This window comes from Notamacropus eugenii, chromosome 2 (genome assembly GCF_028372415.1).
Source record: "Notamacropus eugenii isolate mMacEug1 chromosome 2, mMacEug1.pri_v2, whole genome shotgun sequence".
Classification (NCBI taxonomy): domain Eukaryota; kingdom Metazoa; phylum Chordata; class Mammalia; order Diprotodontia; family Macropodidae; genus Notamacropus; species Notamacropus eugenii.
Genome location: NC_092873.1, coordinates 368,799,972 through 368,944,150, shown reverse-complemented (window position 1 = coordinate 368,944,150; position 144,179 = coordinate 368,799,972). Strand labels below are relative to the sequence as shown.

Here is a 144,179-nt window from a genome sequence, read left to right as displayed (position 1 = left end):
TCCATCATTGTGTTTCATTGCTTTTAATTATGTTTACCCAGTTGGATGAGGAAGGTTGTTCTTCAAAGTTATTTTAGTTGTTATCTTTTCAATGTTCATGAAGGCCAACATTTTCAAGTCACTGTCAATAACAAGTTATGCTTCTTGAGAAAGGTTCAAATCCTTTGACCACTTAGTTATTTTCATAGATGGGAAATTGACACTGAATTTTTGACTGTGCCTAACATATATAGGAGCAGCTAGGTGGTCAAGGGGATGGAGCACGGGACTTGGAATCAAGAAGACTCATTTTCATGAGTTCAGACACTTACTTAGCTGTCTGACCCTGGGCAAGTCACTTGACCCTGGTTGCCTCAGTTTCCTCATCTGTCAAATGAGCTGGAGAAGGAAATGGTAACCCACTCCAGTATTTTTGTCAAGAAAACCCCAAAATGGGGTCACACAGAGTCAGATATGATTGAAATGATAGAACAATGTCATGTATATGTAAGGAATACACACATATAATATACATTCTAGATAACATTGGTTTCATTTTCAGGGGAAGAAGGGATGAAATTCTGTTCTGTGGTCTTATCAAAAATGACCTGACCTACTGAGTAAATAAGAACCCTCCCTGTATTCTAGGAAGTGAAACCAGGAAGCAGCTGGGCAAGGTTAACTAAGAGGTGACAGCTGAGGACAAACACAGTTTCTGCCAAGTCAGAAGGCACTACTATATGGAAATTTGTATACTCTTTACTTTGTGTTGACTCCTGTTTATGAGGGCAGGCTAGACTAAAGAAACACTGTATACTCTCACAGTTTGGATTTATCAGTCCAAAATATTGGGGGAAAGCTAAGCTGAGTTAGTTACAAGAATGAATTCTAGAATAAAGTCAAAGATCATTAGAGTTAGAAGGTATCTTAAAAAGTCCATTCCTCTTGTTTTACAGGTGAGAAAACTGAGGTTCAGGAGAGGGAGGTGACTGGCCTAAGGTTCCACAGCTGATGTGTTAGGGACCAATCCAGATCTCCCAGATTCAAGTTTCTATCTCTTTCTGTCTCTCTTTCTCTCTCTTTGTCTCTCTCCCCTGCTTTCTTCTCTCTCTCTCCCCTTTTTCTCTATCTCTGTGTCTCTTTCTCTCTCACTTAGGCAGCTACATGGCATAGTAGACTGAATGCTGGATTTGGAGTCTGGAAGACTCCAAATATTCAAATGCTGTTCAAACACTTACTAGTTTGGTAATCCCAGCCAAGTCACTTTAGCCATGTCTGCCTCATTTTCCACATCTGTAAAATGGGAATAAAAAATAGTACCTACCTCTCAAGGTTGTTGTGAAGATCAAAAGGGATAATATTTGTAAAGTGCTTTGTGAACCTTAAAACGCTATATAAATGCTAGCTATTCTTATTATAATATCTATTATGAGCTGAGTTCAAATCCAGCCTCACTTACTAGCTATGTGACTCTGGGCAGGTCACTTAAGCTCTGCTTGCCTTAATCCATTGGAGAAGGAAATGGCTAACCACTCCAGAGTCTTTGCCAAGAAAACACCATGGATACTATAGTCCATAGAGTCACAAAGACGTAGACATGACTAAACAGCAACAGGTGCAAAGCACTGCAGTAGTTAGATGCCTGCTGTTCAGACAAACAAGGTCTTATTGTCTTTATAAGGCAGCCAGCTCTGCTGCCTCCTTCCCTGATGGAAGGTCTGCCAAAGGGAAGGAGGTTGAGAGGCAGAAATATAGCATCCTGTGAGCCAATCTTGGACCCCTGCTTCTATCCTGTCTCTTGCACTAAAGTATTTTTAAGTCAGTATTAGATCTAATGTTCAATATTCTTTCTCCTAGCCTGAGCAATAAATGTCATTTGACATCAAAGGGGTGAGACCACCATCTTTAAAAGGGAAACCTAAGGAATGAGGCCTCATAGCACAGGGGGGAAAGTACTAGGTCTGGAGTCAGGGCAGGCCTACCTTTGACACTTGCTAAGGGAGTGACCATGGGTCTGAAGCTGGAAAGGCTTGCAGGAACCAGGTAATCCAACTGGACTTGGAGTCAGAAAAGACCTGGATTCAAATGCTGCTTGAAACACTTACTAGCTCTGTAATTCCAGGCAAGTTACTTAAGTGCTGCCTGCCTCAATTTCCTCATTTGTAAAATGAAGATATTATTATTACCTGCCTCTCAGGGCTGTTATGAGGGTCAAATGGGACAATATTTGTAAATTGCTGTTTGAATCTTAAAACTAGATGTTATTGTAATTATGACCGAGTTCAAATCTTTCCTTCAGACATTTTCTAGCTCTGTAATCCCAGGCAAGTCACTTAAACTCTGTTTGCCTCAGTTTCAACATCTGGAAATAATAACCTTTTAATGACTTTGTTGTGTCTGCTTTTTGCTGGAAAACATTTGTATATTTGGTTGCAGCATGGAGTTCCACAGTTTCAGTTGGTCCTCTAGGTAGGTTATCAGTCATTTGTGATCTTAAGAGGCATCTCACTTTGGGTTAGCAACAGTAAGTGCTTAAAAAGCAAGAAAGCATTTTTGGCCATGTTGCCTAAGGCATGGGTATTCTACTTCATTTTTTCCATATTTCAGTTGGATCTTTCTTAGCGTCAAGCAATGACTTTAAAATGTCATCTACTGAGAGCTCAGTCAATTCCATCTCTAGTTCTTTAGGTGCCTTGGTACTATCAACCAGGTCAGACAGTTAACTGTGATGTCATAGTTCTCAAAGTCAGTGAACCTTTCATCATATTCTCCAATAAACAGGCCTATAACAGCTTTCTATTCTTCAAATGATTCATATATATCATCCTGCTCATCAGTGACCTTTGCTAAATGGGGGAAATATTCATCCAAAATTTTCTTTTGAAGAAGTATTTTGAAAAAAGATAGCTTTTTTTTTAAATACTTGAATTTTTTTTTTGGCCACATATCATATATAGACTTCGGTTTTTTACCTTGCAAAGAAACATTCAAGTTGTTTTGATTTTACGTGATATCACAAGAGATGCAGCAATCCTATAAAAATTTTCTTTTAACAATTCACATCGTTGATTCTGTTCTCTACAAAATTTAACTATCTATTCTTGCAGAAATAAAATTTTGGTTAGCACCTGTCTCTGCGATAGCCAACACATGTTAGAATGATAAGGCAAATCCACACTAAATACCTCATCATTCAACTTTAGCATGTTGTGAAACTGACAAGGCCATATTGCATTTTCATGAATATAGTTAGCAATACTTGTGACTTGTTGTAAAGTGTCACTTAAAATAGTAGCTTTTACAGAGAGATTTTACTGATGCAAGATGTAATGAAAAGAAATGAGAGCATCTGTATCTATTAATACTTTTTTTAAAAAATTTGTGCAATAAGGCCTTCATGTTTTCCTCTGATTAAAAGTGTACCATGTGTATGCACATTCACTAAATTTGCCAAGTCAATCCAACTTCATGACTTTTATCTCCAAAGTTGTTGAAGATCCCTATTCCCTGTGTTGTTTGCAAGTGCCCAAAGTAAGTAACTTTTCATCACAGAGAAAGTCTTCTCTTATTACCCAAATGAAGTATAAAACCTATGCCTTCAGTAGAATTAGCTGATTCAGCCAAAGAGATTGAATAATATAAAATTTCCTTTTGAAGTATTTGCATAAAGTTATTCTGTTAAATTGAAGGCTAATTTATGCTACTTATCAGTTATGAGTCTCCTTGAAAGACAGTTGTTTGTACTTTGGAATGTCATACATCTTCATGTTTTCATATATATATATGTATATGTACATATACATATATATATATGTATAGGCATTTAGATGATACAGTGGACAGTACACTTGGCCTGGAGTCATATGTGACCATGAGCAAGACACTTAATCTGTGTGCCTCAGTTTCCTTAACTGTAGGATGGGCAGGGAAGTAATGATAAACAGTACCTACTTCACATAGTCATTATGTGGATCAAATGAGATAATATTTGTTAAGGTACTTAGGATGGTTCCTGGCATATAATATATGCTTAATAAATGATTTCACCCCTCTCTCACCCCCTTCATTTCCTTGGGGAAATATAGACAGTCTATAGGTTGCAATTAGAAGTTGATTTGTCATTGGAATCAGAGTAACTGGGTTTCAGCCCACCATTCACTAATTGTGTGTCCTAGGGTAAATCATATCAGTGGAATGTAAGTCCCTTGAGGGCAAGGGCTCTTTCCTTCTTGCTTTTGTATCCTTGGAATTCATAGTTGTTGTTTCAGTTATGTCCAACTCCTTGTGACCCAATCTGAGGTTTTCTTGGCAAAGATATTGGAGCAGTTTGCCATTTTCTTTTCTAGAGAATATGTAGTGGATGCTTCAAAAGACACTTATTGAGTTGAATTGAATTTTACCTCTCTGAGCCTCAGTTTCCCTAGCTATAAAATGACTTGGTCGTACTAGATGATTTCTGAGGGCTGCTTCTAGCCCTAAAGCCTATGTTCCCACCACCTCAGGGTAGTGTCTTCAGATCGCACTGAAGTCTATGGGGCCCTTTACCACGAGGATCTGAGTATGGCAAGCTCTGCCTTTGTGACCTTCATTGATTCTGGCTGCTCAGAAGCCTCTCTTTTCTTACTTGATGATTCCCAACTATAGTATACTGTACCTCTGGTTGCTAAGCCAGACTGACCATGCTTCTCAAACCAAGTGATTTTTAAAAAATAACTAGAAGTTATACAGAGGTAGCTAGGTGGTGCCATAGTGCACAAAGTACCAGGCATGGAATCAGAATAATTCATCTTCCTGATTTCAAATATGAATTTGGAATAAAATTTTGTCATAAATGTCTTATTTGGAATAAAGAGCTTTGATTAAATAATCTCTAGGATCCCTTCCGGCTCTTAAGCAGGTTCACTACAATGAATTTATTCCCCTGTTTGAAAAGCAGTACCCAGAATACCCGTGCCCGAGTGTGCAGGTAGGTGAGCTGTCATGTGACTGCAGCAAGTAACTGCTGACCAGGTGAACACAGACGGGGTGAGAAACGTCACACGACTCCAGCTGCCGAATGGGCCGGGGACCCCGCTGGGGTGGTTCCCCTTTTCTCTGGGTTATCTAGAGTCACAGGGCACCCTGTGACTCATGATGTGCAAGGGTCATTATCCCTATTTTGTTGATGAGGAAATTGAGGTTCAGTGGCACCTGCCTCGGCCTCAGCCCCTCCTCTTTATGTTGCATGGCCTTTCCCAGACGCCAGCTCAGGACAGCAGGGCCGGGCCAGGCCTTGAAGAAGGGCTGTGCATGTTGGTGTTCACATCGAGGACCCTTCTTGGTCCTGAGACAATAACTCCTTGTTGGGTTCCAGGCCGGCTGTCAGGGGCCCACACATTCTCCTGTAGGACTCCTGGGTATCCCAGGAGCCCTGCCAAGCGAATGGAGCAGGGAGGGCAGTCTCAGCAGCTCTGCAGTCTCAGATGTGTAGGCAGACACCTCGGAGAAGCATCCTGGACCCCTGGGGGTGCAGGCGTCATCCCACACTGGCCGCAGGGGGAGGGCCTAGGAGCCACCTCATCCTAGTCCTTCCCTGCTCAAGCTGACATCTTCAAGGCCTTTGCCGAGCTTTTCCAGGCTGCCAGAGCCAAGCCTGCGTTCCTGGGCATCTGTGACTAGCCTTCATCAAGAGCCGTACATGCCATCGACCTCATGCTGAAGTGGGAACACTCTCCTCCTCCTAACAGTAAGAGAACCCGAGACTTTTCCCCATGATGGTTCATGCTTCCCCCCTGCACCAGCCTGTTACTTTGCTTTGCCTCTTGACTCATGGCCTTTGCCCTTTGGACCTCATGTAGCCTTAGTTTTCAGAGGCCCCTCAAGGACTTCTCTGTGATGGTTTGTGTTGTGTCATCTCCCCACTCTGGGGCATCGGCTTCATGAGGGCAGGGCATCTTTAAACTTGGCACCAAGTTCTGCACAATGGCAAGGCCCTGTGGAGCTGAAACTTCCATCCTGGACCTGGAGAAGGCGGTTCAGCTGGAGCACTACCAAGGCAGCCTCCCCCAAGGTCCAACCATGCTCCTGCACCACCCTTGTTGCCACCCTCCTCCCACTGGGCTCTGGCCTCAAGGCCCAGAGAGCTCCTCAGGACAGGAGCTTGTTTTAAGGGAAAGATGCTCATGAAACCCTAGGTCATGGAAGGTGGAAGGGGCAGCTCACTGAACCACCCACCCCCCGGCCCCTGAGGGCACAAAGGCCCAGAGAGAGGAAGGGAAGAGAGGGAGGAGGGGGGGGAGGGAAGGCAGAAGAAGTGGGGAGGAGGGCACTCCCTGGGTTGAAACAGCCAAGAACTATTCAAACCGGACTCCGTACTGAGTCTCCTGCCACTGCATCCAGCTCTTTCTCCTGTGCCTTCCTTCAGCACTCACAGAGACCCCTGAGCCCAGAAAATGTTGCCTCTGTAGACACAGCCTGACATCACCCGTTGGTTCTCTGAAAACATTGCGGGAGTCCTGGGCCTAACCAGATGTTCAGGAGGCTTGGCACAGGCCTTGTTTCTAATGTACTGTTGACTCTGGCTGGCCTTGTGTTGTACAGGACATACCTGAATGATTCTTTATCCATTTCTCAAATATTTGACAAAAGAGGAAGGAATTACCAAAAGGGCTGATCTGTGCTTTGTCTGTAAGATTAACCCTCAGGGGGCGCTCGAGGTGATCCAGAACAGCCTGGTGTCCTCCTGAGCCCAGAGGACATTCTTTAGAGAACAGATTCAGTCCTGTTCTTCGCCCCTCTGGTTCACTCAGTCCATCAACAAGTAATTGATTGTGTGGAAGTGAGAAGGGAGGGTGTGCCAGACCTGGGGTCTGGCCAGTGAGAGACATGGCATATGAGCGGCTGAGGGAAGGCTGGCTGGGCTGGGTCAGTGCAGAAGAGGAAGCAGTGTCCAAGGGATTCTGGGAGGCTGGGCTGGGCAGAAAGCAGAGGGTTTCCCAAATTTAGATGGGGATTTATGTTTTCTCCTGGAGGCAATGGGGAGCTGTATTGAGAGCGGCTTAGGGAGGAGAGACCAGAGGCACTCACAGGTGGGGCTCTTACCCTTCTGTGGGGGTTCCAGGACAGAGAGTGTAGAGGAGGCCCAGAACAGCCCAGGCAGTACCCTTTAGGAGGTAGAGATAAAGAGGATGGCTCAGCAGAGAAGACTAGGAAATGCCATAGTACTGTGTGTGGGTATAAGTGTAGACAGAGGGAGCAAAGGAGCCTGCAGATTGGGAGAGATAAAAGACCAGAGAGATTGAGGTGTAGGGGAAGGGTAGGTGGGGTGAGGATCCTGAGCTGACAAGGGTGCCAATGGGGGTGAGAGGGTGGGGAATGGCCCAAAGACAGCTCATAGGGGGCCGGGGAGCTCGGGAAGAGGAGAGCCCAGGCTGGCCAAGGTTCTCTAGCACCAGACACCCCCAGCAGGACCCCTTTGTATTTGATCCCAGGCATGAAGGTCATGCAGCCTTCTGACTGTGAGAGAGCCTGCAAGTACCACCCCACCTTCTTCAACATCTTCAGCGCCTTATTGCCTTATTCCTGGATGAGACAAAGAACTGTTATGTGACCTGCATCGCCTAGGCCCTGTGCTTTGGGGCCTTTCTCTCTGGCCTGGGAGCTGCTTAGGCCAGGGCTTCCCTTCAGATCGACTGTGGGGGGGGGAGTGATGGTGGGGAGACCCTGGGGTCTGAGACGCTGAGTGAAGATGGGGAGCAACTGACTGACTCCACTCTGGTCACTTTTAGCATCAAATTTGCTTAGTGGGCAAGACCCACGGTCCCATCTATTGATAGCACAGGCAGACCTGGATATGCGTGTTCCTGTGTTCTCTAATAGCATTCCCTCACTGCCAGCCAACATCAGAAGGCACTCCATTCCATGGTTTCCCTCCTTCCCAAGTGCAAAGCGAGTCATGGGAGCTTGTAAAGTTCTCTTGTATGGTGTTGTCTCCACACTTAGTAAGAAGGAAACCTTCACCAGCAGCCTCACCATCATGTTCGGAATCCTCCAACGAAGAGGCCTGAATATTTGCCAAAGAACCTTCTTGCTGGGTGGGCTTTTTGGCCTATGTAATTATAGCCCAGGGGCAGCTAGATGGTGCAGTGGTTAGAGCACCAGTGCAGGAGTCAGGAGGACCTGAGTTCAAATCTCACCTCAGACACTTGACACTCACTAGCTAAATGACCTTGGGCAAGTCACTTAACCCCAGCTGCCTCATCCTGGATCATCTCCAGTCATCCTGATGACTATCTGGTCACTGGATTCAGATGGCTCTGGAGGAGAAGTGAGGCTGGTGACCTGCACAGCCCTTCCTCATGCCAGGCCTAGAGGCCTGAGGGCTACCCGAGTCTTACCTTACCTATATCACAGGTCTTCGGCTGGCCAAACCAGATAAACGTATGAGAGAAGAGACATTCCGGAGTCGAACAAGGGTTAGGCTTTATTCAGGGTCCTGGTTACATGTGCAGGGGGAACTCTTCCTTAGGAGAGAGAGAGAAATCTCCCAAGGAGGCAAAGATCTTACAGTAAGAGAATGAAAGCAGAAGTGGAAGTGGGGAGAGAGGGGAGAGGGAAGAGCGAAGAGAGGAAAAGGGGCCTTCTGTCCTGTAAGGGCCCCTCAGCACTAAGAGCGCCTTCGGGCTTTCCTGACCCTACTTAAGCTCTCCTGCCACATTGTTTGCACCTGAATACCGTGCCTGTTAGATTACAATAGGTGTGCCCAGATCCGGGCCAGTCTCGAGGGCGGGGATGCTCTCTCCCATCACGTTCTCACGGGAAGAGGCGGAAATACACGAGATCTCACTCCTCAATTCCCTGCTGTTTCCTGGGGGGCCTCATGAGAACTCTAAGGTTTAGAAGCTCTCACCTTTACCCGCCCGAGACTGTCCACATGGAACTGAGCTTACACCCCCAACATCCTCACTCAAAACAAAGTCAAGTGCAAGTCATGTCATTGTTTCCCTGAAGGGATGGTCTTCTTTGGCAACAAAGCACGAACACACTAAGGTTACTCAGAAGCAGTCCATACCCTTTGTAACTAATTAGTAAGTTATGACACCTTGGGCAGCTCTTGAAAGGAGGGAGTTAGATGGGAAATCTTCTGGAAATTTAAACATTTTACGTTCTCTGTTCTAACATTGACATTCTATGTTCTAAGGTAGCTTCCAGTTGTTCCATTTCTCAACTATTTCCATCCTTATTCAGGAAGACCTGAATTCAAATCCAGCTTCAACACTTACTAGTTGTGTGACCCTGGGTGAGTCACTTAATCCTGTTTGCCTCCTCTGTAAAATGAGCTGGAGAAGGAAACTACACATTGCTCCAGAATCTTTGCCAAGAAAACCCCAAATGGGATCACAAAAACTCTGACACAACAACAACAAAGCTACATAACACTTTAAGGTTTACAAAGCACTTTATATACACTGTATTATCTCATTTGATCCCGCCAACCATCCTATGAAGTAGGGGCTATTATTATCTTCATTTTACAGATGGCAAAACTGAGGCTACAGTCCTTAAATGACTTATCTGGATCACATGGCTAGTATCTGATGCAAAATTCACACTCAGGTCTTTTTAAATCCTATTAAAAGGTTTTAAGTCCTGTTTTTAAATCTTGTTAAAAGTACATTTTCTTTTCTTATAATTGGAATATAGGGTCACTGTAAATAGACCATATGAACACAGACATTGATCTGTTCCTATACAATTTGAGGAAAACACTTGACTTAATAGCTCAGCTTAAAATTACAGGGAGATTAAAAGAGGGAAAAAAACCTAGTCAAGTTTAACATGTCCTCACAATTGGGTTCTTTTGAAGTTTCCTGCTATTTTCCTCCTATCACTTTCTAATTATCAAAGGAAAATATGAGTACTAGGCAACTATGTATTGCAGAGGCTAGGGAGCTACAGTCAGGAAGATATGACTTAAAATCCTGCATCAGACACCTAATAGTTGTGTGACCTTAAGCAAGTCACTTAACTTCTTGTGAGTTAAATGGATCAAGGTTACAGTTAGAAACTTTGTGGATTAAATGGATCATGGTTGCTGTTAGGGGTAAGAAACTCATAAATACGCTAGTTAGGTCAAGAATGATGCATTGGTAACCAATTTCATCTTGGTTGAACATTTGCACATCACCTTGTTTCAGCCACACTCTCCCTACATAGCCTTCATTTTTTCAACTGACTCCCTCTTTAAGCAGTTTTGGTAGAAAACACATAAATAGCTTAAGAACAAAGCCCCAGCACAGACCTGCTTGCCATCCTTTGCAAGGTGCTATCACTGGGAGGTCCTGTAAGGAAAGCCCATAATAAAGCTTGGACTGTTCACCTGAGTTCTGTGTTTCTTTCCTCAGCATTTCTGTTTCACAAGCATCAGAGATTTGTGCTTCTGGGTGCTTCAGAGTCCTAGTCCACAACATTCTGCCTCAGTTTGAGGAGTAATGACAGCACTTACCTACTGGGGCTGTGAAGTTAAGACGTGAGGTGGTGCAGTGGATAGAGTGCCCACCTGAAATCAGGAAGACCTGAGTTCAAATCTGACCTCAGACACTTCCTAGCTGGGTGATCCTGGGCAAGTCACTTAACCCTGTTTGCCTCAGTTTTCTCACCTGTAAAATGAGTTGGAGAGGGAGACAGCAATTCATTCCAGTATCTTTGCCAAGAAAACCCCACAAAGAGTCAGATACAACTGAAATGACTGAACAGTAAAATTTGTAAAGCACACAAAGTATTATACAAGCACTCATAATACTGTATTAAAACTCCGAGGAGTTTTAGACCCAAGTCTGCTAGAAACAATTTTTATTGTTAATTTATACCCATGCCATTTCTACCAAGGAGAAGGAGAGCTGTCCAAACTGGCATAGTTCCCCAATATCCTCCTATACAACTCTCTCCCTAAGACCACTGGAAGAAATATCTGCAGAAATCTTGAACAAGGAAAAAGTATGTTAAAATACAGTTTGAATTAATGTTCTAAAATAGTTGGGTCACCATTCCTTTCCCTTCTGAACCACACCTCCTCAAGGTGGCTATGGGACCCCAGAGTAAACAACAGAACCCCCTCTCATCTGATCAATTTCAGCATCTTTTCTCAAAGAAGTCAGGGAAGGAGAAAGGAGGAGGTCCTAGCACTAATCCTTTCAAATAGCTGAGGAAGTAATGACCTTATCTAGACCAGAGTTAAGTTTGGTTATCACCATTGGTACAGTTCTCTAGTCCATCTCCCAACTTTCTAAGAGACTTTTCCTAGAAACTGGACAGGACTTTAGAGAAAAATATTATTTCTTAACATTTCCAGTTTTTAATTTTGTTTCCACTCAGTGAATTTTTAATACATTAACTTGTCTCTTATTTTTGCACTAGTAATTCTTGGCATCAGAAAGGCAGGTTGTTGGCAAAAACTCCCCATTGTCCTTGGAATCAGACAGACTCGGATTTCATGTCCTACCTCTGACAAATGTTCACTGTGAGACCCTGGACAAGTCACCCTTTCACCTCTTCATGCTCCAGTCAATTCTTTTAAGACTATAATTTTTCAGAGCGGGTACTGATGACCACATAGGTAGAGGGAAATCCTTACCTGGTGCTCTGTGTACCTCTAAAATCACAGCACTAATCCAAAAAAAGGCATTACATGTAACTGACCATCTCTGCTTGTGGGGATGGTTTTCTGCAACTGATATGCTTAATCTTCCTTCCTTCCTTCCTTCCTTTCTTTCTTTCTCTTTCTTTCTTTTTCTTTCTGTCTTTCTTTCTCCCTTTCTTTCTTTCTTTTTTCCTTCCTTCCTTCCTTCCTTCCTTCCTTCTCTCTCTCCTCTCTCTCTTTCTCTCTCCCCTAATTGTTTCTGTCTCTCTCTTCCTCTGTTTGTCTCACTGTGTGTGTCTCTCTAACCCCAATTATCAATCTCTGTGTCTCTCTAACCCTAATTCTCTGTATGCTTGTGTCTCTCTGACTCTAATTCTTTGTCTCTCTGTGTCACTGTAACTCTAATTCTCTGTCTGTGTGTGTCTCTCTAACCCTAATTCTGTGTGTGTCTCTAACCCACATTTTGTCTCTATCTCTCCCTTTCTGTCTTCCCCTTTGCTTGCTCAGTGCACTACACATAATAACAGAAAGCAATTTTATTTCTTCAGTTCATCCTAAAACCACTTAACCTTTGCCTTTGCTACCAGTTTAGGGGCCCTCTTTCTCCTCCAAGAATTGTTTGTGATTTTCAATGAAAAGTGTCCCCTCATTCACTCCCACATATACATATTCAAATGCTTTATTATTTCTTTGGGTCTGTGGTCTAACCAATGTGAGTATTCTCTCCAATAGTGAGAATTATAACTCATCCCTTCCTGTTCATCCTATGTGATTCTGGTCCTTCATGAACTACAATCATACTCCAAAAGTTTCATATTCTGGGCCCACCCCACATGCACACACTCACATTTCCCCTTGTCCTAATGACTCATTAACAATTAAAATTTCAGTGTTTCTTAATTCTCCTTAATGAAGTTATTGATCCTAGTGAAGTTGGATCTGCTTTCCACCATGCTCGCTCTGCCACATGAGACTGGTAGAATGTGCAGTGAAAGGTCTGTAGACCAATGGCTGCAAAAGACTAGGAGTCCTCTTTGAATTTACTGTATTCATGACCTGACTTCCATGACCCAAACTAACAAATCTCCATTATCTGTGTTTTTTTTTAAATTAGAAAAGATAGCTATGAATGAAATTATAAATGCCACCCCCATGATCCCTTCCCTCCCCCGAGTAGGTTCTGGAATACCTAAGAAAGGGAAGTTTATTTATTGGGTACTTCATACCCTTGGGCTCAGTATCCTCATCTGTAAAATGAAGGAGTTGGATTACCTGGTCCCTGCAAGCCTTTCCAGTTTCAGACCCATGGTCACTCCCTTAGCAAGTGTCAAAGGAAGGCCTGCCCTGACTCCAGACCTAGTACTTTCCCCCCTGTGCTATGAGGCCTCATTCCTTAGGTTTCCCTTTTAAAGATGGTGGTCTCACCCCTTTGATGTCAAATGACATTTATTGCTCAGGCTAGGAGAAAGAATATTGAACATTAGATCTAATACTGACTTAAAAATACTTTAGTGCAAGAGACAGGATAGAAGCAGGGGTCCAAGATTGGCTCACAGGATGCTATATTTCTGCCTCTCAACCTCCTTCCCTTTGGCAGACCTTCCATCAGGGAAGGAGGCAGCAGAGCTGGCTGCCTTATAAAGACAATAAGACCTTGTTTGTCTGAACAGCAGGCATCTAACTACTGCAGTGCTTTGCACCTGTTGCTGTTTAGTCATGTCTACGTCTTTGTGACTCTATGGACTATAGTATCCATGGTGTTTTCTTGGCAAAGACTCTGGAGTGGTTAGCCATTTCCTTCTCCAATGGATTAAGGCAAGCAGAGCTTAAGTGACCTGCCCAGAGTCACATAGCTAGTAAGTGAGGCTGGATTTGAACTCAGCTCATAATAGATATTATAATAAGAATAGCTAGCATTTATATAGCGTTTTAAGGTTCACAAAGCACTTTACAAATATTATCCCTTTTGATCTTCACAACAACCTTGAGAGGTAGGTACTATTTTTTATTCCCATTTTACAGATGTGGAAAATGAGGCAGACATGGCTAAAGTGACTTGGCTGGGATTACCAAACTAGTAAGTGTTTGAACAGCATTTGAACATTTGGAGTCTTCCAGACTCCAAATCCAGCATTCAGTCTACTATGCCATGTAGCTGCCTAAGTGAGAGAGAAAGAGACACAGAGATAGAGAAAAAGGGGAGAGAGAGAGAAGAAAGCAGGGGAGAGAGACAAAGAGAGAGAAAGAGAGACAGAAAGAGATAGAAACTTGAATCTGGGAGATCTGGATTGGTCCCTAACACATCAGCTGTGGAACCTTAGGCCAGTCACCTCCCTCTCCTGAACCTCAGTTTTCTCACCTGTAAAACAAGAGGAATGGACTTTTTAAGATACCTTCTAACTAATGATCTTTGACTTTATTCTAGAATTCATTCTTGTAACTAACTCAGCCTAGCTTTCCCCCAATATTTTGGACTGATAAATCCAAACTGTGAGAGTACACAGTGTTTCTTTAGTCTAGCCTGCCCTCGTAAACAGGAGTCAACACAAAGTAAAGAGTATACAGGTCTACGTATAGTAGTGCCCTCTGACTTGGCAGAAACTGTGTTTGTCCTCAGCTGTCACCTCTTAGTTAACCTTGTCCAGCTGTTTCCTGGTTTCACTTCCTAGAATACAGGGAGGGTTCTTATTTACTCAGTAGGTCAGGTCATTTTTGATAAGACCACAGAACAGAATTTCATCCCTTCTTTCCCTGAAAATGAAACCAAAGTTATCTAGAATGTATATGTATATACACATCTAGAATATATATATGTGTACATTATATATGTGTGTTGTTGTTCCATCATGTCAGGCATGTATTACTGTCATTTTGAGGCTCTATTTTAGGGTTTTCTTGCCAAAGGTACTTGAGTGGGTTACCATTTCCTTCTCTATCTCATTTGACAGATGAGGAAACTAAGGCAAACTTGGATAAGTGACTTGCCCAGTGTCTGAGGCTGGATTTGAACTCATGAAAATGAGTTCTTCTTGATTCCATTCACCACCTAGCTGCCTTCATATATATATTAGGAACACTTAAAAGTCACAATGTCAAATTTCCATCTATGATAACTAAGTGGTCAAAGAATTTGAAACTTTTTCAAGAAGAAGCATAAATTATTAGTGACAATCACTTGAAAATGCTGGCCCTCATGAACATTGAAAAGATAACAACTAAAACAGCTTTGAAGTACAACCTTCCTCCTCCAACTGGGTAAACATAATTAAAAGCAATGAAACACAATGATGGGGAAGTTTTAGACAAACAGGTACACTCATACATTGATGGTGGAATTACACTTACAGAATTTTTTTGGAAAGGGTTCTGTCAGTGGGATATAAAAAAATATATAGCAATAATTACAACCTTTATTTGGAACAGACCAAACTTGGGCCAAAGTGCTATTAGTTCAGAATCTGTGTTAGGATGAAATGGGATACCTGCAGGTCATTAAATGGCTGATAGATGGTTTACTTAACCCTAACAGAGAAAGGATATTCAACAAGGATTGGCCACTAGGTGGCCCGGTGGATAGAGCTGGGCCTGAAGTCAAGAAGATTCATCTTCCTGAGTCCAAATCCAGCCTCAGACTAGTTGCACGACCCTGGGCAAGTCATTTAACCCTATTGGCCTCAGTTTCCTCACCTGTCAAATGAGCTGGAGAAGGAAACAGCAAATCATTCCAGTATCTTTGCCAAGAAAACCCCAAATGGGGTCACAGAGAGTCAGACACAACTGAAACAACTCAACAATCACAACAAAATTCCACAAGGATACAAGACTTAGTTCAAACAGGGAGGGCCTCCTTTGCCTCCATATAGGAACTCATCTGTCAGCAGGGCAGAGTTGGTGATTGGCAGTCTTGGGACACCTGCCAGGTCTGAAGAGCCTGACTTCACAAGAGTGGGCCCTTTGATGATCTTAGATGACCAGGAAGACTGATCAATATTGTCAGAGGCTACCAGGAAGCTACATCTAGGAAAGCACAGCTTGAACCTTGTCCCACTGAAGGGTCAATCAAGTCCTAAATTGGTCATCACCTTTTGGGGAAAAAAACTCGTCCAATCCATGGTAGGAGGGGAGAACTCTGGCAATTTCACCTAAAGGGTGAAAGCATTGTCAAAGACAAAAATGAAAAATCTCTCTACCTGTGCAAAGATTTTCAAAGCAGTATTGTATCTCCTTGGGACAACAACAACTGGAAACAACCTAAATGCTAATTTAGGGAAAAGGTTAAATAATTGTCATTCATGAATATAGAGAAAAAAGTGTAATGTCTGCGAAACTGACAAAGTAATTCAGAATTGCCTTATGAAAAAGTATAAAGAGAAAAAAGAAGAATCAAAAATGCAGGAAACACTAAATATAACCATATAAAAGAAAAAGTAAATGGAAATGAATGGACAAACAAAATCTTGACATGTACAGAGTAATTGACTAAAGAATTATTATACTTTTGAGACTTGAACCTAATTAATTTAAATATAAGTAATTATTGTGTAAGTCATTTGTATTATTGTTCAATGTTAAGGTTTTTAGAAAAATATTTAAAGAAAAAAGGAACTGTTGTACTTTGTACTTAAAAACATTCAAGAGTTCAGACTCATTATTGCAATAAGTATACTGTCAATATATTTAAAAATTGTTAATTATTGGCCACCTAAACTAATTAAAAATGTCAGCATGGTGGAATTGGACTTGGAGTCAGCAGAGGCTTGATTTTGGATCCCTGACCACAGGCAAAATATTTCACATATCTGAGCCTCACTTTCTTCATCTGTAAAATGATAAAAATAAAATGGAATATATTTTTTCAAATATGAATATGCTCAAATGTATGTATGCCTATATATAAAAAAATTATTTGTTATATGTGCTGAATAGAATTTTATCTTTGTTTTTTATTTAAAAGCAGGTAAGCTGATAATGGAGGAGCACACCAGGAGGGGAATCACAAGGAATAGGACTAGTAATCTACCCCCACCTCCACCCCCAGCCTCTCAAGGTTATTCCTAAAACCCCAAGGGGAGAGATTGGTTATATTGTTATTCAGTGTTAAAATTCTGATTAAACTTTTTTTTGTCATTTTAAAAATTTATTTATTTTTAGTTTTCAACATTCATTTCCACAAGATTTTGAGTTCCAAATTTTCTCCCCACCTTTCCCCTCCCACCACCCCAAGACACCATGCATTCTGATTACCTCTTCCCCCAATCTGCCCTCTCTTGTATCACACCCCTCCTTTCCCTTATCCCCATCTTCTCTCTTTCCTTGTAGGGCAAGATAGATTTCTATACCCCATTACCTGTATTTCTTATTTCCCAGTTGCATGTAAAAACAATTCTCAACATTCGTTTCTAAACCTTTGAGTTTCAACTTCTCTCCCTTCCTCCCTCCCCACTCATCCCCACTAAGGCAAGCAATTCAATATAGGCTATACATGTAAAGTTATGCAAAAGACTTCCATAATAGTCATGTTGTGTAAGACTAACTATATTTCCCTCTATCCTATTCTGCCTCCCATTTATTCTATTCTCTCTTTTGACCTTGTCCTTCCCCAAAAGTGTTTACTTCTAATCACTCCCTCCTCACATTTGCCCTCCCTCCTATCATTGCCCCCACACCTCATTTATACCCTTCTTCCCTAATGATTAAACTTTTTTTACTTTTAAAAGTCATACACCTTCTGGTCTCACTTCAGAAACTATTGGTTCTTAACTTAAACAGTTCTCACAAGTTTGCTAATTTGTTCACCCAGAGCACACTAGAAGCAGCAAATGAGAAGGAAGTCAAGCATTACTTCCTTCCTCCTTCCTTCCTTCTTTCCTTCCTCAAACTTACACATATGGCCTTTATACAAATTGTTTTAACAAATGGCCATAATTGGCTATGCCAACAGACTACAAACTAGAAAGACTCTGAATATAGGCCCAGTGACAGTATGACTTCCTTTCAAGGAACAGCCCAGCTAAGTTTGAAGAAGCAGTGTCTCAGGAAGACCACCTATTAATTATGAAAAACTTTTGATCCATTCCTTGGAGATTATCTACGCCAAGGAAACTGTGGATCCTTAAAGTAGCCAAAGAAGCAATATGAACTAATGGAAAGAACTCAGTATATGGCATAGAAAGAACTTTGGCTCTGACGCTTAATAACTGTGTGACTATAGACAAATGACTTCATCTTTCTAAGTCTCATTTTCCTTGTCTAGAAAATGGGAATACCAATATCTGCATTCTTCCATCCCATTTCTCCATGCCAACCTAGGGTAGCTGTGGGGCAAATGCTTTATAAACCTGAAAATCCTACATAGAAATGTGAGTTATTAAAATTCAAATGGAAAGATTAAAAATTAAGCCCCTATTGGAGTTTGGTTTGCCCTCGCCTTTCAGGCAGATGCAGAAAGAGACCAACTGCTCTGGACTTGGCAGTCTCAAAAGAGGGCTACACCAAGAATCATAGATTTTGAGTTGGTAGGGACCTCAGAGGCTGTCTAATCTAGTCTTCTCATGTTACAGACCCCTGATAGGGTGCTTCAGTGTATATACTTGGTTTCCAATTCTAAAATCCCACTTCTCTTTAAAAATCCCATTTCTCCCTAGCCTCAAAACACTATCCCAAGCAGTTTCTTCCCGGTTGAAGGACACAGCCTGCCCCAGCAACAACTGTTACCTGCCTTTCTGATACATCAGCCAGCTGTACCTATAGAACTTATTAGTGTGAACCAGCTGTGTACTGGTTCATCTGGCTGTGCATTGGATCATAACAACATTTACTACTCACTGAACAATGATATATATCCTAGACTTAGACATATATATATATACTCCCTTACATTTATCTTGTCTAACAAGACATTGACGAGAGCAACCTGGTATTTCTGAGCCAACCCTGACCATTGGTTGATGCAGTGACGTAAAACCACACCTCCAGGTAGCCCCCCTCCCCCGGGCTATTTCTTGATGAATTCTGGGTAAAATAAGAAAAGTGCATGTTCCTTTAAGAACTGACCATTCCTTAACCACTCCCTAATCCCACCCCAAAAAACCTAGTTAGCATATTTGGCACATGCTTCACTATAGAATATCCTATATAAACTTTACCTATACCATTCTAAGGTTGCAGTTTCCCTAAGAACTCCTGCTTGCTGAAAAGCATAATACCTTGACCTCAATGATGATTGAGTCTGTGAATTCCTTCCAGGTGACCTGGCCCTGGTACTCCCAGTCTTTGTGGGGGGTCTCACCCCCTCCCCCTTCCAGACCTCATCACCCCTACCTGTAAACTAGAAACTGAGACCCAGAAAGGTGCCATTGTCAAAGACCATACAGGCAAGTGTCAAACACATGATTCTCTGCTTAACCTTTCGGGGTCTCAGTTTTCCATTTGCAAAAAAAAAAAAAAAAAAGGCTGGATTCAATGGTCTCAAATCTCCTCCAGCTATAAACCTGTGGTCTTATGATCCTATAATGTTATTTCAATTTGACTAGATATATGACCCTGGGAAAATTACAAACTTGCAGGGATTCAGTTTCCTCATCTGTTAAAAAAAAGATGGGAGAGGATGGACTTCTGCTTAAGATAATAGCATGACAAGTAATATAGAAGCCTAGCTTTCCCATATATTTGCCAGAAATTATCTAAAAAGGCAACCAGACAAAACAGAAATAGGAGTAAGTGCCTTCATCTAGTCAAGGACTGCATAAGAAGATTACCAAAAACACACAGGACTGTTCTACTAGGAAAGCTAGCACAAACCCAGATAAACAAGTTGAATTCAGCCTACTAACCCCCTGAACCAAGATATTCTAGAAGTACCTGGAACCTGTAGCCTTCTGATTTGGGGGTGGGGAGGAAACCAGACTCCTTGGTCTTGGAAGGAGAAGAGGAGGGATGAGAAACCTACAGTCACTGATCATTTGGTCCTTCTGAGCTGAAACATTTCATGCTTTTTGACCTCTAGGAAGACCTGAAGCCTGTTCTTTAAGCCCAGACCTACCAGACAGCAGCAGAAGGCCATGAAATTGATGTAAGGATCAAATAGGGTCCAGCCAACCCATCTAAGAATGCTAGATGGGTTAGACCCCGGTTTTGGCAAAACTTCCCAAAGCAATAACTGGGGTTGGAGATGTGTGTAAACAAAAATCAATAAATATTTTTTTAAAGAATATATTATAGGGGGGATGCCCATCAATTGAGGAATGCCTGAATAAACTGTGGTATATGAATGTAATGGAATACTATTGTGCTATAAGAAATGATGAACAGGAAGACTTCATAGAGGCCTGGAAGGACTGATATGAACTGATGCTGAGTGAAAGGAGCAGAACCAGGAGAACTTTGTACACAGCAACAACCATAGTGTGTGAGGAATGTTTCTGGTAGACTTAGTACTTCATTGCAATACAAGGACTCAAAAAATTCCCAGTAGTCTCTTAAGGCAAAATGCCTTCCTCATCCAGAGAAAGAACTATGAAATTCGATTGCAGAATGAAGCAGATCATTTTCTTTTGTATCATGTTTTGGTTTGTTTTATGATTTCTCCCACTCATTTTAATTCTTCTATGCAACATAACTAAGGTGAAAATGTATTTAATAGGAATGTATGTGTAGAGCCTATATAAAATTATATGCCATCTCGAAGAGGGAGTGGAGAGGTAAGAGGGAAGGAGGGGGAGGGAGGAAAAAAAATCTAAGATATATGGAAGTGACTGTAGAACACTGAAAACAAATAAAATAATAATAATAGAAAAAGAAATTGAGGTAAAAGTCATAACACACTTTCAGACAGTAACCCAGAGCCTCTCCTTGTGTATCACCTGCCTCTTGAGTGTCTTCCAGGTCATCACTATTAGTCCCCACAACTCCATATGGGCACAGTTCAAAATGAGAGCACCAACGTGCATCATTCCATGCATGGTTCTTTGCTGAATCTTCAATATACTATTAAATGTGATTATCCCTCTATACCACAATGGTCTAAAAAATAGCATAAATCATAAATATGGATGCAACACTGGGTATAGATCTATAGATTGTATAATAAGAATGATATAAAACTTGCGATCATAAAAAAGAATATATTATAGGTCAAGAGATGCCCATGAGGTAAAAACAGAAGGAATAACTTCATAACAACTATAAGCAGAGCTCTGAATAGATTTTTTGTTTTGTTTTTTGGGGCAATCAGGAGTAACTGATTTGCACAAAGTCACACAGCTAGTGAGTGTCTAAGGCCAGATATGAACTCAGGTCCTCCTGACTCTAGGAGTGGTATTCTATCCCACTGTACCACCTAGCTGCCCCTTGGAGAGATTTTTAAAAATATCTTGGTCATGTGTAAGAGCACCTGGAAGAAATGAAACAAGAAATAAAAAATGAAATTATAAATGAAATAATAAATATGGAGGGGAAAAATAGAAGGAAAATAAATAGCTTGGAGCAAAAGGTAAAAAACTTGTCTAAGTATAGAAGACCCTGAAAATTATAATGGAACAAACAGAACCAGATAACACTATGAAACAAAAAGAAATATTAGGACAAAATAGAAAGATTGAAAAAATAGACAAAAATGTGAGGTATCTACTATCAAACATCTAAAAAATAGGTCAAAAAGATATTTAGGCATTATTGGACTCCCTGAAAATTATGATTAAACAAAAATCTGAATATTATAGTTCTATAAATAATGAAGGAAAGGAGCAAAATGAAAATAAGAAGTCATCCATCTTCTCCTGAGAGAATCCCCAAAATGAAAATTCCCAGGAACATTATGGTCAATATTTAGAGTTTCTAGATCAAAGAAAACATATGGTTAGAAGCCAGAGAGAAACATTTTAAGTACCAAGGAGGTATAATTAGGATCACACAATGGAACTCAGGGGAACAGAAACATTACACACCAACACAAAGGCCATTATCATGCATACATGACCAAAAGGATACACACAGATCTAAGTTTTCAGTTACAGCTATCAGTGAATGGAGGAACAAACGCATGAAAAAAAGCATTTTTCAAAGTGCTTACTGTGTGCAAAGCATTATGTTAAATGCTGGGGATTCAAACAGAAAGCTAAGAAGATCCCTGATGTAGACAACATATATAGGAGGGCACAGCTGCAGGGCATACAGAAAAGGTCTCATCATCTGTAGAAAGCAAAAGCAAGGCAGATGAAAATGCAACATTTTTGGTATCAGTCTTACTAGGCAACCATGAGATTATCCAGAACTATGTTATTTTTTTTTGAATCACTCAATTTATTTTATTTTTAAAATATATTTTATTCCCCTCCTATCTGATTACATGGTAAAACAATTTTTAAATATTTGGAGGTTTTTTACATTCTTGAGTTCCAAATTCTCTTCCTCCCTTTCTTCTTTCCCCACCTTCCTGAGTCAGTAAGCAACCAGATATAGGTTATACACATACAGTCATATAAGACATTTCCATATTAGTCGTTTTGTACAAGAAAACTTATATGAAAGAAAAAAGAAATAAAAAATAGTATACTTCAGTCTTCATTCAAACAATTTCAGTTCTGTCTCTGGAGACAGATCGTATATTTCATTACTAGTTCTTTGGGGTTTTCTTGGATCATTGTATTGCTGAGAATATCTAAATCATTCACACTTTTTCATTGAACAGTATTGCTGTTACCATGTATAAAATCGTCCTGGTTCTATTCATTTCACTTTGTATCAGTTTATACAAGTCTTTCTAGTTTTTTTCTGAAATCATCTTGTCATTTCTTACATCAAAATAATATTCCATTACAGTCATATACCACAGCTTGTCTAGCCATTCCCCAGTTGATGGGCATCCTTTTAATTTCCAATTCTTTGCCACCACAAAAATAGGATTATATCTTATGAAGCAGCTAGATATCTTGAGACAGAATAGAGTACTTGCTCCAGAACAAGATTCTCAACTTGGGGTCGCTAACTTCTTGTTTGAATTTTTTGCTACTGTGTTTCAACATAATTGGTTTCTTTTGTAATTCTATGCTTTTGAAAACATGATTCTGGAAGGAGTCCATGAACTTCCCCAGACTGTCAAAAGGATCCATGACATAAAAATGGTCTAGTATCTCTGATCTAGGATTTAGGTCCAGGGACAGCGTGAATAGTGCTTGGGATAGCACTGAAAAAGCAGTGGTGTCCTCTGCTGTATGTGGTAAACTCTTGGTCAAGACTGTGCACGGAATTGTTCTAACTGTGGCAGGACTATATTCCTTAGCCCAACTTCTGCTTCCTACCCACCACACTTCCACTCCATTCATCCTTATAGCAAGAAAATGTCTTTCCTCCATTCTTCTTTCACCACATCCTCCTTACCATATAACTTCAAACACACACACACACACACACACACACACACACACACACACACACACACACCCCATTTTCTTTTCATACCCCAGAAAGTTCTTCTCCAATTCAGAGATTTCAACCCCAGGCTGGTTTCCTTCTCTCTTACCCAACACAATTCCAGCTATGTCCTCTTATCTCTCAGCTGCAGTTTGCATAGGTATGAACTGGTTTCCATATTCAGATTGTCCTTCCGTTATCTCCTCTATACTCATGTCTCCTAACTCTGTGCCTCCAGTTCAACATCTCCAATAAATTATCTATTGAATATCACCTAGGTGTTTTGTCAGCATCTCAATTTATTGTCTAAACCAGGAGCACTTAACCTATTATATGTCATGAGTCTCTGTGTCCCTGTGGCAGTGTGGTGAAGTCTATGAACCCCTTCTTAATATCATGTTTATAAATACATAAAAAAGAATATACATAAGGTTACAAAGAAAAGCAATTGTATTAAAATATAGTTCTCAAATTAATTTTTAAAAAAGGAGTTTATAGACTTCAGGTTAAACACTGCTTGTTATTGAGTCATTTCAGGTATTTCTGACTCTTTGTGACCTCATTTGGTATTTTCTTAGCAAAGATAGCAGGGTTGTTTGCCATTTCCTTCTCCAGCTCATGGTACAGATGACAAAATTGCTACCCTGACATTAAACTCATTACTAGCACCAAATTTCTTCCCCTGACTCCCCTTCCGCCAATTATTTCATTATCCTTCAACTCAACCAGGTATGGGTCATCTTTAACCCCACTCTCCTCCTCACATCCAATTAATCATCACAACTTTTCACTTCTCTTTTAAATATCTTCTGGTCAACTTCTGGCTAAGATGGCTGCCTGATCAGAGGCAGAAACCTTAGCGCTCCCAAACCTACTTCAGCAAAAACCTTCTTAAAATAACTCACGTAGGCATTGAGATTTTAAGAGAAAATTAAATAGGAAATGATATTACAACACTAATAATCTTTTAGTGCTATATGTTTCTAATTTATTTTCAGATCTCTGAGTGATTTAATACTTTCAGTCAGAAATTTTCCTCCCTAAAATGTACAAATTATGTATCATACAAAGACTAAGTGCAGTTGCTTAGAGGGACAAAAAACCAACCCAAAGCTATCTTCATTTATAGCCTTTAATTTCTCTCAGAAAGAAAGCTTTTCCTTTAGAATAGAAAAGACAAAAAGATTGCCATCTCAGAAACCTTGTTCTTAATATCAAATCTATTTTTTGAATATATAATTTATTTATTTTCAGTTCTTAACATTCACTTCCACAAGAATTTGAATTCAAAATTTTCTCCCCATCTCTCCCGCTTCCTGACCCCAGGACAGCATGTACCCCATCCACCCCTTCCTCCAGTCTGTCCTCCCTTCTATTACCCACCCTTCTTCTATCTCCTTTCCTCTCTGTTTTCCTGTAGGTCAAAATAGATTTCTATACTTCTTTGCCTGTATACTTAATTTTCAGTTACATGCTAAAACAATTTTTGAAATTCATTCTTAAAGCTTTGAGTTCCATATTCTCTCCCTCATTGAGAAAACAAGCAATTCAATATGTGTCATACATGTATAGCAATGCAAAGCACTTCCATAGTAGTTATGTTGTAAAAGACTAACCACATTTCCCTTTGTCTTATCCTGCCCTTCATTTATTTCATTCTCTCCCTTGACCTGTCCTCCACAATAGTGTTTGCTTCTGATTATCCCTTTCCCCAATTTGTTGTCCCTTCTATTATCTTCCTGCTCCTATTCCTTTCCCCCTTGCCTTCCTGCAGGGTAAAATAGATTTCCATATCCAATTGAGTATGTGTTATTCCCTCCTTAAGCCAAATCCCATGAGAGTAAGGCTCAATTATTTCCTTTCATCTCTCCCCTCTTCCCCTCCATTGTAAAAGCTCTTTCTTCCCTCTTTTATGTGAAGTGATTTGCTGCATTCTACCTCTCCCTTTCTCTTACTACTAGCACATTCCATGTCTAGATATCTCAAACTCATCATGCTCAAAACAGAATTCATTACATCCCCACCCTCTCCAATCTAGCTCTCTTCTAACTTTCCCAATTTCTGTCAAAGATACCACCATTCTTTCAATCTCCCATGTTTTAATCTCAGCATTATCCTTGACTTCTCATTCTCCCTTACCCTGCATATCCAATCAGTTGTCAAATCTTGCCATTCTACCTTGACAACATCTCTCAAATATGGCCCCTTCTCTATACTTACACAATGACTATCTTACTTCAGGCCCTTATTATCTATTGCCTGGGACAGCTAGGTGGTGCAGTGGATAGAGCACCAGTGCAGGAGTCAGGAGGACCTGAGTTCAAATCTGACTTCAGACACTTGACACTCACTAGCTGTGTGACTTTGGGCAAGTCACTTAACCCCAATTGCCTCATCCTGGGTCATCTCCAGTCATCCTGATGAATATGTGGTCACTGAATTTAGATGGCTCTGGAGGAGAAGTGAGGCTGGTAACTTGCACAGCCCTCCCTCACTCAAAACAAAGTCAAGTGCAAGTCATATCATCATTTCTCTAATGGCATGGTCTTCTTCGGCAACGAGGGACAAACACACATACACACACGCAGTTCACACTAGGCTGACTAAAGATTAAGAAATGCAATTGGAAATCACAGAAAGTGACTACTTTTACCCTAAGACTAAACAGAAAATCTAGTACAAGCCAACAGACACTGGGGAAAGGCCTGCCAATAAAATCTGCACAAGCATGGGTGAAAAAACTTGCAACCTCATAGCATGAGCAGAGATAGGTAAAAAAAAAATATGCTGCCTATATTTGGAGGCAACTAGAACAAATGGCTCCTCCAGAAAGAATTAGAGACATACAAAGTAAAACAACTCTAAGGTACCACCTCATACCTATCAGATTGGTAATATGACAGAAAGGGAAAAGGATAAATGTTGGAGAAGATATGGAAAAATTGGAACACTAATGCATTGTTGGTGGAATTGTGAAATGACTCAACCACTCTGAAGCACAATTTGGAACTATTCCCAAAGGACAATTAAGCTCTACACACTCTTTGATCCATCAATACTACTACTAAATCTGTATGCTAAAGAGATCATAAAAATGGGAACATATACAAAAATATTTATTGCAGCTCTTTTGTGGTGACCAAGAATTAGAAATTGTGGGGATGCCCCTCAATTGGGGAATGGTTGAACAAGTTGTAGTATATGAATGTAATGAAATACAATTGTTCTATAAGAAATGAGGAGCAAGTAGACTTCAGAAAAACCTAGACTTATATGAACTGATGCTAAGTGAAGTGAGCAGAACCAGAACATTGTGCCCTGTAACAGCAACATTGTATGACGAGCAACTATGATAAACTTAGCTTTTCTCAGCAATGCAATGATCCAAGACAATTTCAAAAGACTCATGATGGAAAATGCTATCCATATCCAAAGAAAGAACATGACGAATGCGGAAATATGTCTAACATGATTGTATACATATACACTATATCAGATTACTAAGGAGGGGTAAGTAAGGGATGGATGGAGAAAGATTTGGAACTCAAAATCTTAAAAAAAATGAATGTTGATGACTAAGGTGAAATTATGTTCAATAGGAATGTATATGTAGAGCCTACGTCAGATTGCATGCTGTCTTGGGGAGAGGAAAGGGGAAAGAGGGGGAGAAAATTTAAAACTTTTGGAAGTGAATGTTGAAAACTAAAAATAAATTAACTTAATAAAAAAGAAAAGAAAAAAGAAAAAAATGAATGTGAAAACTATATGTATAATTGGAAAAAATTAAAATACTGTTAAGTAAAAAAAGGTCTTTTCGGTAAGATCAAGAGTAATGCAAGATGGCCATTGCCAACACTATTATTTGATACAGTTCTAGAAATGCTGGCCATAACTCGGAAAAAAGACAAAGAAATAGAAAGAATAAGCTCAAGCAAAGAAGAGGCACAATCATCTCTACTTGCAGATAATATCAATAAAAATATTAATCAAAACAATTTATAAATTCAGAAAGTTAGCAGGACATAAAATAAACCTACAAAACCCATCCTTTCTTTATATTCATGACAAAACCCAGCAAGAGACAGAAAAAGAAATTCTGTTCAAAATAATAACAAAATGCATATAAAAATCTTAGCATCTCCTTAAATATTCACACTCAGATTTCTTCATAACAAGAAATGATAGCACCTAAATTAGTCAACAGATTTAATGTATATTAAACTAACTATACTAATATTACTTTATGAATTAGATACATAACAAAATTTAAAGGAATAAAAAGTCAATCATCTCCGAGAAAATAAAGCAAAAAAATTAGTGGAATGAAGAATGTCTAGCATTACTAGTTCTCAAACTACAGTGAAAAGTACAAATCAAAATTATTTGGTACAAGTAAAACAACTGATCAATGGAATGAATTAGGTCAAAAGACCCAGAAATAATCTTATATAGTATTAAAGACTCCCTAATTTGCAAAACTGCTGGGAAAATTGGAAAGTAGTTTGGCAGATTAGGTGCACACCGATATCTTACACCATATAACACTACTGATTCAAAATGGATACATGATCTCAATGTAAAATACCATATTATGAAAAATGTAGAGGAAAATGGAAGGAGGTACTCTGAAAAACTATTGCTAGGGGAAGAATTCTTACTTAACAAGGGATAAATGTGATCATATAAGATAAAATGGATGATTTCATAAAGTTTAAAAGCTTTTGCATGAAGAAAATCAACACATTTGGATAAGAATTAGAAGAGAAGCTTTTAATTGAGGGAAAAAAACTTTCCCACAAATATGTCTAATCAAGGTCTGATATCCAAGGTAACTAATTCAGATATCAATCAATCAGTATTTTTAAAGTTACATATTCATTTTATTATATATTTAAATTTATTTAAAACATAAATACAAACTAATAACAGGAAAAAACACTGCCAAGTGCACAGCAGAACATAAGAGAGGATTCAAAATATAAAGCAATGAATTTCCATTTCAAATAACCCTACATTATAAACACAACACAGTGTTCAAAGCTATCCATGTTTTCTTTTCTTCCTTATAGGCTTTCTTTTGTTCTCTGTTGTGTACTTTTTACTTTATCCCCTCCTTGCCAAGAAGGCTACAATTAAGCATGGATTTACACATGCACACACACAAACACACACATATACCTATATACATACATCTATACTCATACACCTAATACTGTAGTCTGCTTATTTCTGATGGGGTATAGACTCTGGGAACCTCCTTGGACTCCCCTTGAATCTTCCCACTTAGCCTGGCCTTTCATACTCAAATATGTTACCCTTAACCTAGCCTGGCCCTCCATTGTCTGCCCCACCTGCTTCCCACTCAGAATTACATCACTAGTCACCCCAGACCCATCAAGATCCTCTTTAGACTCTCCTCCCAGACTACTAGACCACCTCTAGATCTTTCCCACAGTCTTTCTGTGTATAAGTTCCATCTTGCCTCCATGAAGGCACTCAGATTGAATCCAGCTCTGACTCTGTCTAGCTGAGATTCTACCTGGCCTGCTTGCCAATATAAGCATCACAAATGGTTAGGCTTCTTAAGAGTCACCCAATATGATGGACCTTCAATAAACTTTGTTTTACTTTGGCTGAAAGAAGGCTTGAGTTGAATTCATTCAGCAGGAACTGGCATGTTGGTATTTTGGGGTCCTGAGCACCCTAAACCTCATCATTATGATTACCTGACCTCAACATTTTCACTTGTCCTGTGTCTCTGAAGGTGAATGTGGGAAACAAGGAAGTTCTGTTTCCACAGAGTTATGACCTACCCACCATCAGATTAAAGGTCAGAAACTTATGTGCAGGTTTGATGAGCTGTTTGAAGGAGAGCCTATGAGAGAGGAGAACATGAAGTCACATGGTCAAAGGATGGTGTGGTGTAGAGTCCAAAATTCGGAACAATATAAATGGCTTACATTGGTCTAAACAAATTGTAGTCTTCCTGTAGCCTTACTTGGAAGCTACCTGTTCATTCAAGAGGAATGAACGTAGAAGGCTCTCCCTCCTTCTGAAGAGGGGTGGAGTCAACTTTGGCCAAATTCCTCTGAACTCTACTTTAATAATTTTTTCTTGATATCTTTCTGTGTGTCAAGCATGTCTCTAACATGTATAACATCTTCCTTCATGAATTCCAAATCTTTCCATATGTCTTGAAATTCACCAGCTCATCATTTCCTACGCCATAGCAATATTCCAGCCTTATACTGTCTAGTTATTTTAAATAGTCTAATACAATATTGAATAATATTGGTGACATGTAGTATAGTTTCCCTATTTTTCTCTTTTGATTAAATCTATTTTAGCTTTAGCTTTGTCTGAGATCATGATTACTGACCCTGCTTTTTTTTTTTTACACAATATATTTTATTCCTGATCTTTATTCTATGTTTGTATTTCTCGTTTTTATAAGATTTCCTGAAAATTCTTTTCATGTTCTGGGCTATAATTATTTACCATTTATTTTCCACCATTCTACATTCCTCATTATCTTTCTCACGCTATTCCTGTACCTCAATAAGTATTTTTTAAGCATGTGCTATGTTCAGGCACTGTGTAAGGCATGAGGATACAAGTATATCTATAAATACACAAAGCATAAATACTGGTGTGTGACCTTGGGAAGGTCACTTATACTTTTTGGGACTCTCTTCTGTAAAATAAGGGGGTTAGACGAGATGAACTCTGCAGTCTCTTCTAGCTGCTGACTTAATATCCTTTTGCTTGTGCCTTTTCTCCTGTTCCACATCACCCTTCAGGATTTCATTCTATTACATTTTTCCTCTTTCATTTCTTTTTTTACAGCATTCTTTAGATTTTCTAGGCACTTAATAACTACTCTATCTGTCTAGTTACTTTCCTATCTGCTCTGAAGGACAACCACACACCTGATCTAACTCAGGATCCCATCTTCCCCACAGTCTGGTTATCTTATTTACAGTTTCCATTGTGAAATTCACAATATAATGCACATTAATACTAAGACTATTACATATTTTTTAAAACGATGACTCCACATTTAAATCTTAGACAAGAGACTTCTTGCCTATCCCCACCAATTAATCTCTCTTTATTTTTCTTTTTAAAAATTCAGAACTTAACCTATTAACAAATTTATAAAAAAATGAATTCAATTTTGAACTTAACTTGGTCAAGCTGGTAGACACACACACGAAGACAAACACAGACACACACATACACACACACACATACACAAGGAAGGAAAGGAAAGACAAGGCTGACAATATGTACACAAGTTTCTCCAGTTTTAGTAGGGGAATTGTTCAAGTACAAAGAGTTTGTTTCCACCCTGCCTCTTCCAGAGTGGCCACAATCTTGGCAGCTACATCTAGAGAAGTGGGTTTGGGCTGGGATGAGTTTATTGTACAAAGGTGGGGACAGTGACGAGGCTCTTCACAGCAGGAGCCAAGGTGGTAGTGAGGGAGGAGGCAGTTAGGAAAGGAAGGAAAAGGTTTGCGGGGGGAGGTAGGGCAATACCAGTTATTTCTTTTAGGTATGCTATCTTCTAGCCTTCAGTTGCTGTATGGGCCCAGGGGTATTGGATCCTCCAACAATGGAAAACTAAGGGGTCAACGGCTTGAAAGATGGCCCTGGTCTCACAAAGCTCTAGGCTGATGTGATTGGAGTCCCAAAGGAAAGGCCACTATCCACTGTGTGTCCTTCGGGGACTAAAGCATTCTGGGCAAAGGTAGGTGTGGAAGTGCCTCCAAACCCAGGCTTTTCCATAGTGGTGCTGGCCTCACTGAAGGCAAAGAGTGTGCTCTGACTTGGTGTACCCAGGGAGTTCTGGTTCAAGGTATCCCCAGAAGAGGTGGTAACACTGGTGGTGGTGCTCAAGCTGGTTCTGGGGACAGCTGTACTGGCTGCAAAACCCCTACTGCTATCTGCAGGCGTAGAGCTACCAAATGTGGAGGAGGCCTGTGTTATACTGCTAAATATGAAACTGCTGGTGGTCTGCGTGGTGGCTCCAAAGCTGGGGGTGGTGGTTGTGCTGAAAGAGAAGACTGAGTCGGTGCTGAAAAAGGCTGACTGCGTGCTGGCAGAGGTGACAAAGGAGGTAGGGACCTTCTCCTTGCCAGAGATTGGCTGAGCAGCCCTGCCAAAGGTGGACTGGGAGAAGACTGGTATTGAGGCTGCCAAGTCCCCAAAGCTGAGCATGCTTGTAGTGGTCATCACAGTAGTGGTGGCAGTGGTGGCAGTGGTGGCAGCAGCAGGTTTGTTCAACTGGAACATGAAGCCAGTGGACAGGGTGGAGTTGGTGCCAGAGGCAGGGGCAGCCCCAAAGACAAAAGGCAGCAATAAGGAGGAGGGAGTGGTGGTGGTGGTGTTGGTGGGAGGGGCACTGGCTGTGGTCCTGGCCAAGTTGCTCAGCCCAAAGCCAAAAGTGTTTTTGGAGCCTGAGTCAGTGATCCCACTGGAGGAGGTAGTGGCAGCAGTAGCAGGTGCTGCAGGGGACTGGACATTTGGGGGAACACTACAGAGGGGTGCCAGGACAGCTGTGGTAGGGGTTACAGAAGAGGGTTGTTTCAGGAAAGGAGATGCTGAGGTCAAGGGCACAGATGTATGTGGGCCCATGTTACCAAAGATGGACTTAAAGGTTGCACTGGAGGTGCAGGGTGCTGTGGGGAAGACAGAGCCACAAGACACAGGAGCTCTGGCAAAGGGGCCAGCCAGCAAAGAAGCCCTACTCTCCATTTTAGGGGAAGCTCCCCAGATGGGTTTGAACACAGGAGTAGAAGGAGCTGAAGCAGTGGGAGGAGCTGGAGCTGAGGAAGTCAGAGGAGGGGCACTCAGCATTCCAAAGAGAATGTTCGGCTTGGGGGAATCCTCGAGGCAGTGCTTGGTGGAGTTGTCCAACACAGGTGCTGGGGAGGACTGGCTGGTGGCAGTGCCATTTGAGATGTGCATGGAGGACAAAGAGATGGCAGCAGAGGGACTTTGCTCAGAAAACCCGGTGGCAGTGGGTGGGCTGGCTTGCTTCAGTGGGAAAGGCACCCCAGCACTTGCTCCAGATGGTCCTGTGAGGGTTAGTGGGCTTGGGGAGTTCTGTACCTTCTCTACACTGTCTAGCAAGGGATTGGTACTGGAAGCTGGAGGAGCAGTGGATGAAAAGGAAGTAGTCTCTGGGGATGGTAAAATGAAGGAAAGAGATTGATGTAAGCAGGTGCCTAATAAATGCTTAACAAATTAATTAAGACATACCAGGGGAAATAGGGAGAATTTAGATACTTGAAATTAATGAATGATTTAAACACCTCCTTTTGGTCACTCAACACCTTCCAATGCCCTCTCCACCCAATCATGTATAATTCTTGTGAGGAAGGCAGTCAGCAAACCCATCTGGAGTTTCTTCTTTTCTGGCCCATACCATCTTTTAGGAACAAATCTAATGAGCAAAATAATACGGTGGGAGGCACAGAGAGATCACAACAAAGAAAAGTTACAAATTGGAGCAAATGCAAAATTCCCTAAAAGTAGATTTCAGTGGCTCCAAACTGATCATCCTACTTCTGCCAGGAGATGACAGGGTGGTAGCAATTAGTCTGTTTTTAAAAAAAGAAATAAACAACCAAATGATGAGGACAACCACCCAGCTGAATCCAGAAGAGAGATCAGGACTGGGGCTAGCAGTCAACCATTAAACTTTTCTTATAAGCCTGGCTGTGGAAACAAATACATTAGTGAAACTGTGCTTGGCTTGTTCTCCATGGAGCTGATATTCTATCAGGCACAAGACAACATAAACACACAAATAGAAATAAAATCTACATGATGTAAATGAGTAAAAGACTGAGGAAGAATCAAAGAGTAACAGAAGGTATTGATTCCTTGCAATTAGTCCTGTATAAGATGATAGAGTAGAGTGGAGCCAAGATTGTGGAGTGGCAGCATGGACTTTCTAGAGTGCTTCCACTCTAAAATGCTTGTAAAAAATAACTCTAAACAAATTTTGGAGCTGCAGAACCCACAGAAAGACAGAGTGAAGCAAATCTCCAGCCCAAGACAGCCTGGAAGATCTCTGGGAAGTGTCTATTGCACCACAATGGGGGCAGAGTGCAGTCCAGCACGACTCAGCACAGATGGGACCTGAGCAGTCCTTGGCGAGACTGAATTTCTCGCACCTATGGCAGTTTCCAAACTTCAGGACCCCAAAACGCCAAGGAAAAATTGGAAGGTCAGTGGAAAAAGCCCATTGGACCAGTGTGGGAGAGTGGAGTGGTCTGGTCTCAGCCCCAGGGTGGCAGAGGGGGAAGGGGGCGAAGGAGCCCTCAAAAGCCACAGTGGAAGCAGGGGCAGAGATAGCCACTGTTTCTGGAGCTTTAGGCCCACAGATTGTGGGGGAATTGAGTGGCTGACAGTACACACTCCACCACTACTGGAATCAGAGATCTACCTTAACAAAGTGCTCAAAAGTCAAGTAAATGGCTGGGACAGTGAGCAAAAGCCAGAAAAAGAATCAGATTGTTTAATCTTACTTTGGTGACAAGGAAGACCAAAGCATTCAAACAGAAGAAAACAAAATCAAAGCTCCTCCATCCAAAGCCTCCAAGAAAAATATGAATTGGTCTCAGGCCAAAGAGGTCAAAAAGGATTTTGAAAATCAAGTAAGAGAAGTGGAGCAAAAATTGGGAAGAGCAGTGAGAGTAATGCAAGAAAATCATGAAAAATGGGTCAATTGCTTGCTAAATGAGACCTAAAAAATGCTGAAGAAAATAACACTTTAAAAAATAGACTAACTCAAATGGCAAAAGAAATCCAAAAAGACAATGAGGAGAAGAATGTCCTAAAAAGCAGAATTGGCCAGACTCACTGAAGAAAATAATTCCTTAAAGGTTAGAATCAAGCAGATGAAAGCTAATGGCTTTATGAAAAATCAAGAAATTATAAAATAAAACCAAAGGAATGAAATCTCAATGGAAAAACAACTGACCTGGAAAATAGATCCAGGACAGACAATTAAAAAATTATGGGACTACCTGAAAGCCAGGATCAAGAAAAGAGCCTAGACATTATCTTCCATGAAATTATCAAGGAAAACTGCCCTGGTATTCTAGAACCAGAGGGTAAAATAAATATTGAAAGAATCCACCAATGGCCTCCTGAAAGAGATCCCAAAAGAAAAACTCCCAGGAATATTGTACCCAGAAAAACTGAGTACAATATTTCAGGGGAAAAATGGCCATTCAATGAAATACAGGACTTTCAAGCATTCTTGATGAAAAGACCAGAGCTGAAAAGAAAATTTGGCTTTCAAATACAGAATCAAGAGAAGCATGAAAAAGGTAAACAGGAAAGAGAAATCATAAGGGACTTACTAAAGTTGAACTATTTACATTCCTACATGGAAAGATAATATTTGTAACTCTTGAAACTTTTCTCGGTATTTGGGTAGTTGGAGGGATTATACATATATAGATAGACAGCGAGCACAAGGTGAGTTGAATAGGAAGGGATGATATCTAAAAAAATAAAATTAAGGGATGAGAGAAATGTATTGGGAGGAGAAAGGGAGAAATGGAATGGGGCAAATGATATTCACAAAAGAGGCAAGAAGAATCTTTTGCAATGGAGGGAAAAAGGGGGGAGGAGAGAGAGAAAAAGTGAAGTTTACTCTCATCACATTTGGTTTAAGGACAGAATAACATGCACACTCAATTTGGTATGAAAAATCTATTTTACACTACAGGAAAGTAGGGGAGAAGGGAATAAGTGGGGTGAGAGGATGATAGAAGGGAGGGCAAATGGGATGAAGGAGTAATTAGAAGTAAATGATTTTGGGAATGGACAAGGTCAAAAAAGAGAATAGAATAAATGGGGGGGCAGGATAGAATGGAGGGAAATATAGTTAGTCTTACACAACACGACTATTATGGAAGTCTTTTGCAAAGCTATTCATATATAGCCTATATTGAATTGCTTGCCTTCTCAGTGGGGATGGGTGGGGAGGGAGAAAGGAAGAGAAGTTGGAACCGAAAGTTTTGGGAACAAATGTTGAGAATTGTTTTTGTGTACAACTGGGAAATAAGAAATACAGGTAATGGGGTATAGAAATCTATCTTGCCCTACAAGAAAAGAGAGAAGATGAGGATAAGAGAAGGGAGGGGTGTGATAGAAGGAGGGCAGATTAGGGGAAGGAGTAATCAGAATCCATGGTGTTTTAGGGTCGAGGGAGGGGAGAGATGGGGAGAAAATTTGGAATTCAAAATTTTGTGGAAATGAATGTTGAAAGTTAAAAATAAATAAACATTAAAAAAAAAGAAAATCTGACTTTTAAACACAAGAATCAAGAGAAGCATGAAAAGGTAAACAGGAAAGAAAAATCATAAGGGACTTACTAAAATTGAATTGCTTATATTCCTACATGGAAAGATAACATTTGTAACTCTTGAGACTTTTCTCAGTATTTGGGTAGTTAGAGGGATTATATACATATACACAGAGGGCACAGGGTGAGTTGAATAGGAAGGGATGATATCTAAAAAAACAAAATTAAGGGGTGAGAGAGGAATATATTGGGAGGAGAAAGGGAAAAATGGAATGGGACAAATGATCTCTCATAAAAGAGGCAAGAAAAAAGTTTTTCAATGGAGGGGAAAAAAAGGGAGGTGAGAGGGAAAAAGTGAAGCTTATTTTCATCACATTTGGCTTAAGGAGGGAATAACATATGCACTCAATTTGGTATGAAAATCTATCTTACACTACAGGAAAGTAGGGAAGAAGGGGATATGGGGGGGTTTGGGAAGGATGATAGAAGGGAGGAGGAGGTAATTGAAGTAAATACTTTTGTGGAGGGACAAAGTTAAAAGAGAGAATAGAATAAATGGAGGCAGGATAGGATGGAGGGAAATATAGTTAGTCTTTCACAAAATGACTTTTATATAAATCTTTTGCATAAGTGCACATGTACAAGCTCTATTAAATTGTTTGCTTTCTCAATGGGGATGGTTGGGGAGGGAGGAAGGGAGAGAAGTTGGAACTCAAAGTTTTAAAAAAGAATATTAAAAATTGTTTTTACATGCAACTGTGAAATAAGAATTACAGGTAAGTGGAGCATAGAAATCTATCTTACCCTACAAGAAAATAGAGGAGATGGGGATACAGGAAGGGAGGAGTGTGATAGAATGGAGGGCAGATTAGGGGAAGGGGTAATCAGAATGCATGGTGTCTTGGGGCAGGGAGAGGGGAGAGATGGGGAGAAAATTTGGAACTCAAAATCTTGTGGAAATGAATGTTGAAAAATAAAAATAAATAAATAAATTGAAAATAAAAGATGATAGAGTAGAGCCACAGAAGCTATGAGATGAGATATTCAGTGAAGATTATAGAAGAAGTAATAGTCATTGTAGTAACAGTAGGTGAATCCCTGCTTGGGGGCACTGCGGCAGCTATTTATCAACTTGGTAACAAGAAAAGAAAGGATTGTTGTCCTCCCAAAACATATATTGAAGATCTACCAGATTTGTCAGAACAGATGACAATATTTACTTCTGGAGGTTGATGTGGGAACAAATGGTACCATGGGGAACTACATGAAAGAGTGGATAGAGCACTACACCTGGAATAAGGAAGATCTAAATTCAAATCTGGCCTCAGATACTCAATAGTTATGTACCCTGGGAAAGTCACTTAACCCTCTTTGCTTCAGTTTCCTTATCTATAAAATGAATTGGAGAAGGAAATGGCAAACCACTCCACTATCTTTGCAAAGAAAACCCCAAATGGGGTCATGAAGAGTCAGATATGCCTGAAAAATGACCAAACAACAACATAGATAGAATGCTCATAAAACTTTACACAAAGATAATTCAGAGCTAAGTGGAATTGCTAAAATAGTGAATGACAGAGCAGGGATTCAAAGACATCTGGACTGTCTAGATTATTGGGCTGAATCTGATAAGATGAAATTCAATTGAGATAACTATGAAATTCTTATACTTGGGTCAAAAAACAAATCAACTTCACAAGTTCAAGATGGGAGAGGCATATTTAGACAGCAGTTATTCTTACAAAGACCTGGGGTTTTTAGTGGACCAGAAGCTTAATTTGAGTCAACAATGGGATTGATGTGGGAACCAAAAAAGCTAATGTAATCCTGGGCTGCATCAGAAGAATAGTTTACAAGAATAAGGACATGATAGGGCCACTGTGCAGTTAGTTCCCTAGCCATACCTCCTCTGGAATACTGTGTTCAAAGTTCTTACTGTCGTAAGTTAAGAAGAACATTGGTAAACTGGAGAGAGTCCAGAGGAGGGCCACCAGGATAATGAAAGGTTTTGAATCCACTTCTTAGGAGGATCAGTTCAGGGCATTGGTAATATTTAGTATGGAGAAGACTCAAGGAGGACATGATAACTGTCTTCAACATCTGAAGAATTAAACAGCATGCAGAGACAATGGAGGAGATTAGGGTTTTGAAAAGGTTCATTTTCTTTTTTTCATTTCCTTCCCCACCTTGTCCAATGTGGACAAGGTGTTTCAGTTCTCCCCAAAATTGCTCTCACATAACCCCCAACTACCTTCACCCTACCATCTAGAATAGAATTTTTGTCCCAAATATAATGATTATTAATTCTGGGGCTACTAAGGAATGATGATGACAAGAAACTTTGGAAGATTCATATAAACTCATGCAGAGTGAAGAGAGCAGAACCAAGAGAACATTTTTTTTTACAATAACAACATTAGTATAAAGGCAAACAACTTTGAAAGACTTAAGGACTCTGATCAATGCAATGATCAATCATAGTTCCAGAAGGAGGAGGTGGTCAGGTGATAAGAAAGCATGCTACCTAACTGCTGGCAGAAAAATAAGGGACTCAGGATGAAGAGTAAGACATACATTTTTAGACACAGTCATTGTGAGAATTTGATTCACTTGGCTATGTATAAATGCCACAGGGACTTTTTTTAAATCCCCAATGAGGATTAGAAGAAGAAAGAAAAGTTTAGGCCTAGGGGGCAAAAAAAGAAAAAAAAGAAAAAAAAGAAAAAAGAAAAGAAAAAAAGTCATTTAAATATTTTTTTCAATGCACAGAAGAAAACAGAAGGAAGGTCAGAAACAGCCATAGATAAGCAAGAGAGCTTTGAAAGTTACATGGTAAATTTATTGTATATTTTAAAAGAAAAGCAAGTTAATATGTAATAAAAGTCTATAGTTAAATGTATAAATATTTTTCTGTTCTATTATGAATATGGAAATCCCAGTTGGATTTAAGATCAAAATAGCTTTGTTTTGTTTTTTAAAGGTAATTACCTGGGCTAGTTGGTTCCTTTGTTTTCTTCTCTTGAAGGTTGTGTATTGTATATTTTAAAGTCTTTTTAAGAGAATAGGCATTTTGAAAAACGTTGTGGATCATCTCCCGGTTTAATTCAATCTTTGGTGGATACACAGTTTCAACAAGTTTCGAGGCTTTCTAAAACAAGGCAAGTGGTTAGCCTAGGAAAAGTTCACAAAGTCAAGCTTCACAGAGTTAGAAAACGGACTTTGATTAAGAACCATCTAGCTCAGCCCCTTCACTGAACATTTTTGAACATATTTCTTCTCTGAAAATATGGGTTATGCACTGAAACATCTCTAGGGCTCCCTCCAAGTCATGCAGTTTTATAACCTCTAAGATATGTTTGCTGCATCCCTCTCCTTGCCCACTTGTATGTTTGTCTTTGGTTCTTGAAAAGGACCATAGCATTAAGTTGATGACATGACTTGCAGTTGACCTTGATTTGACTGAGAGAGGGCTGTGCAAGGTCACTAACCTCACTTTCTTCTCCTGAGCCATCTGGGTCCAGCGGCATGATATTTTTCAGGATGACTGGAGATGGCCCAGAATGTAATGTAAGACCTAAAGGCCAAGGTCTTATCACAATCTTACTTTGAGTGAACTACACCCATTCAATGGATAGGCTTCTATAAGTTACTCAAGGGATGGCCCCTTTAATAAAAAAAAAAAAAATCAAATTGGGAGGGGAAGACCCTCAGGGTTTGTCTTTCTAAAGCTTTGCCCAAGTAGGATTCTACTTCCAGTGGATGTGGGGGTGGGGGTAGGTGTACTGTCCCAGGCTTCAGGTATTTTGCATCAGCTGCTTGATTTCTCTGGGCCCAGAAGCAGCCTAAATGTGAATGGTCACTACACCTAACCCTCCACAATCTATCACATGCATCCTTTCTCCTCCTCCATATACACATTATTTCAGTCTCTCATCACCTCTTAGCAAGGCTTTTATTTAATTTTTTTCAGGAATCAAGCAAAAATTCAATTTCAAAGTGAGGGAAATGGCTTGCAAGCAAGGAAGCAGATTAGACACATGTGCTGGGACCTCCCAGGCAAATCTCAATACTTATACCAGTGGCTATGCAGTGAGTGGTAGCCCTGACAGTGAGGGGCAAGGGCAACAATGTGACAAGTTGGATGGGTGGCAGGACCAGTACTTGTCCAAGCTTATCTCCTGCTAGTCTGAGCTTAGAGATCACCTAGTGCAGGTCAAAGCAATACAATAATTACGTGATTTTGCCAAAGGGTGAGCACAAACAATTGTTGTTATGCCAAAATCCATGCCAGCTTCATGGCACTGCCCTTCACTGGGCCTACTCCAGAAAAAGATGTATCCAGCAGCTCCAATTTCAGTAAGGTGACCTTTATTTGCCAACCTTGTTTCACTCAGGGCTGCCATTTGGATGTGATACCTGTTGAGTTCTCTTGCAACAAGAGCAGTTCTTTCAGGTCTACTGGATTTTGTGTTGTCTATTAGCATGCACACATTCCATGTGCTGATGGTGAGTGGAATCATCTTTGCAGATGTTTTTGTACATTTTTTTGTGTTTCGACAGCAGAGTAGGATTCCCCTCCTGCTGCGGTAATGGTTGGGTAAGCAGGCAATGTTTAGGGCACCTTTTCTAGCCCCCTTCCTCACACCAGGAGGTGAGCAGTACAATCCTTAAAAGACTGCTCAGACACCCAGGGGCTCCCGAGTCCCACTGCTGCTTCCAGTGAGAAACGACCCTATGGCCTGGGCTGCCTATACTAATTTTGGCCTAACAACACCAAAAAACACAGGTGCTCCATCAGCTACCACCACACCATCCATACGTGGAATCATCAGTTACAACAAATGGAGAAGTTTTGAATGCTGTGAAGTTCACTTACCTTGGTAGTGTACTTTCTAGGGATGTACACATTGACAATGAGGTTGATGCACGCATTGCCAGAGCTAGCTCAGTGTTTGGGAGGCTCCAAAGAAAAGTTTGGGAGAGAAGAGGTATTAGACTGACTACAAAACTGAAGATCTACAGAGCTGTTGTGCTGACCTCATTGTTATATGCTTGTGAAACATGGACAGTCTACCAGCACCATGCCATTGCTTCCATTTGAACTGTCTTAGGAAGATTCTGAGGATCACCTGGCAGGATGAGGTACAAGACACTGAAGTCCTTGCTCGAGGTGAACTGCCAAGTGTTCAAACTATGCTTCAGAGAGCCCAGCTCTGATGTCTGACCACGTTGTTCGAATGCCAAATGTACGCTTGCCAAAAAGACTATTTTATGGAGGACTTGCATGGGGCAGGCGATCACATGGTGGTCAGAAGAAGCAATGCAAGGATACTCTCAAGAACTTTGGATTTGATTGTGTGACATCGGAGACACTGGCACAGGACTGCTCAGCATGGTGTGCCCATATCAGAAAGGGTGCTGTGCTCTTTGAGCAGAGCAGAATTGAGACAGTACAAAGTGAACGCAGGATGTGCAAATTTGGGATATCTACCCCAAATATTCACACGGACTATCTGTGCCCAATCTGCGGTAGAGCATTCTGAGCTCATATTGGTCTGATCAGCCACAGTCGGACACACTGAAATTTCACTTTGCAATGGTGATGTCATTTTGGTCCTCTTTGAAGACAAAGGAGTTGTTATGCCAAGTTATGCCAGTTATGCCAAGCTCAAGGGACAGTGTGCTTGCTGTACCTTAGCTCTGGAAAATAGGGTGTCTTCTAATATCTTGACAGGCTAAATATATCTTTTCTGCCTAGTCACAAACAGTTAAGGCTGGGTGTTCCATTAATGATATGAAGCCAGGCTATCAATCAATGAACAAACTTTTTTTTAAGTTAAAAAAAATTCTTCAATCTGCACTCATTATAGGTTCTCTTTCTGGATGTGGATACTATTTAAAAAAAAACTTTATTTTTAGTTTTCAACATTCACTTTTATAAAGTTTTGAGCTCTAAATCTTCCTTTCTCCTTGTTCTCCCCCTCACTGAGACCTTAGTAGGACTTTTGTAATGGCTTCCTAATAGGCTGCTGAGCTTTCAGTCATTCCTCTCTCCAAATCACCCTTCATACAGCTGCCAAAATCATCTTCCAATGGCACAGAGCTGGCCATAAAAACCCTTCATTGTCTACCCATTGCCTGTAAACTCCCTAGCTTACTTTTGAAAGTCCTCAGTAATCTGGATTCAACCTACCTTTTCAGCTTTATCTCAAACTATTTTCCTTCATTAATAACTCTTTGTGTTCAAGTATAGCTGTTCCTGACCTTGACATTTCATCTCCTGTCTCCTCCATGTTTTTATGAACAACTGGCTCTCAGGTTTGGAATGTGCTCCCTCCAAAGGTCTCAGCTACAGAAAAATGTTTAGAGAAGCTCTGTTTATTATAGCAGAAATGAAGTGGATACTCAATAGTTGGGGAATGAGCAACATGTCATGTATGAATGGAATGGAACTACTAAGGAGCTGTACGAAATGATCCGTGCTAGAAGAGAAGCCTGGTGACATAAGCAGAACCAGGAGGACAATGTAAAGGGAGGGAAAGCACTTTGCAAGACTCCAAAAGGCAGATCAATGCAGTGACCAATCATGACCTCTGAGGGCTTGTGGGTGAAGTCTGTGTCTCATCTTTCCTCCAAGAGTTACTGCACCAGAGGTGTGGAATACAGGAAACATTTTCTGACATGGCCACTGTATTTTGCTCAATATTCTGATTTGTTACAAGGGAGGCTGTCAGTGGAAAGTGACATAGCTGTAAAAGAACAGCAATACAATATATATATTTTTTAAAATGCACTTCCTCCTCCACTCAGCCTCTCAGTATCCTTGACTTCCTGCAAGGCTCAGCTCAGTTGATCTCTCCACTGTTAGTCTAGTCTCCTTCCTCAGATAACCGTCAAATATTTTTGTGCATATATTCTTCTTACCCCACCCAATAGACCATCCAATAGACTACCAGCTCACTGAGAGCAAAGGATTGTCATTTTGGTAGCCATAACTCCAACCAAATGTTTCTTGAATTGGATTTGACCAAGGATGCTGAAACTCAGAGGAAAAAGCAACCTGCCTAATACCCCAGAATCCTTCCTTTAAGGTCCAGATAACTTTGCTACATCACAGGTGGCCCCCTGAACCTGAGACGGGGGGAAAAGGGCAGGGACTGGGCCTGGATTTCACAGGTATAGGGAACTCCTACTTAAAGAAAATCCCTTTATGGATGCAGATCAGCACCTGCTTTGTTTAGAGCTGCCTAGAGCCCTGAGAGATTAACTGACTGGCTCAAAGTCTCATAAGCATTGTGAGTCTAAGGCAGAATCTGAATCCAGATCTTCCTGGCTTTGAGGTCAGCTCTCTTTCCACTGTACCACTCTACCTCTCACATAATCAAATGTTCATGGACATTATCGATCTTGACCACGAGGGGAAACCTGGTGAAACTGCACCATTTCAGGAATGCACCACTCCACTCCTCCCCCAACTCCCAGAAAAACAACTGAAAGGAAATGTTTGGCTGAGAGTGGGCAGGGAGTTTGCTAGGGTGTAGGGAGTACAGAACTAAATTCCATGCTAGGCAAGTGTAGGACCTGGGACAAATCAGTCTGTGGGTCTCTCTCCCCATAATTGCATGAATTCAAATGAAACTGCATCTCAACTAAGGCAGAAAGGCATATGTGTGGAGGTGGGAAAGACCTTCAGTTTGCTGCTCCCTAGTAAAGCCAGTATCATACTCTGTTATAGGAAGGATGGTAGATAAGTATGAGGACAAACCAGGCTGATATTGAAAAGGGGGAAGAGTCCTCCAGCCACATCATCTTCATGCAGATTTTCCCATGTGTCTCTGACCTCCTCACAGTTCTCATTTCTGACTATACAATAATATTCCAAATCAAAGGATTTGGACACAGATGTATAATACCAAGAACCCTTCACTTCAATAGACCAGTGGTCAAAGGCTAGAAAATTTTTAAAAGAAAAACTGTAGACTCTAAGTAACTGCTTGACACTAGGTTCCAAATCACTAAATAGTAAGAAAAAATCAAGTTAAAACAACTCTGAGGCTTCATCTGAAATTGAGCAAATTGGAAACAAAATGACCAAAAAACCCCCCAAACACCTCAATGTTGGAGGGTCTGCGGAAGGCAAGTACACTAACATGCTGTTGATGGAGCTGGGAGTCAGTTCAGTTGTTTTGGAAAGCAATTTGAAACTACGCCAGAGAGGTGACTGAACTATCCAAATCCTTTGACCCAGAGATCCTTGAGCAAAGGGCCCAAGGAATTCAAAGTCAGAAATAAAGGGCCAACATACACTAAATTTTCATGGCAGCCCTTTTGCTAGTATCAAAGAACTGAAAACAAAAACAAGATTTCATTGTGTGGGGAAAGGCTACATGAATGCAATGGAACAGTATTGTGAGGGAAGAAATGATACATGTCAATCAAAGACATATGGGAAACCTCGTATGACCTGGTGATGAATGAAATGAGTAAAACCAGGAGCAATGCACAATGTCTCCAACGGTACAAGTGGAAAGAAAATTAAAAGGAAGTAGAACTGTAACTGAAAATAATAATAATATATTATAATATTTTGATCCTGCTTTAAGGTTGCAAAGGGCTTTCGAAACATTATCTCGTTTTATCCTCACAACTATCCTGGGAGGTAGGTGCTATTATTCCCATTTTACAGATGAGGAAACTGAGATAGATAGTGGTTAAGTGAATTGCCCAGGGGCAAACAGGTAGGAAGTATCTGAAACTATATTTAAACTCAGGGCTTCCTGATTCTAGGGTTCTATTTACTGTACTACCTGTGCAGGTAGAAGAGATAATATACCTCCCTCATCCCAGCAGTGTAGGAGGGGGAGCACCACTAGGATAGAACATTATATGCATGAGCAGGGGAAGTCATTGTATTAGCTATATTTGTGGGTTATTTTTTTTTTAATTTTTTTTTTTATTTTGTAATGTTTAACAATCACTGCCATACAATTGCGATTTTATCCCTCCCCACCTACTCCCCACTACCCCCCTCCCTCCCCACAACTGCATACAATTCTGTATAGATTCTACATATACTTTCCTATTGAGTATATTTTCACTATAGTCATGCTATGTAGTCAGACTAAGATAAATGAAAGAAATCGTGTAACAAATCAGAACATGATACACAAACACATACACATACACAAACATGATCTGCTACAATATGTGAGTTACTTCCATATTTCTCTCTCTGAGTGTGGCAGGCATTTTGCCTTGAGATCCTCCATTGGGATTTTTTTTTTTTTTTTTTGGTAAGAAGTTCTTGTGTTATTACAAAAATCTAAGTCTACCAGAAAAAACTCTCACACACTGTGGTTGTTGCTGTGCATAAAGTTCTCCTGGTTCTGCTCCTTTCACTCAGCATCAGGTCATATAAGTCCTTCCAGGCCTCTCTGAAGTCTTCTTGTTCATCATTTCTTATGGCACAATAGTACTCCATTACATTCATATACCATAATTTATTCAGCCATTCCCCAATTGATGGACATCCCCTTGACTTCCAGTTTTTGGCAACTACATAGAGTGCTGCTATAAATATTTTTGTACATGTGGGACCCTTTCCCATTTTTACGATCTCTTGGGGATATAGTCCTAGTAGCGATATTACTGGGTCAAAGGGTATGCACATTTTTGTAACCCTTTGGGCATAGTTCCAAATTGCTCTCCAGAATGGTTGGATGCGCTCGCAGCTCCACCAACAATGAATTAGTGTTCCAGCTTTCCCACATCCTCTCCAGCATTTATCATTTTCTTGTTCTGTCATGTTTGCCAATCTTATAGGTGTGATGTGGTACCTCAGAGTTGTTTTGATTTGCATCTCTCTAACCAATAGTGATTTAGAGCATTTTTTCATATGATTATAGATAGCTTTAATTTCTTCCTCTGAAAATTGCCTGTTCATATCCTTTGACCATTTATCAATTGGGGAATGACTTGTATGATTATACATTTGGATCAGTTCTCTATATATTCTAGAAATGAGGCCTTTATCCTCGAGCTTAGCTGTAAAAATTCTTTCCCAATTTACTACATCCCTCCGGATTTTGGTTGCATTGGGTTTGGTTGTGCAAAAACTTCTCAGTTTAATGTAATCAAAGTTATCCATTTTGCATTTCATAATGCATTCTATCTCTCCTTTAGTAAAGAATTCTTCCCTTCTCCATAGATCTGATAAATACACTATTCCTTGCTTCTCCAGTTTATTCATGGTATCAATCTTTATACCTAAATCATGTACCCATTTGGACTTTATTCTTGTGTACGGTGTCAGGTATGGGTCTATGCCTAATTTCCGCCACACTGTTATCCAGTTTTCCCAGCAATTTTTGTCAAACAATGAGTTCTTATCCCAGAAGCTGGGGTCCTTGGGTTTATCAAACAGAAGGTTGCTATATTCCTTGCCTACTGCATCTTGAGTGCCAAGTCTATTCCACTTGTCTACCTCTCTGTTTCTTAGCCAATACCAAGTGGTTTTGATAACTGCTGCTTTATAGTACAGTTTGAGGTCTGGTAGCGCTAGGCCACCTTCCCAAGCATTTCTTTTCATTAGTCCCTTTGATATTCCGGACCTTTTGTTTTTCCAAATGAATTTTGATATTATTTTGTCCAGCTCTAGAAAGTAATTGTCTGATAGTTTAATTGGTATGGCACTAAATAAGTATATTAATTTGGGTAGAATTGTCATTTTTATTATATTAGCACGGCCTACCCATGAGCAACTGATGTTTTTCCACTTACTTAAATCTGACTTTATTTGTGCAAAAAGTGTCTTGTAATTGTGTTCATATAATCCCTGGGTTTGTTTTGGCAGGTAGACTCCTAAGTATTTTATACTGTCTACCCTAACTTTAAATGGGATTTCTCTTTCTATCTCTTGCTGTTGGACTTTGTTGCTAATATATAGGAATGCAGAAGATTTGTGTGGGTTTATTTTGTACCCTGCAACTTTGCCAAAGTTGTTTATTAATTCTAGTAATTTTTTACTTGAATCTCTGGGATTCTCTAGGTAAATCATCATATCATCTGCAAAGAGTGATAACTTAGTTTCTTCTTTGGCTATTTTAATTCCTTGGATATCTTTATCTTGTCTAATTGCTACAGCTAACATTTCTAGTACCATATTAAATAATAGTGGTGATAATGGACAACCTTGTTTCACCCCTGATCTTATTGGGAATGCATCTAGCTTATCCCCATTGCCTATAATGCTTGCTGAAGGTTTTAGATAGATACTGCTTATTATTTTATGGAAAGTTCCTTTTATTCCTACATTCTCCAATGTTTTTAGTAGGAATGGATGTTGTATTTTGTCAAAAGCTTTTTCTGCATCTATTGAGATAATCATGTGGTTTTTGTTAGCTTTGTTGTTGATGTGATCGATAACGCTAATAGTTTTCCTAATATTGAACCAGCCCTGTAGTCCTGGTATGAATCCTACCTGATCATAATGTATTAATCTCGTGATAAGATGCTGTATTCGTTTTGCTAGAATCTTATTTAAAATTTTTGCATCTATATTCATTAGGGAAATTGGTCTATAATTTTCTTTCTCTGTTTTGTCTCTTCCTGGTTTGGGTATCAAAACCATATTTGTATCATAGAAAGAATTTGGGAGGACTCCTTCTTCCCCAGTTTTCAAGAATAGTGTATGTAGTATTGGAATTAACTGTTCTTTAAATGTTTGATAGAATTCACTTGTGAATCCATCTGGCCCTGGAGATTTTTTCCTAGGGAGTTCATTGATGGCTTGTTCAATTTCTTTTTCTGAGATGGGGTTGTTTAAGTATTCAACTTCCTCTTCTGTTAATCTGGGCAATTTGTATTTTTTAAAATATTCATCCATCTCGTTTAGATTATCGAATTTGTGGGCATAAAGTTGGGCAAAGTAGTTTCTAATTATTGTTTTAATTTCCTCCTCATTGGAGGTGAGTTCACCCCTTTCATTTTTAATATTAGTAATTTGGTTTTCTTCTTTCTTTTTTTTAATCAGATTGACCAAAGGTTTATCAATTTTATTAGTTTTTTCATAAAACCAACTATTGGTTTTATTTATTAATTCAATAGTTTTCTTAATTTCAATTTTATTAATCTCTCCTTTGGTTTTCAGTATTTCTAATTTGGTATTTACTTGGGGATTTTCAATTTGTTCTTTTTCTAGCTTTTTCAACTGCAAGCCTAAGTCATTGATCTCCTCTTTCTCTATTTTATTTATGTAAGCATTCAGAGATATAAAACTTCCCCTAATAACTGCTTTTGCAGTATCCCATAAGTTTTGGTATGTTGTCTCACTATTGTCATTCTCTCGAATGAAATTGTTGATTGTTTCTATGATTTCTTCTTTAACCCAACCCTTCTTTAGAATTAGATTATTTAGTTTCCAATTGATTTTTGGTTTCTCTTTCCATGGCCTTTTATTACATGTAATTTTTAATGCATTATGATCTGAAAAGGATGCATTGATTATCTCTACCTTTCTGCACTGGATTGTGAGATTTTTATGTCCTAGTACATGGTCAATTTTTGTAAATGTTCCATGTACCGCTGAGAAAAAAGTATATTCCTTTCTATTCCCATTTAATTTTCTCCAAAGATCTATCATATCTACCTTATCCAGAGTTTTATTTACCTCCTTAACCTCTTTCTTGTTTATTTTGAGGTTGGATTTATCGAGTTCAGAGAGGGGGAGGTTGAGGTCCCCCACTAGTATAGTTTTGCTATCAATTTCTTCCTTCAACTCCCTCAACCTCTCCTCTAAGAATCTGGATGCTATACCACTTGGAGCATACATGTTTAGTAATGATATTGCTTCATTGTCTATGGTGCCTTTTAGCAGGATATAGTTTCCATCCTTATCCCTTTTGATTAGATCTATTTCTGCTTTTGCTTTGTCTGAGATTAGGATTGCTACTCCTGCCTTTCTTACATGAGCTGAAGCACAATATATTCTGTTCCATCCTTTGACCTTTATCCTATGTGTATCCCCCCATTTCAAATGTGTTTCTTGTAAGCAGCATATTGTTGGATTATGGCTTTTAATCCATTCTGCTATCCGTCTCCGTTTTATTGGAGAGTTCATTCCATTCACATTCACAGTTATGATTACAATCTGTGTATTTCCCTCCAACCTCTTTCCCACCATTTGTGCTTTTAGCTCTCCCGTCTCCCTTCCCCTCCTCAATAGTATTCACTTTTCTCCCCCTCCTCCTGCAGCCTTCCCCTCCTTCTTTTGACCCCCCTCCCTTTTAGTCCCCTTTACTCTTATTGCTTCTTTCCTCCCTTTTAGCCACCCTCCCCTTTCTTCCCCCTTCCCCTCCTACTACCTATAGAGCTAGTTAGGCTTATCTACTTAAGATTATTGTTCCCTCCTTTGAACAGATCAGATGAGAGTACCTCTCAAACAATGCTCATCTCCCTCCCCTCCTTCCCTCTACTATAGTTTTGTACTTCTTCCTGTGATATAATTTGCCATTTTCTGCTTCCCCCTTTCCACACCTCCTATTACATTCCCTTCTCATACTTAAATCATATTTTTGACATGACATCATTTACTTTATGCCCGTTCCCTCTATATATATCCCTTTTATCATAATAGCTGCACAGTTCTCAAGATTAACAGGTATCATCTTCCCTTATAGGGAGGTAAACAGTTTGCCCTAATTGAGTAGCAAGTTTTTGTTTTTGTTTTTTCCCCTCTGTTTACCTTTTTATGATTCTCTGGAGACCTGCATTTGAAGATCAAATTGTCTATTGAGTTCTGGTGTTTTGGTCAGGAAGCTCTGGAAATCCCTTATTTCGTTGAATGACTTTCTCCTTGCCTGAAATGTTATGCTGAACTTTGCTGGGTAGTTGATCCTTGGTTGAAGTCCCAACTCCTTTGCCTTACGGAATATTGGGTTCCAATTCTTTCGATCTTTTAATGTAGAAGCTGCAAGGTCCTGTGTGATCCTGACTGTGTGTCCTTGATATTTGAATTGTTTCTTTCTGGCTGCTTGTAGTATTTTCTCCTTCACTTGATAGCTCTGGAATTTGGCAACTATATTTCTTGGGGTTTTGAGTTTGGGATCCCTTTCGGGAGGGGAACGGTGGATTCTTTCGATGACTATTTTGCCCTCTGAGTCTAGTACTTCTGGACAGTTTTCCTTGATGATTTCCTGGAAGATATTGTCCAGACTCTTTTCTTCATCATGGGTTTCTGGCAGGCCAATAATTCTTAGATTTTCTCTCCTGGATCTATTTTCCAGGTCAGTTGTTTTTCCAATTAAATATTTTACATTTTCTTCTATCTTTTCATTCTTTAGATTTTGTTTGACTGATTCTTGTTGCCTCATTGAGTCATTAGTTTCTACTTGCCCAATTCTAATCTTCATCGTATTGTTTTCTTCAGTTAGCTTTTGCATCTCCTTTTCCATCTGACCAATTTTTCCCTTTAAGGAGCTATTTTCTCCATTTAATTTTTGTACTTCTTTTTCCATTCGACCAATTTTCCCAGTTAGGTTTTGGGTTTCCTTTTCCATCTGATCAATTTTCCCAATTAGGTTTTGGGTTTCCTTTTCCGTTTGATTAACTCTTCCTTTTAGGGAATTATTCTCTCCAGTTAATTTTTGAACTTCCTTTTCCATTTCTTCAATTTTCTTTTTCAGAGTGATGTTCTCATCAGTGAATTCTTTTTTTATAATTTTAAAATCATTGGCCAGTTTTTCTTTTATATCCTTCTTCAGATGTTCCAGGTAATCTAGTTGTGCTTGCGAGAAATTCATAGTCCCATCTGAGGTTTCAGATGGAAGTACAGTCTCAGCTCTGACCTCTTTGGTGTTTGTGTTTTGGTCCTTATCCCCATAGAAAGATTCTATGTTTCTTTCACTTTTCGTCTGCTTTTTCCGATTCATGATGTTGGCTGAGAGTTGTAGCTTTTGGTTCTTTCAGTCAGAAGATACAGATCTTTTAAGTTGAGTTGATGTGTGTCTAGGCTAAAAGCAGGCTTTTTTTTTGTTGTTGTTGTTTCCCAGATCAACCCTGGGGTTAGCTTCTTAGGTGTGTGGGAGGGGTGGTCTGGTCTCAGGAGATCTCCTCAGCTGACTTGAGGCAAAGGCAAGGTCAGCGGATGGTGATCCCAGCTTCCCTATTGTCTTCCCTTTTCCCCTGGAGGGCTGGGGCATGCCTAGAAGCTAATGCGTGTTCCCGCCCCTCCTGGGTCTCGTCTCCTGGCGCTGAGGCTTGCCTGGGTCTCAGTGCGAATTTTCTCTGCCCTGGGTCGTCTGTCCCTCCAGATCGCCTCCGCCACAGTAGGAAGAATCTCCCCTTGCCACTTTTCCAGCCTCTGGTGTTATGAGACCACCCGCCCCCTTCTGCTGTTCCCGCTGATCCAGGATTAATCTGGGGAAGAATTTTATGGTTCCCTCACGGTCATCAGGGGGGAGGAGAGAGCACTTACTGATCACTCTGCCATCCCAGTTCCTGGAAGTTCAAGTAGTGACCCACCGAAGTCCGTCTTCAGGCTGAAGATTTCAAGGACTGCTGCGCTGATGTCTGGCACTCAGCGGCTCTCACCGGCTCGGCCTGGCTTATCTCCTGCTCCGCTGGTCTTGCCCGCCACTCTCGGGCTCCTCTGGTCCCCTCCGCCCTGCCGCGCTGACCGCGCCGCGCTGCGCTGTGTGCCGGGATCTTACCCCCGCGGAACAGATCCCTCCCGTGGACCCTCCGGTCCAGCCTGGGCTCTGAATCCGTCAAAGTCCGTCACCCACTGGATTCTACACCTCCAAAGTCTGTGGGTTATTTTTCAGTCATGTTCGACTCTTCATGACCCCACCTGAGGTTTTCTTGGCAAAGACACTGAAGTGGTTTGCAATTTCCTTCTCTAACTAATTTTACAGATGAGGAACTGAGGTAAACATTGTTAAGTGACTTACCCAGGGTCACACAGCTAGTGTCTGAGGCCAGATTTGAACTCAGAAAGACGAGTCTTCTGACTCCAAGGCCTGGTGCTCTATCCACTAAGCCACCTAGCTGCCCTCATAGACAATCACAGACTTATAAATTTAGAGGAGAGGTTCCCAAAGTTATTTGGTCCACCAACCCTTTTCCAAAAAATAAAAATAAAAAACTTATGGAAGTTAATGTTGAAAACTAAAAACAAGTAAATTAATAAATTTGAGGAAAAAAATTACTCAATGCCTCCCTGGAAATCTACTTTTTTAAATCATTTAACTTTTTTTGAAATTTGCATCATTTCAAAAAAATATAACATATATTGAAAATGATGCACCTTCAATTTAATAATTTATTGTATATTTGTTTTTTTTCTGCATTGAAATTTTGATGGCAATACTATATAGACATATAGTATTGTATTTTAAACAAGTCATTACATGCACATATTCCTGCCAATGCAAGCTGGACTTCCCAATAATGTACTACATGCTTGTCTGCCAACACCTGCTTGTTAAGACCTGTTGGCAGACTTGAACACTCATCAGTTATAACTTGTATTTTGTTTGTTTATTAGGAAAATAATGTAATCACTAAGACTTCAACTGTTATACGAGAGATGAAACATATACGAAGTTTTTCAAAATTTTCTCCTTTTCTCTTCTTTCCTCATATTTCCACCACTCCCTTATTTATGTTAAATTCCTCCCCCACAATTGTACCCAAGGCTACTATTAGCCCCCAGAATCATCCCAGCACCCCTCAGGGATCAGTATCACTTACTCTGGGAACCTATGATCTAGAGTTTGAAGGGACTTCAGAGACCATCTGTTTCAACCCTATCAATCTACAGATAAGGAAACTGAGGCCAAAAGAGGTTAAGTGACTTTCCCCAGATCAGAGAGCTAGACTTGGACTTGAACCCAGGACATCCTCTTTCTTCTCTGGCTTCAGTAATCTTTTCACTGTGCCAGACTACCAAGACAGTAGATGTCTCCATTTAAAAATATAAATAAGAGCTGCAGCTTTCAAACACGGTTAAATGACTTTCCTAGGGTCACACACTTAGTAAGAAGGAAGATATCTCAGGAAGATAAGTCTTTCTTACTCCAAGCCTAGCACTCTGTGTACTATGGCACCTCCTAGTTGCTCATAATAAGTATGTTTACTAAGTGGTTTTTCTTTATCACGAGGAAGGGTTCAGTCTGGAGAAATGGAGGTGGTATTGAAATGATGGTGGCATAAATATGAGGCATCAATAAAACATTTTTTTTAAAAAGAAAGGCAGACTCTATGTTCTCATATATGCTTTGCACTCTATAACAACTAGAAAGGCAGTGAGATACAAGAAAACAAGCATTTAATGCCTGGCACTATGTCTTGGGATAAAAATACAAGAAAAAAGACAGTCCCTGCTTGGAGGAACTCACATTCCAATGGGAAAAGACAACACATAAAAGAAAATGTTCCTCTCCAACACATACTTCTCAGTGTAACTTTCTGAGGCTAAATTATAGATCACTTCCTCATCTACATTGGGAATTTCCACACTGGGAGTTCCCTACTCCGAAGAAATCACATGTCCAGAACAACAACAGAAACACTCCTGAAAGGGGGGAAACAGGGGAACAGTTGACCCAGTAAGAGGCAAGGCAGACATTCAACACAACTCTTGTGGATGGACCTAACAAGGACTTACCTCCAAAAAGGCAATCTCATCATTTTTTGTGAAGAAATGTTCAATCTCTTTTTTCATAGACTCAATTTCCCCCTTTTTCTTCTGCAGGACCTGACTAACATGGTCATATTTATCCAAAACTCTCTTTTCATCATTTTTCAGCTTCCTCAGAGAACTCTTCTCATCTGATTCAATGAGGGCTTTCATTTCTTTATATTCATGTGTCAACAAGTTCATCTTTCTGGCTGCTGTTTCCTAAGGGATCCAAAGAAGATTCTGATTTGGAGTGACTTTAAATAAGATGGAAAAGCCCCAGTGCTTTTACAGAGCTCTTTCTCTACCCCATGACAGTCATTTCACCAGAGTAGTGACCCAAGCTAAGGGCAACATCTGCCCTCTGATTGCAAATGGAATTACTCAATTACTCAAATCCATTTTTCCCATGGGAAACTTCCAAATATTTGAAGACTCTAGTCACTGCCTGAGGTATGGTTCCCTCAAATCCTAGAGGGGAACCTCTGGGCATGCCCCCTAATTTGTCAACATCTCTACATAGCAGGCAGAGGATGAACTGGGTATAAGGCTACCTTTTAAATTAATGATTTAAATGACTCACTATTTGACTTGCTCAACATTGATTCTCAGCTCTCAAGGAGAGTTAGAATGCCTTGTAAGACCTATAGAAGCATAGAATCTTTGGGGGTGGAAAGGATCTTAGATGTCATCTGATCCAATATTCCCCACTCTAAAGCAATCTCCAAAAAGTGGTCTTTGGGGCTTTGTTGGAACACACCCAGGGATGGAGAACTTAGTGCTTCACAAAGCAACCAGTTCCATTGAGAGATGATTTTAATTGGTGCAAAGTTCTTATTAGTGGACTGGAATGACAGTGAGCTGAATTATGGCTCTTCCAACTCACTAGTTCAATCACTAGACCTCTCCTTGTAAACAGAATCAATAAATTTCATCTTCCCTATGGTAGATCTCCAAATAGTTAAAAGTTTTAATCTTCAAATTAGAGTCAAAAGATTTTAGGTATGGGTCTCTCTAATCCTGCATGAGAACCTCTGGGCACAACCCCAATTTGTCAACATCTCCACTAAAATGGGACAACTGGGAGTCAGTGAGATAGCTATTATGGGGTCCCTATTGGGGAAAAGCCATAATAAATAGTAAGAGGTGAGAGCCATAAATTTAAACTCTGTGAAATGTCGAAGCCCAGTCATGGTAACCTGTTAAACTCATAATTCAGACACTGAGTCATAACTCAGATAATGTGTTCATTAACATTCATAACACAAACATGGTGACCAATTTGTGACCAATTCATGATCATTACACAGTCCTGTGTTTGGGCATTTACCCAACAACATTGGCTTAACACCCAGGCTTAGAAATGAGCTCATTACTAAACAGAAAACCAAAAAATATCCACCAATCCACAATGAAGCACTCTGTGGCTCCTCCTCCCTTTATCTGATTTCTATAATTACCACTAGACTTTCCTGGGGTCTTTGTGGGGATCCTCTGAATCATCAAGCAGCCACCTCAGATTGTCCCTATTTTTAAGTATTCATGATGATTAATTAAATCCTATAATCAATTGGTAGTCCCTTGACTTCTTTCTTTCATATCAAACTTACTCTACAATGTGGAGAAGGTACAGCATTCCCCAGCCAGGGGAATTCTGGACCTTAAAGTCACCCAAACCTGGCATTGTTTACTTACCTGGACTGTGAGCTGTTTCAACTTTAGATCTTTCAAGGTCTTACAGAGATGATCATGTGTCATCATCAGCTTCTGCTTCATCTTGAACTGCAATTAAAAATAACAGGGGTGAGAAGTGATTGGCTGGCAGTGTTCGTCAGCCCAATGCCCATGATGCTCCCAGAGGCTGCTCCCAGAGCTGTCTCCCTGTTGTATCTCAAACACTGCCTTTGTAAAGAACTAATTTTCCATGCCAATTCTCTTTTTCTGTACTTCAAAATATATGGGAATGATCATTTTAGTTGTTTTTGTTATGTTCAGAACAAAGAATTAATAATTTTTAAAAAATCAACAAAAAATTTAATTTTAAAAAGAAGTCATTTCAAGCCACTCACACAGTGCCTTGGCCCTCTCACTTTAAGTGACTCATTTTCATCTCCCAAATAATCTTGTGATATGTTGTGGATTATCTCTCCAGTTTTACAGATGAAGAAACATACTCAGAGTTCCTAACTTGCTGCAAGGCCTTGGACAGGTCATTTCAATTTTCTGGATCTTGGTAGTCTCTCTTGCAAAAAGGGAAGATTTAGACTATTAGGTGTTTTTATCTTAAAGTCTGTGAACTTATTCTTTTAATAGTCTGGTAATTACATTTCTCTATAATTGGTTTCTTTAATGATCCTATATATTATATTTTATTTTATGCATCAAAAAAACACTATTCTGAGAAGGGGGAGGCAGGCTTATATAAGGGGTATATATAAAAAAAAGTAAGAATCCTGCAAATCAAGGATATCTACGGTTACCTACAGCTCTCACATTCTTACTGTGACTTGTCCAAGGTCATACATCCAGTTCACGGAAGGCTTGATTCCAAGCTCAAACAGGGTATGGACATAGAAATGGGGATGAGGGAAGAGGTTAGCATTTTGACAATAAGGTTGCATCTAATCTCTTTAGAACCAGGAAAGAACTTCATTTCAAAAATGAATGTTAAAAAATAAAAGATTAAAATATTTTTGAAAACAAAAAGGGAGGGAGGGAAGATGGTGGTTAGAGTTCATAAGGCTCAAAGACTGTTTACAAAAATGCTCTGGGCTTCACAGATCTCATCATAGTTCAATTCAAGAATTTATTAGATACCTACTATTATATCCTAGGAGGTTCATATACCAAAAAAAAAAAAAATAACGAAAACAGTTCCTCCTTGTCAAGGAGTTTACATTTTATTAGAAGATACAACAAATAACTCCCCCCCAAATAAATGAATGAATGAATGAATACTAACAGAGAAGTTTTGAGGCATTTTTGGCCTGGAACTGAGATGGACAGAGAGAGACAGAGAAAGTCAGAGAGAAAGGGACAGAGATTTACTGGGTAGAACTGATTGACTCTGTATTTTTGATCATAGGATTTAAGAGTTGGAAGGAGCCTTAGGGATCACCTAAGCTTATACTCCTTCATTTTACAAGTGAGAAAATGGAAAGCAACAGGAGAAAGAGCTTTGGCTTTGAAATAAGAGGACAAGGGTTCGAATCCCACCTCAAACATTTACTACTTCTGTTACCCTGGTCAAGTCACTTTGACCTCAGTTCCTGATCTGCTAATATCTATTACCCTATAAAGACAAGGAAACAAAGTCTCTCATCTCAGCTTCATGATTTTAGGGCAGTGACTTTAATCCTCGGGGAAACTGAAAAGAGACCCTCTTCTCACTCTCCCATCATACATTTCAAAATAACTTTAGGACCTATGATTCCCCAGATTTAGCAATACTGACTCACAGGGAGGGACCTCTAGATTCACCTAGCACCTCTCTGAAAAAATTCTGGGGAGGAAATCTCCCTTGATCAAAGCACATTAGCATTAACCCTGCAATTTGTAAGTTACCTGGGGCCCTGAGGGGGGTAGGTGACTTGTCCAGGGTGACACGGCCACTATAGAGGAGGCAGGGCTTGAACCCCCTCAAGGAAGCCCTCTCTCGTGGACTGTGGCCTTTTCTCCTAACAAGTCTGGGCACGGGGCAGGATGACTTCGCCTCCTCCTACAGACCAAGAAACTAACACGCTCTCACAGAAAAAGGGATCGAAGCACCTTTGCCCACCTAGGTAGACAGAGAGTAGGTGCCCACATCCACAAGCCCCCTACCTGTTTCTTGCCTCAACTACAGGTTCTTCCCCCTGAAGGCTCGAATCCCGGCAGAGGAGAAATTAATCCTGGCACTGGGAAATTGAAGATAAGCTAGGTTGTAGCTACCTGCTGACCGCAAGGGCCTGCGGCTTACCCAGAGCCGCTGTCTGGCCTGGGACGTTCCCTCCACTGGACCTCTCCCCACTACCCCTCTACCCACCTTCAGCTGGGGCCTGTCCACATTCAGAGCCAGTGGGGAGCAGGTCTTGTGCCCCACCAGGCAGACGCTGCAGATGCAGACGCCATGCTGAGGGCAAAAGAATTCTTGGAGGCGGCTGTGCTCGGGGCACTTGCGACTGAGCGGCTTCAGCTCGTGGCTCTGGAAAGTGGGGTTGTCCAGGTGCGGCTGCAGGTGCTCCTGGCAGAAGGATGCCATGCAGGTGAAGCACGTCTTGGCAGCGGGAGCCTGCAAGCAGTAGTCGCAGGCCATGCTCCCGTCCTTCCCCTGGGCTGCCTTCGTGGACTGCAGGTTCGAGGACTCGCCATCTCGGGGCGCACTGTGGGGCTGCCCCGAATCCCGGAGGCTCTGGGCTTGCAGCACCTGCTTTACCACCTCACACAGCGCCGTGTTCTTCTTCAGCTGGGGCTTCTCCCAGAAGCACTGCCAGCACCGGGAGCAGTAGAAGCTGGAGCTCTGGCCGCCCCACACCTCGTCCAGGCAGGGCGAGCAGAAGTTGTGGCCGCACGGGATAGTAACGGGCTCCCGGAAGAGCCTCAGGCACATGGAGCAGGTCAGCTCATCAGTCAGGGTCTCCAGCTCAGCCATCGGGATGTGCTGCTGACCCAAAGGACTGAACTCACTCTGCAAGACCGCTGCAGAAGAGAGAGAAATGAAACTAATGGGAATTCATGGGGGGAAGGGGGGGAGGAGAAGGGGGAAGAGGGAACGGTGGGATGGCCCTGGGGGTTGTTAAAGGAAAGTATCAATATTCTGCCATTTAGAACCAAGTAGGCCAGAAAGAGTTGCATTTCATTGAACATTCTACAGTGAAGCCAACAGCCATTTGTAAGAAACTTGCTCATTCTAAACAGAGTAAAATACTCACTGTGAAACCAGGAAAGTTCTCCTTTTATTGTAGCCAATTATTCTACATTCCTAGCGAACCAGTCTCTTCTTAATGAAGAATGGGCATGTTCACACAAATGCAATGCTTTTTATATTGTTCCCAATTCGAATTTCCCACTTTGCTCTCCATTGCCTAGATGCAGCCTCCTGAACTTCCCACTTCATGTTCTCCTCTCCGATAGGTTCTCCTTCAAACAGCTCCTGAAGTATACCTACAAGTTTCTGACCTTTGACCTGATCAGAAGCCTGCTTCTTCTAGGTCACAACTCTGATTAGAACCAGTCACCTCTGACTTACATTCTGCTATCACTCAAAGCTGGGAGGAGTTTTAATCCTGTGAAAATAGAATTCCTCCTTTTGTTTCCCATCAATTCTCCCTCTTCTTTTTTTTCAAATTTTGTTTTTGCATCTTTAATATTTCCTTACTCTTTTTCTCATATGAATTCTTCCCCTTAACTATCCCCCCTTCAAGTAAATATAGGAAGGGAAGGGGGAGAAGTTGATGGAGGCATTAACAAATTACAAGGGGTCAGTCCCTTTTTATAAGTACAGATACAAAGACCCAAAAGAAAAACAATGATGAGTAATCAATTGCTCCTTTAAGATTCACAAATCTCTTTTCATCCAGCTATCTGGCAGGGAACATCATCTGATGAAGTCCTCTGGTCTGGACAACTGTTCCAGCCATCTCCAGCACACCATCTCAGCACCTTCTCATCACCTTCGTGTAGAAATCTGCCCTCTTATGTCCATTCTCCTATAAAATTGCTCTCCTTACAGAATCAAAATTGGAAACTTGGCCTATTGTCCATTATTTGTTCCCCTGCTAGGAGGAGGAGATGCCCCTAAGGAATCAACAACAGGCCCCAATACCTACACAAATACATTGAGTAATCAGTTTTAACACAATATATGTCAAGTCATAAAACAGTTCCAACTTCTAGTAATGTTATGCTTCTTTTGAGGCATTTACAAAATAAGACCACCAACCATTCTTCTTTTAACATTAACTAACAGAATAATATACTGATTTCACAAGCACTTGACCTAATTTTCTTTATACTATTACTAAGGATTAAAGGACTCTAACTTATACAGGAATATATACCAGTAACAGGTGTCAGGACTAAATAGTTGTTGGATTGAAATCCTAAGCCTAATAGCTTAACCTTAGATTTACATCTTAAGCTCAGATGTCCCTGTACTGACCTATTATTTAATAGATCTGGTATTATGCTTAGAAAACTTTTGATTATAGGAATTTGCCACTAAGAGTAGGGACATAACTAAAGCAAGGGAACATTTCCCTAACATTTCTCTAAAATCAACTCCTGGCAGAAGTTTTGGAGACTGTCAACTGGCATCTAGCTGGACTTAAAGTCTTCCAGGTGTCAGAGGGGGAAAATGAGTCAGAAGCATCCTACTTCAGTTCAGGTGGAGAACTTGTTCTCTCAATCTTCCCATGATATCACCCCTTTGCAGATAAGATCTACATCTTACAGGGTTGCTGGCATCAGTGGCTCAGACAACCTTTCTCGGTATCCACCCCTGGAGTCAGACTCAGAAAAACAGTCAATTAACAGTCTCGTAAAATCTTAAAATAGCAAGCTCCAATAATCATCTTTGGTTATGTCTATAACCTCACATCTTTAAAGTGAGTCTTAAGTAGCCTGCATGCCTTTCTTTACTTGTTCTAGTTTCTGATTAAATAGCAACTAATAATGTTTAATATAAAATTTTGGAATAATCTCTTTGTTCTCTCTGAAGCAAACTCAGAGAACGCCTCTTCCTATGTCAACAAAGCCAGCCAGGGCTGACTCTACATTCCTTAGGAGACCTTTAACCTAAGACACTATCTTGAATAATGGAACTTTCCTTTATATCTTATTATCTATAGACATATACTATGTTATGGCATATTAATGGTAAAGAAAATATAGACATCTTAGGTCATAATTTCTATTGAACTTTGTTTACCCTTTCCTATGTCAGTTATCTGTTTAGGGCAGGAAGCCTGCCATTCACTAGAGGTGGGATTTTCTTCCTTGTCACCGAGACATATGTTTATACAGCCTGGAATTGCAAGGCCCAACCGACATTACTTTGTTAATTGTCTTGTCTTACTGAATTTATGATTTGTTCAACTAGGAGAGTTCCTTTCTCACGGCAAAATGTATATAAGCCAGAAGATTTCCGCACTGGGTAGCCAGAACATTTCTGGTTCCATAATGCATTATGTTACCGTTTTCTTTAATAGGGAATTGATTAATTAATTAATTAAATCATAAAATGTATGCATTTAGCCTGTTGCCTTTTCTTTAACCAAGTTTTCAGGTCAACACAACATAAAATCAAATTTACCATTGAGATCATAAATTATTGCCCTAGTAGATTGGCATCTGTTTCTCAACCTTCTCTATTATTTTCTAACCATGCTCAGTCTAAAAGAATGACATACACATATGATAAATTCAAACACTAACTTCAACTCATGTTTAGGTCATGGAATGAATTCAAATCAAAATAGAAACATTTAACATTTGCATCAAGGCAAAAATATAACACCCCCCCCCCCCAAGAAATTTATACTGAAATTCTTTTCCCCAAACTGAAGATGTCTCTGATTTAGACTCAGTAATTAACTCCATCAATTGTGTTAATACACAATTGCTGTCACTTCATTTTGAAACATGTAAGAACCTTACATGTTTATTATATACAACTTTATTACAGTTAACTTTAAATCTCAGTCTTAGTCTATGGGATAATGATTCAACATTGTATTTGTGCCTTTGTTTCTTTTCCATCATCTAATTGTTCTCATAACATTTGGAAACAATGTTCTATTCTAGGAATTTTATCATTTACAAGACTACATGAGAGTACCAATTTAACCAATTGAAGTATAGAATAACTACTCATTCAGATTGACCATTTGCCTTGATTACAGAAATTTGCCATAAAAAGGAAAAGCTAGGACCTGACTAGATAACCCAGACTCAGCAATAACAGTCACGTCTTCTCTGAGTAGCTTATGGCCTTTCCCACAGATTATGGGTTATTGAGATTAGAACACAATTTGTTATTGTCCCAGAAGTTTTAAACAAAATTTTACCAGGACCCACATGTTAAATTTTAAATTTGTCGTAAAAGGCAAACACTAGAAATCAATTTTGTTAACTTTAAGAGACAAGTTTGGAAGCTGACAGCTTTCTGACCCAGATGTTGCCTTAGTAAGACTTCCTTGGCTTTCCAGCCCCAGGGTCATTACCTGCTGGACCTTTTCTTCCCCTCTCCCTCCTTCTATTTTGTCAAGTAGGGAAAGGTAAGCTCTTTCTTCCTTATTTGATCTGGGATAAATAGAAAAACCCTGTAACTGTTTGCATTTTACCCAAACTCCTCAAATATCAGGGTTTCACCACCAAACTCAGAAAATTCACAGTCAGTTTGAGTAAAATTTCAGTATCAAGTTATTACAACAAATTAGCTTACAAATAGATATTTGGTAGGCCTTCTAAAAATCATACAAAATATTTTACAAAACATTTCTTTGTCAAAGTATTTCTCCCTTCAGAGAAGTTCAAAAGTTATCCTAATAGTGTTTCTTTAATCCCACAAAATTCCCATATTAAGTAAAAACAATTTTTAACTGAAACTTTTAAATGAAAACAAAACTTGGAAGTATATTATTTCTTAAATTACAATATTTCAAACTAGAATGACTTAACAGCTTTTTAACCCATCCATCATTTTTTTTAACAATGTCATTCCTAATATAACAACATTCAGATATGAGAAATTACTTTTTAAACAATCCATTATCAATTTAGGTGAATGCATTTCCAAATCAGCTTGCACAGAGAATACATTTTAATTTTAATTAAATTAATTTAATTTTAAACCATTATATACATTTTCATAATAGTCAAGATTTCAAAATGGAAATTGATATTATTACTTATTTATAACCAAATATAATAGTTTTAAACTATCAAATTTTATCATTTCCTTTAAAAAAACCTCACTTGTATGCAACAAAATCCAGATTTAAAAATTACCTTAACACCATTTCTACTCAAAGAGAACTTTAGAAATACAATACAATTTAGAAATATAGTAATAACAAACAACAACTTCAGCTGATGTCAATTGCATTTCCAGAAGTTATTGATCTTATTACTTTTGGTATTTAAAACCTATTTCAAATTTATCACATATGGAACAATTACCTTAGAGAGATAATGACAATGTTATGTCTAACATATGCTCATTTTTGTGTCAAGCACTTTATAATCCAAAGGTCAAATAACAATAGGAAAACATTTTAATTATATATACATACATATCCATACATCCATATACATTCACATGTATATATACATACATTCATACATCGTACACACACACATACAAATATAGATAGATATTCTTAAGTTTAACACCTCTGGCCTTTTAAAAGGAAATATCATCCAAATTTATACATTTCTCCCCAAAAGACATATGGCTGTATATTCCCAGCTTTGAACTACCCCTCCTCCCCTTTGGCATTTTAATTTGTAAATCTCATCCTTCAGAAAAGGTTTTACAAAAAAGTTTGAATCAGATTAGCTAAAGAGTTTAGCTCAAACAAAAGGTCTAAGGAATTTGAACAAGATATGGTCCCCTATCCTCCCAAGCAGAAACTTTTGGAGTTTCATAATTAATTGAACCAATATTTTTACCATAATCAATACCAATATTGAATTCAATAAAACTGTCCCATAGATCTCTCCTGGAAGGAGATAGATATAATCAATTCCTTCTAACTTTCCATCATTAAGTCAAGCTACAAATTTTCCTTTTCAACCCCTCACCTTGCACTCTTTTACATTCCCAAATCTTCTGAAGTAAGATGGGGGAAGGGAGTGGTTAAGAACTCATGGGCCTGAGGGCACATGAACTAGCTGCTGTTCCACCCCACCCAAATCCTTCCTTTTTCTATTCTACCTTCCTAATCTTCACTCAGACCACTTCTGCCTTCCTTCACATTTCAAATAAATTAAATACTTCTTCAGCAATGAAGGACAAACACAAATTAAATATTTACCAATTTCATTCAGCTTTCTTGTACCTTAAAAAAGCTACAAATTAAGTTAAATGCCTAACAATTTATACACCAAGAGAACCATATTTCTCCCCTTATTTTGCAACTTTGCCTTATTTCCCTCTCAGCCCGTGCTTCCTCTGGGCTGCTTGGTTTCTGATTCTCTATCAGTTCTAAAAAGCTGCTGACTATTTAGCTTTTAGCCTCCTGTTCCAATTTGGCCAGTGTTGGAACTCAAAAGAAAAGAATCCCAATCTCCCACTGAAAGCTAAGATGGACGTTCTCTCCCAATGTTCTCTTTCTCTAATTACAGAAATTATTTGGAATTTTCCTTCTTAGATATTTCTCATCACAACAAACTTACAAATAAGACATTAGACAAGATAGCATGAATGAAAAACCAATTTAGAATTCAAATTCACACTGGTCAAAAGAAAACTCAGAGTTGTAATTTACTCTTTTAGTCAATTTCAAATGGCTATCCTTCCCCGAGACCTCTGCCTCTCCCAGCACCATGGACATGCTGAGATATTTCCACATCCTCCACTAAGGGATTATTTTTGGAGGGGTGCTTTTCTTTCCTTGTTCCCATCCTACCTCCCTGAACTGAAATCTTTTTATCTTACAATTTCTCTGTGGCTTCTCCCTTCTGTTCTCACAGGTCCCTGATAAGCCACCCTCCTTTGGTTTGCTCACTTTTATCAGAATCCCTCTCAGACCTGTAGGGTACTCCAACCATCAAGGTAATACTTAAATAGTCAGTTTTCTTACTATGACCTATGCACAGGGTCTAGAATTTTCCCCAAGGGATTATCTGGAATTATGCTTACAAGAGAGTCCCTTTCCTTTTCATTAGGGGAACTTTTCCTTATTTTTCCTTTACAGGGGAATCCATCCCTTCTTCTGTAGCCTTATTTTCTTTATTCCCCATCCTATCTTCCTTCTGAGACTTCAGACAGACTGTTCCACTCATGTACCTTTTTCTTTTTCTTCCTGTGCCAGGTACCTACTTCCCTTCCTTTTTTTCCTTTTCCTTTCTGTCCCAGGTATCTACTCTCTTTCTTGCCTTACTTTTTTCTTTTCTTTGCAGTGGCCTCTTTAATTAATCTGGTCCTGAGATTCTTAACAGTCTGGAAGTGAAAGTGTGGAAGCATGAGATCCATTTAAAATTAATGGGACATGTCTACCTCATCCTCCAGCACATCCTGTTCCAGATGTTCTCAAACCCAGACAAGCCCCCAAATTGTGAGAAAGGTGCTCATTCTAAACAAAGAACAATACTTACAGTGAAACCAGGAAAACACTCATTTTATTTTAGCCAATTATTCTATGTTCCTAGTGAACAGGTCTCTCCCTAATGGAGAGGATGCTTGCTTAGACAAATGCAAGCTTTTTATATTGTTCCCAATTTGAATTTCCCCCCTTGCTTTCCATCAGCTAGATGCAGCCTCTCGAACCTCCCACTTCACGATCTCCTCTCATAGTTTTCCCTTCAAATAGCTCCTTAAGCATGTGGACAAGCTTCTGACCTTTGACTCGATCAGAAGCCTGGTTCTGCTATCACTCAAAGATGGGAGGAGTTTTAATCCTGTCAAAACAGTAGTTCTCCTTTTGTTTGCCACAAATTTATTAAACACCTACTATGTGTCAAGTGATATTCTGTGAAAAATGATTATTAATAACAAATATCTTAGTTATTTAGAGCATCTCTGGACCACCCTAGTCACTACTCACTTCCTTCATGGACCCTTCCTTTCAAGGATTGAAAAAGATTACTTCCTACTTCCCCCTCCTCTCCCTCCCAGCCTCCATCTATACCTTAATCACGAATGGAAAAGAGGACGCTGCCCTTAGGTGCAGTGCCATTCATTGCAGGTCAGGGGGATGCTAGGTTCTTATTTCAACCTAAGTTAAATTTAACTCTCACTTAATCCAGTCCTTTAACTTTTGTTCCATCTACTTTCTTAAAGGGAAAAGTCTGGAAGACTTTTAGGTTGGAGAAGTATTATTCCTTAATATTTCTCTTGAACTAAAGAGGGAGGTTTTTACTATGCTTTCATGGATTGGAGGAAGAATGATTAGGACAACCTCTCCTCAGCACAAGATACCAACCCTAATGGCAGAGTTCCATCTACTAATGGGAAGTTAAGGAAAGGAAGAGATGGCTTCACTCAGTTGTTCTGTGAATTGCTACAAAGTGGAATCTGGAGACCCCAGCCAATCCCTGACAGTCTTTTCCACCCTGGGCCAGCAGGGCCTTTCCCAGTCTTGTACTCATTTGCCATCCCAAACCTCCTCCCTCGTCACTCAAGTTACACCTGTGATTTAGAACTGGAGGTACACTTAGAATAAACCACCTCATCCAGCTTCCTCATTTTACCCAGAGGAAACTTGGTACCAGAGAGGTGAAGCCATTCACTCAATGGCATACAGGTTGTGTGTGGCAAAGTCAGGATTAAAACTTCTCTGACTCCAGAACCAGAACACCTCACTGTGTAGTTCAGACTTCTCCCTTACTTCTAATACTGCTGGTTTTGTTTCTAGGCAGCCCATTTAAACTGGGAAAGGGGTATCTTTGCTTCAGTCCATTTTTCATCCTTTTCTCATGTCTTTTCCTGGGCATATGTATGCAGAAATCTATCCAAGAAAGGACTTCTTCCCTGCCTTGATGGAGTAGGAGGCAGCTAGCTATGTTACACTGGAGAGAACACTAGCTTGGGCATCAGAGGGCTGTGATTTCAGATCCCCTCCAACCCTTTCTGACACTGTCAAGTGACTAATCTGAGCCTTGGTTTCCTAAATATCTCTAAAATAATCTAAAAATTGTCTAAATAAATCTCTAAAAGAAAAGATTGGACTAAGTGCATTCCAGCTCTGGATTCAGGATCCTATTTTCTACATATGGGGGAGTGGATTGCTGACAAAGAGAACTACGTGGTAAGGAAACTCCCTTTATCCTTATAAGGCAACCCATTCTCTACTATTTATAGTGTCATGTCAATAAGTATTTATTAAATACCTGCTATACCTTTGGGATACAGAGAAACAGGGGAAGAAGTGTCACCTAGAACATGAAGAGATACAAATTTGTCCAGAGTCACCTAGTTAATATGTGTCAGAGCTGGGACTTGAACCCAATTCTTCCTTGGTGTAAAGGCTGGTCCTCTAGGCACAAAGTCACAATGTCTCTCTAGCATGTTTGTGCATGTATGTATATATATATATGTGTGTGTGTGTGTGTGTGTGTGTGTGTGTATGAGTGTTTGTGTATATATGTATACCATCAAAACTAATAAGGGAATGGAGGAGGGAGGGAATGAGAGAGTAATGTGGGGTTGAGACAAAACTTGAAGTCCTAGATAGAAACCCCTATGCTTTTTGTCTCTGCACACCCCATCTGTCAGTCAAACTTTGGGGGAGATCTCTTTTGAGGTGGGTGATGAGGCTGACAGCAACAATGAGAGCCTTGCCTAAATCTAAATCTGCCTGCCTCCCCTTCCCTGTGGTTAAAAGTACCTAACACAGCTGTTTCCTTTTTCCTGTGATTAATTGCCCCCACAGGAGCATACCCCACTCCTGGTTAAGTGCCCAAGATTTGTGTATAAAAGCAAGGCCCTGTCCTTCTCCAATCTGCTGGTGCTCCTAAGGACTAGCCCATCACTTTTGCATGAATAATACCCTCATGACTATGAGAATATCTGCCTCTTGAACTCTTTCTGGATGATCCAACTACTGAACCTCATCATTCTCTTCATTTTGGTGCTGAAACTCAGGACCAGTCTGAGAGTTGTCCTGAGTTTCAGCACCAAAATGAAGAGCCAGCAGGTAGGTGTTTGTCTTTCTCCCTGTCCTCTCCTTTGTCTGTATCCTGTGGTTGGACCCCTCAAGCTGTCTAGATTGCTCAGAGTGGCGCTGTGGGTCTCTCTGACTTTTAGGCAGTCAGGCAAGATGATTCTTCGTTTCTTGAGGAAGACACCTCTCATTTAGCCTTCTCTCATTCTCCTCCTCTTCAGGATGCTGAAGAAATGGCAAGTGATCTTGCCAAGATCTGTGGGATCTTGGACATGTGACAGACTATTTACTCTCCCCTCCATCATCTCTTAAGGCATTGGGACAAATTTGGAAAGGGGGACCTTAAGAGAGAGTGTCTCATCTTTTTCTGTAATACCGTCTGGCCACAATATAATCTAGAGTATAATACTATCCTGCAGTTAGATCTTTTTGCCAGAGGGAGGGAAAATCTTGCAAAATGCTTCTCATGTGCTTTCAATTTGGTCCTGACCTCCACCAATCTGAAGAGGCATCGAACTCCACAATCTAGATGATCCAATCACGTATAGGATTTAATTTAAATCTCTACTGACTACCTTTAAAACCTCCAGTTCTTTTTATTCCAAAGTGTTATCCCAGTTTGCCTCCCCCCCCCCACCTAGACCCTAAAGGGGCTTCTCTGAGTCCCTTAGCTTCCCTCATACTCCTTCCCATCCACCCAATACTAAGTCCCTCATATATCAGACAGGGAACCTCCTTTTTAGCGCCCCCAGCCCCAACTCCCCTTCAGTCTGTTAAAATACTCCCTCTAAGAGAAGTTCCTGATTTGAGAGGAGGCAACATCTAAGTTCATGTTCTTTTTTCAGTGTCTGACCTAACCAAAATTAAGAGAAATTATGTAAGGACCAGACAAGAACCCTGCTCTTTTTAGAAAGAGGTTGGGAGAAGCTTTAAGAAAGTATACTGACTTGAATCCTGAATCTTCTTCAGGAGCCATAGTCTTAAGTATGCATTTTATTTCTCAATTGATTTCAGATATCTGCTGAAAGCTTCAGAAATGAGAACAGGGCTCTCAATCCCCTTGAAGGAGCTCATAGAGACTGCTTTTAAGGCCTTTAATAATAGGGACAAAGCACAGGCAGATAAGAAGGATTGTAGGGCTTGAGCCAGGAATCAAGAACAAGCTCAGCTGCTTGCCACAGCCACTTCCACACCAGGGGGATCCAGTGGTAACTACTTCCACTATGAAAAAAGAAACAACCCAGTCACTGGTCAAGACAATACCCTATAAAGGGTAATTCTAAATGTCAGCCACCTGACCCTCTTTGCCACCAGGAAGATCACTAGAAGCAAGATTGTCCCTGTAGCAGCATTGGAGATTGAGCCTCAGTCCCTCAACTCTGTACTCCAGGGTCCTCAAGACCTGGAATGTCAGGTAACTGGGGAAAGCCAAGCTGCCTCCTTCAACATCTCTATGATGGAACCTAGGGTGAAGGTTGATGTTGCAGGTAAGATTGTTAATTTTCTCAGTGACACTAAGGGATTCCCCCTTTGTTAATCTTGACGAGGAATGGTACATGGATGGTTCTAGCTTTGTGGAAGGAGAGGTGAAAAGAACTGGTTATGTAATACTCAGCCTACAAGGCACTATAGAATCTACGTCCCTTCCTTCAGGAACTTCTGCATAGAAGGCTGAGCTCTTAGCACTTACCAGAGCCTTGAAATTAGGGGAAAACAAAGGGGGTAAACATCTTTATAGAATGACAAACATCTTTTATAGACAAATGCCTTCCATGTTTTATATGCCCATGGTGCTGTTTGAAAGAAGCGGGGATTCTTGACCACAAAGAACTCCCATGTTAAACATGGGAGTAATTCTGCACTTTCTTCAGGAACCATACTCTCCTAAGGAGGTGGTTGTCCTATATTGCCCCACAGAAGAGGGAATCTGAACAGGCTGTGGGAAACTGACAGGCAGGTAAGGCTACTCAAGCTGCTGCTTGGGAATTGGCTTTGATGACACATCTGATACCTCAGGTCACCCCCACTTTCACTCCTCAATGTATTCTTAAGGAACAACAACAATATCAGGCTAATGAATTTGAACTCTCCCTTTCTCATTGGTATAAGTCACCCTCTGGTCACTTAGAAATTCCAGAATCTGGAATGTGGAAACTCCTTTTTGGCCTCCACCAGGTTACACATCTAGGAAAAGCATGCACTTTATAATCCAGTGATTGTATTACTGAATCTAAAATGCTAGAGACAATTAGGCAGGTTTGCAGGCTTGCTCTGTATGTGCCCAAAGTAACCCTGAAGGAGCAGTAAGACCCTCATCTCTTCTTACCCCTGTCCAAAATCAAGGGACCTTTCCAGGTGAGAATTGTAACTACATTTTACATGTAAGTCACCTGGCAGAATCTTTAAGCTTCTCTTGGTGCCAATAGACACCTTTATAAACTGGGCAGAAGCATTCCCTTGCAACACTGAAAAGGTCATAGAAGTGACTAAGGTACTTTTGAACAAGATCATTCCCAGATTTGGTCTCCCTTGATCCTTACAAAGAGCTAATGGATCAGCATTCACTTCTCAGGTCACTCAGGGAGTTGCTGAGGTGTTAGACATAACCTACAGTCTTCATTCTGCTTGGTACTCTCAGTCCTTGGGCATGATTGAAAAATGAACCATACCCCAAAAAGGACCTTGATTAAATTGACCTTAGACATTCAGCAGGACTGGTTGTGACTTCTCCCTATAGCCCTACTTTGTGTCCTGAGACAGTACAACCACCTCTACCCCCACTAGGAGCAGAATCCTACTTTGAAAAAGAGTTAAAAAGTGAAGTATTTGGCTGGGAAGATGAGCAAACAGTGTAAAAAAAACCAAAACAAAAAACTCAGACTATAGAATCTTACTTTGGTGACAAGATGAAAACATACAACCAGAAGATGGCAAAGTCAAAACTTCTACATCAAAAGCCTCCAAGAAAAATATGAATTGGTCATAGGCCATGAAAGAGCTCAAAAAGGATTTTGAAAATCAAGGAAGAGAAGTGGAGGAAAAATTGGGAAGAAAAATGACAGCAATGCAAGAAAATCATGAAAAATGAGTCAATAGCTTGCTAAAGAAGACCCAAAATACTTAAGAAAATAACGCCTTAAAAAATAGACTAACCCAAATGGCAAAAGAGGTCCAAAAAGTCAATATGGAGAATAATGCCTTAAAAAGCAGAATTGGCCAAATGGAAAAAGAAGTCCAAAAGCTCACTGAAGAAAATAATTCCTTAAAAATTAGAATGGAGCAAATGGAAGCTAATGACTTCATGAGAAATCAAGAAATTAGAAAACAGAACCAAAAGAATTAAAAAATAGAAGACAATGTGAAATATCTCACTGGAAAAACCACTAACCTGGCAAATAGTTCCAGGAGAAATAAAATAAAAATTATTGGACTACCTAGAAATGCATCATAGTACCCTAGAGCAAGCAAGATGTTAGCCTAGCCCAAAGCCAGTGGTAATCAATCAGATCAGATCAGATCAGGTAATGAATCAGATTCTGCCAGAGCCTGGGAGACCAAGATTAGCAGAAGGAATTAGAGGACATCAATCATCAGTGGTCCCCCTACCCCAACTACACTCACCCCTTTGAATGTATCTTGATGACCCATGTTCCCTTTGTGTGTACTTCTCTACTTATGAACTCTGTGGCTATCTCCTCTTCCCTCTGATACTTTGAGTATTTGTAGGAAATGTTCTCCAGGTTTATGAAATGCTGTAACTGTTACACCATTTCAGTAAATGCATTTATCTTGAGCAAATTGTTTATGATGGCTGACTAGACTCACATCAACAAGCATTTGTTAAGAAGGATCCAAGTCTAAGGATACTGTGAAGGACCAAGCTGAGTGAATTGATGCAGCACATTCCTTAAAAATCTATAAGGCAAAAAAAAAAAAATAGAGATAGGGTGAAAATAATTTCAAAGCAAAATTATAATAAAATTTTCATATCAAATGATGCACCTGGGCCTTCTACTGTTAAGGACTTATTATGTGCCAGGCACTAGGCTAATCAGTGGAGATGCAAAGGTAAAAATAATCTATGCTCAAGGAACTTATAATCTTTTCGGGAAGACAGTATACAAACTACTACGTATGTACAAAATATATACAGTGTAAATGGGAGGCAAACTTGGAGGAAAGGTACTGGTCTTAAGAGGGACTGAGGAAGTTTTCTTCTGGAAGGTAGAATTTTAGCAGAGACTAGAAGTAAAGGTAAATGTATGGTGGGAACTTGTGAATTGTGGTATTAGGAGTGTGGACTCACAGAGTCCTTGAGGACTCAACCTGCTAGTTTAAATGTGGATGGCAGGGTGTCCCAGAGAGGTACAACAACTATGTTATTGTAAACCACTCAGGTTTTCTCATTCCAAAAGACATAGGTGAGTGTTTGAGTTGGAAGAATTGCCATTTTTCTTGGTGATAATAATAAAGATCAAGAAAATTTATTGAATAATGAAAATTTCCTCCCTGAAACTAAAATATTTAGTGGATTTTTTAAATGGAGTATGTTCAATAAACCAATGTAAGATCATCAAATTCATAAAGAACCATGAATCTCAGGTAAGCTGTCCCATTGGGATATCCAGTCTACAGGTGGGTGATTGCCTCCAGACATTACATGTATGCTACTTTTATTGTTATATTAAAATTATTTATGTGTTATAAAAGTGGTAATAAATTCTTAATTTTATTTGAATAAAGTATGAGTCAAAACAAGATGGGATAGAAGAGGAAGGTGTCATTACATAAAGTTTGGAAAACTTTACCTTTCACTCTATCTTCCAACTCCACCAATGTATTAAAAGTACCCATCTCCAAGGTTACTAATATTTTTAACCGAAGCCCAGGTAGTGTGAGTGTCTTCCTCAAATCCACACACAGTAATAAGTAGCAGGGATAGGACTCCTACTCAGGTCTCCTAAGTTCTTTCTTCATGGAGTACTTAGAGGAGCAGAATAGTTGTTGAAATGGGTGATGGGGAGAAGTTACCTACTTTCCTCGAGTCTTGAAGCTAAAGTAATTTCTTTCCATTTCTGCAAGTCTTGCTTCTCTTGTGGTTTTTAGCCCCTTTTCCTCCTTTGTCCTGGTTTGGGGAGGAAGGAGAGAGGATAGAAGAGAGAACAGGGAGGAGGAGAGAGAGACTGCTAAGAAATTATATGCATTTTTTAATCTTTTTTAAGTCCTATCCAACTCTTCATGACTCTAATTGGGGTTTTCTTGGGAAAGATACTGGAGTGGTTTGCCATTTTCTTCTCCAGCTTGTTTGACAGATGAGAAAACTGAGGCAAACAGGATTAAGTGACTTGCCCAGCGTTATACAGCTAGTAAGTGTCTCAGGCCAGATTTGAACTCAAGAAGATGATTTCCTGACTCCAGGTCCAGCATTCTATCCACTGTGCCATCTAATTGCCCCAAAACATATATACTCTAGAAATGAAATATAGCACATCTCTCATGGGTAGGGTTTTTTGCTAGTTGTTTTGGCTTTGTTCTCCCAGGATGGGGTAAAGGATGTGGTTTGCATTGATGATGGTCTTGTAAAGATAAAGACTTAACTAGTAAGTAAGCATAAATTCAAAGCATATATGAGGTGCCTAGGGAAAGGTTTAAAAGAAATAAGACACTGATTTTTCCCACCCACCCCACCCCCAAACCTGTGATTTTATTGGTGTAGGAAACTCCTGGTGAGGAAATATCTTGTAATAATATAGATAGGCAATTGTTCTACAGTTTAAGAGTCTTAGAGCTTTTCTGGGACAGAGTTAGCAAACATTTTCTGTAAAGGGCCAGATAGCAAATATTTAGGGCTTTGCAGGCCAAGAAGCAAAATTGAAGATAATATGTAGATACTTATATAACAAGAAAGAAAACAAATTTCCAAAAATTTTTATTGATGAAATTCAAAATATAATAATAATAATAACTGAGTATAATTTTTTTTGTAAAGCTATACTATATGAATATAGTACACTAATGAGAATGGTATCCTTTTTGGAGGGGATAAAATTTCATTTAATTGGGGTTCAAAATTAGTGCTCCCTATCCTCAAAATTGATTACAAATATTCATCTGTCAATGCTGATTTTTAATGAGATTTTATATATTTGATCTTTGAAAATGACTTTTCACTTAGATAAAAACTGACAAATATTAATATCATTCCATGAATATATGGTTTTAATTTGTTGATATTCATTGCTTGGAAGGCATTTATAGAATTCTATTTGTTTTTTCTCTTGATATTTGCCTTTTAACATGTCATTACATTGCAAATTAATCACTTCCAGTTGAAGGTTAGGTGGAGGCTCCTCAGTTGCCCAGTTAAACGGATTTTGAAATATGGACATTTCTTTCATACTTATATAGAGGTCCAAAAAGCACTAGCGGAACTGCAGTTTGGGCTCAGAAAATATATCAAATGCAAATTTGTGTGGGAATGGAGATCTTATTTTTTGTTTTAACTTTTGAGATTATGAGAAGTGTATAGAGCAGCTTGACATTACTTGTGAATTCAAACAATATTAATTGTCCTAGAATTGACTTTACCACAGTATAAGTTTCACATAGAAGTGTTGCTTTGACTTGTGATTTTAGGTTGAATTCACTAAGAAACAATATCAACAATATCAAAGCTACTTTCCAAAGCCATTCAGTGTTTGATAATAATGGTTGAGGGCAGCTCTTTTCATTCAGAAAAATTTCTATCTCAGCCCTCAACTCAAAATACTGTAACAAAACGTTTTTTTCTCTTCTTTTCTTGTTTTGATGTGATGGGAATACATTAATAATAAAAAAAAGCATAAGATGTTTTTTAACATGGCACTCAAAATGATTCTGAGTTATAACTACATTGCTGAATTTGTAATGTACTGAGCAGTGGTACAAAAAGATGAGAGTGCCGCTTGCTATTGGAACTTCTCAGCTTTGCTGTTGTAGCTTACAAGTAGTCAGAGACAACATTAAATTAATATGGGTAGATATGTCCCAATAAAACTTTAGTTGTGGATATGAAAATTTGAATTTTATGTAAGTTTTCACGTTTCAAAATATTATTCTTCTTTTGATTTTTTTCAACCTTTTAAAAATGCTAAAACCAGGGGCAGAGCTGAGATAGCAGAGTAGAAGGATGGACCTGCTCTAGCTCTACTCCATAGCCCATAAAACACCTGTAAAAATGACTCTAAACAAATTCTAGAGCAGCAGAAGCCAAAAAATGACAGAGTGAAAGAGATTCATAGCCCAAGGCAGCCTGGAAGGCTGACAGGAAAGGTCTATCACACTAGACTCAGAGTGGAGTCCAGCCCAGCCTTGGCCATGTAGCACAACTCTGACAGGATTAGAGCAGGCTTTAGGGCATGGAATCAAGGATTCTATGGTTCCCAGGTTTCTCAACCCACAAAGGCCAAAGACAGTTTCAAAGGTGAGTAAGAAAGTTTTTTCACCTGGATGAGAGGGGGGCATGGGTTTGGTGCAAGCCCCGGCCCAGGGCAGCAGAAGTCACTGCAGCAGTGTCCTCTTTTGGAGCCCTTGGCTTTAAGATTGTGGGGGAATTGAGCAGCTGATGTGGATCTCAGCCCTGAGTGGTGGTCCTGGCGTGAGGAGGAGCTCTGGCATGGTGGAGCTGGTGAAGATGGTGGAGAGGGAACCCTACTTGCAAATCCTGGGCAGAAAAGAGTGTTTGTGATTGCTCACGGGCAAGAATGCAGGCCAAGAGAGGAGTAAACTCTTCTCCCTTGATTGTGCCAGCTGGGAGGAACTGAGAACTTACAGGTCCCCAGAGTATACTGTACTCTTGAAAAAGGACCCGAAAGGCAAGTAGTTGTTTTCGAAAATGCCCAAAAGAGGGAAAAAAAAGTTAGACTATAGAAGGTTACTTTCTGGGGAACAGGTATTCTGTCTCACCCTTTAGGATGAGGAAGAGCAAAGTTTACCATCAGAGGAACACCTAAAAGTCAAGGCTTTTGCATCCAAAACCTAAAAAGTAAATGTCCCAGGCTATGGAAGAGTTCAAAAAGGACTTTGAAAATCAAATAAGAGAGGTGGAGGAAAAATTGGGAAGAGAAATGAGAGCAATGCAAGAAAATCATGAAAAGTGAGTCAACAACTTGCTAAAGGAGATAAAAAAAAATGCTAAAGAAAATAACACCTTTAAAAATAGACTAACCCAAATGGCAAAAGAGGTCCAAAAGGTCAATGAGGAGAAGAATACTTTAAAAAGCAGAATTGGCCAAATGGAAAAAGACTTTCAAAAGCTCACTGAAAAAAACAGTTCTTTAAAAATTACAATGGAACAGGTGGAAGCTAATGACTTAATGAGAAACCAAGAAAGAATGAAAAAATTGAAGAAAATGTAAAATATCTCATTGGGAAAACAACTGACCAGGAAAATAGATCCAGGAAAGAAAATCATGGGACTACCTGAAAGCCATGATCAAAAAAAGAGCCTAGACATCATCTTTATGAAATTATCAAGGAAAGTTGCTCTGATATTCTAGAACCAGAGGGCAAAATAAATATTGAAAGAATCCACCAATGGCCTCCTGAAGGAGATCCAAAAAGAAAAACTCCTGGGAATATTGTACCCCCTTTTCAGTCATCATCACCTGGATGAATGCTTTTCTAGCATAAAAGAAGTCAACTTTGAGAAAAAAAAAAATCTCCTTTTCAAAGTCATCCTGTGTGCTAAAATCTATGACACCCTAAAATGAGGAACTTGTGCTGAGTGAGTTGTTTTTTGAATCCATTTGCCTATCACTTAGAGAAAACTATGTGATTGTAACCAATTCTAATTGCCCAAAAGCCCTCAAAGAAATTGGTATTAACTGGCATTTGTAACCACTAAAGAATCAAAAAGGGGTTTACCAGAGGACTTAAGTAAGTAAAAGAAAGAAAGAAAAATGTTGCATAAGGAAATGGGAAAAGTTAAGGATGAGTTGGAGGGTAAAGAAAGTTGGAGTCTGCAACTTTCATCATAAATTCAGGGTTTGAAAGCAAAGGGTTTTAGAGTTTTTGAAAAGGAGATTTCAGAAAAGGTCTTAATCACACTGAAATTAAAAAAAAAAGATTTAGTATTTAAAAAAAAAAATCAATGCCTCTTTGACAGTTGTTGCTGGTCTGCCTTCCCCAATCAGTACAAGACTACAAAATATGTTTATCTATCAATCAATTAACATGTATTTTATGAAGCATATTTTGCTCTGATTTAAATAGTCATGCTAAAGGATTACTAATTTAGAAAAATTTAAAGGAATTGGTTTGGCTCTTTGGGTAACTCAAAGAAAGAAAGAAGCAGTAATGGGAAATTGGGAGTGACACCAGGAAATTTTTTTTCTCAGTATAAGCCAACTAAAAATAATGGAACCTTGTGCCTAATAAAGTTTAGTTATTGCCACTAGTCATTGTAAATCAGAATTGATTGGTTTGAAAATATTGTAATGGTAGTAAATTAGAGAATCTAGTCAGTCCTTGTATGTACAAAGAGAATAATGAATATTTACACCTATTTCCCACGGTTCTTGGAAGAAACACATAGCTGTGAAGTGGTTAACACAGTGCCTGACTTGGTTAAAGGATGGCCTTTGTAGTGTTCACACCTCATAGGAATACAGTTGAATAAAATGCTATCCCCTTCACAACTACTTTTTCTGATTGGCACAGAATGTTAACAAATTGAGAATTACTTATAAACTAAACATTTTAAAGTATTACTAAAAACAAGCTTAAGCAAATTCCAAGACATAGAAGAAGTCTGGCACAATGGTAGGCGATTAGCATGAAAATGCCAGGAATAATAAAATAAATGACTTTCTGTGAATTGCTGAGTTTGAAAGGTATTTAACTAAATTATTACCACCTGATTAGTAATGTTTTTAAATATGAGAAAGCTAAGAGAAGATGTCAGAGCAAGTTTCTTTCTCTTTTCAATCTGAATACTATCACATTTATTTGTCATATGATTATTAGACTATATTAAAAAAAAACTAGAAAATAATAATAATAGTAAATGACTTACTGTTGGTGAAAAACATGGTATAATCCTCTTAGGAAGTCTTTGTGAGGTTCCTCCGGGTGAGCCCTACTGACAGGGTATTGTGAAACTTTGCAGTTCTTTGAGAACTTAGGCCTCTCCTACTCAATGGGGAGAAATGAAACTTTTGAAGTTTCATTTTTCCATTTTGAGTAGGAGAAATGTGGAAACAGCAATACAAAGCGAAACAGGTCTCTTGGGTCTGAGTGACTGAGAAAAGTTAAGGCACCCCTTCCTAGAATTTCTGTCACCAGGTATATTTTTTTAGTTCATAAAAGTGTGTGTGTGTGTGTGTGTGTGTGTGTGTGTGTGTGTGTGTGTGTATGTACATTGTGGCACACAAGGGATTATAGATTTAATTAAGCAAGAGTGGTTCCAGATACCACCCCAAGGCAACTTGCATGACAGCCACTTCTCCAACTTGTGTGGCTTTTAATCAGCTTACACTCCACTGGTGACCATCTGCTAACTTTCCCCTCTCTTTGAGCACTTAAAGAAAAAGATCACTATTGTGCACAAGTTTGTCCTTGACCAAAGTTGAACTACTACCTAGTTCATGGGAGGGGAACTTGCAGCCTCAAGGCCACATGTGACCTTCTAGGTCCTTAAGTGTACTGGTAGTAATGGTACTAAATTAGAGAATCTAATCAGTCTTTGTGTGTACAAAGGGAATAGTAATTATTTACACTTATCTCCCAGGGTTGTTGGGAGAAACACATAGTTGTGAAGTACTTAACATGATGCCTGGCTTGAATACTTTGGATTCAGTCAAAGGATTAGGACCTAGAGGGACCTAGAGGACCTGGAGGGTCACATGTGGCCTCAAGGCTGCAGGTCCCTGACCCCCTGCCCTAGTTTTAAGGCCACCGTGTCTTTCTGATAGCATAACTTTTATCAAAGAAACTGTGCCCCTTTATGATCCACTTGCCTAGGGACTGGGCTGGGGAAATCTCATCTCATTCTCATCCCATTATATTTTAGAAGTGGTCTAATGTTCTTCATTTGGCTTTATTTGCATACAAAGTGGATGATACATGAATAGATGTAATTTATGAATGATAGTTGTGAACAGATGAAATTTGCGAATAGTTTAGAAATTCTGGATGAAATTTTGAGGCTAATATATGAGAAAAAAAAACAATTAACTAGCCTTAAGCTGTAATTAGTGAAATTTTGCTGTTTGAGGAAGAGTCTCTTGGACTTTTGCTACTACTCTAAGTCTTGAATCCAGGTATAAGTGTCTGATCCTTCATAAGAGCTGATGGTTTACCATTCAAGGGAAATACCATGTGCCTCTGTAGTCTGAGGACTGCTACAAATGGATGTCTGTCTCTAGGAAAGTTGAGAGAAGAACCTTGTGAAAATAAAGGTAGGATTCTCTTGACCTATCCCCATCTTGGTAAATAAGAAATTTTCCCACTTGGTTAATTCTGAACCCGGCTATGACACCCTGTCATACAATTGGATGCCTATGACTCACACCTGAAATCAAACAGAACAAATGCCTCTACGTCCCTGTTTTTCTCTTCATATAGCAAATTCCATTGACAAGGGCAAGTGTAAAAGAAGATGAATCAGAATTTGAAAATTTTTCGGTTCTTATTTGAATTTGCCAACCTAAAAATGTAAATTCTCTGGTCTAGTGATGTTCATATTATTGCTATTAAGGTTGGGCTAGCTCTCACTACCTCATCTGGTTATTGTTAATAGCAAACCAGAATTATATTAAGATCTGTTTTGTCAGAGATTTTCAACAGAGAAGGGGATCACTGCAAGTGACTTAAACTGGAGAATCAAATCCACTAGAAACTGCTCTGAAGCCCCACTCACTCCAGTATTCCTAAGTGGAGGGATCTCCAGAAGACCACAGAGACTGGACTACTATAGCAGAAGGGATGAGTAAGCACAACACCTTTATTGTCCTACTCCTCTCCACAGATGGTTTCTAATACACTTGTTCCTGAGCCTGCAGTGATTGAAACTTCAAATCCTCCTTTTCAGTCAGTTCCCTACTTTGGTTTTTTCTCCTCCACTGACAGCAATGAATGATAATACTGGTAATTCCCTTCTTCGAGAAACAAAGCCTATTCCTTGTTTTCCTCCACTGCCTAGGCTACCACTCTCTAGTTCCATATGTGTTGCCTGTAGGGATGTTGCCTCTCCTTGACATAATGAAGCTGCTGTTTGTCAAAACTGTTTAAATTGTTCTCACAAATCCGAGAGATTTCCAGAGCTTGTGTGTAGGGCAGACCATCCTTGCTTTGCTATGCTTAAACAAATGTCCTCTGGTCCCCTGGTGTACATATATTATAGGGCATACTTTACTAGGAGGGACCTGTCCCTTGTGGTTCTTGGTCAGCAAGAGAGTCACCTTAGACATTTATTGAGTTAACGTTTACCATTTTCCCTCTTCTCTAATATCACCTTTCAGTGAGGGGACTGCCAGTTACTGGTTTTGTGTCACCCCATGGAGGACTGACCTCCATAGTAACGATCCAAAGGAAGACTGAGGTCTTTCTCTGGATTGAAATGGGAAATGGGGAAATTAATTCATTTGGATCCCTACTCTATTTGAATCAGTATCAATCAATTTGATATAGTTCCATAGGGATAGTGATTATAACTTTTGTATATTGGGTTTCAGAGTTGTGAGCTACAGTTTATAAGATCACTTGCATAATCATAGGAAGCTAAGTAGAGGCTCTCCACCCTTGTTTTTCCTTGTCATGGTGACCAAGCCCAATGTGGCAGAGGTGATTCAATTACACAGAAAGTCCTCCAATTTATTTTTATACCTCCAGATATTCTCTTTTGTCCAATGCGAGCAGGTGACCATCTTATGACCATTTAGTCAGTGGAGAAATCCTATGCTTCATCGAATTAGTGACCCTGCTGATATTTTTGCTTAATTTGGTCTATGTGTCATATGTCAATCAATGGGATTATTCTGTATTTGGTACAGCAATTCTTGAATAGCTAGATATCTAGCCATATAAAAAAACAGGGCCCTGAAGAAGAGGGTTTCTCAAATCATGAGGAAAACCTGAAGTCTACTTCATTAGAGGAGACCCTATACCAAAGTGTCATTGGCTCAGAGCTCTGTCTCAGTCTCTTTTTTGGGATAATTTTACTCCCCACAAGAGCAGAGAAAGCATCAGTGTCAAATGTTGCAGAGAGGCAAAGAAAAAAAAAATCAAAAAATAATAAAAATCAAGAAAAAAATTAGATTTGACAAATGAAATATTATTGGTAATTTTAGAGAAAGTTTCAAGTTGAGTGGAAAAGTTAGATTGAGGAGTTAGGGAGAAAAAGAGGAAGTGGAGGCAAAAAGGGTAGGCAGATTTTTCTAGTTTGATTATGAAAGGGAGGAAAACATTCTCCAGGTTAGCATATTTCTATTTCAGTATTTTTGACCTTGAAAGAAAAAAGTAATGTTTCTAAATACATGTCAGAGAGCTGCAAAAAAAGGATCATTGTAGAAAGGTTCTGTGTATCTTCAAGGATCATCCTAATTTACTGTGCAAACTTGGAGGAGGTTACCTGCAGGACCTCATATGGATTGTGTTCTGACAATCCACTGGTCTAGGAATTTCAGAATGATCTTATTTGGTTTTACAAGGAATAGTTTGGTGGGTATTTTTTTGTCCCTTTCAGCTTTAAATCTATGATCTTATGAAGACTTGATTCCAGAATATTCCAGCAGTATATCTTTATACAAACTGAGGGGTAAAATAGTTAAGTCTGTGGTGAACCAGGTTGGGAGGAAAATAATGAAGGTCTTCAGAAAAGTCCAGTCACCAAAAGTAGCCTTCAGATGCTACTCCAGTCCTTTCCACTGCTCCCATACATAGCTATCTGGGACAGAGCTGATAATCAGATGAAACACACAGAGCCATTATTAGGACTTCAATATGTCTTTTATAAGCACTGAACTAAGTAGCAGGTCAATAGCCTACCATTTTTATTGTTTCTATGATTTATTGTTTGACCCACTCATTGTTTAGAATTAGATTATTTAGTTTCCAATTAATTTTAACCTATCTTTCTATGGTCCTTTATTAAAATAATTTTTATTGCATCTGCTCATCATTTCTAAATCATTCTAAAATGAGATTATTTAAATATTTTATTTCCTCTTCTGTTAATCTGGGCAATTTGTATACCTTTAAATATTCATCCATTTCACTTAGGTTGTTAGATTTATTGGCATACAGTTAAGCAAAATAGCTCCTAAATATTATTTTAATTTCCTCTTCATTGGTGATGAACTCATCCTTTTCATTTTTGATACTGGTAATTTGGTTTTCTTCTTTCTTTTTTTAAAATAAAATTAATCAAAGATTTATCTATTTGACTTTTTTCATAAAACCAGCTCTTAGTTTTATTTATTAGCCCAATTGTTTTCTTACTTTCAATTTTATTAATCTCTTCTTTGATTTTCAGTATTTCTAATTTGGTTTTTAATTGGAGATTTTTAATTTGTTCTTTCTCTAGTTTTTTTAGTTGCATGCCCAATTCATTGATCTCCTCTTTCTCTATTTTATTCATGCAAGCATTTAGAGATATATCTCCCCTAAGAACTGCTTTGGCTTCATCCCAGAAATTTTGGTGTGTTGTCTCATTATTGTTATTCTCTTTGATGAAATTATTGATTATTTCTATGATTTGCTGTTTGACCCACTCATTCTTTAGGATTAGATTATTTAGTTTCCAATTAGATTTTAGCCTTGTTCTTTTCCATGGTCCTTTATTATACATAATTTTTATTGCATCATGATATGAAAAGGGTACATTTAATATTTCTGCCTTTCTGCATTTTATTGTGAGGTTTTTAGTGTACTAAAACATGATCCATTTTTGTGTAGGTATCATGTACCACTGAGAAAAAGGGATATTCAGTTTTCTCCAGAGTTCTAGCATATTTAACTTTTCTAAAATTCTATTCACCTCCTTAATTTCTTTTTTGTTTATTTTGTGGATAGAATTATCTGGTTCTAATAGGTTAAGGTTTAGGTCCTCCACTACTTTTTTGCTGTCTATTTCTTCCTTGAACTCACTTAACTTCTCCTATAAAAATTTAGATGCTATACCACATGGTACATGTATGTTTACTATTGATATTACTTCATTGTCTATGGTGCCTTTTAGCACATATGGCTTCCTTCCTTATGTCTTTAATTAGATTTATTTTGCTTTTGCTTTGTCTGAGGTCATGATTGCTACCCCTACTTTTTTTTTTTTTTACTTAAGATGAAGCATAATAGAGTCTGTCCCAGCCCCTTATCTTTGCTCTATGTGTATGTCTCTGCTTCAAAAGTGTTTCTTGTAAAGAACATGTTGTAGGATTCTGGTTTTTAATCCACTCTGCTATCCACTTCCATTTTATGGATGAGTTCATCCCATTCATGTTCACAGTTATAATTATTGTGTATTTGCCTCTATCCTATTCCCCTCCCCCCATTTATTCTTTTCTTCTCTTCTCCCCTACTCTCCCCTCCCCTCTCCTATCCTCTTCCTCTTCCTCCTCCTTATTCCCCTTTCTTCTTTATTTTCTCTGTCTCTGTCTCTCCTTTCATCCTATCCCACTTCATCAGTGTTTTGCTTCCAACCACTGCCTTCCCTGATCTGCCCTTTCTTCTATCAGTCCTCCGCTCTTCTCTTGTTTCCCTCCTTTCCTACTTCCCTATACGTAAAATAAATTCCTATGCCCAACTGAATGTGTCCCTCTTTGAGTCAGTTCCAATGACAGTAAGGTTCAAGTGATGTCCACTCCCTCAACTTTCCTTCCACTGTAATGTCTTTTGCACCTCTCTATGTGAGATAATTTACCCCATTCTAACTCCTCCCTCTTCTCTCAGTGTTATCTTCTTTTGTGCCCCTTGTTTTTTTTATGCCATTTCATCAAAATCACTTTATACTCACACACTCTGTCTATGTATATAGACTGTTCTAACTATTCTAATGGTAATGAAGTTCTTTAGAGTTACAAGTATCATCTTTCCATGTAGGAGTGTAAACAGTTCGACTTTGTTGAATCCTTTGTTTTCTCTTTCCTGTTTACTTTTTTATGCTTCCCTTGAGTCTTGTATTTGAAAATCAGATTTTCTGTTCAGCTCTGATCTTTATATCATGAATGCTTGAAAGTCCTCTATTTCATTGAACATTCATTTTTTTTCCTCCTGAAGAATTATAGTGAGTTTTGCTGGGTAGGTTGTAATCATAACTTCTTTGCCCTCTGGAATATAATTTTCCAAGTCCTGTGATCCTTTAATGTAGAAGCTACTAAATCCTGTGTAATCATGACTGTGGCTCCATGATATTTGAATTGTTTATTTCTTAGTGTTTGCAGTTTTTTCACCTTGACCTAGGAGTTCTGGAATTTGGTTATAATATTCCTAGGAGTTTTTATTTTGAGACCTCTATCAGGAGGTGATCAGTGAATTCTTTCAATTTTTATTTTATTTCCTGGTTCTAGGATATCAGAGCAATTTTCCTTGATAATTTCTTGGAACATAATGTCCAGGCTCTTTTTTTGATGATGGCTTTCAAGTAATCCAATAATTCTTAAATTTTCTATCCTGGATCTATTTTCCAGGCCAACTATTTTTCCAATGGGACATTTCACATTTTCTTCTATTTTTTCATTTTGTTTTTATTATTTCTTGATGTCCCACAGAGTCATTAGCTTCTACTTGCCCAATTCTGATTTTTAAGGAATTATTTTCTTTAGTTAGCTTTTCTACTCCCTTTTCCATTTGGCCAATTCTACTTTTTAAGGAGTTGCTTTTTAAAATAGTTTTTGTACATGGTTCCATTTTTGATGCTTCCTTTACCAAGCTCTTGCACCACTCTTATTCCTTTCCCCAATTTTTCTTCTACCTCTCCGATTTGAAAAATCCTTTTGGAGCTCTTTCATGAGTTTTTTTTTGGGACTGAGACCAATTCATATTTTTCTTTGAAGCTCTGCATGTAAGTGTTTTAGCATTGCTGTACTCTTCTTAGTTTCTGTTTTGAGCTTCTTTGTCACCATAGTAAATTTCTGTGGCCAGGTTTTTTTTTGTTGTTTGTTCACTTTACAGCCTACTTCATGACTTTAAAGTTGGGTTCTGCTCTTGGGGTGAAGTGGGCACTCTCCCAAGCTTCTTGCTCCAGGAGAGCAGAGCCTCTCAGCTAGCTTGCTGTTCTGGAAGTGTGATATCTGGCCACTGGCTTCCTGTGCCAAGGCCATGGGGCCTGACCTGTGCCTAGGCTCAGGGCTTTGTCCCTGGCTTGTTGGGGTGAGGCCTCCTGTTGGCTTTCCTGGATGCCACATGCACTGGACTGTGTGCTTTCCTTTTACCTGAGTGAAACAGACCTTTCTTGCCAAGCTTCCAAGTTGTCTTAGGCTGGAAAATTGTTTCACCCCATTGTTTTTTGTTGGTTCTGCTGCTTCAGAATTCATTTTGAGGCATTTATTTTATAGTTGTTTAGAGGTCAGTTTGGGAGAGTTCAGGTGAATTCCTGCTTTACTTCACCAGCTTGACTCTATCCCCAGCCCTACCATTTAAAAATATTTATTCTTAATTTAATTTTTAAAACCTCTTTTCTGAGGGATGCTATTTGAAGGACCATCTCACACTCATCAATGTGTTTTAAATTATGCCTCCTTGATTATTATTTAGATGGGAAATCTCAGGTGATTATTTGTAATCCATCTTTTATCTTGTTGCCCATTTATCCATTAGAGACATTGGTGATTACCACTATTGGGCATGCTATTTCAAGAAAGGTAGTCAATTAACATTTCTTAAGCACTTTTTTTTGTGCTAGACACTGTGCTAAGTGTTAGGGGCATATATTGTTAATGTACTTTTTCATAATGGGTTAATGTATTTTTGTTTAAGAGAAGATCTTTCCCATCCATTAACAGACTGATGTGACCCGCTTAAGTCACGTGGAAGCCTGAGTCACATGAATCTAAGTCAAATGGAACAGGGAGGGGTGGAGCAGGAAGAGGCAGAGCTGGAGCAGAGCTGTGAGGAAGTTAGTCAGAGACCAGCCAGAGCCAGGAAAGGCAGCTGACTAGTCTGAGTGAGAGAGCTTATTTGTGATTTTGTTTAAGGGAGCAGGTTTGTGGGAAGCCTAACAGAGGGAAGGTTTGGGAATGGTGTTGCCCTCTGCATTGTTTCTTTGTTTGATTTCTTTGTTACTATGATGGATTTGACTTTCTGGTGTTGGGATTTGGCTTTCTCATGTTTGAATAAATGTTTTGGTTCTGTCTTCCATGTGGAGAGTCCATTATATTTCTCAATTCAGAACTGTGCTGGCATATTCATGGCTGCTGTAGGTGCTGTGAATATTGTGTTGTTGTTACAGGGTACAAATACAAAAAAGACACAGTCCCTGACCTCAAGGAACTTAAAATTGAATGGGAGAAGACAATACACAGGAGCAAATAGAAAAACTGAGTGGGTATGGAAAAGAGGGTACTTGGCAGCAGCGAACAAGCGTGATGGAAAAGTCCAAAGGACTGTAGCCAAACAAGGCCTGGGCAATCTGTTTGGGAGTAACTCTCAGCTCCACCTTCCAATCAGAAGAATTCTGGGGCCTAGCTACAGATGAAGCATGAGTAGCAAGGCTGATGTGATTCTGCAGAATTATGAGGTTCTTGTGGTTATAGATGAGAAGTACAAAAGAGTGCAGTCAAGTGGAAAAACAAATGACAATGTGTCCAAAGACAGGCAAACAAGTTGATGAGAGAACTAGAAATTCTGTTATGAGGAACAGTTGGAAGAAATGGGATTTTTAACTTGGGGAAAAAAAAACTCAGGAAGACGTCATTACTGTCTTCAAATATTTGAAGGGAAGAGGATTTAGATTTAGTTCTATATAGCGGATAGACTTAGGACCAACCAATGGACAGAAGTTAAAAGATGGTTCTGTTGTTCCAGAATTCATTTTGAGGTATGTATTTTATAGTTGTATAGAGGTGAGTTTGGGAGAGTTCAGGCAAATTCCTGCCTTACTCCACCATCTTGGCTCCATCCCCAGTCCTACCATTTAAAAATATTTATTCTTAATTTAATTTTTAAAAACCCTTTTCATATAAGAGAAATAGAAGAAAAATTGCAGAAAGAAATTAAAATGATGAAGGAAAATTATGAAAAAAGAGTCAATAGCTTGGAAAACTGTTTAAAAAGTAGTTCAATTCAATATACATTTCATTAAATACCTGCTATATACCAAGTACTGTGTTAAGTGCTAGAGATATTAAAAGCTAAATTAGAACTACTGAAAGCAGGATTGTGAAGTAGTGAATTCTCTAACTGTAGAAATACTCAATAAGAGTCAGGATGTTGTAGAGGAACTTCATTCCTTAGGTGGCCTAGATAATCTTTGAAATCCCTTCCAACTCAAGTATGGCATGATTTGGGGAAGGCAGAGAGAGATATTCAATCCAAAGTTCAGGCAGATGAAATTCTGGGCCTGAGCTCACCAGAATATGAGATGTCAGGATTGTGTATAGAGAGAAGGTATCACCAGTCTAGTCAAAGCTGTAAGAATAATGAGTTCTGCAGCCTCTCAACCCCCACCACGAAAAATTGTTTTCACAGAGGAAGGGACAAAATAGAAGGAGTGAGTTGGCAACTGGAGTTGGGATTGACTTATTCCTGTCCATTTAAAATGTGACTAACCCAGAATGGAAGATGTAACCCTAAAAACAATGATGGAATTAGAATGGTATATATGTATGAGCAGGTAACTTAGAAAAGGTACCTTTATGCTAAAAGGGTACATATGTTTGAGAAGGAGGGAGGAAAAGGCATATATGTCATTCGTTGGTTTCTAGACTTTAGGTGACAGGTAATCAACTCCACATTCCACTGCCTGGCATTCAAAGTCTTCCATTGTTTGACTCTATTTCCACCCAGACTTCTCTACCACTACAACAGCAGGATAAAACTCTCCACTCAATCAAGATATTTTCCTTGTTGTCCCATGAACACATCATGATTGTTCTGATGGTACTTTCATTTAGTCTGTCTGGCAAATAAATACTGACTTCTCTCTTCCTTTCAACATATTCAAAACCTAACCAACCTGAAAATCTGACTCTTAAATAGAGTCTTTTCTAACCTCCTCAATTCAGTTTTCTCTCATTTCTTTTTATCACATAAGTTAGCAGTCGATAATAGTTTAATAGACATGGCTGTCATGTAATGATGATTTGAACAAACATACAAAAATGGGGCAGCTAGGTGGCATAGTGGATAGAGTGCTGGGCCTGGAGTCAGAAAGACTCCCCTTTGTGAGCTAAAATCTGGCCTCAGACCCTAGCTGAGTATCCCTGGACATGTCTCTTAACCCTGTTTGTCTGAGTTTCCTCATCTGTAAAATGAGCTGGAGAACTAAATGGCAAGCCACTCTAGCATTTTGCAAGAAAAAGTCATGGAGTCACAAAAACTTGGACACAATTCAACAACAAGAACGAAGTTATTTAACACTACATATGTATACATATATATGTATATATATGTGTGTGTATATATATATATGTATATATATATATACATATATATATGTAAAAGCACTTTACATATACATATCTCATTTGATTCTGCCAAGCAGCCTGGGAGACAGGGGCTATTATTAACCCCATTTCACAGATGATGAAACTGAGGCTATAGTGCTTAAATGACTTATCTGGGTCACATGGCTAGTATCTTAAGCAGGACTTAAACTCTGGGCTTTTAAAGTCCAAATCCAGGGTCCTAATTATTACATTATCTGGTTGCTCATATGATTTGATAAATTCTTGTGAAGCCTTATTAAAAGTACTTTTTCTTTTCTTATAATTGGAACATAGGGTCACTGTAAATAGACCATATGAACACAGATATTGATCTGCTCCTGTACAGTTTGAGGGAAACACTTGACTTAATAGCTCAGCTTAAAATTATGGAGAAATTAAAAGGAGGAGAAAACCTAGTCAAGTTTAACATGTCCTCACCATTTGGTTCTTTTGGAGTTTCCTGCTGTTTTCCTCCTATCACTTTCCAGTTGTCAAAGAAAAATATTAACACTAGGCAAGAGAGCTGCAGCCAAGAAGATCTGAGTTAAAATCCTCCATCAGACACCTAGTGGCTGTGTGACCTTGGGTGAGACACTTAACTACTATGCGAGTTAAATGTATCATAGTTATATTTAGTAGCTTTGTGAGTTAAATGGCTTATAGTTACAGTTAGGAGCAAGTAACTTGTAAATAGGCTAGATAGGTCAAGAATGACATATGTCCTTTTCCATTTGGCCAATTCTACTTTTTAATCAGTTTTCCAAGCTACTGACTCTTTTCATAATTCTCTTACATCAGTTTAATTTTTTTTTTGCAGTTTTTATTCTATTTCTCTTATATGACTTTTAAGCTCCTTTTTGAACATCTCCTTAAGTTCTTTTTGGGCTTAGTTAAGCCCATTTTCATTTTTCTTTAGAGTTTCGCGCATAGCTGTTTTGACATTGCTGTCTTCTTCTGAGTTTGTCTAGATCTTCTCTGTCTCTATAATAACTTTCTATAATCAGATTCTTTTGTTGTTTTTTGGTCTTTTTTTTTTTTTTTTTGCCTTTTTCCTTTCTTTTAAATTTGATCTCTGCTCCCAAGGTGGAAGGGGCTCTGTCTCAATTTGTGATGCCCTTAAACGACTCATACTCATCTAGTAGATTGACTGAAACTGTGGACCTCCATGTTACAACCAAATATTCAAATGCTTTCCAACAAAAAGCAGACACAACAAAATCATTAAAAGGTTGATTTTAAAATTATTTTTTTTTGAAATTAAGTACATAGTAGTTCAATTTTTACAAAATAATGTACATTTTAAGTATGTCTAATTGAAGTTTCTTGAATGTGGCTTTCTTTGATTATAGCTAAATATTAATGTGGCATTCCAACATGAAAAGGTTCCCCACCCTTAGCCTGAGCCTAGATAGGGCATATGGTTGGCATTGCAGAGGAGGAGTCTGACCATAGGGGAGAGAATGTAATCAAGTCACAGAGGAGAAAGTGACCTTGAGAGATAATGGAAGACTGATGAGATATGTGATAGGAGATAACACAATTATAGAAATACTAGCTATTATTTTGGTGAAGTTTGAAGATAGGCGATTGAGAAAAAGATGGGCATTAGGGCGTGTGTGTGTGTGTGTGTGTGTGTGTGTGTGTGTGTGTGTGTGTGTGTGTGTGTGTGTGTGTGTGTGTGTGTGTGTAGAGAGGGAATGAGATGACCATATAGTAAGGGGCAGGGGATGACCCAATGTTATAGTTGGGGGAAGATCTTTAGCTAAGGGGCTTCTGCCATTGGGAAAAAGTAGTATGAAGACATGGCAGTTGGGATGATGCCTACATGCCTCATTTAGAGTAAAAGGTATTTTAGAGATCATCTAGTCCTAAACCTTCATTTTACAAATGAGGAAGCTGAGGCCCAGAGAGATTATTTGCCTAAGGTTGCATTGGTCATAATTAGCAAAGCTAAGATTTGACATGAAATCCATCGTAACATCTTTTCTGATTCCGAATCTAGTATTCTTTCCATTATACTTCATTTCTACAGGGAAGAATTATAGTTAAGTATTTAAGGCTGGATTTCAACTCAGGCTTACCTGACTTTAGGCCAGGTACTCTATTTACTACTGTGTCACTTAGCTGCCCCAAAGTACACCAGACCTGGTTAAAACTGATGAGGGTCACGTTGAATCAAAGCATAGAAGTTATGGAAGTAACAAGTACTACTAGGTTAAAACACTGGTTCTGCTACTTACTGTAAGTTTGTAAATATAAAAATTGAATGTGTGTAAATTTGTTTAACTGTGTAAATTTGAATGTCACCTTTCAGGGCTTCATTTTCTCATTTGGAAGAACTTTGATTAAATTATCCCTAGGATTCTTTCCAACTCTTAATTGCTAAGGTTACTCAGAAGTACTCCATGCTTTAGACTTCTTTGTAACTAATTAGTAAATTATGACACCTTGGGCAACTATGGAAAGGAGGGAGTTAGATGATCTGAAATCTTTTGAAAATTTAAACATTTTATGTTCCTAATTCTAACATTCTATGCTTTGAGATCACTAGAAATTCTGACAGTCTGTGGTCTCCTGTAACATTCTATCTTCTACGATACTTTCCAGTTATTCCCTTTCTCAACTATTACCATCCTTATTCAGGAAGATCTGAGTTCAAATCTCAGCCTCACACACTTACTGGCTGTGTGACCCTAGGCAAGTTGCTTCACCCTGTTTCCTCAGTTTCCTCATCTTTTTTTTTATATTAATTTTTAACATTTATTTTCACACAATTTTGGGTTACAAATTTTCTCCCCTTTTATCCCCTCCCCCCCCAAACCCGAGCTTTCTAATTGCCCCTGTGACCTATCTGCTCTCTCCTCTATCCTCCCTCCCTGTCCTTGTCTCCGTCTTCTCTTTTGTCCTGTAGGACCGGATAGCTTTCTTGACCCCTTAACCTGTATTTCTTGTTACCCAGTGATAAGAACATTACATTTGGTCCTAACACTTTGAGTTCTAACCTCCTTAGCTCTCTCCCTCTCCACCCCTTCCCCTTGAAAGACAGGCAATTCAATATAGGCCATATCTGTTTAGTTTTGCAAATGATTTCCATACTAGTTGTGTTGTATAGGACTAATTATATTTCCCTCCATCCTATCCTGTCCCCCTTTACTTCTATCTTCTTATGGTCCTTTCCCTCCCCATGAGTGTCGACCTCGTACTGCATTCTCCTCCCCATGCCCTCCCCTCCATCCTCCCCCCCACCCTGCTTGTGCCCCTGTCCCCCACTCTCCTATATTATGAGATAGGTTTTCCTATCAAAATGAGTGTGCATTATATTCTTTCCTTTAGTGGAATGTGATGAGATAGACCTCATGTTTTTCTCTTGCCTCCCCTCTTTATCCCACCACTAATAAGTCTTTTGCTTGCCTCTTTTATGAGAGATAATTTGCCCCATATAACTTCTCCCTTTCTCCTCCCAATATTTCTCTCTCACTGCTTGATTTCATTTTTTTTTTTTTAATATATGATCCCATCCTCTTCAATTCACTCTGTGCACTCTGTCTTTATGTATGTGTGCGTGTGTGCATGTGTGTGTGTGTGTACTCCCATCCAGTGCCCAGATACTGAAATGTTTCAAGAGTTATAAATATTGTCTTTCCATGTAGGAATGTAAACAGTTCAACTTTAGTAAGTCCCTTATGATTTCTCTTTGCTGTTCGCCTTTTCATGGTTCTCTTCATTCTTGTGTTAGAAAGTCAAATTTTCTTTCCAGCTCTGGTCTTTTCATCAGGAAAATTTGAAAGTCTTCTATTTCATTGAAAGACCATTTTTTCTCCTGAAGTATTATACTCAGTTTTGCTGGGTAGGTGATTCTTGGCTTCAGTCCTAGTTCCTTTGACTTCTGGAATATCCTATTCCATTCCCTTCTATCCCTCAACGTAGAGGGTGCCAGATCTTGTGCTATCCTGATTGTATTTCCACAATACTTGAATTGTTTCTTTCTAGCTGCTTGCAATATTTTCTCTTTCACCTGGGAATTCTGGAGTTTGGCCACAATGCTCCTAGGAGTTTCTCTTTTTGGATCTCTTTCATGCGGTGTTCTGCGGATTCCTTGAATATTTATTTTGCCTTCTGGTTCTAGAATCTCAGGGCAGTTTTCCTTGATAATTTCATGGAAGATGATGTCTAGGCTCTTCTTTTGATCATGGTTTTCAGGTAGTCCCAGAATTTTTACATTGTCTCTCCTGATTCTATTTTCCAGGTCAGTTGTTTTTCCAATAAGATATTTCACATTATCTTCCATTTTTCGAATCTGCGTGGTATGTTCTGAGATATCTGTCTTTCTCGAAAAGTCCTTAGCGTCCATCCGTACCATTCCAGTTTTGAAAGATCTATTTTCTTCAGTGAGCTTTTGAATCTCCTTTTCCATTTGGTTAATTCTGCTTTTGAAAGCATTCTTCTCCTCATTGGCCCCTTGCACCTCCCTTGCCAGCTGAGTTAGGCTAGTTCTCAAGGTGCCAATTTCTTCAAGATTTTTTTGGTTCTCCTTTAGCAGGGAGCTGATCTGCTTTTCATGCTTCTCCCTCATCCCTCTCATTTCCCTTCCCAGTCTTTCCTCCACCTCTCTAACTTGATTTTCAAAATTCCTCTTGAGCTCTTCCATGGCCTGAGCCCATTGGGTGGGCTGGGACACAGAATCCTCGATTTCTGTGTCTTTGCCTGATGGCAAGCATTGTTCCTCCTCATCAGAAAGGAAGGGAGGAAGTGTCTTTTCTCCAATAAAGTACCCTTCAATAGTTTTATTTCTTTTCCCTTTTCTTGGCATTTTCTCCAACCAGTGGCCTGACCTCTGAATGTTCTCCTCACACCCACCTCGCCTCCTGGTCCTCCCAGCCAGCGTTTGGGGACTGAGATTCAAATGCTGCTTCCCGCCTTAGGATTTTTGGCGGGGGCAGGGCTGCTATTCAGTGTGAGAATTAAGTTCAGGTGGTCAGGGGCAGGGCCGCCTCTCAGGCACAGTTCCCTCTGGGGGTTTATGAACAGACCTTCCACAATGGATCCAGGCTCCTGCCCGTTTGGGGAGCCCCCGTCCACAGCCACCCCTCAGCCCCCACCTCCCGGGGGGGCCCGAGCCATGGGGGCACCCCACTCCCCTCTCAACCCGCCAAAGAGACTCTCTCACCCACCCCCGTCAGTCACCTGTTAGTGGGGGGGCCCGTGCCGCCGCTGAAGATCCCGCCTCTGGAGCCCTCTCAGATCTGTGCCTCTCGGAGCCGTGGCCGCCGCCACCGGTCCGGGCTGGGCTCCGTGTCTGCAGCGTGACGGACCTTTTGCAAGAGGTTTGCAGGTCCCTCTGTGGGTGGGGGGACCCGCGTGGCCGCTGGAGATCCCGTCCCCGTAGCCCTCTCGGATCTCCTCCCCTCAGTGTCGCGGCCGAGGCAGGGCCACACTCTGCTCCCTGTCCTGGTGCCCAGTCCGCGGCGCGAAGGACCCCCCGCGAGAGGTCTGCAGGTCTCTCTGGAGCAGAAATCTCCCTCGCTCCAATACTCTGTGGTCTCTGGGTGCAGAATTAGCCCTGGCTTGGTCCCCTCTAGCCGTTCTGTGGTTTGTGTTTTCGGAGCTATGTGTATGTGCGTCTTTCTACTTCGCCATCTTGGCTCCGCTCAGTTTCCTCATCTTTAAAATGATCTGGAGAAGGAAATGGCAAACCACTCTAATATTTTGCCAAGAAAATCCCAAACAGAGTCAGGAAGAGTCAGATATGATAGAAAATGACTGAAATAAAGATCATAATAAGAATAGCTGACATTTATATAATCCTTTGAGGTTTGTGAAGATGATTGGTGGAGACACAATGGACTTGATTCTTGCTTTCGTTGGTATGTTTCAGGGGTTAACGCACAAGAAAGCCTCAAGCCCATAGAATTATCCTGCTTACGCCATTTTCAATAAGAGGATTCCATAGTGAGGAATGACAAGACTTGTCCTGATTTGGTTTTCAGTTTTCAGGTGAAAGCAAAGTTACTGCATTATGTTTAGGAATTAATCGTATGACACAATTTTGTTGAATGAAGGATACTCCCAAGAACTATTCCCCATGTAAGGTTTCTTGTACCAATAAACGCCATGAACAACAATAACACCAATGAACTTTTCTAATACATCTAATGTAATGGACCAGTTCGCATTGCCTGTTGCTTGTTGTTCCTTAGCATTTGTACATTGCTGAATGTTTGTAAGCAATTGCTTATTAAATAAAATTTAAAAAGAAGAAATGGAACTTTTCTCAGTGACGTGTTACAGAATGGGTAGGCGATAGGGTCAGATCAAGGTGTAATATTTACTTATCGCAAGCATCTTCACAACGCTTGAAAAGCATTGGCCCATTGCTAAAAGGAATCATTTTTAGGCTTTGGACATTGTGATTCTTCATCTCTTCTGTCACGGATCTGGGTCCAAAAGAACCATGCTGCTCATTGCCTTTTAGATTGTCAGCTGTAGAGGAAACTTCACTGATGGACTCATTGTCGCTGGAGTCAGAGGAAGAATATTCTCTTTCTCTCTTGTACATTGCATTTGTAGCATTTATGTAATCAAATTCACTATGTGAATATTCAACATTGGATATATTGGATAGAATATTTCTTACTAGTTTTTAAAATCTATTCATCAGAGTCTCTCAGACATTTTATCTGAAAGGAGGTAAGCAAAACTGTATTATCATGACAAACTATAAACTCTCAAAATCTCCCGCCAGAGAGCTGATAAACTTAAAATGGAGAAGAATCATACATTTTGGGGCATAGCCAATGTAGGAAATTTGTTTGGTTGAACATTTTAGTCTTCTGACATCTTACTCCCCACTATAAACCCTTTAATTCAGTGACACTGTCTTCCTGGCTGTTCTTTGAACAAAGACACTCCATCTCTCAGCAATTTTCTCTGTCCCCAATCACTGCAATGCTTTTCTTCCTCAACTATGCCTTCTGATCCCTTTCCAATCATACATTTCCTTGAAGTGCTTTATTTCACTTCTTGTGTATGGTTGTCACTGGAAGTATGCTACAGACTTCATGTCCACCATGTGTTCCTCTACTGTTCCCTGGGTCACCCACAATTTTGTTTCTTTGTAGAGAATGGTATTCCAAAATTCAAAGTCAAAGAGGATTCATCATTGGGAGATGTTAAAAAAGAGGCTTCATGTCAGGATGACTGAAAATACTGTGCAGTTTTTCAAATGCTATTTATTTAGCCTCTTCTATCCAATGCTAGCTGCATATCATAACTTGGGCAGTCATCTTCCACTTGAGTTTTTTTCCTGAGTGGCTTTAAGCATCTGATCTCTTTTGGGTATCTGTAGAAATTATCAAATTATCAAGGTAAATTAAAAAAAAAAAGCAATATGCCATGAAACAACCTGACCCTTTTAATAAGTTAAAAAGCTTAAGACTTTGAACACAAGAGTCTGTTCACTCCTATTCTCGACACCAGGATCATAGATCTGGAGCTGGAAGATATCTTATCAGTCACTGAAGCCACATCCCACACCCCATTTGTTGTTGGAGGAAACTGAGGCACAGAGCCCAGTTATCAATCATATAATATTTTCTATTAAACACATTTCCCTCCCCTACTCACCCCCATTCTTAGAATGATTTGGGTATTTGAGAATAAGGAAAGTAAGTCAGCTTTCCAAATAAATTTTAAGTGTACTTTATGTACTTTTAGATCCTACAGTCCTTCTGCACAGACTTGTGAGAACATACTGTACAGGGGTTTCAGACCTTAAGGACAAGTACAGTAGTATGTGACTGATTTGCCTAGGATCACTAAACTACTGAATGCTGAGCTAGGATGTGAACCTAGGTCCTCCCGACTCCACGCTCAGTGCTGTAGCCGTTCTAGCATGCTGCTTCTGATTAATCAGTTTATATCCATGCTATTGTTTAGTTATGTCCAACTCTGTGACCCCATGCATCTTTCCTGGCAAAGTTGCTGGAGTAGTTTGCCATTTCCTTCTCTAGTATGTCCCCATTAACAGCAGCAAATACAGGTTAAATGACTTGCACAACTAGTGACTGAAGCTGGATTTGAATTCAGATCTTCCTGATTCCAGACCTGGGGAGCTATCCATTGCACCACCTATATATATACAAGTTTATAAGTGTTTGCAAGTCTTTTTAATGTCTAGTTCAATGCTAAGTAAACTAGAATTTCCTTGGGTAGGATTGTATATTCCATTATTTTCCTGTATCTTCTTCTCTACCCATGTCTCATAAACCTACATCTCTCCTCACCCCAAAAGTCGGTAATCTAGGATTCATCATGACTAATTTAACTGAATCTAAATCATTCTGGGTATTTTACCTGTGTCTGTAAAGATGTCAAAATATATTTCAAGACCAAACATTTTTTTTTAAAGGTACAGTTTTATTCTTCTGAAGAAATAAATAATTCATGCCTGAAGTTTATTAAAATGTTTTAATTCACATTTTAATTCACATAACAAAAGCAGAATGTAGCAGTTAAGTGATGGATACTCAGTGATAATTTAAATAAATAAATATTAATTTACACATCTAAAAAGAACAGAAAACAAATGAATCACTTATGCACTTTACTAGAACAGAGGAAGAAGGGGCTAAATAAAGCCAGTGCTTTACTACTCATCAAATATCTTAATGTCAGGAAGTGGCCAACTCACCACTGCTCCTCCAGAGAACCTCAAACAAAACCAAAATAAAACAAGAGAAAAAACTTGTTAATATAAATGAAAAATCAAAGGGCAAATAAAAGGGTGAGAAGTAAAAATAACTGTACACAAGTCACCAGTTACCAATCATATAATATTTTGTTTTCTATTAAATACATTCCCCTTCCCCACCTTGTTTTAGAAAGAATGCTTTGGGGGTCTGAGAAAAAGTAAAGATAAGTCAGCCTTTCAACCAAATTTTAAGTGCATCTGATGTGCTTTTAGATTCTGTAGTTCTTCTGCACAGACTTATGGGAACTGAAGATATGGGGGACATAGGTCCTAAGGGCAATTACAGCAGCCTGTTTGTCAATTTCTTTAAAATACAAACAAAGCAAAACAAATCACTCTTGGTTCTTGTGTCTGGAAATGCACCTTTACAGAGCTTGGGCTGGAGTAAGAAAAAGGGCATTTCCCCCGCTTTTAAGTTTCTGCTTAGTTTTCTTAAACTCCATTATGCCACACTACTAAATCCTCAGATTTGCCAGAAAGATTTATCTCTAAATAAAGTGCTGATTCTCCCTTCTCCATCAACATTCAGTGTGGGGGGAAGGTATGGAAACTTCAGCTCTTTCACTGCTCATTTGAGACAAAGAGAAGTTATATGTTTAGACCTACATTAATCTAAAATGACAGAGCTTTAAAAGACATTCTATTTAGTGCAATATTGGAATTTCATAAAACATATCAAAATAAAAAATTTACTTATATTACAACTGCAAAGTATTTCCAAAAAAAGGAATACATTTCCACTTCTGACATGCTGGTAGTTTCTGGGTTTACATGGCAAAGAGGACTTAGCTTCTGAGTCACAGTATGTTACAATACCAAGTAAGCTACTGCATTTCAAAATACAATTATTATACATTTCTATGACAGACCTTAAAACAACAAAAAATAAACCACTTTGACTACAAAATTCTAAAAATGTTAGTAAATTCACGCTAAAGACTACAGAAAGCAAACATTTCAGATAATAAAAATTATCTGATACTATTAGTATCAGATAATCTCTTTTTTAAGAAACAGTCAAACAACTTAAAAAATCTTCAATGACTATAATCCTATTTCTCTAAAGCTCACAGCAAAAGGAAGCATGAATGCCTCAAAAATTTTCAAACAATTACACTTATTAGGAATTAGGGATGCATCAGGACAGTGAAAGAGGAGAGGAATCTAGATATATACTCATTTTGCACAAATGTTCTCTTCCTGAGAAATTATAAATTGATTTTTTTAGGAAGGGAAGGAGTATATAAAAACAGTTTTTAAACAAACTAGGAGAGTGCACAGTGAACAGTTCTATGCAATGAAACATCCCTTGTGATGCAAACACTTTTCTTAAGACCAGGCTCTGCTACTTTGGACTTTCTTAATCAGATTTTCTTAAAGTGAAGTTCACTTGTGTATTGCTTGGCTGTATATCCAAAGGCTTAAGCATACTTTGTTAAAACAAGATAGGAATACTTTTTGTAGAGCATTTTCCCTCCTTAATACACAGTGACATCCCATAGTAACTTTTTAACAACAAATTTTGTTTAAAATCTTCACTTGAGTGACACTGGAAATGACACTAAAAATGGTTCTATATAAGGAAAGAGAAAGGATGGATGAACTAGTTAAGGATATAGGGCTATTTCAAAATCTACTAGGTGATTTTGCTTAAAAAACAGTGCTTAAAGGTTATTTTATGCAGTGGTTTGACTTCTGATTATGATTAAGTGAGAGAAAATTATGGATGTGAGACAGTGTTGAATGAGAGAAACATTCAGTTAACTAGTTCCTTTGTCCCTCCTCCCTGCACTGTGAATTCCAAGAAAAGGATGCTTCAACCCTATGCATTAATCACAGAAAAACATGAAATATGCTAGTGGCCCAAGGAAGAATTTTGATTATGGATCAAATGTCATTATACTCATACATGATTAATCTGTTCAAGAAAGCAGAACAAAGCAAAAAACCAAACCTGTGAAATTCTACCACTACCATGATAAAGTCCTTCACCAAATCTTCCAATGCTAGAATCAGGGCTCACTCCCTGAAACTTGGAAGAGACAAAGTTAGGATAAATAAAAAAGGTACACATACCTCACTATCCCCTAAAGATATTATGGGTTGGAAATAAAAGAAGGTTCAAAAATGGGTTTAAACCAATTTCTAAATGTTATACACACACATACACACACACACATACACATATATGTACATATCTGTATATACACACACATACACATGCACACACACTCATATCCAATTATTAAGAGAAGCTAGGAGTGTTGGTGGTATCAGGGGTACATTCCTAATATTTTGAGGCTGATACTAAAGAGAAACAACCCAGCCTCTACTAAAAACTGTCAGGACTTGGTCATGACACAATAGGTTGAATGGAAAGACAGCGAGCCCGTCTGGGGCCAAGGCGTGCCCCATCCCGGGGCTCTGGGATCAGTCCTTTAGCACGACCTCTCACACAAGTTTGCCAGGTTAGACAGACAATACAAGATCCCAGGGGCACAGTCTAATCCAAACAATGGTTTACAGATGCGTCAGTTAATCAAAAGTCACTTACCAGTGTTTTTAACTCTTTTTTGAGCTCTTAGGAAGGCTATAACTGGAGAACAATAACATTCTGGTAAGCTGTGGTCTCCCATCCAGGCAAAGGCTATAGACTTCCTTAAACAGTCACTGAGCTGGATTTAATTTCCATCTGATAAATTTCAATCTAACAGAAGTAGTTACCACACTATATTAAATAAGCTGATATGTGTTGCACACACCAGGCAAATAAATAAGTAAAAAATATATATACACATATTTCTTATTTTAAATAAACCAGAAGATGTAAACACTTATTCACTGTTTTTTTTTTAAATGGGAGAACATCAAGAACATTGTATTTCAAGATATCTGAGAATACTAAAAATGCCTACTTACCATACTTCTGCATTTTTTTCTTAAAATTTCCCACTGCATGTAAAATGCATCAATTATTCTTACTGTACAATGCCTGTTTAACAAATTTTGCCTGAACATTTAAAATATACCTTAAAACTTCAATGTCTTTAAATTACCATCTGGAAGAGAGTGAAGTGACACATATTTTGATGGATAGTGAGCTTTAACAGAGCTCACACAAAGTATTCAATTATAGTATTTTCCCCCTAATTAATTTTGAGTGTTTTTTGGCTATAAAAATGTTACAGGTTTTCTGAAACCAAACTGAAACCAAGGTATCATCAGTAGGTTAATCAATTAAAAGATGGCCATGGGCCTGCCATCTGAAAATGGTCCTACAATAAAATTTAAAGGTGCCATTTTTCTTTAATGGCAATCTTTTTTAGTTTCCTTAGAATTAGTATTTGTGGATGAACTCTCTGCCTGGTGATTTAGGAATCTTCAGTTAAACAAATAAAGTGCAGCTAAGTAGATGGACATTTTTATCAGTCTAAGATTTCTTTAAAATTCCATGCAGTTCTAGCTTAAAATCAGTGCATTTCCATAAAAATAATAGATAAATTTTTAAATGTTCCAATGCTATCAACTAAAAAATGATAAAAGAAAAGAACTCTATTTTTTCAGATCACACCTTGATGCACATAAAATGTGCACACCAGACATTTGCTACAAAAAAGAAAAAAGAATGAGACTTTAAAAGACATTAAAAGAATGAATCCCTCTCACTGAAAAACATACAATGAAAAAAATACATTTTTCAAATGGCATAACTTCCTATAACTTTTAGTTGAAGAGCATACAATGGAAGTATTTTACTGAAACAAAGCATTGGGCTTTTTCAAATAGCTAAAAGCTTAGCTTTCTTCAGAATGTCTTTTTTTTTTTTAGACAGTGCTGAAAACATTCTAAAGAAACTGCAGAGTGGAATAAGATCTCAGCGGTTGGCCTTGTGTAGATGATCACATGTCTTCATCAGAGGCTGCATTCTCCTGGGTGTGCTCCTGCTCAGAGGCGCTGGAGGCATCATCATCTGTTTGCTCCCCAGTATAATACAACATCTTTGCACGTGTCTTATGAGTTATGGTAACTGTGCAGGGCCCTTGGGCCCAAGGCTCTCCATCTATCTGCATTGGCATCTTTGAGCTCTTCAAAATCAACTAGATTGGGGTGGGGGGCAGAATTAGAAAAAAAATAAGTGATTACTGGCAGTCTATAGAAGCCTTTACTAACTAATGCTTATCCAACTACAGCGAATTATTCCATCAATAGATGTGTTTAGAAGGAAGTTGGATAACTATTTATCATAGAGGGAATTTACAGAAGGGATTCTTAACCTTTTTTAAGTCATAGACCCATGGGTTCCTTTTCAGAAAAATATTTGTTGCCTAACATTCATGACCGAAGAAAATGCTAAATTTTAGTTAGTAGTTGGGAGAAAAAAGATCATATTTTTCCTCCTTGTTTAACTTCTGAAATTTACCCACAGATCAACTGGGAGCCCCTGGATTTATTTATGTTACTGCTTTTCTATACAAATTATACTGAAGAAGGATAATATCTAAATTTTTTACCTTGGACTACTCTAGTCCCTAGTGTCTGAGAAAGTGGCTCTTAGCAGTTTGATGTGAGGTAGGTAGGAAGGGACTAGGAACTTGGAGAAAGGAGAGAGTGAGGGTTGGACAAGCAGAAGTTAGGCGGGGTTTTTTTGTTTGTTTACACACCTTAAGAAGTAAGTACTAGATCTGAAACTGTGTTACAAAGCAGCAATCATCAAAACTACTTGGTTCTGGCTAAGAAACAGAGTGGTGGATCAGTGGAATAGGTTAGGTACATAAGACACAATTCAATGACTACAGTAACCTCCTGTTTGATAAACCCAAACACTCCAGCTTCTGGGATAAAAACTCACCATTAAACAAAAACTGCTGGGAAAACTGGAAAATAGTATGGCAGAAACTAGGCATAGACCAACATCTTACACGGTATAACAAGATAAAGTCAAAATGGGCACATGATTTGGACATAAAGCCTGATACTATAAGCAAACTAGGAAAGCAAGAGACAGTTTACCTGTTATATCTATGAAGAAGGGAAGAATTTATGACCAAACAAGAGATAAGGAACATCATGAAATGCAAAATGGACAATTTTGATTACATTAAATTGAAAAAGTTTTGTACAAATAAAGCCAATATAACCAAGATTAGAAGGAAAGCAGAAAGCTGGGAAACAAGTTTTATGACCAATATCTCTAATAAAGGCCTCATTTCTAAGATACATAGAGAACTGAGTCAAATTTATAAGAATACAAATCATTCCCCAATTGCTAAATGGTCAAGAGATATGAACAAGCAGTTTTCAGAGGAAGAAATTAAAGCTATCTATGGTCATATGAAAAAATGCTCTAAATCACTTGATTAGAGAAATGCAAATCAAAACAACTCTTAAGGAACCACATCACACCTACCAGATTGGCTAACATGACAAAACAGCAAAATGATAAATGTTGGAGAAGATGTGGAAAAACTGGAACACTAATGCATTGTTGGTGGAATTGTGCACTAATCCAACCATTCTGGACAGCAATTTGGAACTATGCCCAAGGGGCTATAAAACTGTGTATAATAACCTTTGACCCAGAAATACCCCAAAGAGATCATAAAAATGGGAAAAGGACCCACATGTACAAAAACATTTATAGCAGCTGCTTTTGTGGTGCCAACAACTGGAAATTAAGGGGATGTCCATCAATTAAGGAATGGCTGAATAAGCTGTGGTATATGAATGTAATAGAATGCTATTGTTCCATAAGAAATGATGAGCAGGCGGACTTCAGAAAAACCTAGAAAGACTTACATGAACTGATGCTGAGTGAAGTGAGCAGAACCAGGAGAACACTGCGTACAGTAACAGCCACAGTGCTCAAAGACTGACTTTGATAGACTTAGCTCTTCTCAGTAATGCAAGGATCAAAGACAACTCTAAAAGACTCATGACGGAAAATGCTGTCCACATTTAGAAAAAGAACTATGAAGTCTGAGTGTGGGTGAAAGCATTCTATTTGCTCTCTCTTTTTTTGGGGAGGGGAGCTTTCTTCTTTCCTGTCGTTTCCTTCTTTGCTTCTAATCCTTCTTTACAACATGACTAATGTGAAAATGTTTACTATGAATGTATATGTAGAGCCTATATCAGATTGCACACCATCCTGGGGAAGGGAGAGAATGAGGGAGGGAAATTTAGAAGTCAAAATCTTATGGAAGTGAATGTTGAAAATTAAAAATAAATAATTTTAAAAAGAAGGAAGTACCTTTGGTAGTAAACATTTTTGGACTAGTGGGTGAAGAACCTTGCAGTCCCTTCTACTCTAAGTTCCTATAATTCTGAGGATCTAATTCCAGAACAGTTCCACATTAACTTGTATGTTGTTGTTATTGAGTCATCTCAGTCTTGTCTGACCAGCCACATATTTCTACCACAGTTCTTACCAGGTCATACCCTTACTCAAGAAATATCAGTACTTTGCTATTATCTCTAGGACAAAAGACAACCTCACTTTGGGCATTTAAAGCCCTTCAAAACATGGCTCCAGCCTATCTTTGCAGATTCTGGGTCAAAATCACATAGGCCTCGCTGATGTTTCAGTACATGATATTCCATCTCCTGTTTCCACTTTTTTTGGGGGTGTGGGGATACAAGCTTGTTCCTCACTCCCTAGAAAGCTCTCCCTTCCTAATTTCTGTCTCTTAGAAAATCATTCATTCCTGGCTCACATGTACAGCCCTTGAATCTTATCTTTTCTATCTCCACATCTCTTTCAACTGTGCCTTCCCCCTCTTCACATAGTGTCCATGTTCAGGCCCTCATTGACTCTTGCCTGGATGACTGCAATGGTCTCCTCATTGGTCTCTCTTCTCTCTCCAATTCATCTTCCACATGGCTGCCAAACTGATTTTCCTAAAGCCCAGATCTGGTCTCCACTACTCAAGTTCTAAGTGCTTCCTTTTACCTCTAGGATCAAATACAAAGCTCTCTAGTTTGGCATGTAAAACCCTTTCCAACCTGACCCCAACCCACCTTCCTGACGTTATTAGACATCTCTCCCTCTCATGCATGTTACAATCCAGCCAAAATGGACCTCTTTAACGATCCCCATGATTGATATTCCATTTCCTGTCTCCAAGTCTTTGCATTGGCTGTCCCCTTTTTTCTGCCATGAATATTTGCTCCTTACCTATCTCCTAAAATGCTTGGTATTCTTTAAGACATTCAGAAACACGAAGCCTTTTATAGTCTCACCAGCTACTAGCCCTCTCCCCTATTCCCAAATCACCCTATTTTTATTTTGTATTTGTTCATATGCATAAATGTTACTTCTTTCAACAGAATGTGAACTCCCTGGGAGGAGGCCTGTTTCTTTTTAGTCTTTGTATTTCCATAGCCTATGGCTATGCCCAGCATGTAGTAGGCCCTCTAGTTCACTTCAAGGTCCAATTACAGTGCCGGCTACTAAGAAAGGCTTAGAGGTCTTTCTGGATTTCCTCCATTTCTCCCCCCACCAATTTCTTTGCATTTATTTTTTATGTATTCTATATTCTGCTTATACGATTTCTTATGATTCCCCTCCCCACCCCCAACATGTTTATGTTTTCGCTAACCAGAGCATAAATCCTTGAAGGTCAGGGGCTATGTCTGTGTTCTTATCTTAGCATGCAGGGCAGGGTCACACACCCAGTCAATGTTAAGCAGCCACAGTCACTTAGAACCACAACTTTTATGTTTTCTGTCCCAAGTTATATTCCTCTCCTGGAGGCCTAATCCTGCCGTTTCCTTGCACGACAGAGACAACTCTGGTCTCTGAAGGCCAAGACAGGGGCAAATAGGCAGATCCTCTGAGCTGGAAAGGCCCCAGGGTCATGCCCAATGAGGCTTGGCACCGTGCTCACTCCTAGGAGATGCACAGCATTTCATGAAGACTAGCAATAAGAGAAGGGAACCCACATCAAAGAAATCACCGATCCTTTAAGTACCTGAAGAAAGACTGACATTAGTTTAAGAATGGAATATTTAAGAGTGACCTTAAACTGACAGTTAAAGAATGAATAGGGATAAGCCTATTCCATTATACTCACCCGAACTGTATGTGCCTGTCCTATTCGGAAAGGATTGGCCAGTTTCACTTGAATCTGAGCACAGTGGAAAGACCCATACACTCCAACTACCTCCAATAACCCATCATCATGCCTAAAATTGGAAAAGCAAACAGTGACTATACAAGACTATAAAATAAAATCCACTTTGCCAACTGCAATTCAAGGCAATGCCTGATTTTAATAGGCTGGCAATGTACAAAATTCTATCAGCTCTCCATTGTTATTAATCTACCTCTATTCATAAATAAGATAGACAAACAGAAAAAGAAATCTATAAGGGAAAATATCTTTCAACTTAGTATTGACACAGGTAGAATCCTATAAAAGTCATTGACAAGATAACATGAAGAATGAGCTTATATACCTGGCTAGAGGATAAGTCTCATCTCCCATTCCTTCCCACAGTCTGCAGCCGCCTCCCCAGTACGCAATATTGAGAACTATGATTCCTTCCAAATTAGGCAGATCTACTCGTTCACCGTCCAACTCTAGCTTTAAAGAGATACGACAAGTAGTGAGTAACTAAGAAATAAATTGCGCCTAGATGTACTTGCTTAAGTCATGCTTTAAAAAATAAAAAACAAAAGAATTCAAAATCTTTGTCCATGGATATATGGCATAATAACTGTTATGATTACACGGGAGAAGAAGGGGGTATGATGGATAGATGACTAGTCTTGGAGCCAGTGACTCCTGAGTTCTGTCTCTGCTTCTGATACGTACTGGATGTAATCCTGAGCACATCACAACCCCTAATTGCTCAAGGAAATTCTCTTAGCCTGTAAGTTACAGAAAAAACACCAATCTGAACTGGTAGAATGTCCTTATTGGGAGTTCCTGAGACCAATGAAATCATAGTTCCAGTTCTTATCACTATCTATAAAGAAATGGATGGGTATTTCTATCAGTACTGCACTGAATCTATAATTCACTTGGGAAGTACTGACATGCTATAGAGAGAGAGATTATATTTACTACCCATCTAACCTACTGATATGCAAGGGACATTCTTCCAATTAGTTAGTAATTAGGTACAATTAATACTTGAAATATCAAAACTGGTCTAAGGATGGATATCTATTGATTAAACTGACTTATGGTGAATGCATGTCTGAGGACTATACTACTTGCTGCGTATGCTATCGTAGGGATTCTTTCCCTTCCAACTCTCAAATTCATTAATATATTTTATTTGCTTAACTTAAATACAATTTCAAAGGTTGTAAGAATTTACTGAGCACCTATTACATATTATATGAGGCAAGTTCCCTGTCTACAACACTAAACACAGATGCAATAATTATAAACAGTCTAAGTATATATAACAAAGTGCCAAACTGTGTGATTTGAACCACAAAGAACTGTCAATATTCAGAAAAAAGGGACATAAAAAACAATAAAAAAATCTCATTAGAGGATGGATCCAGTTATATGGTGGTAATTATTAACAAGAATAACTATCCAGATATCTAATTGGGTCCCTGAAAATCAAGATACTTGGGGAATGAACAATTTTGCTTTTTTGGACAGGACTCAAGAAAAAAAAGAAACAAGAACTAGAAGGAAGGATGAGGCCTTACCTCAACTTTTTTATTCAGATCTTTACATTCTTGCACTAAACAATCTTTGGTTCCATAGAATAAATAAACAGCCTATGGAAAAATGAAAGGGTATATAACATTAAACATGTGACAAGACCTTTAAATATTAAAACACTACACTAAGCTTACCTCTTTGATGTATGATGAAAAGGAGAAACTATGTTCTCTGACATACTGTGAGACTTCTATGAAATTTCAGTTTACTGCTACCTTCCTCCCCAAGGGAAAAATTACCCCTCAAATCAACCCAAGACTCTTTTCCTCCTTGAAAAGATTCTAGATGAAGAATTTAAGTAAAGCCTTCAATGGAGACTAGGATGAAATAATGGAAAGATGAAACAAGCTTTAATGTACTATTATGTTTTATTCTATTAGGTTACTGGTAGTTTAAAAGTGCTAACAAACTATGGAATGGTGGGTTAAACGACCACTCTTTTAGTAAAACACTGACATTTCTTAATTGTTTTCATGGCTTTGTCCCATTGAGAACAGGGGTCATTTAATTCTCTGCAACTGTATTCCTAGCACCTAAGACAGTGCTTGGCACAAAGAGGTACTTAATAAATGCTTGCTGATTGAATGACTGTATATTTTGACTCATTAATTTTTTACTCGATTTTCTACTACAAAAGGTCTATCTAAATTTATGAATAAATAAAGCTGTATTTAAATGAAGTAGGGAATCATTTCACTCTAGCAAATTTGTTATTGGTTTTGAAGGTAGAAAGCTGAAGTGATTGAGAAGGTGAGATAATTCAAAATCTTGCAAATAATCATCTTTGTAATAAAAATTGTCAAAAGATACGGTTTAAACCCTTGGTATGTGAACGTAATGGAACAATGAATATAAAGAAAAAGGAGAACACAGGGAGACTTATATGAACTATAATGCAAAATGAAATAATTGGAACCAAGAAAACAAGATACACAAAGGCTACAGTGATGAAAATGGAAGTAACTACAACAAAACCATTAAAACTGAATGCTCTGAAATTATAATGTCCAAACTTGGCCCCAAAGAAGGGCTATGAGCAAGCACCTCCCTTTCCTTCTTGACAGAGATGAGACATGGTGCATGCTGTCAGTTGAACTGACATGTGGATTAGTTTTACTTGATTGCTGTTTTTTCCTCCATTATTACATGGATGGCTCTGGGTGGGAGAGAATGGTAGGATATACTGGGAAACAAATGGGAGTTAAAAAATAAGATATCAATACTTTTTTTCTTTTAAAAGAGAAGGTTTTAGAAATGTGTAACAAGACAAAGCAAAACGATTTTGCATTTATTTTGTGTGTCCTGTTGTTGAGGCTTTGAAAGTCATGTTGAAAAGGTCCAAAGGAAATTGATTCTATGAGGAATTTAAAGGAATAATTCTGGCAAATGGCCACAGCAAACAAGCTGTCTCTATTTTTGCTGTGAAATTTTTGTCACTTGAACAAAAATAGTTTTGTTTTTTTTTTAATCAGTAAATGTTACTTTACCAAAAACTTCTTTTGGCTAAAATTTATTCTTGATTTTGGTTGGCATCTAGTCAGAACAAGTTATGAACAAAACATGCTAACTTATCACTTTAAATGATTGGATGGTTGTTATAAATTATATTGGACTTGATGGAAATTTTTCCCTTTATTTAAACACTCAATTTGACAGTCTTAAACTGTCACACACACTGAAGAATGTGTAAAATGTTTTTGCAAGTTAATTCAGTACCTCAAAGATGCCAAATAAGAATGGAACTGTTTATTTTTACTGTACCTTCAGCAATAAGCAGGAAATGTTATTTTATCCAACACACCTTATTAATAATTCTGCTGGAAAACAGGGATGGCGTCTTCTCACGGTGAGCATGAAAATTTAGAGCCATGAGAGCATCAGGTCCAACGGAAAAATAGTTGTTCATTGTGAACACCTGCCAAAAAAAAATCAGGTATACTAACATACTGTTTTTGAGCCCAAGATTTTGTCACACACTCAAGTATATGAGGTTTTAGTCTTCGTGCCTATTGAAAATGTAATACTTGCAATATCTGTTTTTCATGTAAGACTTGTGTACACTGAATCACAGAATTGTAAAGCGAGGGAAGCTTTGGGATTATCTAGTCTACTTCCCTCCCTTTAGGAACCTAAAGGACCACAGAGGAAAAGTGACTTGTCTAGACCACTAAACAGAGATATCCAAATGGTAGTTCAAAAACTGACGATCACTGAATATATATCTTTGAAGAACACAAATCATACCTTTGGCTTCCTTAAATTGTAATATCTTTTCTTCGTTATCTGGACCTTCCACCTAAGAACAAGAGAAAGAGATGGCACATGGTGCTTTTCACCCACAACTATCTAGAAGACTAGCGAGTGAAGGTTCCTCTATTGTTTAACGCAGCGTCTAATAAAGGCATGAAAGTCATGCATACTCATTGGAACACGTATGAAACCACAAACTCTAAACGCTGCCCTCCACTCCCACCCCCAACACTCACATCATCTGACACTGCATGAGGAGAAGCCAAAAAGTGGACATCCATTTTTTTTAGATATGGAGATGTGCAAATGACACAGTCTTGGCTGGCCACCAATGCTATTTGATAACTCCTCTACTCTAAACTGCCTGATTAAAGTCCTTATTCTTTTCCCCATATGACTCTGTCTCCTCTTCCAAAGAGTAAGACCATCTACCATAATGACGTCTGTCATTCCCCTTCTCTCACTTCTATTTCTTAAAGTTCATGATCAGCACCTACTCTTCCCTTCTTCTTGCTATTCTCAAGCGATGTCCCAACTGGTCATCACTAAAGGTGCTCCCTTGGTCCCACTGCTTTTTGCTCTCTTTTCAGTAAAACAGTCAGTCCTTTGCTTGATTTTTAAAGCAATCTCTTCCCACTCCAGCCTTAGCTTACATTCCTACCCATTACAAACACTATGCTCCAGTTACCCTGATGTCTTTTCTCTTGGTGTCCCACATGCTCTTCTACCTCTGTGGCTTTGTGTATGGTCTTCAGAGCCACTGGGACCTCCAAGGTCATCTAGTCCAATTGATACCATCTCCCAAAGATGGGGAACCAACTACATTCCAAGGCAGTTCATTTCACTTTTGGATGGCTTGAATTTAAGATGATACTTTCCCTTACTTCAAACCTAAATTACTATATAATTCATTGCTCCTAGGTCTTTCTGAAGCTAAGAAGAACAAATCTAATCCCTCTTTCCCCTGAAAACTCTTTAATTACTTGAACCATCACATCCTCCTTCTAGGCTTCTCTCCTTTAGCTCCTTCAAATATTCTTTCTGTAGAAGGGGCTCCATCCTATCCTCTCTTTGTTTATCAAACTCCTACTAACCTTTAAAAGTTCATTCAAGGGATATCCTCTCTGAACCCTAAGTCATTAACAACTCCCTTCCCAATGTGTGTGAACACACAGCACTGAATTTGCAAAGTCTCTAACGCTCTTGGAATGTAACATCTATAATACACTTCTCTATACTTCTGCCTTTACTAAACTGGAAGCTCCATGAAAGAAAGCCCATGTCTTATCAACATTTTCCATCTCTTGAGAAACTAGTACAGGTTTTCAATAAATGTCTTAATATTCTCACTATTATGTCCTAATATGTAATGCAATTCTGTAGTACAAAGTTGGTAGCAATTCTGTTCTTGTTTTTAAAGAGTCTTAATGATTCACTCTGATCTCTCTGGTGTTACTTTTAAACATACTCAAATCTCAACAGGTAAGTGTACCTGGTATGCTGCTACTCAGCACTGAAATTGTGGTTGGTTTATTATGGCTGCAGTTCTTCAGCTTTAAATGTCAACAATACTCCTAAAGCTCAGGAATTTTACTTTTCCTTTATTCCTTACCGATCTAGTTCAATTCCATCTGCTTCCATTACATTTCTTAAGATCTGTGCCACTGGAATTTCACCAGCATATCCTGAGCCCCAGCCCAATGTATTGGCCAGATCATTGCCTGTTCCTAGAGGCAAGATCGCAACTTGTGGAATGTACCGTTCTTGTCCCTGGAATTTGGAATGGACAGATTTTAGGTTTTCTTATTAGATTATTTTTAGGTCACCACGTTTGACAGAATTCAAAGTCCAAAATGATAAGGTTAATGATATAAGCTAGATTACTATGCTAAAGCATATACTAAGGAGAAAACACAGGAAAAATAAAGATTCAATTTAATTTTTCCTAGTTGACAATGACTTCAGAAATTTACATGTGTCCTTTACAACCAGGTTTTCTTTTATTCTACATCACCAGAACTATAAATTCCCTTCTTCTTTAATAAATTTTATTAATAGAGGATGATCATATTCTGAAAGGAAACCAGTATATCAACTTCTACATCTATGACACTAAAGTTGCCCCTTGCGGGGGGAGGGGGGATGTCCCATTATAGTAGCATATGAGGTCAAGAAGTCTCAGTACTTTAAAAAATATTTAAATACCTTGATCTTCATTTCATCAATTGCATCCAGGACCCAGCCTACAGTGCCATCCCCACCACAAACAAGAACTCGAGCACATTTATCAGGAAGAAGAACGCAAAGTTGCAAGGCCTTGAAAGGGGGAATTTCAGTGAGATCAAACACCTTGAGAGAAAGGAATACCAAAAAGATGATTTTATGAATCAGTATCTGCCAAATCTGAAGATGACTCACTGATAGTGACTTATGTTCATATGTCCAGGTGTAGATAAAAAGGTCTTTGCCATATGAAATGTAAAGGGTTTTCTTTTGTTTGTAATTACAGCTATTGATATGAAATACAATTCACTCCCTCACCCTTGCTACCCAAATCTTGTTCATAAAGCTGTCCTATGTCTGTGTATTTTTCCCCTTCCTAAAATATTTCATTTTAGAGGTATGGGTTATAATTCATGAGCAGGGAATATTTAGACTATAGTATATGTAGTTTGGCCAGACACCAAAACAGATAATGAACTAGGCCCTGAACTGAATATAAAGGAAACATACTGGATTGCCTTTGGGAAACTGAACAGGGATTTTAATGATCCAAAACTTCTCCATGGAAAAAAAAGGCTCATTCTTTACAGTTAACATTCTTCCAGTGATTACCATGCAGTTTTGAGTCATAAAATGTTACAGTTTAAGAAGAATGAAAAATTTGGGGGCCTCCAAAGGCCAGTGGAGAGATGTATGGTGAGAATCAGTACACTGAAACACATTACCAAACATTGCACAGAAAAAGTGGTACAAAAGATTTCATTAGAAAGATGTATGTCCTGAGAAGGAGGTGGGGTGGCCATAGAATATGAGTAAGGAAAAACCAATAGCAGTAGGCCTGGGAACTCCACTGGCAGCCATCCCGTGTTCAGAAATGGGGAGAAAAGCGCCAAGTCCTTTAGGGGTCTACATAGAATGAGGTGTGGATAGGCTGTTATTTGCTCTGTTGGAAAGAGCTTCCTCACTGATGAGAGCATAGATCCATTAAAATAAAGTAAGTTTGAAGATCATCTTTGCGAATTTGCCTTTTCAGTACCTTTACTCAAAAAACTGTTTCTGAATGACGTACTGTGTTTTTTCACAACTAAAGATAGCAATACACAAATACGAGTAGCTTTAGTACTCTAAAATTAATCACATAGTTCCTTTGTATTTACTGTTCATCTTTACAATGAAATGACTAACACTTATAAGGGCTAACAGTGTATGTGAGAACAAGAATTTAACAATTAAGACTTTTCCAACAGTTACCTGGACTGGGTTTAGTAGCATCTTAAATTGTCCCAGTAGGCCTTCCCCCATGTTATTTCCACTACGAGTATTGGCTAGGATGATTATTGGGGTCCATGGCATTAGAAAGGGTAAGGCAAGCTACAGAAAGAAAAACACATAAAGAAATAGGTGTAATAGATAAGAGGTAGTAAGAAATGAAATTTCCATTCCCTTTTATCATAAAACCTGTGCTTTTAAAATGATCATTGCTACAGCGTGCTGAGACAAATGTAGAATTCTCAGTACTAACACTACAGCCTACAAGCATAGATCTTAGGAGAAAGGACGTAAAGCAATATACAGTTCAACCTTCTAGACAATGAAGAAATCATGTTTACATTAGCCCTGAAAAATGTTTTCCAGAATCTCAGGACTATTCTGGTGACAGGTAACTTACTAATTCATAAATGAATGAAAAAAGGATTTATTTAGCATGGTACTATGCTAACAAGGTGGTCTGTTTCAATGCTGGACAACTCGAATTGTTAAATTCTTCTGTACTGTAAACCCAAAGCTGCCTGCCTCTAACTTTAGCCATTGTCCTAGCTCTGTTCTTAGGTACTTCAGGGAATATAATTCCTTTTTCACACAGATACATAGGTGCCTCAAATAGGAAAAAATGCTATATTATTTTTCTCATTGGCCTCATTATTCTTCCCTTAGCCTTCTCATATTCCAGCGTGGACATCCCAGTTCAATTGTTCCTCATGACATGATTTTCAGACCCATCCCCATCTTAATCACTCTCTCTCCTGGATATCAATGTCTCTCTTAAAATGTGGCAACTGGAACAGAACACAATATATTAGATGTCAAAAGGCTGCTACATAGAACAGAGGTTCTTAACCTTTTATGTGTCATGACTGTTGTGCCAAAAAAAACCAGTTTTGGCAGTCTTCAGGTAAGGTGCACAAATCCCTTCTCAGAATACTGTTTTTTAAATGCAAAAAATACAATACATAGGGAATATCTAGGAAACTAATTATACTGAAAATTGCCAAAATATGGAGGGAAAAAAGTACATGGACTGTAGGTTAAGAATCCCTGATACAAATACAAAAGATAATTATATTTCCTCTTAACCACTTTTTCCCCTTTCGATTTCTCTTCTTCAGAGATGTATCCACTTATGACTATAGGTCACAGTTTTGCTTAGTAATTTTTATTTTTGAGTTGATGACACTCCAAGGTATTTCTAGCCATCTGAAGGAGCGTTGCAAAATATATATTTTTAATAAACATACACACATGTGGTAGTATTTATAGTTGCTAAGAGGGCTAGTCATGGAATTGGGATGTTGTGCATTCAAGTTCTGCCCCGATAATTACTGGTTGTGAGATCCCAGTTCAGTCACCTGACCTCTGAGCACCTTAGGTAACTCTGTAACACTCCAAGTTGTTCTGTGATTGTATCTTTTCTAATGGATGTAATAAATCTAAAACACTGAAAAGACTATGGCATTTTGGTCCTCAGGCTCAGACTGAAGACTGACCAGGCACTTACTGTGCAAAGGCTGATGCTGAACCTTTGCCCTAACACTGAGCTCATAGTAGGATATTTTAGAGAGCTATTTCAACAGGAACTGTAAGTACCTTTCCATAATCAAATTTTTTGTCTCTACCCATCTGATTGATGTCATTCAAATAATCTGGGGGAATAATGAGGCTTCTGAATTCTCCAAGATCACACTTTTCATCCTCCAGGCTTTCCAAACACTCATCATGCACGGTGCGCTGACACCAAATGCACCTGTGGAAGAGAATATGCACGAGAAATTAAATTTTTATAGAGACTGTAAAAAGATCAAATGCTCTCATTCATTTTAACAGACAATTATTTTGGGACTCCTCATCAACTGTGTGTTTTTTTCTGATTAAAAGCAAAATGAATCTATCACCAAACCAGTATACATTTTCACAAGAATTTTGTAACAACAGCTTCCAAACACCTAAAAATACTTTGAAAATAGTGGAATAGAATTTCAGTCTTTGTGATACTGAAAAACAGATCAATCTAAGATGAGCAATAAAATACAGTCAACTTCCAGCTATGCAATGAGGAGGAAGAGATGAGACAAGGTGAAAAACTGACAATAGGACATTATGGATACATTGCAAGATGAAATGAAATAAAAGTTTACAAAACAGATTATCTCCTAGGTTTGTACCACCTATTATGACCTAGAACCCTAAGCTAGTAGGATTAAGGTCCCAGATTTCCATGATTTTCATTCACAAAAAACTGTCACAAAGTAGACTGAATAGACTGAATTCTACAAAGAGAGGCACAGAAATCAGTGGTGATAAAAGGAAGAAAATGAATTTGGCTTCACTCTGATCACAACTTTTTTTTTCTGTCAGAATTTCAGGAATATGAAGTCTGTAACAGTGGGACCAAGAAACCATCTTTATTGCTCATAGAAGGGAACCAGCATTTTCTATGACCTGAAAAGAGAAGAAACTTGGGAGTAACTTCTAGAGCAGCTTTTTGTTTGATCCAAGTGAAATTGAGGTTTGGGCAACTACTGGAAAAGATTTAAGCTTTTGCTTGTAAATTAGAAGTACAATACCATCCTCTATTTTTACCACTAATAAATACTAACTAATAAAATGATAGAAGTTTTCAGCTTTATGAACATACATAAAATGTCAACTCTTAAGGCTAGTTTTCCCCTAGTTCTTTCTTCCTCCCAGGGACAACAATGATAGTCAAATTAATCAGATATGTAAAATAAGCATTTCCCTTTCCATCAGACATAAATTATTACTTTCTTTTATCAAGTGTCTATTTCTATAAACCCTTTTAAATAATTATGCACATGACAACTTGCTGTGATCCAACAAGTATTTGAATTGCCTCTTACATGCAAAGTGAGAGGCAGTGTGGCTTTAATGCATTGGGAGGGCAACCGGGAAAGTCAGCAAACCCTAAAGTGTGAAGGTCAAATCCCCACCTCCCTTGCCCCTCCTCCCCAAGTCCCAAGCAACTACAAATGCAAGGTGTAAACTGGCAAATAAAAGCAGGATAATTAGGGGATTAGAAATGGCTGCCAGTAGGGGGCCTTGAAGGTAGAGATTCGGAGGGGCAGGGGAGCACAAGGCTTACTCCAAATGTGAGACAGCCTGGGGAGAGGCCCAGACCCGGGAAATACATCTACGGCCAAATGGGAGGAACAGTGAGCAAGTTGTAGAGTAACACGCAATCAGTTTGAAGGGGTAAAGTGACGTCAAAAGTGTGATGGACTTTAAATTCCAGTCTGTGGAGTACTTAAAGGTAATAGGGAGCAAAAGAAGGTTCTTGTTCAAGGAGAGTGCTGTGGTCAGGCTTGTACTTCAGGAAAATTATTCTTGCAACCTGAAGGGTTCATTTAAATTTTCTAAAAGTTTCTCCTAAACTAGTATTTGGAACTATTTACATTTTACTTTGGATCTTTCTACCAAGTATTTTAAATTAAGACCCATTCCTCTTACTCCCTACCCCATTCATCTGACTTGAGCTAGAAGGTAAAACCTGACTATGATATTAGTCTAATATAATGAGTAGAAAAGCAGTCACCAATTAAAAGCTCACAACAATTAGGTCGATGTATAGATAGAGGAGAGATCTGAGTAGCAAATGTAGCCTCAGACGCTTACTAGCTGTGTCACTTACTAGCAAGTCACTTAGCTTCTTTTTGCTCGAGTTTCCTCATCGGGATAATAACAGCACCTACCTCACAGGGCTGTGGTGAGGATTAAAAGAGACGATAGTTGTAAAGCACACAGCACAGTGCCTAGCACAAAGTAGGCACTACACAAAACTGCTAGCTGTTATTATAATTAAATAATATTTTCTGTTTTCAGTGATTAAGGAGCAGCATGGTGGAGTGGATGGTGCTGGATTTGGAGTCAAGAAGAGCTACGTTCAAATCCTGCTGAAGACACTTAGTAGCTGTGGGGCTCTGGGCAAGTTACTGAACTTCTCTGGGCCTCCCGATTCCTCATCTATCAAATGTGGGGGTTTGGCCTCTACAACTTCTCAGGTCTCTTCCGGTTCGAAATCTATGATCCCATGACTAATAAACCCGTAGATCAGTTTGAGATTTAAAGAAGGTATAATGCTGATAACAGTACCAAGGAAATGATATTTTCTTGTATAACTTAAAATTAGTAGCACAAAAACCTCTAATAATTCATCAGTTACAGTTGCATTCAAGCTTCAAACTCCCTCTCTTCACTCATCAAAGGAACATACTGAGCAAAAATAAAAAAAAACCAAACTAAAAGGACCCAAGGATACAGCTGAATATAATGCTGGTGCTGATTGTTTGCTGTTGAAGCCCAGCACTGACATCAGGTGAAAACTGCTTATGACTGTCACTAATTTCCATAAAGACATTAACACCAGGAAAAGGAACTCTTGGCAATGCTGTTTGTTCTTTGTCTAAAAATAACTACCAGTTTACATCAGGCTGCTCTTCCTGAAAAACACTGGATGAGAATTTGGTACTTTTTTCTTGCTTCAGAAGTAAATGCTGTTAAAGGAAATGTTAAAAACATTCTAATTGTAAACAAATACAAAACTGAGGCCAAACCAAAAAAGGAGATCACTTAAGATCACTTTTTAGGACAGTGAAAGGCAATCTTTTCTATCAATTTAAAGGCAGAAAAAATAAGCTGAAAGTCAAAGGCAACTTCATTTTTCCCCCCTTAGAAATACTTAGAATAAATTTGGAATTATACAAATAAAGTGGTTAAAATGTCTATGATTTCACTATGAGGCATATAATCCAAAGGTTTCACTTAAAAGAGTCATGGAAAGATTTATTGCAACTGATGCTGGGCAGAATATAAGTAAACAGAACCAAGAAAACAATCTCTGTGTATATTGTCAGATACTTTTGATTACTCAGTTTGGTGATTATATTTTCTCTTCTTCCTTTTTCTCTTTTAAAAATATGTATTCTCTGTTTTATGAGATGACTCTCTGGAAGGGGGAATAAGGAGGGACACAACAGAAGATTTAGGTGATGTAAAATAGACCAATGAAAAGTGTATTAAAAAACCCACAACAGAACACTGCTGATTATCTGTGGCTGCAGAAACAGTTCCTCCTAGATGTCCTGTAGGCAATTCAATATATCTAGAACAAAACTGATTACTCAGGCCTTAAATCTTAGCTACCACCAAACTTGAGGGCACCATCTTCCCACTGACCATGTTTTCAGCCTCTGACTTTGTCTTTCTCCCCCAATCCAAGTTGGCTGCCAAGTTCTATTGATTCTACTTTATCCACTGACACAGGTATCATCTTTGTTCACACCCTCACAGTTTCTATGGGGCTACTATAATGGGATTCCCTACTTCAAATCTTTTGCCTCTCCAATTCCATACTCCACATTGCTGCCAAAATAACCTGCCTAAGGCACAGGATGATCAACTCTGCCTGAAACTCTTTAAGGACTCCCTATTGTTTAGAGGAGATGCAATCTTAGACTGACATTTAAAGCCCCTTCTCCACAATCTGACTCCTACCTTTTTAGCCTTATTTCATATCATACTCTTTCATTCATTTTCTGCTTCAGCAAAACAGGATTGTTAGCTGAGTCCCAAATTTGCCATTCCATATCCTGTACCTCCGTATACCCTTACTGTATGTTCCATACCTGATGGCTGGAATGCATTCTCTTCTCAATGCCATGTCTTAGAATCATTATTTTCCTTCAATGGTCAGCTCAGCTATCACCCTGTAAGTGAATCCTTCCCTGATTATTCCTTCTCACTCCTCAATCTCTTTCTCAATTTTCCTTCTATTACACTTATATGTATGTGTATGTGTTCTATTTCTTCTTGTTGAATGGATGCTTCTTGAAGGCAGGGACTCTGGTTTTTTGTGCCCCAAACACCTAGATCAGTATCTTGAACATGAGAGGCACTTAATAAGTGTTTGCTTAGATTAAAAGTTCAATCCACCAGCTTTTAAGATGAAGAATATAGAACAGGTCTACAGAAAGTTAGAATGTAGAACTTGCAACCTCCCTTTTTCACAGATAAGAAAACTGAGGCCCAGAGAAGAGAGCTGACTTAGCCAAAGTCACACAATTAATCACTGTTAGAAATAGGACTAGAACTCAGGCTTTCTGACTCCCAGTCTTGTGCTTTTCCATACTCTTTAATTTGGTAACTTTATCAGTTCTCATGTGTTTAACGACCATTTCTAGAACTGAGTTCAAATTCGATCTTTAGATACTTGCTGTGCGATCCATGGGCAAGTAACTTAACTTCAGCATGCCTCAGTTTCCTTGACTAATAAAATGAGGTTAAAAACAGAATCTACTTCCAGGGTTATTGTGAAGATAAAATAATATAAATTTGTAAAACACTTGAAATACAAGTTATATTATTATGATGAAAGCTTTGTAACTGTTGACCAAAAAAAGATTACAATCTCTACACTGATGGCTCTAAGACCTCTATCTCCATCCTAGTCTCTTTCTTTAGCTCTAGTCAATTATCACCAAATGCCTTTTGGACACTTCCCATAGTCATGTCAAACCATCACTCATGAGATCTGTTCCCTCAAATGCATCCCTCTTCTAAAGTTCCCTCGTTCTGTCCAGGTTACACATTCAAAACTTTGGTGCAGTACTCAACTCCCCACTCTTACTCATCCAGCCTATCTAGTCAGCTGTCAATTGAGACTTTTGAATTCTCCCACCACATCATAACTATCCATCTCCTCATCTGAAACTCTTTATATAACCTCTTGCCTTGACTCTGGTAATGGAGTAATTGGTTTTTTCCGTGGCCAAGTTTCTTCCTACTCAAATACACCAAGCTGTCCAAATGATTTTTGTGAGGTTTAAGCCTGAACATGTCACTTCCCTACTCAAGCTTCAGTGGCTGTTGATTGCCTCTAGGATCAAATGTAAGTTTCCTGGTTGGTCTTTCCAGCAGGTTCCCAACCCATCTTTATTGTCTACCTCATTTTACATTCTCACACTCGGTTGTTTCTGTTCCTTTTCCACACCACTCCATCTTCAATCTTTAAATCCTTACACAGATCATCCCCCACACCTGGAGACTCTCCTTCAACTTGGCACTGAAAAATTCCTACTTCCTTAAACACTCAGCTCAAACATCACCTTTTTACATGAAGCCTGATAGCTCCTAGTACCTCCTTCCCTAAATCACTTGGTATTGAGTCTGTATACACCTATATAGCTACATGCTGTCTCCTCCAGGAGCATATAAACTCCTTGAAAATAGTGACCTTCATCCTTTTCTTTGTGTCCCCAATACCTAGTTCTAATGACCGTTGATTGATTGTCTTTGCCTCTTGAGGCCTCAGTTTCAACATCTCTGAATGATGGTATCCCCTAGACCTAACACAGTGCCTGGCACATGTTGCTGTTGTCCAGTCGTTTTTTCAGTTGCGTCTGACTCTTTTTGACCCCATTTGGGGTTTTCTTGACAGAGATACTGGAGTGGTATGCTATTTCCTTCTCCAGCATATCTTACAGATAAGGAAACTGAGGCAAACAGGGTTAGGTGACTTGTCCTGGTTCACATGGCTAGTAAGTATCTAAGACCAGATTTGAACTCAAGAAGATGTCTTCCTGACATATTGTGGATACTGTATCCTTGTATCCCTGTGGATACACTGGCAACCTAGCTGCCTGGCATGAAATCTACTTAATAAAAGCTTAGTGACTGATTAAGCAAATAGGTCCTGAGATTTAGGGTTAGCAAAAGGTAAACTTCTTTATTTACTTAACTGGACATCTAACTTCAGAGAAACACTTAAAATGGCAATGATGAATCAGTTGGTTAAACACTGTTTATATTACTAGAGCTATTTTTTAACCTAAAATTTTGGGTAATTATTGCAATTAGAAAATGTTGCAAAATTGCCTCAAGGGTCAGATACAATCAAGCTGAGAACCAAATTGGATTGGTTTCAGAGGTTCTAAATATCCTATTTCTTGTTCTGAACCACCTCACTCCGATAGCAGACTACTGACCTAAATCTACCTAAACATTACTAAATGTGCTGCTTTTTCAAGCAATGTAGTCTTTCCCTCAGGGAACTTATAAACACTGAAAGGAAGAAAGTAAATCTAACTAGAAGCAAACGAGGCTGCTCACTGCTTCCTTCAAGAATAAATTATGGAAAAAAGGAACCACTATTTACCACTGATTATTAAATATAGATAACCAAATTACATAAAAGAAATTTGTGTTAATTTTATTGGATGAAAAATGTTCTAGAAATTATAGGTGAAGAATCAATTTCTTTAGAAAAGGGGAAAAGATGGAGATGATTTCAAGATGAATCCTAAATTTACCAGGGACAAATCTACTATGTATTCAAAAATAAATGTCCACAGTGTGAGAGCCTTAGATTCACCTCTTATGTAGAATCCCAAATTAATTATTTTATGCCAACCTAATCAGTTGCTTGTTAGCTGTTCAAGAAAACCTCTTTTATCTAATTCTGCGCAGAGCCAAAGACTGGGAAATATCACAACACTATATTTGTAACTACCTTCTTTATAGCCTAATCCTAACTCTCTGGAATCAAAGCCTGCCTACAAGCTGCTACGAAAAATATTTCAAGTCACTGCTAATCTAGCTATCAATGAGAATAAAAGGATAAAGTATAAATAGAACACCAAATCCAAAAAGACAGACACCACACCACTATCCAGATCTACCTCTTTGAAAGCTAGCATACAAGTCTGCGAATCTCCTAGGACATGAGAGAAGGGTTTAGAAATAAAAATCAAAACCAAACCCAGAGTCTGACACTATAGGAATGTCACCTTTACTAGTAACATATATAAACTGGCCTTCTTATAGAAAATTATAAACCCAAAAGAGCATTAGGAATTTAACACAGTGTCCCTGCTTTCACAAAATCTCATAGCAGGAAGGAGTTCAAGGACCATCTAGTCCAAATTATATTTGAATAAGAATCTGCCTACCCATATCAGATAAGTGGTCAGTCATCCCTCCAATGAGGGAGAACTGACTGCTTCCATTTTTAGATACCTCTAATCATTAGGAAGTTTTTTTTTTATCATAAGCCTCAATTTGTCTCTTAATAAATCCTACCTACTCTAATAATAAGAGCTGGTATGTAAATAGTGTTTAAGATTTGCAAAGCATTGAACATACATGATCTTAGAATATAAGAAACCACATATTCAGGAGAAGGATGCTTGCTCACTCCTTCTCTCCTTTTTTTCTCTAAGTTTCTCTTATTTTTCTAAACCTGCTCAGCATGCCTTGGTTGAAAAGGCAAGAGCAAAAGATGCAATGGGGGGAAGATCCTTAACTACTGCAGTTTTATCTTAGAATATGCAGGGCCTAGCTCAGAGGAGTTGTTTAATAGCAGCTGGTGAAATGATTTGTACAGCCATTTTTTTTTTTAATGGAGGAAACTCAGGCTCAAAGGAATCAAGAGTCTTGCCCATGGTCATGCAAGTATGGGAGGAGTGATTTGAACTCAGATCTCTCCTGACTTTCAGTCCAGCACTCTTTCTGCTACAAAAGTGTTAACAATGTTGTTGCTTCTGGTAAAACACACCAGAGGAGGCACTAACAACAATTTTACTTTTAGACAGTAATGGTAAATTATTTTCACTTTTCCTTTCAGACTATATTCATAAAATGAAACCCCAACACAAAGCAGCAACGGAGGATAAGAATGTGCTTACCTAGCACTAGCACACAAAATTCATTTCAAGGTCTTTTTGCTTGGTCAAAGCCACTAATTATAAATACAGTGAAATCTGTTAAGCAGACTTAAAGATCATCTGTCAAAAGAACCATTTTTCTATGGCCTCCTTAAGTGAATAAGCCTGTCAATAACATCCATATGGGGACTCCCAAGAACTTTAAAGTGCTATCTAAGAATGTCACCTAGAATACGAATATTCTTTGCACTCTATGTGGCCATTAGGAGACTTCTGAATTAAGAATAAATCAGTTTTACAATCCTGAGAAAATAATTAATATTTTTCTAACTCCATCCCCAACTCTTGCTCTAGGGCTGAACTGGATTGGAAGCATAAGACACATCATGCTGTACATTCACTGAATGGTTCCCTTATTTGTCACTGCAGTCCATCATCAGTGCTGGTGAGATGAGTCATACCAGTGATGCTAATTAGCCTGCTTATGAAAGCACCCAACCCTGGAACATTAGCAGGGATCAAAGCAGGCCTCCACATGGACATTATGCAATCATCCTAACCTTGTGCCTTCCAACTGCAATACCTGTAATCGCAGAGCTTGGGTTGGTTACCACATTGCTGCTTGCAAACCAGACAGTAACTGCAGAGAGGGACATTGCCATGGATCCAATGATGACGCATGCCATTCTGGTGAATATCATCACTTCTCAGCATGATCTCTTTGCAGTTGAAACAGCGATCTGCTTTCTTGAGGCAGTCTTCACCAGTGCACAGCCCACAACAGTTACAAAAGGCACCCTGGAGGATGTGCTGGGAGCACATACAGCAGTAGGTTGGTTGGCTGAAAAGGTCTGTGTCCTGCCAGGTGTGTTTGCTCTTGCGGAAAATATCCTTCTGGTAAAGCTGCCTCCGGGATCTCTGGAAGCTACACCACAAGGTGATCAACACAGGCACCAACACTGAGCAAAGAGTCCACAGGATCAAACTCTTATCAGCAAACACAGGAGAAGGAGTGAGAAATGGTTGCGTATTGTCTTCCATGTTTTCGGTTTATGCTTGTTTAACAAGAAAAAGAAATCAGAAGGATTAATTGCTAGTTTTTTTCTTCTCCCCTTTCACCCTATACTTTACCTTGCTATACTTTAGGGAAACATAGAATCTATAATTTTCTTCTTTGACTTTTTTGAGATATGTCTTACTGCTCTCCTGCCAGCACTGGCCAGGATACCCTGTCAAGGAAGTTACTGCAAAGCAGCTCCCCATAAAAACACCTTGGGTCCAATTCAGCACCCCTTCTCTCGACCCTGCTCCTCTTATGCCCCTGTAAAAACTACATGAAAAGCAGTCTCTTCTCATCTCAGTATCTCTTGACTATTATCTTGGCAAATCTTTCTCATAGTGCCATAGGATTTAGAAATGGAAGGGATTTGATATCAACTAGCCCAGCCCAATCTCCTTGTTTCTCTGCTCAGAGACAAGAGATCACATCTTAGCTATGGCTCTACCTTTCCCAATAAAGTTGGCAACCTTGAAATCCTGAGTTGTCCTCTTAATGAACAGACCACTGAAGAGGAACAGGCTGTCTATGCCAGCCTCCCCTTCTCCCTCCCCCTCATTAGAGCTGAAAGAGACCTCAGAAGTCATCTAACCTGGGGGCTCCCAACTTTTTTTATCCCTATACACCTTGACCTTCGGTAAACCTTCCTATATTTTCTATTCAATAAGAAATAAATTCAAGAGTTTACCAAGCATATTTACAATAAAAAAAAAAAATTTTCCCATGCCCCCTATTTCAATGTTCAGTCTGCTTCTTCATTTGGGGTTTGAACTTCTAGCTCTAAATCCAGGATCCTATGAAATACTGGTGTTTATCATGCATATAAGAAAAAAAAAAGTTCCCATACCTCCAATTCAACAATCAGTCTCAGTTTCTAAACCTGTAAAATGGGGAGGGGGAGAGCTGGATTTGATGATCTCTGAGGTCCCTTCTAGCTCTCAATCTAGGATGCTAAGGCATTCGAGAGTGCCTTATGCACGTAAGAAGACGTTCCCATACCCCGATAATTTAATAACCAGTCTCAGTTTCCACATCTGTAAGATGAGAGAGGGTTCGATCTCATGACCTCCCAGCTCTAAATGTATGATCCAAGGGCATCCTAGAGTTTACCACGCATATGTAAAACCTTCCCAAGTTCACTGATTCTTTGCAAAAGGAAACAAAGACTAGGATTTGCCATGCATATACACATAACGAAATAAAAGAGATTAAATGCGATAGGATAATACAGTTAGTTGTTAAAATATTCCCCACATCCCCTGGACATGCTTTCTCCTGCATCGCCCAGGTTGGAATAGCCTGATCCGGTCCACCCCCAAGCCCTCTCTTTTTTGTAGATGAGGAAACTGAGGCCCAGAGAGCAGGTCTAAAGTCTCACAGAAGGTGGCCGTGCCAGAATTTGAACCCAGATCCAAGGGTTTCCAAACCCTGCCGCCTCCCCTTCGAATCGACGATCGAAATACCGGCTCTCTGCCGGCCTCTAGGGATCCAGGGACAAAAAGGAAACAGCCGCTGCTCCCCAAGTGAGGGCGGGCCTCAGTTTCCCCAGGGGAGCGAGGCGGGGATTGCCCGTTCTACAGCCTGATTCTGACCAACTCGGGCCCTCCTACCTGTTGGGACCAGAAGCTCGGCCTATCCCGCCCTCGCTTCCTACCGGCCTCTCTCGCTCCCTCTCGGCCCCGCCGGGGCCGGAGGGGCTCGACTAGCGGAGCCGGAACGGGAGGCGAGGGCGGGGCCAGGGTGGGTCTCAGAGCGCAGGAGAGGAAGTGGCATCACGAGGGCTGGGCGATTGTGGAGAGCGAGCTGATCATTGGCCAAACAGTCTGGGGCTCCTCCCAGGAGGCGGGGAAAAGGGTGGGACCTGAGTGGAGGAGGCGGAAAGCCGGGGAAAAGGGTGGGGGCCGAATCTCGGAGGCCAGATGGGAGCTGGAAGGGAGAGGAGAGGCGGCTACTTAGAAAGGCGGGGAGTTCAGGTGGGGCTAAGGGGGAGACATCATCATAGCCTGTAATCTACCGGAAACTTCTGGTCTGGGCCCCTCAGTTCTTTTTTTTCTTTTTGTTGTGGTTGCTGTTTCCTTTTTTGTATTTGTAGCAACCACCACGAACAAAGGCAGGGAGACAAAGTAGCAAGGCTCAGCGGATGGAGTCCTGGGCTCGGACTTAGAAGTCCTGGATTCAAATCCCTTCTCTGACCCTTACTAGCGGTGTGACCCTGGGCAAGTCACTAGAGTAGGATCCCAGACCTGAAGTTAAAAGGGATTCTCTGATGCTTACTTGCTGTGGTGTCCTGGGCAAATCATGCGCTGTGATAAGCACGAGGAGAACCAAGAAGGGGAAAAGACAGATTCTAGTGGGGTGTGTGTGGAGGGGGAGACAATATGGAAACAACCCAGCTGGACACAGGATAAACCGGAAGTAATTCATGGAGAAGACATTAGCATTAAACTGGATAAGGAAAGCCTTCTTGTCGTAGAAGGAGAGATTTTTGTTGTTGTTTGTCCGTTCTCCAAGAGGACGATGACATCAGGAAGATGATGCCATGGACTTGCAAGTGAACTGGATTTCATAGTGCAAAGTCACTTGCCTCACTCTCTCCTCCATAGCCATCTAGGTCCAGTGGCCAGATGTAGATCAGGACAACTGGAGATGGCCCCACAGAAGAAATTATTGTCTGGAACTCTAAGGAAGCTAGGGAAGCCTATGGAGATGAGGAGGGAGAGCATTCCAGGTATGGGGAATAATTTAAGAGACTGGAGTGTCTAGTTCCAGAAACAATAGGGAAGCTAGTGTCACTGGATCTAGAATATATAAGGGTGAATAAGATTTAAAAAGACTGGAAAGATGGGGGAGGATCCGGATAGGAAGGGGTTTGAACACCAGAGGCAGCTAGGTGGTCCAGTGGGTAGATTGGGGACTTGGAGTCTGGAAGACCAGAGTTCAAATTTGCTCTCAGACACTTACTAGCTGTGTGACCCTACCCAGATCTCTTTAACCTCTGTTTATCTTAGTTTCCTCATCTGTAAAATAGGAATAATAATAGCACCTACCTCCCAGGGTTGTTGTGAGGATCAAATGAGATAAAGTACTTAGCACAAGGCCTTTCACATAGTAGGTACTATATAAATATTAGTTATTATTAGTTGTTATTAAGAGTCGTTTAACTAACATGCTGGATCAGTTAGTCAGCTAGCAGGCATTTATTAAGTGCTTTCTATGTGTTAGGCTCTGTGCCAAACACTTGGGATACAAAAGAGAGACAATCTCTTATCTAGAGGGCTGGAATTGGAGTTGGGAAGACCTGGGTTCCATCAATCAGTAAACATTTACCAGTTGCTTACTGTGTGACCAGGCACTGTGCTAAGTGGGGATACACTGGGGATACAAAAAGGGGTGAAAGACAATCCCTGCCTTCAGGAAACTTACGATCTAATGCTGGAGACAACATGCAAACATACATACCAAGCAAGCTATATACCAGATAAATAGAAAACAACAGAAGGAAGGCAGTGGAATTAAGAGGGCTCTGGTAGTAGAGTGTAGTGTAGAAGGTGGGCTTTTAGTTGAGTCTTAAAGGAAGCCAGGGAGATCAGGCTTGGGGGGATGGCCAGAGAAAATCTCTGGAGCTCAGATATGTTCAGAGGACAGCCAAGAAGCCAGTGTCACTGGATCAGAGTATGTGTTGGAGAGTAAAGTGCAAGAAGACTGGAAAGGCAGGAGAGTCTGGGCTATGAAGGGCCTTGAATGCCGGACTCAGAAGTTTTGTTTCTTATTTGCTGCTGGAGGCAATAGGAAGCCATTGGACTTTATTGAGTGGAGTAGGTTGATAGGACTGGATCTACATTTTGGTAAAATCCCTTTAGTGACTAAATAGAGAATAGATTGTGGTGGGAAGAGAAATGAGGCCGGCAGACTCATCAACAGGCTATTGCAATAATCTAGGTGTGAGGTGATGAGGGCTGTAACCAGAGTGGTGTCAGTAAGACAGGTAGAAGGAAAATCAGGAGAGAGGCTGTACCAAAAACCTAGAGAGAAGAGAGTATCAAGGAGGATAGAGCGATCAACCATGTCAAAGGCTACAGAGAGGTCATGATGAGAATTTAGAGGAATTTGGCTATAAAGGGCAGAAGAGACAGAGGATAATAATGAGGATGGAAGGATCAAGTAAAGTTTTTGAGGATAGGGGAGATGTGGGCATGTTTGTAAGCAGTAAGAAATGTGGAGAGAGCACCAGCCCTGGACTAAGGAAGATCTCAGTTCAAATCCAGTATCAGACACTTACTAGTTGTGTGACCTTTGGCAGGTCACTTAACCTTGTTTGCCTCAAAAATAAAAAAGGAAAGAAAGAAAAAGAAAAAAGGAGAGAAAGAAAAAAGAAATAAGCCAGTAGAGAGGGGGAAATTGAAAATAATTGAAAGAAGAGGGATGACAGGAAGGGGCAATCTATTGGAGGAGATAGGATAGAATGAAAGAGGGGTTAACTTTGATAGTGAGGCCGCTTCATCAAGTGAGACAGTAGTGAAGGAGGAAATAGTGACAGAAGGCACTTGAGTGATAAGACATGAGGAAGAATGAGAAGGAGCTCATGGCTAAGGGACTCAGTTTTTTTTTTTTTCTGTAAAATATGAGGAAGGTTTCTCAACTGAGATAGTGCAGGTAGGGGAAGCCATGGCAGTTTTGAGGAAGGATGTAAAATTTTGGAAGAGCCACTGTGGAGGGTGATAAGGGAGTTGCAGTAAGATTGCCTAGCAACAGAGAGGGTCCAGTTGGTTCAGATCTTGCCTCTTCTGTGCTCTTATTAGCTGTATGTCTCCTGGAGGAAATCCTGTATCTAGAGTTCTGGATTTGGAGTTAGTGAGACCTGGGTTCAAATCCATCCTCCAACATTTACTAGCTAAGACCCTTGGCAAGTCATTTACATTTTTCTTGGCTAGGGACATGTAGCTATTAGATGTAGGAGGTGGGATTTGAACCCCGGTCTCCCTAACTTCAAGTCTAACACTCTGGTTAAATGACTTTCCTAAGAGTTACCTAGCTAGTAAGTGACAAAAGCAAGATTTGAACCCAGTCCTTCCCAACTGCAAGCCTAGAATTCTGGCTAAATGACCTGCCCACTGTCATGCATGTATAAGCCACACTCTCCTCTGTGATAAAGGGGCTGGATTAAACAGCTTCCAAGGTCTTTTCCAGCTCCAAATCTAGGTTCTTTTAATCTAGGAACTTTCCCGAGTCTCAGTTTCTTCATCTATTGAATGGGAATAATAATTATCTCACAGGATTATTGTGAAGATCAAATGAATAATAATGTATGTAAAGTACATCAAAGAATTTAAACTATTTATATAAATGTCAGTTGTATTTAATAAAAATCATCTGCATTCTGCCCAAGTCAGAGCAGGCTTCCAGGAGGACGTGAAAATAATGTTAAAAATATACATATTTTAGGGAAGGTGAAAGATTGATTTATTTGGGAAATTTAAGTACACTGTATTGATCCAAGTATAAGCTACATTTTCTCCCAAATCTGGCATGTATAAGACCTGGGTGTGGTCTATAATCTGGCTCAAGGTACCACAAACACATTTAAAACTCACAAATCTCAGCAGCAACGTCTCTTCAGAGTATTTTTTTGCTTTTCATTCTATGAATTGTGAAGGGCAGAATGAGTAGGAACGACCTTCTCACTGTCCCACACATCCTCTGGTGGAGACTATGTGGGGACGCTTCCCCAGATGGTTCTGTAAGGGGACAGAGGCACTTTTTGCCTTTGTACTCCTAGCAGTGGCCTATACAGGCAGGGCACTCAGCTCAAAAGTCTTCACCTTTTCTATCCTCCACCTGGTCCTTGAGGCTAAAGAGGACCCAACAGTGCCTCTCCCTAAACAATGTGCAATTTGTCCCAGGACAGATCTTTTTGCTAAGCTAATTAGGTGGCCTAGTAGATAGTATACAGGATTCAGAGTTAGGTAAACCTGAGTTCACATCCTTCCTCAAATACTTACTAGCTGTGTAACCCTGGGCAGGTTACTTTAACCTCTGTAAAACAGGGATAATAATATCACTTACTACTTCAAAGTATTGTTTTGAGGATTAAATAAGAAGGGCTATATAAATACTAGCTATCAGCATCATTATCATAATGATGGCTTCTAAGGGAGCCATCCAGCCCACTCCCCACCCTCATTATTTTACAGATGGAGATAGCTAGACTCGGGAAGGTTAAGGGGACTCACTCAGTCTTACCTATGTAGGATGTGGCAAAGCCAGGGCTCTGACACAGCCCCTGGTGTTCCTTTTGCTATACCAATTTGAAATAAGGCAGCATCTCAGTGTAGTGATATACATAGAGAGAAGGACTTTATGATACAGTGGAAAGTGCTAGCTCTCCTGGATCAAATGTCACTTTTGATGCTTATTGGACAAATTGTTTAACTTTTCTGAGCCTCAGTTTCCTTATCTGTAAAATGTGGGGATGGACTAGATGATCTCCAAGGTCTCTTCCCACTCTAAATCTATGATCCACCTACATAGATGAAGTTATAGTTCTTTGAAGCACTAAGCTATAAATTCTATAAGGAGAGTGAGTGTGTCATTCATCTTTGTTAAAACCCCCACAATACAGTGCCTTACCCAGGGGAATGTGTGTGTGTGTGTGTGTGTGTGTGTGTGTGTGTGTGTGTGTGTGTGCGCGTGTGTGTTTGTGTGTTTAGTAGGAGAGCTGAGGAGATGTCAGGTGGGATTAGAAGGTCAGGAATGACATAAGTTTGGGAGGAGCAAGATTTTATTTCCCTTTAAAACTAAGGATGGCAGCTAAGTGGGACAATGGATAGAGTGCTGGGGCTGGAGTCAGGAAGACATCTTCCTGAGTTCAAATTTGGCCTCAGACACTTATTAGCTATGTGACTCTGGGGAAGTCACTAACCCTGTTTGCCTCAGTTTCCCCATCTGTAAAATGATCTGGAGGAGGAAATGGCAAACCACTCCAGTATCTTTGCCAAGAAAACCCCCAGCGTGGTCATGGAGAATTGGACATGACTGAAAAAGCAGCTGAATAGCAACATCAAAACCTAGGACACATGTTTATAGGAAAACTCCATTATCAGCCCTGATCACAATTCTTCAGATTTGGAAATACTGGTTATCAAATCACACCTCTCAATCTATTCTCTAAAGAATGAGCTTGTGATTTAGAAGTGATAAGACTGGCAGTCGAGTGTGGCTCCCAGGTTCAGGCTCATTACTTTAAAATTGCGATACTAGTGATGCTACCAGTTGCTTCTGAATAAGGGATTAAGTGGCAGCTGATTTTAGAAGTGGCAAGATTCCCCTTTCCCCTCCAAAAATGCTTTCCTTCTTGGCTTACTGGTGCAAGATATTTTTCCACTAGAGATCATTTCTTTGGCTTAGAATCCCACAGATTTAGGGTTTGCAAAGGACTTTAGAGGTCATCCAGTCCCTTACAAACACTACTCAAGCTTACTAGAACTTTCTATTTTTTCTACCGTTGTTCATTGTTCCAGTCACTTCTGACTCTTTGTGACCCCATTTGGAGTTTTCTTGGGAAAGATACTGGAGTGGTTTGCCATTTCCTTCTCCAGCTCATTTTACACATGAGGAAACTGAGGCAAACAAGGTTAACTGACTTGCCCAGGCTCAAACAGCTATAAGTGTCTAGTAACTTGTCTCATATCACAAAGGTTTGGAAGATCCAGGACTTTAATCAGATCCTCCAATGCCATATCCAGGATTTTCCTGTTACCCTAAACCGTCTCTGTGTTTAAGTTTTTGCTTCTTACAATGCAAATATCCCTGAGAGAGAGAATACTTTAAGTCTCTGTGGTCACTGGCAACTTTGAATTATGTTTTTAAAGTCTTGCCCTGGGGTCTTTCATGAGGAATTGGAGAGGAGGCCAGGAACATTTAACATACTTTCCCTACTTTACAGTTTTAATGAGGTTCTTGGACTTAATCTGTTGTAATAAGATTGAGTCTGAGCCTTATGTGGGCCCAGGTGGGCTATAGACACCTTCAGGATGATGTGGGAGATGGAGGTGGTAGGCAAGGGATGTTTGGGGGCTCAAATGAGATAATGGATGTAAAGTCCTTTGCACACCTTAAGTTTCTGTATAAATGTCAGTTATTATTATTATTAACCTTCGATAGCTCCAATTTCTTTTATTGCACTCCTGCTGAGATCCAGCAGTGTTTAGAGAGCAATACTGGGGTGGTGCTGGCAAATATTTAACATCAGGACTGGGGGTAGTGGAAGGATTCATTGGAATACTGAAGTAAGTATGGAGAGACAGATAGATCTGGCACCAATATGGTAAACGTCTGTGAGTGGAGAGCCACCAGGCTTCCTCAAAAAAAGGGCAAAAGGGAGCAGGTTGGAAAAATGGATCAGGTTAAAGTTCTCATGTTTATCGGTAGTGGGGTCAGGCCTGTGAGTGGCCACTAAACATCCAGGATAGGCAAGATAGGGTTTAAAAAAAGAAAAAGAAAATAGAAAAGAAGAAATATGGGATCCATGTTTATTGTTTGATCACAGTTTTCAGGATGTCTTCTTGGTCTTTTTTCCGTTGTTTTTGATAATAAAATACTTTATATTTTCTTCTTTTTTTCCCCTTCAGTCTTTTCAATTCATTATCTTATGGAGACATTAAATTCTGTTGGCTCCATTCTATTTTTTTCAGGGAGTCTACTAATTTTCCATCTTCTATTCAAGGTTTATTAATTCTACTTCCAATTTTTCCCTCAAGAGTTCTAGTTTTATTTTAAAAAATCTTTTTGTGTTTCAATTTTCTGGCAATTCTTGAAGTCTTTGTTGAGAGTCATTTTTTAAAAAATCCTCTGAGACTTTGCTTGAGTTTAATGCAGGGTTATTTTCTTCTGCATTTACTACTTGAGCTTCTTTTAATTCATAATATGTTTTCATTGTATTTTACATTCTCTTCTGTTTACTCATATTGGTTTCTGCATTGGGACTTTGTGATAGGACCAAATCCTACTCCTTCCTATAAACCTGGATGAGCAGATGCTGCTTGGTCCTATCTCCTCTGTACTATGAATGCTGTTCCCTGCTGTTGTTCTAGGTCAGGTTGCTGGTGTGTTCACTTCCAGTTTTTTGACAGGCTCCAGGTCCCAGAAATGTAATTATTGCAGTTCTGGATCAAGTAGCTAGGGTTAGACCCAATCCTTTGCTAGAAACTCTGGCTTCTGTTCGCAAAATGTAGCAGATCATGTTTGTGTATGTGTATGTGTTTGTGTATCATGTTTTGATTTGTTATATGATTTCTTTCATTTATTTTAGTCTGACTACATAGCATGACTATAGTGAAAATATACTCAATAGGAAAGTATATGTAGAACCTATACAGAATTGTATGCAGTCGTGGGGAGGGAGGGGGGTAGTGGGGGGTAGGTGTGGGGGGGATAAAATCTCAATTGTATGGCAGTGATTGTTAAACATTAAAAAATAATAAAAAAAATAGACAATCCCTAAAAAAAAAAAAAAAAAATGCAAGAAGTGTTTAGGTCATAGTAGGGCCTTGGGCAAGAGACGGTAGATTAGTTCTCTGAGGAAAAATGGAATTCTAAAATAGTGAGGCATTAGATTTTTTATTATTTTCTCATGGCTTAATGCTTTCATCCCTCAGTGACTCAGTAGTTCCTGGGGAACAGAGGTAATCTTGGATCCAACCATTTCTTATAATTAACAACATTTCTGTGTTCTAAAATTTTAAATGAAATAATCATAGTTTGAAAACTTTAGGAGAAAGCACCCAACTTCTGAGATTACAGTCTGAGAACTGCCTTGTGCTATGACAAAGCAAAAGCAGTCATCTCAATCTAATTTGACCAAGTTTATGCGTGTGTATGTGTGCATCCACATGTACACACACAAACACATATGCACACATTCCTTTGTTCCATCAAGGTCACCTGCTCACATGAAAGATATTCCCTTTTAGATCTGCATAAAGATAAGTAGCTGGAATCAACTCTCATTTTAGAGCAGCTTCCAGGACATTTGACATGGATCTCAAGAAACCACAAATCAGTGGATCTTACCTGTGCAGGTCATGATGGTCCAAGGTTCTAGCAAGTCAAAAACTAAAGTCACAGATTAGTTTCTCCAGAAACTAGCTGTTTCTACTGTATAGCATATGATGCCTAGAGGCGATGGGCATTTTTCTATATGCACATTTATATTGTATTGTATGTATCCTGTACTTTTTTAATAACCAGAGTGTTGTACTTCGCATTATCGCTATATCAAATGCCATTTTATGGGAAAAAAAAAACCAAAAAACAAAACTCTGGCTTCTGGGTCCATCTACTAATGGTCCAATTTGGATTTTAGCTTTGCCCCCTTTCTATTTCCTTCTCTTTGCACAATCTCAAACTGAGAGTTTACTCCATTGTTTGATGTGGCCCTGACTGGCCCCAGTCATAGATTGCTGTAGTCACAGGCATCCTGCAAGTATTTTTGCCAGATCCTCTTTGTCAAACAATGAGTGTGTGTGCACACATGCGTGTGTACACACACACACACACACACACACACACACACACACACACACACACACACACCCCTCTTACTTAAAGTGTTATCATGATTTGGAGGTAAACTTGGATTTCCAACAGCTAATCCAGTAGACCATAAACCCTGGCAGATTTTACCAATCTGGGGAAGCTTCTGAGCAGGGACCTGCCAATAGACTATGCGTAAACTAGCTTAGCTCAATGAAGATTAGTTTATCATTAGGAGGTTGGTCCCTACTAATGAATTTTTTGCCTAAGGAAATCCGTGAAACAAAGAACAATGTAAAATGGTCCTTAGTCTTGGAAGAGTCGTGGAAAAGTAAGGAGAGGGTATGAAAGATCATTTAGTTTTTAGGTGATCTATATACATTCACTTGGAGTGAATGTTGGAGTTCTAAATGTGAGATCTATCTATATGTCTCAATTTACTTCAGTATTCTGATGAATCAACCTACTACTGGAAGAATGGAATTATATCAATCTTGCCATTCATGCTATAAAGGAAGCCAGAAGTTACAGCTAAATAGAAGGATGATCAGTCAGTCATTCAGTAAATATTTATTAAGTTCCTACTCTGTCCCAGGCTCTGTGCTAAGCTTTTCAGATATAAAGAAAGGCAAATGACAGTCCCTGCTCTCAAGGAAGCTCACAGTATAAAGGGGGTAGACAAGATGCAAAGAACTCTATGAATAAGCTATTTACAGGACAGCCCACGGTTTCTTCTGGGAGAGACAAATAAAAGAGATAGAAGAATTGTTTTTAATTATGCATTCAGAGGCAGCAAGACATCATTTTGTGACACTTCCCTGATTTGTCATGAGGAGCTCCTGAAAACAGGTCTCCTGAGAAGAAAATTCCTTATACATAAAGTTAGGGTCACACACAGATCTAGAGATGAAAGGGTCCTTTGAGGCTGTCTAGTCCAACTGCTTATTTTATATGTGAGAAAACCACAGTCTAAAGAGAATGCATGACTCATACAAGGTTCTCATGCAGATATTAAATGCCAGAGCTAGTCTTTGAATGCAAGTCCTTCATCTCTAAATCCAATGCTCTTAGCACTGCCCACAGCCCTCTCCCACCCTGGCCTCCCTTCTGTTGCAGAGAATGAGGAAATAGAGAATTTCTTGAAGAATTTGATAAGACCTTCTAACTTCAAGCTAAATCTATTTTGTTTCCTTCATCATTATTTCTTCTTCTAGTTGCGAGCATCATCACTCCTTCCATTTTTCTTCTTCTTCCCTTGTACTTTGTTTAGAACTTTGCTGGAGTCTTACTGGATTGGCTAACTCCCAGAATGGCTTTGTCTGGAATGCCCTCTCATTTTGTCTCTGCCTCCTAGCTTCCTTCAAGTCCTGGTTAAAATGCCCCTTTCTCCCAATTTGGATGCCTTCACTCTGTGTATTCCTTCCTATTCATCTTGTACGTAGCTTGTTTGTGCATGGTTGTCTGCATGTTGTCTCCCCCATCAGATTACAAGCTCTGAGAGGGCAGGGAATATTTTTTTGCCTTTCTTTGTATCTTCAATGCTAAGCACAGTGCCTGGCACATAGTAGGTGCTTAATAAATGTTTACTGACAGAGTGGCTGACTGAAGCCCGTTTTAATTTACATTAATACTTAGTGACTTCAATAAAAAAGAGAGAGGAAGGATGGCAAAAATTGTGTTGGAAAATATAGTTCAGTATTAAGAAGCAGAAGATCCTGAAGGTTGCAAACTCCTTAGAAGCTTCATTACCATATACCATGAATATATTTTTTTTTTCAAGAAGACAGTGGGGAGTTGGACATTGTGAATGCTGAATGAAATCATAAAAAAGAAATTAACTATATTTTAAAGAACAGGAAATGATTTGTTATTGACATGGAAGTCACACACAAATCATTGTTATCTATGTACAATTAGACCATTAACTTGTTAGAGCCAAGTTCAAAATCATTGCCAAATTATAAGAATAAAAATGTGATCTGATAAATATGAATGACAATGAGATATGATTTATATAAACAAGCTATTGACCATGAAAAGTGGAAAATGGATAAAAAAAGAACACATACCTACATAGACCATCTTTTTTTTTAATCATCCTTTTCTCAGGAAGTATAATCCTTCATTTATAATTCACCACAGTGAAGAGGCTGGAAGAGCTTAGTTATTGCTTATGATCTCCTTGCTAAAAAGGGAGATATGATAGTCAAGGCCAACACTGACTTAGAATGCAAATATGCTTTTAAAAACTTAGGGGGGAGGATGGTGGAAGGTTATGAGCAATATCACCGCATAAAACAGTGAGAAGTAGTGGATAGAAAAATATTTATAGAAAGTTTGGCAACAATCTCAAGAAAGATCATCCTGAGTACGTTTAACTGGAGGAACACGGAAATGTCTGTTTAGATTTCTAGAACAAACTTTTTTTCCCTGTCAATGACAGTGGGGCCACTATAGTTGAATTTTAATATTGTAGTCCCCAAAGTGTTACTGGAGAAAACAGGAATGGCACTGATAAAAACAAAGATGAGAAGGGCCTCTGGACCAGAACACTTATCCACAGAGGAGAGCCATGCTGAGGATGACACAGTTTGGAGGTTGTTGAGATGTCGATGTTCTCAACCTGTCTGAAAGTGAGGAATATACCAACTACTTAGAAAAAAATCACAGATGTTATCACAATAAAAAAAAGACAATTGAAAGAGTGGCAATATCTTCTGACCACATGACTACTTTCTCATCTCTATAAAATCTGAGAAAAATCTTCCCTCACATTGAGGGCATCTGTAATGAAGGTTCTTTGTGAGGACTCAGTCAGTCTCTGCCTTCAGAAGAAGTTAGCAATCAGTTAAAGGGGGAGATGGAAGAATTGTACTGGACTTGTGATTTCGTTGGTATAGAAAACTACCTCTAGGTAGAGCAGGTAGACACTTGCTCTATAACTTATGGTGTTGCCTGGGGCATTGAGAGTTTAAATGAGGTCACACAACCAGTAAATATTAAAATACTTGAATCTATGTCTTCCTGATTCCAAGGCTGGCTCTTTGCCTGGTAGGTTATGTGGTCTTTCATTAATGAAGATGGACAGTGTAAGAGGTAGGGGGAGGTGTTGATAAATGCTCTCTTTCCTTATCTCCACACTGTTCCTTTCCTCCAGCCAATGCATGGCTAGGTGGCACAGTGGTTAGAGTGCTGGTCCTGAAGTCAGGAAGACTCATCTTTCTGAGTTCAAATCTGAACTCAGACACTTACTAGCTGTGTGACCCTGGGCAAGTCACTTAACCCTGTTTGTCTGAGTTTCCTCATCTATAAAATGAACTGGAGAGGAAAATGGAATAGCACTCCAGTATCTTTGCTAAGAAAACTCCAGGTGAGATCATGAAGAATCTGTGTGAAACAATGCAATTATTGACCCAGAATACCCTGTAAGGTTCCCGCAGACCCAGGTTTGCATTCCCGTCAGGGGGTCAGGTTCCTCTCCCACTAGCTCTTTCTGTCTCTCTCTTCCCCTCATCACTAGTGAGATCTCTAAAACAAAGCTAACATATAGATTACGTTTAGGGTTTCCTCTCAAAGTAGGGGTAACAGGGTCCCCTCCCATAAAGGTACTCAACATACAATACAGGTGTAGAACAAATTTTATTTCACCCCTACAAGAAAAATGCTTAAAGGCATAAAGAACTCAGAGACATTCATGAACAAATACAGGAAACATCAAATATCTCAAATCATCTATTAGACTCAATTTACTTCCCCCAATCAATCAATCATTTGGTCAATCAACAGGAGTTTATCTGTTAAATATCTACTATGGGGTAGGCACTGTGGAGACAAATGCAATGAATGGAAATAAATACTATATATCTTCTGAATGGATTATCCTCTCTGTTCCCTAGGAGAATGGCTGTTATTGTTCAGTTGTCTTTCAGTCATATTCAACTCTTTGTGACCCCATTTGTAGTTTTCTTGGCAGAGATACTGGAGTGCTTTGCTGTTTCCTTCTCCAGCTCATTTTACAAATGAGGAAACTGAGGCAAACAGGGTTAAATGACTTGCCCAGGGTCACCCAACTAGTAAGTGTCTGAGGCCAGATTTGAACTCATAAAGATAAATCTTCCTGACTCCATCAACTTCACGAGCTAGCTAATAAAGGGAGGGTGATGGTTATTTCCAAATTGCCTCATAAATTAAAACAAAATAATTAAATGAGTAATTATTCTTAATAAATTATAATAGATAATCTGTAATATAATCAAGAACAAATCAAACAATAAGATAAGGTAATTAAATAATTAAAATAAAAGCCACATCCTCAGACTACATGCTAAATCATGGGATGTCAGTTAGGTCTTACTTTAAGAATCTTTTGGTTTTGCTAACCGTCCATGGTCTGTAAGCCTCAGATAAGCTCCAGACATCTGCAGTAAGACCAACAGAGCACCAGATGTTGCTGATAACTTTGAGAGGATGTGAATATGTTTTATTTTTTCACACTCCCTTCCCCCAAGGCTGTGGGTCTAGAGTGACCAAAGACCTGCTGCTCCACCCCCAACCCCATGTTGGGTTGAACTCAGCCCAAGGCAGCATGGGTAAGAGCTAGTCTGTCCTCCACCAAAACCCTATACAAATGAGACACCAAACTCCTGCTTCCCAAGAACGCATCCATTTCCTAAGGGTCCATGCTGAATGCTCCCAACTCCAACCCATAATTACATAAGTGACTCTCTGTGCCTCTTTCCTTTCCTATTCTCTTCCCCATGATGCCTGCCTTCTTCTACCACCCCATCCCCATGTTGCTTCTCTCTGAACCTTCTCCCCACTCCACTCCCTTTGTCTTTGTACTTTATGTGCTGTTTGCCGTAGTACTCTCTGTGCCTTATTAAAGAGTGATTAATGACTTACTCCCCACACGCTGCCATCTCATGGTCTTTTCTGGTGAGTATACAAAGAACCTAGCATGCCTGTCCCCCACGTAACCCAGAGGCACCTCCTTGTGGTCCCATTCCCTTATTCCAAAAATTAATTAGCAATTCAATATCTATTTCTATAAGCACTTATACACATATGTCTATATACTCATATCTAAGTATAAATAAATGTGAATTATCTTTTTTAGAGGATGGGAGAAGCAAGGGGAGCCATTAAAGAAGACAGAAGAGCATTTGGTGAAGAAACAGGAGTGAAGTGAGGGAAGACAAAGGGAAGATTTTTGGGAAGGAGAGAGTGGTTAATAAGGTTAAATGCAGCAGACACAGAAGAAGGGTTAGGAAAAGTCTATTGTTTCTCTTTTACCCAGGAACCCTGAGGGTCTTCTCCCATTTTGATTTTTTTTTTTTGATTAAAGGGGCCATCCCTTGAGTAACTGCTTAAAGAAGCCTATTCATTGAATGGGTGTATCTCACTCAAAGTGGGAATGCTATAAGACCTTAGCCTGAAAGGGCCAGGGTCTCCCATTGCATCCTGAGCCATCTCCTGGTCATCATCCTGATGAATATCAGGTCACTGGACCCAGATGGCTCAGGAGAAGAAAGTGAGGTTGGTGACCTTGCACAACCCTCCCTCCCTCAAATCAAAGTCAACTGCAAATCATGTCATCATCTTGATGTTATGATCCTCTTCAAGGACAAACACAATGATAAAGTAGCTAGGTGGTTCAATGGATCAAGAGCAGAGACTAGATTTGTAATGGTAATAGAATAGGAAGATCTTCCCCACCTGTTAATAGGCTTAACACATGAAACCTGGGATCACATGGAGCCTGGGTCACATGGAGCTCAGACTGGGAGGAGCTTGCCCAAGGAGAGGAAAGAGAGAGAGACAGAGACAGATACAGAGAGACAGACAGACAGAGAGGCAGAGAGAGAGAGAGAGACATAGAGCACAATTGGAGGGTGAGAGCAGGTAGAGCAGAGAGAGGGAAGCAAGCTGTGAGGGGGTGGAAGGAGGAATTTGTCTAGGGGAACTTGTTTTTGTGGGGAGGCCTGACAGAAAGAAGGTTTAAGATGTTGGTGCTCCCTGGATTAGTGATAAGTACTCTGTTAAATCATACCTCTCGGCATTCTAATGATGTCCCAAATAAATATTTTGTTTTGCCTTTGAGGAAGAGAGTTTGTTATATTTTGCAAATTTGCCCTGGAAATACACATGCATAATCATAGCGGCTGCTTATGGGTATCACATTGGTGTTACAGGAGTCAGGAAGATGTAAATTCATCTTCCTCATCATGCCTCAGACCCTTACTAGCTATGTGACCCTGGGCAAGTCATTTCTCTTGCCTCAGTTTCCTCATTTATAAAGTAAGGGGAGGGTTGGACTTGATAGCCTCTAATGTACCTTACAACTCTAACTTTATGATCCTATAATCTGATTAGTAGGGCATCATTATAATCTTTGAGGGAGTTGTCTCCATAGGGTGATAGAAATAAGCCATCTTACAAAGGGTTGGTGTATGAAAGAGCAACTGGAGGAATCAGAGGAGGCAAGTTTATACTTCTCTCATGAAGGCTAGTGAACAGTGGAAGGAGATGGAACAAAGAACTCAAGGGTTGAGAAATGGGGGATGAGGGAGACTTGAGCATGTATGTAGTCTAATAGGAGGGACTTGCCCAAGATCATTGGGTTGGTGAGGAGTGATGGAGCCAGGGCACAAATGCAGTTCTTCTGAATCTCACTCTAGTGCCCCCTCAGGACAGGAAGAAAGGAGAAGCCAGTGACGAAAAATACCGTAACCGATGGTGTTATAGAGTGGGTGGGGCATATTGGCTTCTAGGTTCTTCCATCTATGTTCTTGGCATCTATGTTCTTCCCATTCCTATAACGGTGGGCAAATTCCTCTAAAAACAACAAAAATACTGTAAGAAGTAAAGTTCAAGTTTACTGTTGATGATAAAACATTTTTTTCTTTGTATTCATCAATATGTGCTTATTAGCTTTTTGTAGTTTAAACATTTTTAATGGCAGAAGAAATAAACTGTTTTTTTATTATATTGATCCCTATCATGAACAATGAGTACCTTTCCTAGGAGGGACCCCATTTTGGGAAGTCCCCCACTTTTTTGGGGGGACCCACGACTCCTGAGTTATGAGTTGCTTTGGGGTGACAGCAATGAATCAGGGGAACACAAACAAGCCTAACATCCAAACCCCTATTTAGGGTCAGGTCCCCCTCCAAAGGAACTCAGTCCATTTAATTCTAGAGCCAAAGCCCCTTGTGGGATAGTAAGAGTTCAGAGGGACAGGAGAGATTACATATACTTTTGTATATACTTCTGTGGGAACATGTCTCCCCTGGAAGAAAGTAATCTTCTTGAGGGCAGAGACTTTTGCATTTTTTTTTGTCTATTTACATCCAGAAGTTAGCATAGATGTAACAGACACTGAATAAATGCATATTGATTAAATTTACTTTATAAATTACCAAATATATACAGTAATTTACTTGATTAAAGTAGTGGAAAGATTTAATAATTTTTCATTTAGTTTTTCAAAAAAAATCTTTAATTTGAAAACATTTTCTTTGGCCCACAAAATTTGTGTTGGATTGTTGCCACATTTGCCATCACTACTCCTTTTCTCCCCAACCATCTTGATCACTATTATGTATTTTCAAGACCCAGGTTATTATGTGAGCTAGCAATTGCCTTCTGTTGCTCAGAGAATGATGTTTATGAGGATGACTGTATTCTGATGTCATCTCTGAAACAGGTAGACTTGATCTTGACAACTTTTATGGGAGTTAAGAATTCCTTTAAAGAAAGGGACAGTACTGTGTGGCTTTTGGATTGCATTGGAAAAATGCTCCTTGCTTATGTAATTGATGGCAAGAGACTTATTTTAGGAAACCAAAATTGGTTGTGTATCCTGGCTTCAGAAGAATGACCGTTCTCTTGATTGGTTCTGTGAGGAGAAAAACAGAACTTTAACTAAGGAATGTGCAAAAAATCTAACATATGCACTCTTTCGGCAGCGAAAGGGCGTAGGGAATAAGTATTTCTGTAGCACCTACTATGTGGCAGGCATCATAATAAGTACTTTACAAATATCATCTCATTTGATCCTCACAACAGCTCTGTGAGGTTTCCTTACAGTTAAGGAAACTGAGGCAAAGGAGAGGTTATGTGACTTGCCCAGAGTCACACAGCTAGGTATATCTGAAGTAAGGTTTGAATTCAGGTCTTCCTTGCTCCAGGCCCTGTGCTCTATCCACAATGCTATCTAGCTCCATTGTTAGTTACTTACAATGAGGTTAGCACCTTAGTTTGTTTTTCTTTTTGTTTTTTTTTTGTTTGTTTGTGTTGTCCATACCTGTGATTTTATTGATGTGGGAAACTCCTTGGGTAGAAACTCCTTCTGATGAGGTTTAGGGGTGCTGACATGGTTTAGGGGTGCTGGGACCCCCAAAATGTCAGAGTACAGGAAAGTGTCACCTGGAATGAATTCACATACTAAAGCCATCTTCCAGTCAAATGGCAAAGTTTATTGTGACCCCAAGAGAAGCAGGCAAAGTTCCTTAGGGAACTTGCAGGTTAATGTGGATGATGCTAAAGTTTATATAGAAAAAAGCCAGTGAAAAGAATGCCAAGTATGGATCAGGGAGTATTCAGCAAAAGCATGTAGTCTGGGTGCTGGGTGCTGGGAAAATCCAGGGAGTCAATAGAGACAGGGGATAAGATAGAAGGGTTGCCAGAGCATAGTCTTTAGGCAGGGACCCTATCCCTGCACTGAGAGTGTTTATCTGAGGAATTACAGCTTCACCTTGTGCCTGTAACAAGGAGAGAGAATTTTCTCACAGGACTTTACTGAGATTAGGGGTGTTTTCAGAGACATGGTCATTACCTTTTGGGGTCCAGGTCCTATCACCCCATCACTTCCACTCATGCAGAAGAGCAACCCTCTATTACTCATAGTCTTAGAGAGTAACCTGGGCGGGGGAGGCAATAAGAAGCTAAGTGACTTACCCAGGGGCAGAGGGAACACTTGAACTGAGGTCTTCATGATTCCAGGATGTATCTCATACAGCCTCTATGGCAAGAATAACTAAAATAGGAAGCTACCAGTCTTTGGTATTGCTAGTAACACCTACCTGTGAACAGTTAGAGTAATTAATTACCTTTTAAGCGATCAACTATTTATATATCATTTTTCATTTCATCAATTACAAAGTTGACTGAAGGGCTTTCTTTGTGCTTCTTGTGCCAAGTTCCAAAATTTCTGGATATAGTTCTGGAAAGAAAGAGGAATTATTGGACAATGACTACACCTCACACTTCCCTCTCACCACTAGGTAGTGTTACTTAGTAGAAATTATTAAGAAAAATTATCCTTTTATTGTAACACCTCAAAAATATATTTCCTGGATGTCCTAGAAATCAATAATTCAGCAGTTTGACTCATTTAATAATCTCTATTTTTAAAATTTAGATCAGTATAGGAAACTCCCAATGACTAAGCTCCTTCCATTTCTTCACCTATAACTTGTCTTAGAAAATTGCCTGGGGATGATGATAGATTGAGTGATTTGTCTACAGTAAAACAGTTATTCAACAAACATTCATTAAATGACTACTACATGCCAAGGAACTGTGATAGGTGGTGAGGAGGCAAAAGACAAAATAAAAATGGTCCCTGGCCTCAGGGAGTTTTCATTCTACTGGTTTAGCCACTACGTGTGTCAAGTGGCAGGACTTAAATATAGGTCTTCCTCACCCCAAATATCCCTCTTTCTACTGCGCCACAGTTTCTGTCTATAATGGGTATTTGATAATTCTTTATGTTAAAGTTGATTAGATTTGAAAAGGACTAAATGAGCTTAGTGAATTTTTAAAAAATATTAATTATTTTTAGTTTTTAACATTCACTTCCATAAGATTTTGAGTTACAAATTTTCTCCTCTTCCCTGCTCTCCCTCCACCCAAAGCTGCATGCAATCTGATATAGGCTCTACATATTCATGCATATTAAGCATATTTTCTCATTAGTCATGTTGTAAAGAAGAATTAGAACCAATGGGAAGAACCATGAGAAAGAAGAAGCAAACAGAGAGAGTAAATAGTATGCTTTGATCTGCATTCAGACTCCCTAGTTTTTTCTCTGGGTGTGGATAGCATTTTCCATCATGAGTGTTTTGCAGTTGTCTTAGGTCATTGCACTGATGAGAAGAGCTAAACCTGTCAAAGTTGGCTTTTTCACAATGTTGCTATTACCATGTACAGTGTTCTCCTGGTTCTGCTCACTTCACTCACCATCAGTTCATATAAGTCTTTCCAGGTTTTTCTGAAGTCCACCTGCTCATTATTTCTCATAGCACAGTGGTATTCCATTATATTCATGTACCACAACTTGTTCAATCATTCCTTAATTGATAGGCATCCCCTCAGTCTCCAATTGTTGGCACCACAAAAAGAGCTGCTATAAATATTTTTGTACATGTGGGTCCTTTTCCCATTTTTCTGATCTCTTTGGGGTATTGCTGGATCAAAGGTTAGGCACAGTTTTATAGCCCTTTGGGCATGGTTTCAAATTGTTCTCCAGAATGGTTGGATCAGTGCACCATTCCACCAACAATGCATTAGTGTTTCAATTTTTCCACATCTTCAACATTATCATTTTTTTCTGTTTTGTCATGTTATAACCAATCTGATAGGTGTGGTGTGGTATTTCAGAGTTGTTTTGATTTTCATTTCTCTAATCAATAGTGATTTACAGCATTTTTTTATATGACTATAGATAAATTTAATTTCTTCCTCTGAAAACTGCCTGTTCATATCTTCTGACCTTTTATCAATTGGGAAATGACTTTTATTCTTATAAATTTGACTCAGTTCTCTTTGTATTTTAGAAATGAGACATTTATCAGAGGTACTGATCATAAAAATTGTTTCCCAGCTTTCCGCATCCTTTCTAATCTTGATGGCATTGGCTTTGTTTGAATTATTTTTAAAACGTTCTTGGGATAGCACAGTGGCACAGCAGATAGAACACTAGCCCTGGAGTCAGGATGAAGGTAGTTCAAATTCAGCCTGAGACACTTACTAGCTGTGTGACCCTACGCAAGTCACTTAACTCTGATTGCTTCAAAAAAACCACGAACAAGTTCTTGATAGTGATCATAACAGATATTGAATCCTTTATGTATGTTATTATCCAACATTCCTCAAAGAGATACAGGCCTCAACAAAATGTTAATAACCCACACAAATAATTTTAAAGTGTAACTTATTAATAAAGTGAAAAAAAAAAGTTGATTTCATAATAATAACTCACATTTTCATGTTTTTCAAAACTACCTACCTTTTT

At 39.3% G+C, this 144,179-nt stretch overlaps 2 protein-coding genes across 2 annotated transcripts; both read right to left on the bottom strand.

Annotated features, from left to right (window-relative positions):
* Window positions 1-27,861: 27,861 nt before the first annotated feature.
* Window positions 27,862-76,936, bottom strand: LOC140528704 (nuclear envelope pore membrane protein POM 121-like). The gene is made up of 6 exons (XM_072646774.1): window positions 76,870-76,936; window positions 57,035-57,687; window positions 54,706-54,792; window positions 52,999-53,232; window positions 38,322-38,481; window positions 27,862-32,190 (listed from the first exon to the last, which is right to left on the bottom strand). The coding sequence occupies exons 1-6, from the start codon at window positions 76,883-76,885 to the stop codon at window positions 30,674-30,676; spliced, it is 2,667 nt and encodes an 888-aa protein (XP_072502875.1). The 5' UTR covers window positions 76,886-76,936; the 3' UTR covers window positions 27,862-30,673.
* A 21,744-nt stretch (window positions 76,937-98,680) lies between these two features.
* On the bottom strand, window positions 98,681-124,121 carry DGKE (diacylglycerol kinase epsilon). Its single transcript, XM_072646773.1, has 12 exons — window positions 123,964-124,121; window positions 121,880-122,351; window positions 113,210-113,366; window positions 111,596-111,715; window positions 110,327-110,470; window positions 109,734-109,891; window positions 108,116-108,167; window positions 107,673-107,786; window positions 105,856-105,927; window positions 104,640-104,767; window positions 104,255-104,366; window positions 98,681-100,282 (listed from the first exon to the last, which is right to left on the bottom strand). Exons 2-12 carry the CDS (start codon window positions 122,335-122,337, stop codon window positions 100,085-100,087), a joined length of 1,713 nt encoding a protein of 570 aa, XP_072502874.1. The 5' UTR covers window positions 122,338-122,351; window positions 123,964-124,121; the 3' UTR covers window positions 98,681-100,084.
* Between the last annotated feature and the right edge of the window lie 20,058 nt (window positions 124,122-144,179).

What these genes read in the sequence shown, in the direction of transcription:
- LOC140528704 (XM_072646774.1), bottom strand. An exon ending in TGAAACAGCTCACAGTCCAG is followed by an intron (nt 53,233 to 54,705) that starts GTAAGTAAACAA and finishes TGGATCCCTTAG; the next exon opens with GAAACAGCAGCCAGAAAGAT. An exon ending in AAAGGAACCAACTAGCCCAG is followed by an intron (nt 32,191 to 38,321) that starts GTAATTACCTTT and finishes TACCATCCCCAG; the next exon opens with AGACTACTTCCTTTTCATCC.
- DGKE (XM_072646773.1), bottom strand. Translation starts at nt 122,337, where the DNA reads ATGGAAGACAATACGCAACCATTTCTCACTCCTTCTCCTGTGTTTGCT. An exon ending in TGCTACTAAACCCAGTCCAG is followed by an intron (nt 110,471 to 111,595) that starts GTAACTGTTGGA and finishes CTTTCTCTCAAG; the next exon opens with GTGTTTGATCTCACTGAAAT. An exon ending in ATCTGAATAAAAAAGTTGAG is followed by an intron (nt 104,768 to 105,855) that starts GTAAGGCCTCAT and finishes ATCTCTTTAAAG; the next exon opens with CTAGAGTTGGACGGTGAACG.